This window comes from Rana temporaria, chromosome 5 (genome assembly GCF_905171775.1).
Source record: "Rana temporaria chromosome 5, aRanTem1.1, whole genome shotgun sequence".
Classification (NCBI taxonomy): domain Eukaryota; kingdom Metazoa; phylum Chordata; class Amphibia; order Anura; family Ranidae; genus Rana; species Rana temporaria.
The window spans coordinates 9,662,589-9,791,906 of NC_053493.1; the positions used below are offsets into that span (position 1 = coordinate 9,662,589).

Genomic DNA, 129,318 nt, shown 5'->3' on the forward strand with positions numbered 1-129,318 from the left:
GCAGCAGCTTCACAAACAAAACCACGGCTCCCCATCTGACCACTGTGTGTGGTGCGTGTACACGGCTCTACAAGCACACTCTGCCTTAGGGGCACCGTGCACCTATCGGGGTGTCAATTGGGAGCAGCACCTCTGTCCAAATTAATATAAATGGGACTGCCTGCTGGGATGTACGAACACGCGAGCAAACACGGCACTCACATGGGTGTACACTGTAGTATGGCGTGTGAAAGATGCCTAAAGTGTGGTAGAGTGGCAATAAGGAGAGCCTCCGCCGGCGGAGCTAGTCATGGTACAGGACCCTTTTCTGAGGTGGGGGGGGTTGTGATGTCCGGACCACCACAGCTGCCTGTGTATTTTCCTCCTGTCATCTTCACAGGGTGCGAAGCGTTGGAGGTGCACTAGGTCTGGATGGAGGGTGGGAGCAGCCCTACTTTTCAAGTTAACAAGTGGCCAGCTGGTTACTATGACACGGGGGCGGTCCTAGCAACCAATGACTCACTTGTTCACAGGAGAAGTTGGGAAGCTCCCGCCCTCCAACCAGACCCATCGCTTCACTTGCACGCTGCTGGGGGGGGAGACTGATGCAAAGGGAGCTGTGCCGTTAAGGTGGGTTGCTCGCCTTATGCAATGATTGGACTGCTACGTAAAAGGATTGGGGCACACAGTTTTAAAAGGGTGTTACAGTAAAAAAAAAAAAAAAAAAAAAAAAAAAGGAACTTTCATGTGAATTGGGACGACCAAATGTAAAAAAATTGTAAAAGGGGGCCTGTACTGTAAAAGTGCAAACAAATGGCTACTGCCCCCACCTATAACTATTGTAAAAGTGGACTTATGTGAAGGGGTGCAAGACTTATTGTAAAAGGGGAGCATGGTGAAAATGGAGGACTCTGATGCAAAAGATTACACTGTGATGCAACTGGGGGGGGGCTGAGGTGAGGTAGAAGACTATACTGTGATGCAAATGGAGGGGGGGGGGGGGGACCATGCGGTAGAAGACTACACTGTGATGCAAATGGGGGCCCCCATGATGTAGAAGACTACACTGATGCAAATGGGGGAGGCCATGATGTAGAAGACTACACTGCGATGCAAATGGGGGGGGCCATATGATGTAGACTACACTGATGCAAATGGGGGGGGCATGATGTAGAAGACTACACTGTGATGCAAATGGGGGGGGCCATATGATGTAGACTACACTGATGCAAATGGGGGGGGGCATGATGTAGAAGACTACACTGATGCAAATGGGGGGGGCCATATGATGTAGACTACACTGATGCAAATGGGGGGGCATGATGTAGAAGACTACACTGTGATGAAAATGGGGGGGCCATGATGTAGAAGACTACACTGTAATGCAAATGGGGGGGGGCATGATGTAGAAGACTACACTGATGAAAATGGGGGGGCCATGATGTAGAAGACTACACTGTAATGCAAATGGGGGGGGGGGGCATGATGTAGAAGACTACACTGATGCAAATGGGGGGGGGGGCATGATGATGTAGAAGATTACACAGTGATGCAAACGGGGGGGGGGATGATGTAGATTACACAGTGATGCAAACGGGGGGGGGGGGGTCGTGATGTAGATTACACAGTGACGCAAACGGGGGGGGGGTCGTGATGTAGATTACACAGTGACAAACGGGGGGGGGGCGTGAAATAGATTAGTGATGCAAACGAGGGGGGGCGTGATGTAGATTACACAGTGACGCAAACGGGGGGGGGGGGGGGGGGGACGTGATGTAGAAGATTACACTGATGCAAAAAGGAGGAGCCGCCGTGATGTAGAAGATTACACTGTGATGCAAAGTGTGTTTCGGGGGGAGCGGGATGACTGAGTAATAGCAAAAACATGGGATCCTGCCTTTGAGTGGGAGAACATTTCATGGACTGGACCCAATTTAATTCAATACCCCGATTTACAGGGTCTCGATATCTGCAGTACAGTTAGGGAGAGATACAGCCAACAAGTAGGGAGGTGTTCCTGGATAATCTTCCAGTTCATGAAATACCTCTGAAAGGATCTCCTTATTGCCACCCAGAGAACTCACGAGGGCTCTGCTCAAAAATTGGGTACATCTCTTGTAATTATCGGCACGATTCTGGAAACTCTAAAGATAAAATATAAAAAGTACAGACCACTAACGAGTCGTTGGGACGAGGATGATGAAAATGAAAATGACGAATTGCAAAATTACACAACCAGAAAGAGAAAGTATCACCCCCGCTGTTCCCGCGCAGTCCTCTGCATGCGCATGCTTGTATTCCAGACATCAGAACACACAATACTAGGACTGTCTAATCGTCTCCAGTATTTCGTGTTTACAAGGCCCATAAAGAGACGAGGAGGGATTACTACAAACACCAGCAGTGTCAGGAGCCGCCTAATGAGGGGATTACACCGATAGAGAGATTAGAGCTCAGCGAGGTTATCATTTATATAAAGCTTCAATGACTTCAGCTGAACTTTATCAGTATCTGAGGAACTTACGTGTTAACACAGGGCTCGACAAATCCGGGGCGCCAGGTCGCCAAGGCGACTAGAAATGGTGCCCTGGCGACTTGGCTTGGAAGGTGGGCGCCATCTGGTGGTGAGCCGTTGGTATTACAAGTTATTACCATCAGATGTGTGAGCTGGCGCCATCTGGTGGTGGCCGTTGGTATTACAAGTTAAGCATTACAAGTTAAACAGCAATTCTAATGTAATTTTTCACTCCCATCTTCCTCCCTCTAATTAGAACCCCCAAACATTATATATATTTTTTATCCCAACACCCTAGAGAATAAAATGGCGATCGTTGCAATACTTTGTCACGCCATATTTGCGCAGCGGTCTTACAGGCGCACTTTTTTGGGAAAAAAATTACACTTTTTTTAATTAAATAAGACAACAGTAAAGTTATCCCCATTTTTTATAATATTATGAAAGATAATTTTACGCCGAGTAAAATCATACCCAACATGTCATGCTTCAAAATTGCGTCCGCTCGTGGAATGCCGACAAACTTTTACCCTTTAAAATCTTCGTAGGCGACGTTTAAAAAAAAAAATCTACAGGTTGCATGTTTTGAGTTACAGAGGAGGTCTAGGGCTAGAATTATTGCTCTCGCTCTACCAATTGCGGCGATACCTCACATGTGTGGTTTGAACACCGTTTACATATGTGGGCGCTGCTCACGTATGTGTTCGCTTTTGTGCGCAAGCTCGTCAGGACGGGGTGCGTTTTCTGGCTCCCAACTTTTTTAGCTGGCTCCTAGATTCCAAGCAAATTTGTCAAACCCTGTGTTAACATTTCAGCACTTTAATAATGCTGCATAGGCAACACTACAAACACATAAAGAGAACCCTCCACTACTATTGTACTGCAAGTAGATTCCGATAATCCGCCTCGGGTGGTGACCAGGTCTCTTTGGGGGCATCAAAAACCTTGGCTAAAAGCAATAAACTAAACTGAATACTAAATCCCTTTGAGGTTGTGCAATTGCAGATTGGAAAATGAGGAATACATTGTGTGTGTTGCATGCAATGGGGGAGAACAGGAAGACGAGGAGAACAGGTGGATCTACGGGTTCAACAAGAGGAAGACGAGGAGAACAAGTGGATCTACGGGTTCAACAAGAGGAAGACGTGGAGAACAGGTGGATCTACGGGTTCAACAAGACAGACACCGAGCAGACATTGTGCACTTCTCACACGGAAAGAATTGTAGAAAGATTAAAAAGCACAATTGTTCCGATTGGTCAGATCTGATCATTACTTCACCCCTGATCTCCATTTGCAGACAGGTCAGTCTTTTCCATGACTTGCTTTATGGCCAGAATTTCTATTGGAATGGTGGAAATGACCAGGAGAAAAATCCAAGAGGGGGAGGGGGGTGGGGTAACACGTAATTACATCACTTCCTGTTGTACAGAGTAGGGTTGCATCCATACTATGCCTTTGCAGTGAAATTTGAGACCATACAAAATGAATAAACTCAAATCGCACTGCAAAGAATCGTATGCGTTTTGAAGAATGCGGTACAATACTTGTCCACAACGCATGCGGTTTCCAGTACCGCTCCTGTGGAATCCCAGGTTTGTCATTGTGACTTCACACAGGAAAACGCATGCAATCCAGACAGGAATCGCACCGCATTCCTATTCAAATCACATGCCTTTCTTTGGCTATTTTTTTATGTTGAACATGTTACCAGGACTAGAAGCTCCTCCTTCCTATGTTTTCCTGCAGACATGCTGAGAGAGAGCCGGGTCATGCGACGGCTGAATATCCAATAGGAAAAAAGGTACTTAGATTTTTTTATTTAATTAAAAACAACAATTACAGCGTCATCGTCCATATTCAGAAATAGAAGGGACAATGTAAACTATACACTGTGTTTAGTATCACGTTAATTATCGTCATAGTTTCATCCACAAGACCCTTGTTACATTCCCCCGGGGTTGCCACACATGGGTTTCCAAACTATGGCCCTCAAGTTGTTCAGGAACTACAATTCCCATCATGCCTGTGGATGTCAGAGTTCCAACAGCGCCTCATGGGACGTGTAGTGACTGGCACCAACAACAGCGCCTCATGGGACGTGTAGTGACTGGCGCCAACAACAGCGCCTCATGGGACGTGTAGTGACTGGCGCCAACAACAGCGCCTCATGGGACGTGTAGTGACTGGCGCCAACAACAGCGCCTCATGGGACGTGTAGTGACTGGCGCCAACAACAGCGCCTCATGGGACGTGTAGTGACTGGCGCCAACAACAGCGCCTCATGGAACACGTAGTGGCGCCAACAACAGCGCCTCATGGGACACGTAGTGGCGCCAACAACAGCGCCTCATGGGACACGTAGTGGCGCCAACAACAGCGCCTCATGGGACACGTAGTGGCGCCAACAACAGCGCCTCATGGGACACGTAGTGGCGCCAACAACAGCGCCTCATGGGACACGTAGTGGCGCCAACAACAGCGCCTCATGGGACACGTAGTGGCGCCAACAATAGAGCCTCATGGGACACGTAGTGGCGCCAACAACGCCGCCTCATGGGACATGTAGTGGCGCCAACAACGCCGCCTCATGGGACATGTAGTGTGGAGATCCGGACTCTAGCAGCTCCCAATTAGACACGTTGATTGCGGTAGAGACATGCCGATGTGAGCAATTTACAAAAATCAAGACGCTGTAATCAGCGATGGAACACGAGGAGGTTATATAAATACAAGTCTAAAAATTGCACACGTCTGTCTGCTGGTATATAGAAGGATGGTTGGAGGATGTGAATGGAGAACATGCAGTACGGAGTCATCTAGGCATGCACACATGCAGGAGGAGGAGCAGCAGACGCCGCGTAGAGCATACTCACTATGCACCACAGGAGTATGGAAAACCTGAGTCAGCATTGAAGAGAGAAAAGCAAGCAAGTTAGAATAAAAGCACACCGCACCCATTGCAGATATTTAGCCAATTGTTTCAGTAAAGTAGAGAACGAGGAATTAATCCGGAACCAGGAAGTTCACCAGCCATGCAAATATATCACTCGGGGAGAGGAAGACAAACGGTTCAGGAGACTAGAGAGGTGCAGAAGTAACCATTTTTGTTAGAATTTAAGATATTTATCTCAGTTTTATTCAACAATAGAAGCTTCAATAGAATAGATCAATAATAAGATTGCAGCTTCAATAAAATAGAAGGAATGTTGGAGAAGGGTGTCATTTCAGTGACAGTAAAGCGGCTTCAATATCAAATGGTTTCTACCATTCACTACACATTGGGGGGGGCGACATTGTTTTATCAGGACTGAAACTGGTGGATTTCAAAATCCTGTATTTTACTGTATAAGCCGCGTTTACTGGTAAAAATGTGTAAAATGCAAGACTTCATTGGGTGTAAAAAGATGTCCGCTTTTCACCTTCTGAGTGCCAACTGCAGGAGAGTGTACCAAGATGGCCGCGACGGAACGTCACTTCTGTTGCATTTTCTGATGGGTAGCAGCTTTCTGACAGGACAACAGCAGTAGGAAGGTGGCGGAGGCCATGTTGGTACACCCCACACTGCTCAGCACTAAACCTTTTGCCTTTCAAAATTAAAAAAAATTCAAACACCATCACAGATATCAATATACAAGTGTATTTAGATACACTCGCTTTACTGCTAAATCGTAGCTGGGTGTAGTAAGATGTCAGCCGGTGTTCTGTCAGATTAGGAAACCTGGCAGCGGTGGAACGCATGCGCAGCTGAAGGAACTTCACTTCCGTTACCTAATCTGACGGATCGCCGATTCTGACAGAAACCCAGTGCCTGCGCCCGGAGCCGATGGACGGGTCAGCTTGGGGTGCCGACATCACGGGATAGATTATATTCTGCTGGAGCCGGACACACAGATTTCCTGACCCGATCTAAATCCGGTGTGGTCGGCACAAGTTTTGGGATTAAATCTTTCTACGATCTGCAGGAGGTCATTTGGATGTCACTGTCTGCCGACTATACCGAGACTGTAAGTTACAGCTATCTCCCCATAAAAAACAAAAACGATCCGGTACAGAGACCCCCCCCCCCCCCCAATCTGGTACAGAGATCTCCCCAAAAAAAATAAAAAAAAAACTGATCCAGTACAGAGATCCGCCCCCCCCAAACCCGACCCGGAGATCTCACCTTCAGTGCTTAGATGGCAGAACCCAAATCTCATTTCCCTTCCCAATATACCGACCCGACTCCCCGAGCCCAACCAATCACTAACCAGAGGAGCGCCAAAGTATGATCAGCCCTCAGGGGACACCCCATCTATAAACCCCCCTCCCCCCACCTCCTGTGATCCTACCAACAAACTACAGGTAGCCAGTCACAGATCAAAATTAGACCGGTTCAGCAGAGATGGGATCAATATCAATCAATGCTGTGGACAAACAGAAGTCAACCTACAGATCCATTTCTATACAACTACCATGTCTGTTTTTTGTTTCACTCGATCTGTGCCGCCGGCAATAGACTGCAGAGCTGATCTGGGTGATGGCGGGGAGTCTCCTCACTACCAGAGGACAAAGGTTCAGGGACTGCCCATCTACCCCCTACTTCTCCCCCCCCCTATCTACTCCCAGTCCCCACCACTTCTCCCCCCCCCCCTATCTACTCCAAACCACTTCTCCCCACCCTCACCTGTCCACTTACCCCTACTTCAATCCCCCCCCCCCCCATCTATCCCCCAACCCTCACCTGTCCACTTACCTCTGCTCACCTACTTCTCCCCCCACCCACTCCCCACCACTTCCCCCTCCCCCAATCTACCACCACTTCTCCCCACCCTCACCTGTCCACTTACCCCCATTTCTTCCCCCCCCCCATCCTATCCACTCTCACTCCCCCCCCCCATCTATCCCCACTACAACCCTCACCTGTCCACTTACCTCTGCTACCCTACCCCCATTTACCCCACTGCCCCCCACTCATTTACCCCCAATTCCCCCCCCCCCACTCACCTACCCCTGCTTCTCCCCCACACACACCCAGACCATCACCTGTCTACTTATCTCCAACCCCCATTTGCTTACATACACCCCCCTTCCTCCCAATACATCTCCATATGGTATTACTCATTCCTCACTACGTATCCATCACCACTCTCCCATTCATTCCTGCCTGACACCCCTCCCCCCCATAAATCACCAACCTCTTCCCACATATCACCCCTCCCCCTCATACACCCCAGTAATAGAATGACCCTCACCTGTCCACTTATCTTTGCTTCCCCTCCCCCATCTGCCCTTCTCCCCCCCCCCTTGTCATATGTGGTTTACTCATTCCTCCTCCTCAATACTATCCATCACCCCCTCCCCCATTTATCATGACATTCCATCACCTACCTCTGCTCCCCTATATCACCCCTCCCCCCGGGCCCTCATACACCCCAGTAATAGAATGACCCTCACCTGTCCTTCCCCTCCCCCATCTGCCCACCTACCCCTTCCCCCCCCTTGTCATATGTGGTGTACTCATTCCTCCTCCTCAATACTATCCATCACCCCCTCCCCCATTCATTCATTCCTGACACCCCCTCCCCCATATATCATGACATTCCATCACCTACCTCTGCTCCCCCCCCTCATACACCCCAGTAATAGAAGGGCCCCGTCCCTCATGGCTCTCCCCCACCCCCCGGGCCCGGTACTCACCCCGGAGACGCGGCTGTATCACGAGAGAGAGCGGGAGGGAAGGAGAGAGACACGTGACCCGCTCTGAGACAGCTCACCCCGGACTGTACCACACACCCAGGGGTGAGGGGGGAGAACACAGAGATAACGAGGATCCTAATTACAATCACTACATGAAACACAGCCCAACTAGGACGGCAATCAGTTATAACTCATCCCTCCGCTGTCTGTGCCTTAATAATGGCGCTGGGGTGCGTGTGTTAGTATCTCTCACACGGGGGGGGGAGGCAGATGGTACAGTCCACGATGTGACAGAAACACTGCGCATGCTCTGAACAAAACGTGAGCTGGCAGCCTGAAACAGGGCGCATGCGCAAGAAGCAGAGACGCTAAGGGGGCAGTACGCATGCGTAGTGAGGAGAGACGCATGCGTGAGATGTAGCTGGGCGGAGTTGACTGTGAAGGGGCGGAGCTTCTCTGAGACGATATAAAAGGGAGACAGCTGAATGTAAACAAAGGTGGCTGGCGCCCCCATACAAATATAATGAGGAGTTGCCAAACTGGCACAATAGTTATGGGTTCCCTGCCAGGCTATAAGCCCTTTGCCAAGCTGGTATGTCGTGCCCGAGAGAGCAGATCCTGGGGGTCGGGGTACACAGTTTCCTCCCACTGACACCAATAATGGGGCACTATTTCTCGCACTGACACCAATGATGGGCACTATTCCTCCCACTGACACCAATGATGGGGCACTATTCCTCAAACTGATACCAATGATGGGACACTATTCCTCCCACTGACACCAATGATGGGCCACTATTCCTCCCACTGACACCAATGATGGGGGACTATTCCTCCCAATGACACCAATGATGGGACACTATTCCTCCCACTGACACCAATGATGGGGCACTATTCCTCTCACTGACACCAATGATGGGACACTATTCCTCCCACTGACACCAATGATGGGACACTATTCCTCCCACTGACACCAATGATGGGACACTATTCCTCCCACTGACACCAATGATGGGACACTATTCCTCCCACTGACACCAATGATGGGACACTATTCCTCCCACTGACACCAATGATGGGACACTATTCCTCCCACTGACACCAATGATGGGACACTATTCCTCCCACTGACACCAATGATGGGACACTATTCCTTCCACTGACACCAATGATGGGACACTATTCCTCCCACTGACACCAATGATGGGACACTATTCCTCCCACTGACACCAATGATGGGACACTATTCCTCCCACTGACACCAATGATGGGACACTATTCCTCCCACTGACACCAATGATGGGACACTATTCCTCCCACTGACACCAATGAAGAGACACTATTCCTCCCACTGACACCAATGATGGGACACTATTCCTCCCACTGACACCAATGATGGGACACTATTCCTCCCACTGATACCAATGATGGGACACTGTTCCTCCCACTGACACCAATGATGGGACACTATTCCTCCCACTGACACCAATGATGGGACACTATTCCTCCCACTGACACCAATGATGGGACACTATTCCTCCCACTGACATTCCTCCCAGTGATTCTGAGCATGCGCGCGCATGCGCCGTTCGTTCGGCCATTCATTTACATGGGGTCACGGTTAATTTTAATACAACACGCCCACTACCTTCCTAATTTGAATTAGGCGGGTTTACGCCGGCCCATTTACGCTACGCCGATGTAACTTAGGGAGCATGTGCTTTGTGAATACTGGTCCTGCCTCTCTATGTTAGGTCGGCGTAGCGCATATGAGATGCGCTACGCCCGCTCAAAGATACGCCGCTGTACGTGAATCTGGGCCATTGTGTTTTTTTTTCAAAATTGTCCCTCTATTTTTGTTTATAGCGCAAAAAATAAAAACCGCAGAGGTGATCAAATACCACCAAAAGAAAGCTCTATTTGTGGGGAAAAAAGGACGCCAATTTTGTTTGGGAGCCACGTCACACGACCGCGCAATTGTCAGTTAAAGCGACACAGTGCCGAATCGCAAAAAGTGCTCTGGTCAGGAAGGGGGTAAAATCTTCCGGGGCTGAAGTGGTTAAAGTAAAGTGCTGTAATTAAAAGTGTCCGTTCTTCTAAGGCTTCCTAAACCATCAACATCTTCTACACTGTATGTAGTGGCCTGCTCCTGTTGAACAGGCGCTGCTTTAAATTTAGAGGGGGTCTGAGTTGTTAATTGACTCAGGCAAATGTGATTATGGGAAATTTAGCTTCTGTTCCAGCCATGGCTGTGCTGGGAGTAATCACCATTATTTGCCCGGGGGTGTTATTACCATCCCAGGCCAAGGGTGGCAGCAGCAAAATCAGGGTGTATTGGGTGTCTCCCTCAGCAGCAAATCAGGAAAGTGACTGTTCCGCTGTGCATGCTGGGGAGGGGTACTTAAGGGACAGACGCCATTGGACTGAGGTCGTCAGTCTGTCGTCCCACGCACCTCATGGCCCACCTGGCCGGGGGTGCATGCTCCTGAATCCTGGCTCTGGGACCATGTTGGTCTGGGGTTGGGGCTTCGCTTGGTAGGCCCAGCAGCTAGACTGGGTCTGTGCTTTCAAGGTGATCCTGTGCTGTCCGTCCTATGGGAGGAAGCCACTTGATGGAGGAAGCCAGGGGAGGACCTATCCTGGAGAGAACCATGCAAGAGGCTGGAATCTTGGGAGGAGGCCTGGAAACTTCATCGAAGGATGCACCGTACACCGAGAGGCTCGATGATTATCGCCTGTCAGATCTAAGTTCTAAAGAAGTTTATCTGGAGAGATCCGGGTGCTGAATCCTGTGTCAGGGGATTCTGGACCGAAAACAGCCTGGAGCGCACGCAGCTCTCGGCGTCAGGAAGTGACGTCAGACTGGACTCAGATCTGAAGAAAACATTGAAACGCGTCCAGTCTGACGTCACTTCCTGTCGCCGAGAGCCGCGTGCACTCCAGGCTGTACCGCTTTGCTGCGTCCATCAAGCTCCACCATGCTCCCACCCAGTACAGCATGGACAGTATCGACTACACCAGAATTACATTACTGCACAGAGCATCGGCTGACAGTGTGATTTCCACAGAGTGACCCCACTACCCTCTCTATACCTGTCTTTAGACAGGTGTCTGCACCCCTCTCCCCTCTGAAAGGTGTCAAATGTTACACCGGAGGGGGGGGAGGCTTCCGATTCCCGGGAGTGAAGGTGGAGGGTGGAGCTCCGATTTAAATCTTTATCAAGTAACTATAAACTGGTTTGTTTATTTTCTATAGTCGGGAAGATGTTGGAGAGTTTATAAAAAGATCACATAGATGAGTTCTTGTTGGAAAAAAATATTTGAAGTAACAGACAGCATGGATTCATGAAAGACAGAAGTTGACAAATCGAATTTCTTTAAGGCCTTGTACACATGGTCGGACAAAACCGATGAGAATGGACCGAGGTTCAGTTTCATCGGACCAAACCGACCGTGTGTATAGCCCATCGGTCTGTTTTCCTTCGGTCCAAAATTTTAAAACATGCTTTAAAATCAAACCGATGGACCGCTGACCGATCGGGCCAAACCGATGGTTAGTACACAAAAGCATTGGTTCAAAACCCGCGCATGCTCAGAATCAAGTCGACGCATGCTTGGAAGCATTGAACTTCGTTTTTTTCAGCACGTCGTGTGTTTTACATCACCGCGTTCTGACCCGATCGGATTTTGAACTGATGGTGTGTACACACATCAGACCATCATCAGGCCACTTCAGCGGTGGACCGGTCGTGTGTACAGGGCCTCAATGAGGAGGTAAGTAAAACCCTGGACAGAGGGGTGGCTGTGGACGTGGTATACTTGGACTGCGGGGACATAAGATGAGATGAGATAATATCAGCTATAATATGTAAGAATTTTTTTATTTTGTATTTATTTAAGAAGCAAATAAAATTGAATACTGTCTGTGATACTTTGATACTTACGTCCATAAAAAATTATATGTTAGTGCAAAAAAAAAGTATCACGGACACTACTCAATTTTCTCCGTCACAATTGCACTAATACGGCTACAATCACCTCAAGTAGGAGCAAATAAAAAAATGTTAAAAGATAACAATTGGCAAGTCCATGTCAATAAGATGTTATGGATACAGCACTGTAGAATGGCATTCCCAACATGTTTCGCCCATTTATCAGGCATCTTCAGGGGATGCTGTCCAGTTAGAGGTACAAGCCTTCTAGGTCTCTTGAGATGTTAGTTAAATCACTAAAAGAGGATCACAGGTTTCTATCTGCGTCAGGAGAACTGTGTGCTACGGGTGACCATAGGGAGGCATTCAAGGACCAGAAAAACAAAGTTCTTCAGTAGACTCGATACCAAGGGACGTATGCTGTCTATATACGCCGGTGCTTATCTCTAAGGCCTCGTACACACGGGCAAACATGTCCGATGAAAACGGTCCGCGGACCGTTTTCATCGGACATGTCCGCTCAGAGATTTTGGTCTGATGGCTGAACACACCATCAAATCGAAATCCCCGCGGACAGACAGCGTGGTGACGTGGCGGTGACATTGACGCCGCCACGTCACCAAACCAGGAAGTAAAATACTTCCACGCATGCGTCAAATCCATTCGACGCATGCGGGAGATTTCTGTCCGCTGGTTAGGTGTACTAACCAGCGGACATGTCGGACGGATGGGTTTCCAGCAGATACGTTTTAAAGCCTGCTTTAAAACTTTTGTCTGCTGGAAACCTGTCCGCTAGGCTGTACACACGGTCGGATCTGTCCGCTGAAACTGGTCTGCGGACCAGTTTCAGCAGACATGTTCGGTCGTGTGTACAAGGCCTAAGGCTGGCATTTGGTGATAGCACATATGTCCCTAGTGTTCCAGCAGCCGCTATAACTATATATAAGGACTCTTGAAAAAAAAGGAAAGTCTTTTAGTATTTTGCACAGAATTGCTTGTATTTGCAGATGATGATATGTATGTACAGTATAGAAGAAGCACGGACACTTTTAAATCTAGCACTTTTGTTTAACCACTAGCCCACCGCCCACCGTCATATGACGGCGGGACGATGAGCCTCTCGTTCTGGGCAGACGTCATATGACGTCGCTCCTTCCCGAGCCACTAGGGGACACGCGTATGCTCGCCGCGTCACTGGGAACCCGATGCGCGGGCCGCGATGTCCGCCGGTTACCCGCGACTGCCAAGTAACTGAGCAGGACCGTGGATCTGTGTGTGTAATGATGGGGTATAAACACAGAGATCCACATCCTGTCAGGGAGAGGAGACCGATGGTGTGTCCCTTGTACATAGGGACACCAATCAGTCACCTCCCCAGTCACTCCCCTCCCCCCACAGTTAGAATCACTCCCTAGGAAATACATTTAACCCCTTGATCGCCCTCTAGTGTTAACCCCTTCCCTGCCAGTCATATTTATATAGCAATCAATGCATTTTTATAGCACTGTTCGCTGTATAAATGTGAATGGTCCCAAAAATGTGTCAAAAGTGTCCGATGTGTCCGCTGCAATACCACAAGTCACGATAAAAATCGCAGATCGCAACCATTACTAGTAAAAAATAAAATAATTAATAGAAAATGTCATAAAACTATCCCCTATTTTCTAGCTGCTATAACTTTTGTGCAAACCAATCAATAAACGCTTATTGCGATTTTTTTTACCAAAAATATGTAGAAGAATACGTATCGGCCTAAACCGAGGAAAAAATTAGTTTTAAAAAAAAAAAAAAACATGGATTTTTATTATAGCAAAAAGTAAAAAATATTGGGGTAGATCCACGTACCTCCGCGTATTAATCCACCGGGCGCAGCGTATCTAAGATACACTACGCCGCCATAACTTTTTTTTTTTTTCGAATTCTCAAAGAATTTGCGCCGTAAGTTACGGCGGCGTAGTGTATCTTTGGCGGCGTAATGGCGCGGCATTTAAATCTCTGTGATGGGGGCGTGTTTTATGTAAATACGTCGTGACCCCAGTGCGCATGCTCGAAATGAAACCGGAAAAAGCCAATGTTTAGGACAGTGACGTCATTCTACGCAAATCCCTATTCGTGAACGACTTACACAAACGACGTAAAAAATTTAAAATGCGAGGCGGGAACGACGGCCATACTTAACATTGAGTACGCCTCATAATAGCAGGTTTAACTATACGCCGGAAAAAGCCGAACGCAAACGACGTACGTTCGTGGATCGCCGTAACTATCTAATTTGCATACTCGATGCGGAACTCGACGGAAACGCCGCCTAGTGCCCGCCGAAAAATTGCACCTAAGATCCGACGGCGTACTAAGACGTACGCCTGTCGGATCTATTCAAGATGCAGTCGTATCTTGTTTTGTAGATACAAAACAAAGATACGACACGCAAAATGTGAAATTACGCGGCGTATCAAGAGATACGCCGGCGAAATTCTTCTGTGGATCTGGCCCATTGTGTTATTTTCAAAACTTGTCCCTCTTCTTTTGTTTATTATAGTGCAATAAATAAAAAACGCAGAGGTGATCAAATACCACCAAAATAAAGCTCTATTTGTGGGGAAAAAATTATAAACATTTCATTTGGGTACAGTGTTGCATGACCGTGCAATTGTCATTCAAAATGTAACAGCGCTGAAAGCTGAAAAATGGCCTGGGCAGGAAGGGGGTGAAAATGCCCAGTATTGAAGTGGTTAAAGGGATAGCGCACAATAAAATGTTCAGCGCTGTATTATTTGTATTAATTTAATATCCATCAATACCGCTATTACTGGTCGCAATATTAAAAGTGTGTGATTGTATACTGCTATGGAATATGTCAGAGCTATATAAATGTATTATAATAATAATAATAATAATAATAATAGTCATGTTGGATTTTACAGCACTATGGAATATGTTGGCACTATATAAATATATAGTAATAGGGCCAGATCCACAAACGAATTACGCCGGCGTATCTATGGATACGCCGCGTAATTTTTAAAATGCCCCGTCGTATCTTTGTTTTGTATCCACAAAACAAGATACGACTGAATCTGGGCTCCATCCGACAGGCGTACGTCTTAGTACGCCGTCGGATCTTAGGTGCATATTTACGCTGGCCGCTAATTGGCGTTTCCATCGAATTCCACGTCGAGTATGCAAATTAGCTAGATACACGAATCCACAAACGTACGTCCGGCCGGCGCTTATTTTTAAGTTGTTTCCGTAAGGCTTTTTCCGGCATATAGTTACCCCTGCTATATGAGGCGTACTCAATGCTAAGTATGGCCTTCGTTCCCGCGTCGAATTTTGAAATTTTTACGACGTTTGCGTAAGTCGTTCGCGAATAGGGCTTTGCGTAGAATGACGTTCACGTCGTAAGCATTGGCTTGTTGCGGGTTAATTTCGAGCATGCACACTGGGATACCCCCACGGACGGCGCATGCGCCGTTAAAAAAAAACGTCATTTACGTCGGGTCAAGACGTATTTACATAAAACACGACCCCATCACATCCATTTGAATTGCGCGCCCTTACGCCGCTTAAGTTACACATACCTTGCCGTAACTTACGGCGCAAATTCTTTCAGGATAAGGAAAATACGCTGTAAGTTACGGCGGTGTAGTGTATCAGAGATATGCTACGCCGGACGCAACAATGCGCCAGGCTACGTGGATCTGGCCCATAGTAATAATGTGTAATTGTACTACGCTGCAGCATATGTCAGAGCTGTATAAATGTATTGTAATAATAATAATAATAGTAGTCTTGGATTTTACAGCACCATGGAATATGTTGGCGCTATATAAATGATGTATACAGTAATAATGTGTTGTGTAATAAAAAGATAAAAAAAAAAAAAATGTGTTGTGTAATTGTACTATGCTGCAGCATATGGCATTTTCAGCTCTGAAATTATATATATATATATATATATATATATATATATATATATATATATATTAGTAGTCTTGGATTTTACAGCGCTATGGTATATGTTGGCGCTATATAAATATATAGTAAAACCGTGTAATTGTACTACGCTGCACTATATGTCAGAGCTATATGAGGGGTCTATTCACACCATACTGTTAACATATTACATTTTATATGCATTATGTTGTGATGTAAACAAGACACATTGTTTTCTATGTGCCCTTGCAGCGATCTGCGTTTACCCCAAAAAAATAAAAATAAATTCCCAAATATATATTTAGTTTTTCCAGTAAAGATCCCTCATATATATCAGTGTTTGTTTGTACAACACTTCAAAATCTATCAGAGGAGGGGGAGGGGGTCTGGGATGGCAGTTGGAAGTCACATGACACGTAGTCTTAGTGACAGTTGGTAATACAGGAGATAAGATCACTTATTTAAAAACAAACAACCTTTTCCTTGTGTTAAATCTTTGTGAATTGAGTTTTGAGTCTGGAAATAAAATAAACACAGGAAAGGCACACAAAAGGAGATATATTTGGGGGGGGGGGTATGTTTATTTTAAACAGCTAACAGATGAAATAAACACACACAGCACAACTCATATGAATTACATCGTCAGCTCTGAAATTATATCTTTATATATATATATATATATATATATATATATATATATATATATATATATATATATATAAAGAATATTGTATCTGTTTTCATATTATTCCACTTTCCAGGTAAAAATCAGCCCATTGCCTTGATTTCAGATCTGACAGATTGTCAGTTACAAAAAAAAAATTCAAATCTCAGCAGTCTGTGCAACCCTGACAGCTGATTGGCTAAGAAGTGGTGGGTGAAGCCAAAGTTTTATGATGTCACTGTGCTAGCTGTTCTATAAATAGACCCCCCCAGAGAATCTGGGGGAATCAGAATCAGTCTTCACTGGCAGTTGACGAGTACAGTCAGCTTTTTCTGTGTTGGCAGATTTTATTATCTTACTGCATTCCAAATAAATATATATTGTACAATATATATTATATAGAGGAAAAGCAAGCACCTAGGAGGTTTTTATCTACCTAAGGAATCGCTTGGAGGATAAACAAGATTTTAGCAGAGGTTTCAGCAGAGATGTTCTGCTGTGCAACATCTGAAATGACAACCAAGAAGAGGAGCAGCGCTGAGATCTATGATCGCGCTGAGGAGGAAATAGAGTCAAGCAAGACTCTGAAGAAGGCACGTCTGGAAGATAGCGCTAAGGAGGTAGCACAGTGCTCTGCAGAGAAGTCATACATGGCTTCAATGAAGCGGAGCAGGGAGGAGATATACTATAGCGCTAATGAGGAAATAGAGTCAGGCAAGACTCTGAAGAAGGCACGTCTGGATGATCGTGCCAAGAAGGTAGCACATAGCTCTGCAGAGGAGTCAGGCATGGCTTCAATGAAGCGGAGCAGGGAGGAGATATATTATAGCACTAAGGAGGACTTAGCAGAGTCAAGCAAGACTCTGAAGAAGGCACGCATAAATCCTAGCACTAAGGAGGTAGCACAGGGCTCTACAGGGGAGTCATGCAAGGCTACAAGGAAGCGGAGCTGGGAGGAGATATATTATAGTGCTAAGGAGATAGAAAATAGCTATGCAGAGAATGAACTGAAAAAGCAAAAAACAGATGCAGCAGGTATGGATTATATTGATTCATTTTTTAACAGTACATAGGTAGGGAAAATGGGAGATTTCTCAGTCAACTTTAAAGTAGAATTAAACCAAAAACCCAAAATGTAATATATTGTAGCAATCATTAGATGTGGTGGCTGCATCTTTTTCCTTTTATTTGGCTTCTTTCCTCCCTGTTTTCACCTGGTAATCTGGCCAGTAACACGCCTCCAGTATTAGTGAGACACAACTCTGGATGAAGGAAAACAGGAGGCACAGCAAACAACAGTATTGTCAGTCTGTGGGGAGTGGAGTATTAACTGTATTAGCAAGTTTAAATATAATAACAAACTGAAGCCAAACCACCAGCTCACACTTTATAAGCAGTTACAGCAAACAGTTTTTTTTTGCCTTTTGGAATAAAGGTTTTACATGAATAAATAAAAAATTACCCTGTCTGTGTTATGGGTTGTCTCATCCATGTATACCTTTACATTCTGCTGGAGAGCTTGCAAAAACAAAACAACAGACTTCCTGGTTGGATCACCAGGTAAAAATAGAACAAAGAAAGCCCAAAAAAGAAAACAAATGCAGCCATCACACCTAAGAATTGATACGCTGCTAAATAATAAATGTTTGCTTTTGGATAAAATACTTCCTTAAAGCAATATAAAGGCAAACATTTATTATATTGGAGTTTACCAATCCCTAGATGTGATGGCTGCAGTGGATTGTCTTTCTTTATTTTTTTGTCACCTGGTGATCCAGCCTGTAAGTCTGCTGTTTTTCAACAGAACAAACTGTCCTGCAGATGTAGTCGTTAGAGGGATAAGACAAACAATTTACCACTGATAGGAGTGCTTACAGTGATCAACTTATATCTATTCAAATAAAATCTTTTTCCCACTAGGAGCAAAACCATTCCTATATCTGCTTAAAAGGGGTTAGATGGAGTTTGGCTTTAATTTGTTTGTGTATCTAAAGCTGCTAGTACATCTAATAGCCCCCCCCCCACCCCCAGACTGCTGTTCCAAGTGTCTCTCTGGCTCCTCCCTCCAGAGTGTAGGCACCCTATACAAGAGGTATGTTACAGATCATCAGGTGAAAACAAAGGGAACAAAGTCCAAAAAAGAAAAGAAAACTAATGCAGCCACTACATCTAATGATTGATAAGTTACAACATATTGGGCCAGATCCACGTAGCGTGGCGCTTTCTTACGTCCGGCGTAGCGTATCTCAGATACACTACGCCGCCGTAACTTACAGCGTATTTTCCGTATCCTGAAAGAATTTGCGCCGTAAGTTACGGCGGCGTAGTGTATCTGTGTCGGCGTAAGGGCGCGCAATTCAAATGGATGAGATGTGGGCGTGTTTTATGTTAATACGTCTTGACCTGATGTAAATGACGTTTTTTTTTAACGGCGCATGCGCCGTCCGTGGGGGTATCCCAGTGCTCAAAATTAACCCGCAACAAGCCAATGCTTTCGACGTGAACGTAATTCTACGCAAAGCCCTATTCGCGAACAACGTAAAATGTTCAAAATTCGACGCGGGAACGACGTCCATACTTAACATTGAGTACGCCTCATATAGCAGGGGTAACTTTACGCCGGAAAAAGCCTTACGGGAACTACGTAAAAAAATTTGCAGGACGGACGTACGTTTGTGGATTGGCGTAGCTAATTTGCATACTCGACGCGGAAATCGACGGAAGCGCCACCTAGCGGCCAGCGTAAATATGCACCTTAGATCCGACGGCGTACTAAGACGTATGTCAGTCGGATCTAGCACAGCTTCAGGCGTATCTTTTTTTGTGGCTACAAAACAAAGATACGCCGGAGCAAAATAGAAGTTGCGCGGCGTATCAATAGATACGCCAGCGTTACTGCTTCGTGGATCTGGCCCAGTGTATTTTTGGTTTTGGGGTAAATACCACTTTAAAGCAGAATTTAGCAGCTCCAAATGTCAATGTGTGGAAGTATGAATATCCATTAAGCCCCACGTCGAAGTAAGCCCACTCATGATGGTATGTGGCAGACTCAGCCTGGGCTCCCGCCAGGCCACTCCCCCAATGTGTTTTGCTCCGCCCCCTAGGAGCTCAATTATGTCTTTACTGCCCTCCAGCTGCAAGTGTAAAGGTGAATATTGAGTGTGGCAATGCAAATTATAATGTGCGAGAGGCTTTGATTGTCAGTAGAAGTTAGTAGAGTAATTTGATTTGTATGGGGACAGAGTAATACATTTGATTTTCCTTTTCTCTCTTTAGGAGTTGGTGGAACAACAAACATCCCTACCACAGGACGCATAGAGGCCCCTCTGGGCCCGGAGAGCTTCATCTATCATAGAATTCTTGGACAAGGAGGCTGTGGAAAGGTAAGTGACCAACGATAGTATTGAGGGGTCCATAGACAAAGGGGGACCCAATATGACCATCCTCAGGGAAGGTTTTATGGTGGGTGCAGGGGGGGGGGGGGAGGGAGGGAATTAAATACTGAGCCAGGAGGCTGCACATCCTCTGGTTCCTCTCCACAATACTTGTGTAGAGCAGTTCTCAACTCCAGTCCTCAAGGCGCCCCAACAGGTCATGTTTTCAGGTTTTCCTTTATTTTGCACAGGTGATTTGATCAGTTTCACTGCCTTAGTAATTACCACAGCTGTTCCATCTGAGGGAAATCCTGGAAACATGACCTGCTGGGGCGCCTTGAGGACTGGAGTTGAGAAACACTGGTGTAGAGCACCCCCAAAGGAGCCACTGGTGAATTTGGTCCTTTTTCCCCATTTAGGGCACACACAGCCAGGCACACTGCATTTTCTTCCACTTGTTCATAAAACTGAACTGTCTAGAGCAGGGGTCTCAAAAAAGTGGCCCTCCAGCTGTTGTGAAACTACAAGTCCCATCATGCCTCTGCCTGTGGGAGCCATGCTTGTAACTGTCAGCCTTGCAATTCCTCATGGAACTTGTAGTTTCACTTGCAACAGCTGGAGGGCCACCAGTTTAAGACCCCTGGTCTATGGATTATTTTTTATTGGAACATGAACTTGGATAGCGAGTTTCCCCATTTGAGGCTGGGTTCACACTTGTCCTACAAACGGTCCTACATTGGGAGCCTCATGTAGCATGATGTGTGAAAATCAATGTTTCCCTATGAGAGCTGTCTTAACTGGTCCTACACAAGTCGGTCCGACTTTGAAAATGCTCCCTGTACTACTTTTGGTCCTACATTGATCCTACTTCAACCCATTGAATATCATTGAAGTCGGACCAAAGTAGTATCCTGTTCATGAAAGTAGGATGGATGTAGGACCAATGTAGGATAAATGTAGGACCAATGTAGCAGAGCAAAGTAGGATGAAAGTAGTGTAGTAGTGTGAACTCTGCTCGGCTACGGCGCCCCCCACCTTAGGCCAAACATGGCATTGAACACCGCTTTGGCTTGAATCCTGCTCGTTTTGCACGACAATACTCTCAAACCGAGTCAGGTTTTGTTAAAATACAGTGCTCTTCAGAGCTTTTTTTCTCAGAAAATAGGTGTGGGAACTCAACCACGACCCTGTTCAGATTTCACAAACAGTAGAAGGGTCTTAAAGGGACATTAAATACCAGGATTGCATTACATACAGAGTGCAGAGTTCAGAGTGCAGAGCTGTCACTTGTAAACACAGAAACCAAACTTCTGTGTTTACAAGTGATTGTGGTGAGCAGGCACCAAAGGGTCTGAGCCAGAGGTGGTGGAACTGAGTTCCCCCAAGTTCCCCCTGAAAAAAAGCCCTGGTGCTCGTATTGCGAAACGCTTGTTAACCGCATTTTTAGCAATGCTGTATTTCAGTTTGCGAATAGGCACCTCCAACTAAGCCTAGCTGGGACCTCGATGTCTTCACCAAGGCTTTTCTAGCACTCCTGCCAAATGGGCAGAGCCAGCAAGACTTGACTCAGGAACACTTCACCCTATTGCCCAGGCCTCAGACTATTTATGGGCTCTCCCTGCACCTTCTGGGCACATCTTTTAGGGATTGGTTGGAGTGCCATACATATTCAGGCTGCCTGGTCTGCTCTACCCCCACTATAGTTCTAATAACCTCTAGAAGTAAAAATGTATGTTGTACAAGTTTGTAGTTACAGCTAAAGCACATGGAAATGATGATGTACTAACCCTTCTCTCTCTCCTACAGGTTTTACTGGCGACCCATCGTGACAGCGGCAAACTGGTGGCCATAAAGATGGTCATCAAGGACTCTCTAGTTAACTATGACCCACACTTCATCCACGTAGAGCGTCAGGTCCTGGAGATAGCCGAGGGCAGCCCTTTCTGCGCTCACGCTTATGCCACATTCCAAACAGAGGTAAGTCCGTTTTTGGAAAAGTACCAAATGAATGGCATATATAGCCAGACCTTCTAGATGAATTTCCTTCACTGACTTGTCTGTATTTCCTTCCCCAGGATTATATGTACTACGTTATGGAATATCTGAGCGGAGGAGACCTCTTCTACACAACCATAGATCCATGTGACCTCACCACCATCAGACACCTGGCAGCGGAGCTCCTGTGCGGTTTGGATTTCTTGCACTCCAACGGCGTAGCTCACAGGTAACGATATTCGGTCATTTTACAATTTGGCCCTTTCCCCCGTTCCTCTGGTAGTACTGGACCAGTAATACCAGGATATACGGGGGAATAATTGTCTGAACTGCAGAGCTGACACTCTTTTTTTTCTTTTTCTACAGGGATCTCAAGCCTGAGAACATATTTATCGATGGCACCGGACATGTGAGGATCGGAGACTTCGGCTTAGCAGCAACCAACATGTTCGGATCTAAGACGTTGACAGGAAGAACCGGAACACAGTCTTACTGGGCCCCAGAGGTAAGTAGAACGCGCTGGTCCAGCGCACCCATTTACAGCTTATCAACCATATTAGTCTTGAATTTAAAGCAGAGGTCTGCCAATTTTTTTTTTTTTTTAAAGACTTTTAAAATAAGGACACTTACCTGTCCAGCGCGCCCGTGATGTCAGCATCCGAAGCCGATCTATCGCTCGGCTCTCGGATGCTGCCGCCGCCATCTTCGGTACGGGGATCAGGAAGTGAAGCCTTCACTTCCTGGTTCCCTACTGTGCATGCACGAGTCGCGCTGCGTGATCTGAATGGTCCCTGCTGTCTTCTGGGACCTGTGTGTCTCCCAGAAGACAGCAAGGGGGCGCTGGATGTGGTGTAGATACCCGCAGCAGATAATGCCGCTATCTATGCCTGGAAGTGGGTGGAAATACTGGTCATAGACTGGTATCTGCTACCCCCTCCCCCTGAAAGGTGCCAAATGTGACACCGGAGAGGGAGGAATCCGGACAGCGGAAGTTCCACTTTTCTGTGGACCTCCGCTTTAAGAGAACCTGTATACACAGAGCAATAAACGTCCAGATTATGTTTGTCCAAAATTAAACAGAACCTGTATAAACAGAGCAATTATAGAACATGTACAGGTAGTGCAGAATTATTAGGCAAGTTGTATTTTTGAGGATTCATTTTATTATTGAACAACAACCATGTTCTCAATGAACCCCAAAAACTCATTAATATTTTTGGAAGTAGTTTTTAGTTTGTTTTTAGTGTTAGCTATTTTAGGGGGATATCTGTGTGTGCAGGTGACTATTACTGTGCAGAATTATTAGGCAAGTTAACAAAAAAATAAATATATACCCATTTCAATTATTTATTTTTAACAGTGAAACCAATATAACATCTCAACATTCACAAATATACATTTCTGACATTCAAAAACAAAACAAAAACAAATCAGTGACCAATATAGCCACCTTTCTTTGCAAGGACACTCAAAAGCCTGACATCCATGGATTCTGTCAGTGTTTTGATCTGTTCACCATCAACATTGCGTGCAGCAGCAACCACAGCCTCCCAGACACTGTTCAGAGAGGTGTACTGTTTTCCCTCCTTGTAAATCTCACATTTGATGATGGACCACAGGTTCTCAATGGGGATCAGATCAGGTGAACAAGGAGGCCATGTCATTAGTTTTTTTTCTTTAATACCCTTTCTTGCCAGCCACGCTGTGGAGTACTTTGACACGTGTGATGGAGCATTGTCCTGCATGAAAATCATGTTTTTCTTGAAGGATGCAGACTTCTTCCTGTACCATAATCTGGCAGTAGGACTGGGAGTTGAGCTTGACTCCATCCTCAATCCGAAAAGGCCCCACAAGCTCATCTTTGATGATACCAGCCCAAACCAGTACTCCACCTCCACCTTGCTGGCGTCTGAGTCGGACTGGAGCTCTCTGCCCTTTACCAATCCAGCCACGGGCCCATCCATCTGGCCCATCAAGACTCACTCTCATTTCATCAGTCCATAAAACCTTAGAAAAATCTTTCTTGAGATATTTATTGGCACAGTCTTGACGTTGCAGCGTGTGTGTCTTGTTCAGTGGTGGTCGTCTTTCAGCCTTTCTTACCTTGGCCATGTCTCTGGGTATTGCACACCTTGTGCTTTTGGGCACTCCAGTGATGTTGCAGCTCTGAAATATGGCCAATCTGGTGGCAAGTGGCATCTTGGCAGCTGCACGCTTGACTTTTCTCAGTTCATGGGCAGTTATTTTGCGCCTTGTTTTTTCCACACGCTTCTTTTGACCCTGTTGACTATTTTGAATGAAACGCTTGATTTTTCGATGATCACGCTTCAGAAGATTTGCAATTTTAAGAGTGCTGCATCCCTCTGCTAGATATCTCTCTATTTAGGACTTTTCAGAGTCTCTCAAGTCCTTCTTTTGGCCCATTTTGCCAAAGGAAAGGAAGTTGCCTAATAATTATGCACACCTGATATAGGGTGTTGATGTCATTAGACCACACACCTTCTCATTACAGAGATGCACATCACCTAATATGCTTAATTGGTAGTAGGCTTTCGAGCCTATACAGCTTGGAGTAAGACAACATGCATAAAGAGCATGATGTGGTCCAATTACTCATTTGCCTAATAATTCTGCACTCCCTGTATATAAAGTTCAATTACCAAGCAGATTAGGCCGGGATTACTGGGAACATGCATATAAAAGTGCAATTACTAACCAGATTAGGCCTGGATTACAGAGAACATGCACCCAAAGCACAATTACCAACCAGATTAGGCCAGGATTTGCGAGCACATGCATATAAAGTGCAATTACCAACCTGATTAGGCCTGGATTACAGGGAACGTGTATATACAATTTAATTACTAACCAGGTTAGGCATGTAGTACAGAAAACATGCATCTAAAGTGCAATTGCCAACCAGATTAGGCCTGTAGTACAGAAAACATGCATCTAAAGTGCAATTGCCAACCAGATTAGGCCTGTAGTACAGAAAACATGCATATAAAGTGCAATTACCAACCAGATTAGGTCTGGATTATAGGGGACGTGCATATAAAGTGCATTTACCAACCTGATTGGGCCTGTAGTATAGAAAATATGCATCTAAAGTGCAATTACCAACCAGATTAGGCCAGGGTTAGGCTGGATTCACACCTTTGCAGTTTTAGTGCTTTTTGCATTTAGCAGATTTGAACTACAGAACTTGTTCCATAGGAAAATGGACTGTAGTGCAAATCTGCAAAATGAAAAAGGCACTAAAACGGCAAAGGTGCGAATCCAGCCTTATAGAGGACATGTACATAAAGTGCAATTACCAACCAGATTAGGCTTGTATTATAGAGGGCATGCATATAGGGCCAGATTCACAAAGAGATACGACGGTGTATCTCCTGATACACCATCGTATCTCTGACTTACACTGGTCCTATCTATGCGCCTGATTCATAGAATCAGTTATGCATAGATAGGGCTAAGATCTGACAGTGTTACACTGTGTTACACTGTCGGATCTTTTTTTCAATTTAAAAATGGCGCCGGGGGCGTTCCCGCTGATTTACGATAAATAATATGTAAATCAGCGAGATACGCAAATTCACAAACGTACGCGGACCCGTCGCAGTGTTCTTACGTCGTTTCCGTAGAGGTTTTCCCGTCGTATACTTACCCCTGTTTTTAGCAGGCGCAGCCAATGTTAAGTATAGCCGGCGTTCCCGCGTCGAATTTGAATTTTCCAACGTCGTTTGCGTACGCCGATTCACGAACACGCGCGTCGCAAGTCCCGCTCACGTCGAAACCACTGACGTCCTAGTGACGTCAGTGGGAGCAATGCACGCCGGGAAATTCCCCGGACGGCGCATGCGCATTTAAATCGGCGCGGGAACGCGCCTGATTTAAATAGTACACTCCCCTAGCCGCGGAATTTGAAATCCGCCGGGGGATTTAGGATCCGCCGCCGCAAGTTTGGAGGTAAGTGGTTTGTGAATTAGCCACTTGCCTCCTAAACTTGCGGGAGCGGATCTTAATTCACGTAGATCGAGCGGATCTATAGATCCGCTGAATTACGAGAATCTGGCCCATAAACGCAAACAATTTTTTTTTTTTTAAATTATACGTGGGAACGACGGCCATACTTAACATTGAGTACGCCACCAAATACCAGCTTTAACTATACGCCAAAAAAAGCCGACTAGAGACGACGTAAAAAAATGCGATGGCCGCACGTACGTTCGTGGATCGTCGGAAATAGCTAATTTGCATACTCGACTCGACGCGGAAAACGACGGGAACGCCACCCAGCGGACACCGAAGTATTGCATCTAAGATCCGAAGGCGTACGAAGACGTACGCCTGTCGAATCTAACTCAGATGCCGTCGTATCTTGTTTTGAGGATTCAAAACGAAGATACGACGCGGGAAATTTGAAAGTACGCCGGCGTATCAGTAGATACGCCGGCGTCCTCGCTTTGTGGATCTGCCCCAAGATTTATACGGGGCAATAATTGACCAGATTAAAATATAATTCCTGCCTAGCCCCCGGCATTCTCTACTCTCACTGGCCACAGTCCGGCCCTCCTATAGCCCCGAAAGACAATAAACTGGCCCTTTGTTTAGAAAGTTTGGGGACCCCTGGACTAAATGATTGAAAAGTTACAAATGAATAATGAACATTTTTGGACTGAGTTGTGTGTTTTGTGTCTGAATTGTCCCCCTCATCCTTATCTTCTCTGTTCTTCCTACAGGTGGTGCGTTGTCAGCCATACGACACGAGCGCCGATTATTTCTCGCTGGGGACTTTACTATGTAAGACGGTCTTCGGAGTTAATCCTTTCCACGGAGAATCGATGAAAGAAATTATGAGAAACATATGCTGCAAAATACCAAGACTCCAGCGCGGCATCGACCCTGTTCTCGCAGACTTTCTATGCAAGGTATGTATGGACACCCCCCTAGTGGGACAAGGAAAGGTGGACCTATAGGCTCTTCCAGTCTTTTTACATTTCACTGCTGGTGCTTACTTTTTTTGGGGGGGGTAAACAAACCCCCTAACCCTCCCCCGCCAGCCCCGCTCACAAGCCCGCCAGCCCCGCACTTACCCCAACCAGGTCCCGGGGCAGCTTCTCCTCTCTGTAAATCCCGTCGCTTCTCATCCCGGCCAATAAAGTTTCAGGACCCGCTTCCTGTCCCGAATGGCCAGGAGGAAAAGCAGGAAGACGATAGCAAATGTTGATTCGCTATTGTCACGAGTGGGTGGGCTCGGGGCGCAGTGCTCTGTGCCCCAAGCCCACCCCTTTTGAAGCCAATTAGAGCCTCTGACACATCAGAGTCCCCTCATCACATCAGGGCTCCCCTACACATAACAGCCCCCTAATCACATCAGGGCTCCCCTACACACAAGAGCCCCCTAATCACATCAGGGCTCCCCTACACATCAGAGTCCCCTCATCACACCAGGGCTCCTCTACCCATCAGAGTCCCCTCATCACATCAGGGCTCCCCTACACATAAGAGCCCCCTAATCACATCAGGGCTCCCCTACACATCAGAGTCTCCTCTTCACATCAGGGCTCCCCTACACATCAGAGTCCCCTCATCACATCAGGGCTCCCCTACACATAAGAGCCCCCTAATCACATCAGGGCTCCCCTACACATCAGAGTCTCCTCTTCACATCAGGGCTCCCCTACACATCAGAGTCCCCTCATCACATCAGGGCTCCCCTACACATCAGAGTCTCCTCTTCACACCAGGGCTCCCCTACACATCAGAGTCCCCTCATCACATCGGGGCTCCCCTACACATCAGAGTCTCCTCTTCACATCAGGGCTCCCCTACACATCAGAGTCTCCTCATCACATCAGGGCTCCCCTACACATCAGAGTCGCCTTATCATATCAGGGCTCCCCTACACATCAGAGTCCCCTCATCACACCAGGGCTCCCCTACACATCAGAGTCACCTTATCACATCAGGGCTCCCCTACACATCAGAGTCGCCTTATCACATCAGGGCTCCCCTACACATCAGAGTCCCCTCATCACACCAGGGCTCCCCTACACATAAGAGCCCCCTCATCACATCAGGGCTCCCCTACACATCAGAGTCCCCTCATCACATCAGGGCTCCCCTACACATCAGAGTCCCCTCATCACACCAGGGCTCCCCTACACATCAGAGGCCCCTCATCACACCAGGGCTCCCCTACACATCAGAGTCGCCTTATCATATCAGGGCTCCCCTACACATCAGAGTCCCCTCATCACACCAGGGCTCCCCTACACATCAGAGTCGCCTTATCATATCAGGGCTCCCCTACACATCAGAGTCCCCTCATCACATCAGGGCTCCCCTACACATAAGAGCCCCCTCATCACATCAGGGCTCCCCTACACATCAGAGTCGCCTTATCATATCAGGGCTCCCCTACACATCAGAGCCCCCTCATCACACCAGGGCTCCCCTACACATCAGAGTCTCCTCATCACATCAGGGCTCCCCTACACATCAGAGTCCCCTCATCACATCAGGGCTCCCCTACCCATCAGAGTCCCCTCATCACATCAGGGCTCCCCTACACATCAGAGTCTCCTCATCACATCAGGGCTCCCCTACACATCAGAGTCCCCTCATCACATCAGGGCTCCCCTACACATCAGAGTCCCCTCATCACATCAGGGCTCCCCTACACATCAGAGTCTCCTCATCACATCAGGGCTCCCCTACACATCAGAGTCCCCTCATCACATCAGGGCTCCCCTACACATCAGAGTCCACTCATCACATCAGGGCTTCCCTACACATCAGAGTCCCCTCATCACACCAGGGCTCCCCTACACATCAGAGCCCCCTCATCACATCAGGGCTCCCCTACACATCAGAGTCCCCTCATCACATCAGGGCTCCCCTACACATCAGAGTCCCCTCATCACACCAGGGCTCCCCTACACATAAGAGCCCCCCCACCTTCACACCAGGGTCCCTTCTTTATATCAGAATTACTTTTTTACATCAGAGTTTCTCCCGTCACATGAGAGTCCCCCCTTCATACTAGAGTCCCCCCTTACACATCAGAGCCCATGCCACTATATCAAGTCTCCCCTACACATTAGAATGCTCCCTCCCCCCCAATCAGAGCCCTCAGTCCTTCATTCACAAACAGCATTACTGAGAATAAGCAGTGCCCACCAGCCCCCCACTAATGTCACTGGTCCCGGGGGGGAGGGAATGAAATCTGGGGGGCTCAGCACAGCACCCCCCTAGATCCGACCCTGATCGCCAGCTCTGTGTGGAGTGCGAAAGCCTTAGGTCTTCATTAATAGGCCTCTTAACATTGTTGCGTCATTATAGTGATCTGATGTTTTTCTGTTTTCTTTTTTCCCCTGCAGCTCCTGCGCAAAGACCAGAATATGCGAAAAGAAGCCGTGGCCAACATTCGGCAACACCCATTTTTCAATGGCGTAAATTGGGAGGAAGTGGAGGCACGGAAGACACCCCCACCCTTTGCAAACCAATTGGTAAGTAGAGTTTCCTATCACTGTACAAATGGCTGTGACCCGTCATGGCATCATAGGTGTTTATAGAGGAAAGCTATGACATCATAGGTGTTTATAGAGGAAAGCTATGACATCATAGGTGTTTTTAGAGGAAAGCTATGACATCATAGGTGTTTATAGAGGAAAGCTATGACATCATAGGTGTTTATAGAGGAAAGGCATGACATTTTTGAGACGTATCATTGTACTAAACCACTTCCCGACTGGGCCATAGACAAATGATGTCCTCGGTCGGAAGAGAAATACCAGGGATTTGGCTGCAGCAATATGTGGTTCTCAGGCTTACCTGGATGATTGGTAACCCCGAAAAATGATCCTGTGGTTGCGGCAAATGGTAACAGAGATGAACAGAGGAAAGATGCTTCCAGTCATCTCTATGGCCTAGGAGGACTGGAGCAACGTCATGACGTCATTTCCAGTTCCAGTCCAAGGTCTTTTTATTTTTAATGCATTAGATCAATGATTTTTTTTTTTTATCTAATGCTTTACATTGTAGAGGAAAGATGTGGGGTCTAATTAATCTCAGATCTCTCCATAAAGAGGACCTGTCACTGCTAATCTCTATCACAAGGGATGTTTACATTCCTTGTGATATGAATAAAAGTGATAAAAAAATGTATTTAAGGGACAATGTTACAAAGTAATAAAATAAATAATAATATAAATATTTTTTTAAAGCATATTTATAAAAAAACAAAAATGAGTTATATATATATTTGTTTTTTATTTTATTTTATTATTTATTTTATTGCGTATTATTAAAGCGTGAGTTCACCTGAAAAAAATGTTTTAACATTAGATTTAGGCTAATTAAGGGGAGCAGAAACGGGTATTTTTTTTAAAATCAATGCCGTACTTACCGTTTTAGAGATAGATGTTCTCCCGCCGCTTCCGGGTATGATCTTCAGGACTGGGCGTTCCTATTTGATTGACAGCCTTCCGACGGTCGCGTACAGCGCGTCACCAGTCGCCGAAAGAAGCCGAACGTCGGTGCTGCTCTATACGGCGCCTGCGCACCGACGCTCGGCTACTTTCGGAAACTCGTGACGCGCTGTATGCGACGGTCAGAAGGCTGTCAATCAAATAGGAACGCCCAGTCCCGCAGCCCATACCCGGAAGCGGCGGGAGAACATCTATCTCTAAAGCGGTAAGTACGGCATTGATTTTAAAAAAAATACCCGTTTCTATTCCCCTTAATTAGCCTCAATCTAATGTTAAAAATTTATTTTTCGGGTGAACTCCCGCTTTAAGTGTATTTTTCCCCAAAGTTTCTCAGAAAATCTCATTCCTCTCTCTTTGTTTTTCAGAGCCCCATGGAAATGACAGCATCGGTAATCGAGCTGGAAGACCTTGTAAAGCATCAACAGCCGATTTCAGACACAAAACAGAAATTGTTCAATGGCTTTTCGTTTGTAAGTGACGCATGGAGAGCCATGCAGTAGCCCGGAATGCAGCCAAACGCACACCGGGTAGCTTATGGAAAACTAGCATAAAACACTGCAAGGCATTTCAGACCCAACAAGTATCAACCACCAATAACATCAGCAACCATGATATATACATGATATATTCTACATCCCCAAGTCCCACTACAAATCGAAGGGAGAACGAAGATTTGAAGTCCAAGGACCACCGCTATGGAACGCTCTACCAACGAACATCCGCATGGAAGAAAACCATCGGGCCTTCAGGAAAAAACGTAAGACCCACCTCTTCTGAAGGATAAGGAAGACACCGGATGGAAAAAGCGCCTTGAGGCGATTTATAGCTGGATTCAGGAAGAAGTGCCTAACGTTAGGCAGGCCTAGCGTATCTCATTTACGCAACGCCGCCGTAAGTTAAAGAGGCAAGTGCTGTATTCACAAAGCACTTGCGTCCTAAGTTACGGCGGCGTAGCGTAAATGTGCCGGCGTAAGCGCGCCTAATTCAAATTGTAAAGAGGTGGGCGTGTTTTATGTAAATAAAGCATGACCCCACGTAAATGACGTTTTTAACGAACGGCGCATGCGCCGTCCGTGGACGTATCCCAGTGTGCATTGCTCCAAATTACGCGCAAAGACTTATTGGTTTCGACGTGAAAGAAAATTACGCCCAGCCCCATTCACGGACGACTTACGCAAACGACGTAAAAATTAAAAAATTAGACGCGGTGCCGACGTCCATACTTAACATTGGCTGCGCCATCTTTTTGGTGGAATATCTTTAGGCCTGAAAACGCCTCACTCACTCATATAGAGCATAGGTACCAACAGTCCCGATCTGCGCGGGACATTCCCGGAAATCAGACCCATGTCCCAGTCTGACCGTGTCATAAATATAATCATACATATTCATCCTGTGACTCCATCCCACTTTCTCTCCCTCCATCCCTCATTCTCTCCCTCCATCCATCATTCTCCCCCTCCATCCCTCATTCTCCCCCTCCATCCCTCATTCTCTCCCTCCATCCCTCTTTCTCCCCCTCCATCCCTCTTTCTCCCCCTCCATCCCTCTTTCACCCCCTCCATCCCTCATTCTCTCCCTCCATCCCTCATTCTCTCCCTCCATCCCTCATTCTCCCCCACCATCCCACTTTCTCTCCCTCCATCCCTCATTCTCCCCCTACATCCCTCATTCTCTCCCTCCATCCCTCATTCTCTCCCTCCATCCCTCATTCTCTCCCTCCATCCCTCATTCTCTCCTTCCATCCCTCTTTCTCTCCCTCCATCCCTCATTCTCTCCCTCCATCCCTCTTTCTCTCCCTCCATCCCTCATTCTCCCCCTCCATCCCTCTTTCTCTCCCTCCATCCCTCATTCTCTCCCTCCATCCCTCATTCTCTCCCTCCATCCCTCATTCTCTCCCTCCATCCCTCATTCTCCCCCTCCATCCCTCTTTCTCCCCCACCATCCCTCTTTCTCTGTCTGTCGGGTAGCAGGAAGGAGTCTGTGAGGGAATTGGGGGGGAGTCTGTAAGAGAGTGGGGACAAGTCTGTGAGGGAGTATGGAGAAGTCTTTAGAGAGGAAGGAACATGTAAGGAGGGGGGTCCTTGCACACTTCTTTTCTCCCTGTAGCCTCTTTCTCGCTCCCTCACAGACTTGTCCCCACTTTCTTACAGACTCCTTCCTCGCAGACTCCTTTTTGCTCCTTCAGACCCATGTCCCAGTCTGACCGTGTCATAAATATAATCATACATATTCATCCTGTGACTCCATCCCACTTTCTCTCCCTCCATCCCTCATTCTCTCCCTCCATCCATCATTCTCCCCCTCCATCCCTCATTCTCCCCCTCCATCCCTCATTCTCCTCCTCCATCCCTCATTCTCTCCCTCCATCCCTCTTTCTCCCCCTCCATCCCTCATTCTCCCCCTCCATCCCTCATTCTCTCCCTCCATCCCTCATTCTCTCCCTCCATCCCTCTTTCTCTCCCTCCATCCCACATTCTCCCCCTCCATCCCTCATTCTCTCCCTCCATCCCTCATTCTCTCCCTCCATCCCTCTTTCTCTCCCTCCATCCCTCATTCTCCCCCTCCATCCCTCTTTCTCTCCCTCCATCCCTCTTTCTCTCCCTCCATCCCTCATTCTCTCCCTCCATCCCTCATTCTCCCCCTCCATCCCTCATTCTCCCCCTCCATCCCTCTTTCTCCCCCACCATCCCTCTTTCTCTGTCTGTCGGGTAGCAGGGAGAAGTCTGTGAGGGAATTGGGGGGGAGTCTGTAAGAGAGTGGGGACAAGTCTGTGAGGGAGTATGGAGAAGTCTTTAGAGAGGAAGGAACATGTAAGGAGGGGGGTCCTTGCACACTCATTCCTCCCTGTAGCCTCTTTCTCGCTCCCTCACAGACTTGTCCCCACTTTCTTACAGACTCCTTCCTCGCAGACTCCTTTTTGCTCCTTCAGACTCCCTACCCTATGTCCCCTGTAGTCACCTCTCCGCACCCCTACATATTCCTCCTGCTCCCTCGCAGACTCCTTCTTGCTCCTTCAGACTCCCTACCCTATGTCCCCTGTAGTCACCTCTCCGCACCCCTACATATTCCTCCTGCTCCCTCGCAGACTCCTTCTTGCTCCTTCAGACTCCCTACCCTATGGTCCCCTGTAGTCACCTCTCCGCACCCCTAGATTCCTCCTGCTCCCTCGCAGACTCCTTCTTGCTCCTTCAGACTCCCTACCCTATGGTCCCCTGTAGTCACCTCTCCGCACCCCTACAGATTCCTCCTGCTCCCTCTCAGACTCCCTTCCGACTTCCCCACAATCCCAACCTGGGGTTTCTTGCAGATTCCATCTGATTACCGGTGCAGACTCAGCAGCCCAGTTCAGCTATTTTATACACGTCATATTCTTGCCCGAGTGCCCGATGGGTCAGTCCGCCCCTGCGTGCTTCTCTTACTTCCCATAAGTAGGAAGTTGTGAATCTGATCAACTCAAATAGCGATGGCCAAGTTGAATCAGACAATGGAAAGACGAGGCTTATGGCCCTCAGCAGACGCTACTAATTCTGCTTTAAATAACAGGACACTTAGCTGTCCAGAGATCCAGCGCCGTCCTCACGAGTTCTTCACTAGCCTTCGCGTTTCCGGAGCCGGCACCTTTACTGTACGCAGCCGGTCCTGCATCGAATGCGTCACTGGGTTTAATTCTTGCCACAACGGGTGTACACTGGCCAGAGAGTGATTACTTGATGGGTTTAGTTGATCCAGGGAATATCCGATCGCCTCTCGAGGGGTCAGGAAGGAATTTTTCCCCCCTGCTGGAGGAAATTGGTTCATGCTCTGCTGGGGTTTTTCGCCTTCCTCTGGAGCAATTGTGGGTATAGGATTGTGTAAATAGGATGTAGATTACTTTAAACGTGGTTGGCCACCATAGACATTGCAATGCATGTGAACTAAAAATCCCCTTTATTGTACAATGTTTTCTAGAAAGGGTGCAGAGGATCCATTCAAATGGTCACACCCCATTAGCATACATATATAAACTATTGAGGTAGGAGCTTAGGTATATCTTATTTCCATCGTATAGTCCAGGTCAGTGACCAGACCTGAACCTGTAGTTCCCCAACAACTTGTATCTAGCTGCCCCATATTGTCCGCTGGAGTACAACGTGGGGTATGCCTGTGTTTGCATTGTGTAGAGTAGAGTAGGGACTGGCCAGAGAGGGATTACTTTGACGCAGTTGGCCGGCTTAAGCATGTATTGCAATGTATGTGAACCTGTTTTTATTCAAAGTTTGCTAGAAAGGGTGTATAGCAGTGTGCACTGCAGATGGTTTATCCCAAATTTTTAACAGCTTACATGATCTGACACTTCCGGGTCTGGGGTAGGCATGTGCAAAAGGGAAAAATTTGTTTCATTTCGTTATTTAAAGCGGTGGTTCACCCTCCATAGCAACATTTTAGCATAAATTAAGGCATAGTAGCGCCAGCTACAGTATGCCTGTCTTGATTTTTTTAGCGCGGTACTCACAGTGCAATCCTGTATAGAAGATTCCGACTCCCCGCGGGGAATGGGCGTTCCTATCCAGACGGAGGATGATTGACGGCCGGCTCTGGCACGTCACGCTCCCCGAAGACAGCCGGAGTAGGTCTCGGCTCTTCACAGACTATGCGCAGGCGCCGTGAAGAGCCAAGCCTATTTCGGCTATTTCCGGAGAAGCGTGACGTGCCAGAGCCGGCCGTCAATCATCCTCCGTCTGGATAGGAACGCCCATTCCCCGCGGGGAGTCGGTATCTTCAATGTACGATTGCACTGTGAGTACCGCGCTAAAAAAATCAAGACAGGCATACTGTAGCTCGCGCTACTATGCCTAATTTTATGCTAGAATTTTTTTTAAATTTTTTTTTGTTTATAGGGTGAACCCCCGCTTTAATTAATTTCGTTAGATTCGTTACATGTGCTAAATTCGTTTTCAGAATTCGTTCGTTTTCGAAAAATCCGGTCTAATTCGAAAATATTTCGACCGTTTTCGACCAAATTTAGAGAAATCCGGTCGAATTCGAAAATATTTCGACCAGATTCGAAAACAAATAGTCTCTTTTCGAATAGAATTTGTTTTTGAATTCGATTCGAAAATATTTTTTTTTTCGAATTCCGATCTAATTTCGTCCGCGGGTTTTCGATTCGGAATCGAAAACGTTTGTTCGGTTTCGGTAAATTCATTAATATTGCAATTCGGGAATTCGTATGCATCCAAATGTCCGAATAATGAAAAATTTGTCAGAATTTCGATTCGGAACGAAACGAAATGCACATGTCTAGTCTGGGGGGTGTGCACCGCCAGGGTCCTGCTCCTTTTGTGATTATAAAACAGCGGGACCCCAGCTAAGCAGGAACATGGATCATTGCCTTCCCCTAGTCAAAGCACCTCCCCCACAGTGAGTAAGCACAACCTAGGCATACATTTAACCCTTTTATCACCCCTGATGTTAACCCCTTCTTTGCCAGTGTCATTAGTACAGTGACAGTTAGCACTGATCACTGTGTTAGTGTCACTGGTCCCCAAAAAGTGTCAAAAGTGTCAGTTAGTGTCAGATTTGTCCGTTGGAATATTGCAGTCACACTATAAGTCGCTGATCTCCGCCATTACTATGGTGTAAAACAAAATGAAATATAAAAAATAAATAAAAATATTCCATAGATTGGTTTGCGCAAAAGTTATAGCAATCTACAATCAATATATGCTTATTGGGATTTTTTTTTACCAAAAGCATGTAGCAGAATACATATTGGCCTAAATTAATGAAGAAATTAGATTTTTTTATTTTATTTTATTGGGTATGTTTTATAGCAGAAAGTAAACAACATTGTTTTTGTTCAAAATTGTGGGTCTTTTTTTAGAGCGCAAAAAATAAAAACCGCAGAGGTGATCAAATACCACCAAAAGAAAGCTCTATTTGTAGGGGGAAAAAGGACATACATTTAATTTGGGTACAGAGTCGCACGACTACGCAATTGTCATTTAACCACTTCCGGATCGCCGCATGTACATATACGTCGGCAGAATGGCACGGACAGGCACATGTACTTGCTCTGCTTGACGTGGGTCGGGGGTCCGATCGGGACCCCCCCCCCGGTACATGCAGCGGTTCCCGTGGCTTCAGGAGCGATCCGGGACGACGGCGCGGCTATTCGTTTCTAGCCGCCCCCTCGCGATCGCGGTACATGCAGCGGTTCCCGTGGCTTCAGGAGCGATCCGGGATGACGGCGCGGCTATTCGTTTCCAGCCGCCCCCTCGCGATCGCTCCCCGGAGCTGAAGAATGGGGAGAGCCGTATGTAAACACGGCTTCCCCGTGCTTCACTGTGGCGGCTGCATCGATCGTGTGATCCCTTTTATAGGGAGACTCGATCAATGACGTCACACCTACAGCCACACCCCCCTACAGTTGTAAACACACACTAGGTGAACCCTAACTCCTACAGCGCCCCCTGTGGTAAACTCCCAAACTGCAACTGTCATTTTCACAATAAACAATGCAATTTAAATGCATTTTTTGCTGTGAAAATGACAATGGTCCCAAAAATGTGTCAAAATTGTCCGAAGTGTCCGCCATAATGTCGCAGTCACGAAAAAAATCGCTGATCGCCGACCTTAGTAGTAAAAAAAAATAAAAATAATAAAACTATCCCCTATTTTGTAAACGCTATAAATTTTGCGCAAACCAATCGATAACCGCTTATTGCGATTTTTTTTACCACAAATAGGTAGAAGAATACGTATCGGCCTAAACTGAGGAAAAAAAATGTATATATGTTTTTGGGGGATATTTATTATAGCAAAAAGTAAAAAATATTGAATTTTTTTCAAAATTGACGCTCTATTTTTGTTTATAGCGCAAAAAATACCACCAAAAGAAATCTCTATTTGTGGGAAAAAAAAGGACGACAATTTTGTTTGGGAGCCACGTCGCACGACCGCACAATTGTCTGTTAAAGTGACGCAGTGCCGAATTGTAAAAACCCCTTGGGTCATTTAGCAGCATATTGGTCCGGTCCTTAAGTGGTTAAAGTAACACAGTGCAGTATAGCAAACAATGGTGTGGTCATAAAGGGAGGTAAATCTTCCAGAGCGGAGGGGGTTAATGTGTACACCCCTGTCTGCTGCCTTTGCAGCTCAAGGCTAGGCTCACACTGTTGCAGGGACAACATGTAAATTACACCTGCTCCCCCACCCGCATTCCTTCCTAATGGCACCACCACGCATCTGAAAATGCTGTGCGTTTTCGGGTGCGGGAAGAAGTTTGGAACCACCAGGACTCTTCCTAGAGCGGGCTCGCTGGTCAAACTGAGCGATCGGGGAGAAGGGACTTAGTCAGGGAGGGGACCAAGAACCTGATGGTCACTCTGACAGCTCCCGCTGGAGAACCTTCCAGAAGAACACCCATCTCTGCAGCACTCCACCAATCAGGCCTGTATGGGGGAGTGGCCAGACGGAAGCCACTCCTCAGTAAAAGGCACATGACAGCCGTCCTGGAGTTTGGCAAAAGGCAGCTGAAAGAGTCTCAGACCACGAGAAACTAAATTCTCTCGTTTGATCAAACAAAGATTGAACTCTTTGGCAGTGGCGGCCCATCCATTAGGGGCGCACAGGCACCGCTCCCCCCCATCCATGGGTCCGCCCCCCTAATCTACATACAGGGCGCCGGACTATGGATTCCAATCGGGGGGGGGTGTGTTTTTTGAAGCATGTGATTAGAGCCAGGGGGGTAGATTCAGTAAGATATGCACATTTTTTACGTTGGCGCAGGGCACCGTTTTTGCCCTGCGCCCCCGCAAATTTTCTGCGCTACCCGCGATTCACAGAGCAGTAGCTCCGTAAATTGCGTGGGCGCTCCGGCAAAATGCCCTGGCGTAAGCGCGCGCAATTTAAATGATCCCATAGGGGGCGGGAATCATTTAAATTAGGCGCGTTCCCGCGCCGATCGTAGAGCGCATGCTCCGTCGGGAAACTTCCCCGACGTGCATTGCGGCATTTGCTTCAAAGTGAACGTGGATGGCGTCCAGCGCCATTCACGAATCACTTACGCAAACTACGTAAAGTTCAAATTTCGTGACGCGGGAACGACGGGTATACGTAACATTGGCTGTCTTACGCGAAAACCGCCGTATGCAAACGACGTAAACTGCGTACGCAGGGCTCGCGTAACGTTGTGAATCGGCGTTAATGTAAATTGCATACTATACGCTGAGCACAACGGGAACGCCACCTAGCGGCCATCGCAAGAATGCAGCCTAAGATATGCGGGCATAAGAGCCTTATGCCACGCATATCTTAGGCTGCAGTCGGCGTAACGAGCTCTCTGAATCAGGAGAACTCGTTACGCCGGGGCAAGTAAGCAATTGCGCTGCGTAACTATGGTTACGCAGGCGCAATTGCTCTTTGAATCTGGGCCAGAGGCTCTAATAGGCAACTAAAAAGGGTGGGCTCGGGGCGCAGAGCACCATGCCCCGATACCATCCTGTTGTGTAGGAATAGCGAATGAATATTCACTATTCTCACACTGATTCTCCTCCCAGCCAATCAGGAAGCGGGTCCTGAGACCCATTTCCCGATTGGCCAAAAGGAGAAGCAATGTTATTGGCCAAGGGGGAGGGAGGAGACGCGCGGCTGGGGGAGAAGAAAGAGAATACTGATGGACCCACCAGTCGCAACTCCAGGGATGGCTAACCATCCGGCACTCCCCGGCTCGAGTAGGGGATAGACAGGACAGAGGTAAGGAGGCCGTCCGTCTCCCAGGGGGAGGGGGGTGGATGTTGGTTTGCCCCCCCCCCCCCCCGAATTATCGAGCACCAGCCGCTACTGCTCTTTGGCCTGAATGGCAAGCATCATGTCTGGAGGAAACCAAGCAGCGCTCATCACCTGGCCAATACCATCCCTACAGTGAAGCATGGTGGTGGCAGCATCATGCTGTGGGGATGTTTTTTAGCGGCAGGAACTGGGAGACTAGTCAGGATCGAGGGAAAGATGGCCCCTTCCTGTTCCAACATGACTGCCCACCAGTGCACAAAGCAAGGTCCATGAAGACATGGATGAGCGGGTTTGGGGTTGAGGAACTTGACTGGCCTGCACAGAGTTCTGACTTCACCCCGCTAGAACACCTTTGGGATGAATTAGAGCGGAGACTGCGAGCCAAGCCTTCTCGTCCAACATCAGTACCTGACCTCACAAATATGGAAGAATGGTTAAACATTCCCATAGACACACTCCTAAACCTTGTGGACATCTTTCCCAGAAGAGTTAAAGCTGCTATAGGCAGGCGTCACAATACTTTTGGTAATATACATATGTCTGCGCAGCCTATGGCATTAGGGTGTGCACCCCAAAGCTCAAACACACACTAACGATCACTCACAATCTTCATTCAGAAAGTGAAGGGGCCAGTAAATTACATATTTACCAGCCCCTTCCCCCACTCATTCTAAAACACCCCACAGCCACTCCCGGCGGGAGAGGAGGGAAGCCAGAAGCGCTGTAGGAAGAAGGGGAGGAGCCAGGGAAATAGGGGGAATTTTTGCTGCACAGGGTGATTAGGGTGTGCCTGGGCACACCTGGCACACCCTGTGCACACGCCTATGGTAAAATAGTGTACAAAACTTCTCTTGACTCCCTCGTGGTTATGACTAAGCATTCCTATGTGCGAAACACAGGGGCGGCCCATCCATGGGCGCCTCCCCCCACCTGTCTATCGCCGCCCCCCCCATCCATGCGTCCGGCCCCTTTCAGGGCACTGATGTATGGATTCTAATGCGGGGGGGCTGTTTTATTTTTTTCAAAGCACTAATAGGCTTCAATATAGGGTGGGCTCGGGGTGCAGAGAGTGCGCTCACATCCCACCCAGGTGTGTTACAAAAGCAAATTAATATTCGCTGTTGTAACACTGATCTGCCTCCTGGCCAATCAGGATGCGGGTTTTGACACCGATCACCTGATCGACTGAAAGGACAGGCGATCCTGTTAGACGCCTAGGAGGAGGAGGAGCTGGAAGCCGCCATGGAGGAGAGGGCACAGAGCTGCTGCACCACGCTGCCTGCTGCCTGTTCCCCACCACTGACGCCGCCAATGGGGTAAGTGCCGGACCGACCAGCAAACAGCGGGGGGGGGGGGGGTGAGTACCGCTCAGAGGGAGGTTAATGGGTGGTTGTGATACTTATGTACATGGGAGGAGCCTGTGATACTTCTGTACGTGGGAGGAGCCTGTGATACTTATGTACATGGGAGGAGCCTGTGATACTTATGTACATGGGGAGGAGCCTGTGATACTTATGTACATGGGAGGAGCCTGTAATACTTATGTACGTAGGAGGAGCCTGTAATACTTATGTACGTAGGAGGAGCCTGTGGTACTTATGTACGTAGGAGGAGCCTGTGGTACTTATGTACGTGGGAGGAGCCTGTGATACTTATGTACATGGGAGGAGCCTGTGATACTTCTGTTCCACGGAGGAGCCTGTGATACTTATGTACATGGGAGGAGCCTGTGATACTTATGTACGTGGGAGGAGCCTGTGATACTTATGTACATGGGAAGAGCCTGTGATACTTATGTACATGGGAGGAGCCTGTGATACTTATGTACATGGGAGGAGCCTGTGATACTTATGTACGTGGGAGGAGCCTGTGATACTTATGTACATGGGAGGAGCCTGTGATACTTATGTACGTGGGAGGAGCCTGTGATACTTATGTACATGGGAGAAGCCCGTGATACTTATGTACATGGGAGGAGCCTGTGGTACTTATGTACGTGGGAGGAGCCTGTGATACTTATGTACATGGGAGGAGCCTGTGATACTTCTGTTCCACGGAGGAGCCTGTGATACTTATGTACATGGGAGGAGCCTGTGATACTTATGCACATGGGAGGAGTCTGTGATACTTATGTACATGGGAGGAGTCTGTGATACTTATGTACATGGGAGGAGCCTGTGGTACTTATGTACATGGGAGGAGCCTGTGATACTTATGTACATGGGAGGAGCCTGTGATACTTATGTACATGGGAGGAGTCTGTGCTACTTATGTACATGGGAGGAGCCTGTGATACTTATGTACATGGGAGGAGCCTGTGATACTTATGTACATGTGAGGAGCCTGTGATACTTATGTACATGGGAGGAGCCTGTGATACTTATGCACATGGGAGGAGCCTGTGATACTTATGCACATGGGAGGAGCCTGTGATACTTATGCACATGGGAGGAGCCTGTGATACTTATGCACATGGGAGGAGCCTGTGATACTTATGCACATGGGAGGAGCCTGTGATACTTATGCACATGGGAGGAGCCTGTGATACTTATGTACATGGGAGGAGCCTGTAATACTTATGTACGTAGGAGGAGCCTGTGGTACTTATGTACATGGGAGGAGCCTGTGATACTTATGTATGTGGGAGGAGCCTGTGATACTTATGTACGTGGGAGGAGCCTGTGATACTTATGTACATGGAAGGAGCCTGTGGTACTTATGTACATGGGAGGAGCCTGTGATACTTATGTACATGGGAGGAGCCTGTGATACGTATGTACATGGGAGGAGCCTGTGATACGTATGTACATGGGAGGAGCCTGTGATACTTATGTACATGGGAGGAGCCTGTGATACTTATGTACATGGGAGGAGCCTGTGGTACTTATGTACGTAGGAGGAGCCTGTGGTACTTATGTATGTGGGAGGAGCCTGTGGTACTTATGTACATGGGAGGAGCCTGTGATAATTATATACATGGGAGGAGCCTGTGATACTTATGTACATGGGAGGAGCCTGTGGTACTTATGTACACGGGAGGAGCCTGTGATACTTATGTACACAGGAGGAGCCTGTGATACTTATGTACATGGGAGGAGCCTGTGATATTTATGTACATGGGAGGAGCCTGTGATACTTATGTACATGGGAGGAGTCTCTGATACTTATGTACATGGAAAGAGCTTGTGATACTTATGTACATGGGAGGAGCCTGTGGTACTTATGTACATGGGAGGAGTCTGTGATACTTATGTACATGGGAGGAGCCTGTGATACTTATGTACATGGGAGGAGCCTGTGATACTTATGTACATGGGAGGAGCCTGTGATACTTATGTACATGGGAGGAGCCTGTGGTACTTATGTATATGGGAGGAGCCTGTGATACTTATGTACATGGGAGGAGCCTGTGACACTTATGTACATGGGAGGAGCCTGTGATACTTATGTACATGGGAGGAGCCTGTGATACTTATGTACATGGGAGGAGTCTCTGATACTTATGTACATGGGAGGAGTCTGTGATACTTATGTACATGGGAGGAGCCTGTGATATTTATGTACATGGGAGGAGCCTGTGATACGCATGTACATGGGAGGAGCCTGTGATACGCATGTACATGGGAGGAGCCTGTGATACGCATGTACATGGGAGGAGCCTGTGGTACTTATGTACATGGGAGGAGCCTGTGATACTTATGTACATGGGAGGAGCCTGTGATACTTATGTACGCGGGAGGAGCCTGTGATAATTATGTACACGGGAGGAGCCTGTGATACTTATGTACATGGGAGGAGCCTGTGATACTTATGTACATGGGAGGAGCCTGTGATAATTATGTACACGGGAGGAGCCTGTGATACTTATGTACACGGGAGGAGCCTGTGATACTTATGTACATGGGATGTTTGTATTTTTAAGAAATTTGCAAAGATTTCAAACAAACTTCTTTCCCATTGTCATTATGGGGAATTGTTTGTAGAATTTTGAGGAAAATAATGAATTCAGTCCATTTTGGAATAAGGCTGTAACATAATAAAATGTGGAAAAAGTGAAGCGCTGTAAATACTCTCCGGATGCACTGTATATGTATTCTGCAACGCATGTAGTGAGACTCCCCTGATGCGACTATAATTGGTATATCTTCCACCTCTGTGTCTTAAATGATAAAAAGTCTCATATATGTAACTTCACCAATCCAATCCACTGGCTGTAGGTTTCCATAACCTCAGCCCCCAGCACAGTGTATATGTATATACAGCACAGTGTATACAGCACAGTATATATGTATATACAGCACAGTATATACAGCACAGTGTATATGTATATACAGCACAGTGTATATGTATATACAGCACAGTATATACAGCACAGTGTATATGTATATACAGCACAGTGTATATGTATATACAGAGCATTCAATCGGTAGGCGTGCGCCTCCTTTGAAGAGAACCACCAACAGACATTGTGATATCTGGAAATGAATATTTAGGCCTCGTTCACACGGGGCGTACTCCAGGCTCCCCATTCATGTCAGTTGGGATGCATGGAATGGATACAGCTGGTGCTCCCAATGTGACCTCTGTGTGGGAGAATAACAGACAGTGGGGTGGATTCAAGGTAGGGGCGCGCAAAACTGCGGCGGCGTAACGAATGACATTTACGTTACGCCTCCGCAAGTTTTACGGGCAAGTGCTTGATTCACAAAGCACTTGCCTTTAAAGTTGCGGCGGCGTAGCGTAAAAGGGGCCGGCGTAAGCGCGCGTAATTTAAATGATCCCGTAGGGGGCGTGGATCATTTAAATTAGGCGCGTTCCCGCGCCGAACGTACTGCGCATGCGCCGTCCCTAAAATTTCCCGACGTGCATTGCGGTAATTGACGTCGCAAGGACGTCATTGGTATCGACGTGAAGGTAAATGGCGTCCAGCGCCATTCACGGACGACTTACAAATCGCGACGCAGGAACGACGTCCATACTTAAAGGGGTGGTTCACCCTAAAAACTACTTTTTTTTATTACACTGGCCCCCCACATTACAATACGATTAAGGCTATTATTTTTTTTTTGATGCTGTACATACTTTTGTACAGCATATTCACCCGTTGCTTCGGGGTTGCGAGTCCCGCGGGATTGGGCGTTCCTAACATGTCTGTGATTGACATTTTGACCAAAAACGAGCTCCCCCCCGTCGCGTAAGCCGCGTCACGGTTGGCGAAAGGAGCCGAACGGCGAGTCGGCGCTATACTGCGCATCGCCGTTCGGCTCCTTTCGCCAATCGTGACGCGGCTTACGCGACGGGGGGAGCTCGTTTTTGGTCAAAATGTCAATCACAGACATGTTAGGAACGCCCACTCCCGCGGGACTCGCAACCCCGAAGCAACGGGTGAATATGCTGTACAAAGGTATGTACAGCATCAAAAAAAAAATATGTGCCTTAATCGGATTGTAATGTGGGGGGGGGGCAGTGTAATAAAAAAAAGTAGTTTTCAGGGTGAACCACCGCTTTAACATTGGCTGCGCCTCCTAATAGCAGGAGCAGCCATACGACGAAAACGACGTACGCAAACGGCGTAAAAAACTACCGCCGGGCGCACGTACGTTCGTGAATCGGCGTAAGTATGTAATTTGCATACTCTACGCTGACATCTATGGGAGCGCCACCTAGCGGCCAGCGTCAGAATGCGCCCTAAGATACGACGCCGTAAGAGACTTATGCCAGTCGTATCTTAGGCTAAAGTCGGCGTATCTAGCTTTCTGAATACAGAAAGTAGATACGCCAGCGCTACTTAGCAATTACGCGGCGTATCTATGGATACGCCGGCGTAATTGCTCTCTGAATCTACCCCAGTGTGAGTTCAGGGCCGTGCAGCCGCACAGATGTCACATTGGGAGTAGCCGCTGTTTGTGTCCCAAGGGACTGCCAGCATGAGGATGGATGGCACAGCCTGTGCCTCCCCGTGTGGGTAAACACGGCTATTACACGGGCGTATAATGTAGTACACTTGTATGCACAGGGCCTTGTTCTCGGGTAAAAAGCCCACAAAAATAGTTTGGCCGATGTATGCAGTACAGAACCTCTGAGCACTACTAGGCCCCAATGTAAAGAGAACCACTAACAGCCAAAACTGGACTCCAACCTCACCTCAGCCTGTCCTCCTGTGTACTCCTCTCATGTACACCGTCCTCTCATGTACACTCTGGACTCCAAACTTCCCGGAAAAGAGGTGACAACCACCCTAAAAATGAAAAACCCTAAAAACTGGTCAACTTCCTGTGTGAACAAACACCAATCACTGAAGAGCTCTCACAGTCACAGAACACAGTCCTGACAACGGCCCGCCTCTTCCTGACACTGGTTGCTAGGATACATCATTATGGCTGCCTGGCATCATGTGTGGGCATTGTTTACATGTCACCTCCCCTATAGGAGTGTTATTTTTATAATAAAGTGGAGCAGTGAGTCTTAATTTGGGCAGAATGAATGAAAATACAACCCGTCCCGGACCGCCTTCTTCTCCCCAATGTCACCAATCTGTGATAGGTCAGTCCGGGCCTCACACACTGAGGGGTTCAGGGAGAGGTGCAGGGCCCAGCCCTGCCAGAGACCCCCTGCCAAGTCTATGAACGCTGTACTGAGGGCCCTGTGTGTACAGGGAGGACTCTGATAGACCGCATGCAGTGGGGGGTATTGGGCGCTGCACCAATCATACACAGAGACCTGCGCTTTCTTGCACCTGTCCCTCCCGGGAGCACCAATCATACACAGAGACCTGCGTTTTCCTGCACCTGTCCCTCCCGGGAGCACCAATCATACGCAGAGACCTGCGTTTTCCTGCACCTGTCCCTCCCGGGAGCACCAATCATACGCAGAGACCTGCGTTTTCCTGCACCTGTCCCTCCCGGGAGCACCAATCATACGCAGAGACCTGCGTTTTCCTGCACCTGTCCCTCCCGGGAGCACCAATCATACACAGAGACCAGCGTTTTCCTGCACCTGTCCCTCCCGGGAGCACCAATCATACGCAGAGACCTGCGTTTTCCTGCACCTGTCCCTCCCGGGAGCACCAATCATATGCAGAGACCTGCGTTTTCCTGCACCTGTCCCTCCCGGGAGCACCAATCATACGCAGAGACCTGCGTTTTCCTGCACCTGTCCCTCCCGGGAGCACCAATCATACGCAGAGACCTGCGTTTTCCTGCACCTGTCCCTCCCGGGAGCACCAATCATACACAGAGACCAGCGTTTTCCTGCACCTGTCCCTCCCGGGAGCACCAATAATAAGCAGAGACCTGCGTTTTCCTGCTCCTGTCTTTGCAAGGACACCGAGAAAACAATTGTTTTCTATGAGCCCCATTTAATGTTGGTGTCCTGTGTGTTTTTTTGTCTATGCATATCTCTGCACAGAAAAAAACATACATGACACCATGACACCAGCATCTCTGCATGTGATGTGAACAAGGCAAAAATATTCCATACATGTCAAATATGCGCATTTTTACCAGGGCCGTCTTTACCGCAGGGCAAATGGGGCAGGTGCCCTGGGCCCTGTCACTGTTGGGGGCCCAAAGCAACCGTTGGGGGCCCAAAGCAGGGGTTCGGAGGCCCTCAGGGCCCCAGATGGCAACCCCCCTTTTTTTATTTATTTTTAAATAAAACATTTTTTTTTTAATATGTTTTTATTTTATTTTTTATTAAAGGGCCAATTTTTTTTTTAGAGGTCTGGGGGTCCCCAGGGGCCCATAGTTCCCCAGGGCCCTGGATGACAACTCCCCTTTTTTTATAACAAAAATATTTTTTTATATATTTCTTTATTTCTTTTTTATATATATATATATATATATATATATATATATAATATAAATGTTATTATTATTATTATTATTATTAAAGGGCTCAGAGGTCCCCAGGGCCCCATGTGGCAAACACCCTTTATTTTTTTTATAAATGTTTATTTTTTATATATTTTTTTTATTAAAGGGCCCAGAGGTCCCGGATGGCAACCCCTTTTTTTTTGTAATTTATTTTTATTAAAAAAAAATTATTAAAAGGCCCAGAGGTCCCCAGGGCCCCAGATGGCAACCCCCTTTTTAAAATATATTTTTTATATATATTTCTTATTTCTTTTTTTCTTTTTATTAAAGGGCCCAGAGGTCCCCATGGCCCCGGATGGCTACACCCCTTTTTTTATATATATTTTTCTTTATTTCTTTCTTTATTTCTTTTTTGTAAAGGCCCCCCGCTTCAAAATTCGCGGCAGCCTCCCCCCTGCTTCTCAATTTCAGGCGGCAGCACCCCCCCATCCCGGTTCTCTGCTCCAGGGGGCCCATGCCTAAAGCTGTGTAAGTGGCCCCATAATTCCCGATGGCGGCCCTGCCGCCCGTTAAGCCCCTGTGCTGCCCACAAATCAGGCTGAAAATCATCAGCAGCACGCCAGTGACAGTACTGCTTCCCTTTCCAGTGTTTTAAATGTACAGCACCCCTGGCTTCCCTTTAGACGTGCACTTCTCCCTTCCTGCCACTGGGTGCTGCTTGTATATAAAAGTGAATTAGAATGTGATTTTATAACATCCCCAATTTGCTCTTCCCGAGGCTGACTTCTTCATGTCCTGCTCCTCAAGGTATGTCACTGTTTGCTAATCTATATTGTAAATAGAAGTTTTCTGTAGAGTGTGCCCAAAGTCTTTATAATATTTGATGATTCACTGCAGGTCTGGTCAGTGTTTTAAAAAGTTCCTCTATTTTACACATGGCATGGCATGGGGTCACAGCACCGTCTGTCCATTCTGCTTTAGCACCATGGGACCCCATGCCATGCCATGTGTAAAATAGAGGAACTCTTTAAATCACAGACCAGACCTGCAGTCCAGGCTGAGTAAGGCCTCAGAGCACATGGCATTACTGTCTGTATTTAACTGCTTGATGGGCTTATTTTGGGCCTGGCTGGTTCACATGTATGTGTTTTGGCGGCCAACATTTGCGCAGGCACAGCAGCCCATTCATTTGAATGGGCCGCCATTCCTGCGTTTCCTGCAAAGAAAAGCATGTAATAGGCTGCGCACACGGCACACCTATTGCCCATCAAGCACTGAAATACAGCACTGTCTGTCCATTCTGCTGTCTGCTGTGACTTATCTGCAGTTCCCGCACTGTCAAACTTGCTGCATTTTTAGACGTTTAGGTCACGCTTTTAAAAACACAGTGCGTTTGTGTGTGCAAGAACTGCAGGTAAGTAGCATGGTGCAAAAGCAGAATGGATTTCAAGGCAACTGTATTTTTAAAATGCTGAATGCACCTTTTTTCTGCAGGAAACAAAGGCATGGCAGCCCATTCAAATCAATGGGCTGCTGTACCTGCACAAATGAGGACCGTCAAAACATACATGTGAACCAGCCAGGCCCAAAATAAGCTGGAGGGGGGCCCAAAAAAATGTTTGCCCAGGGCCCAAACCATATTAAAGACGGCCCTGATTTTTACCATCCGATTTTATGCAAGCAAGGTGTGACCGAGACCCAAAGTGCCAGGAGGGACTGAACACCCCAGTGTGCCAGGCGGCCTAATATGTGATCAGTGACAACAATAATATGTGATTGGTGACAACATTAACCGCTTCCTGCCCGCCGTATAGAAAAATGACAGCTGGCAGGATGCACTCATCATGGCGATTGCAGCCGCACTGTGTTCCTAGGACATGGCGCAACCCCAATCTCGGTAAAGAGCTGATGAGGCGGCTCTTTATCCATGTGATCAGCTGTGTCCAATCACAGTCAGTCACATGTAAACAAGGAAGTGCTGTTTATTGTCTCTCCTTCTCCTCACACTGACAGAGTGAGAGGAGAGGAGAACCTATCAGTGCTGCCCATCAATGCCCATCAGTGCTGCCTATCAGTGCCCATCAGTGCCACCTATCAGTGCCCATCAATACTGCCTATCGGTGCCCACCAGTGCCACCTATCAGTGCCTATTATTGCCACCTATCAGTGCCCATCAGTACTGCCTATCAGTGCCACCTATCAGTGCCTCCTCATCAGTGCCCTTCAGTTAAAGCGGTGGTTCACCCTGCTGAACAACATTTCAGCATAAAATTAGGCATAGTAGCGCGAGCTACAGTATGCCGGTCTTACATTTTTTATCCCCGTACTCACTGTTTAATCGTACATAGACGATTCCGTCTGCCGCGGGGAATGGGCGTTCCTAGCAAGAGGGAGGGTGATTGACGGCCGACTCTGGCACGTCACGCTCCCCGAAGACAGCCGGAGTAGGTCTCGGCTCTTCACGGCGCCTGCGCACAGGCTATGCGCAGGCGCCGTGAAGAGCCAAGCCTATTTCGGCTATTTCCGGAGAAGCGTGGCGCGCCAGAGCCGGCCGTCAATCACTTTCCGTCTGGATTGGAACGCCCATTCCCCGTGGGCAGTCGGAATCGTCTAGGTAGGATTAAACAGTGAGTACGGGGATAAAAAATGTAAGACCGGCATACTGTAGCTCGCGCTACGATGCCGAATTTTATGCTAGAATGTTGTTCAGCAGGGTGAACCACCGCTTTAACTAATAGGGTGAACCCCCGCTTTAAGGAGAAAAATTACTTATTTACAAAATCTACTGACAAAAACTAAGATTTTTTTTTTTCAAAATTTTAGGACTTTTTTCTTTTTTTTTTGCAGAAAAAAAAGATAAAGGGCCAGATTCACATACAATCCGCGGCGGCGTAGCGTAAGCCATTTACACTACGCCACCGCAACTTACAGGAGCAAGTGCCGTATTCTCCAAGCACTTGCTCCGTAATTTGCGGCGGCATAGTGTAAATGGCCCGGCGTAAGGCCGCGTAATTCAAATTGTGCGGCTTGTATTTAAATTAAGCGCGCCCCCGCGACGATCGAACTGCGCATGCACCGGGCATAAAAATAGCCCAGTGCGCATGCTCCAGCTCACGACGGAAAACGTCAATGACCCCGACGTGAGCGTCATTGACGTAAAGTCGTATTCGCGAACGACTTACGAAAACGACGTAAACGATGGAAAAAGACGACGCTGACCCGACGCCATACTTAACATGCATACGACGGACCTACGTAAACTTGCTCCTCATTACAGCAGGGGCAAGTTTACGCTTACGGAAACGTCGTCAAATCACTGCGTCGTCCGCGCGTACGTTCGGGGATCTCGCGTAACTAGCTAATTTGCATAGACGACGGGGAAAACGATGATGCGACACCTAGCGGCGGGAAAAAAAATTGCATTCAAGATCTGACAGCGTAAGAGCCTTACGCATGTCAGATCTAAGGGATATCTATGCGTAACTGATTCTAAGAATCAGTCGCATAGATACACCGGGCCAGATTAGGACTTACGACGGCGCAAATGGCATTGCGCCGTCGTAACGCCTTTGCGAATCTGGCCCTAAATATCACCAAAAGAAAACTCTATTTGTGTAAAAAAAATATAATACAAATTTCATATGTGTACAATGTTGCATGACCGTGCAATTGTCATTCTAAAGCCTCATACACACGATCAGACTTTTCCGTGTATTTTTATTCGAAGGGGCGTTGGCCGTGAACTTATTCTGCATACACACAGCAGAACATTTTCAGCCAACATTCACCGAATCACATTGTTTTTTAGCTCTTTAGCGCCACCCTTTGGGCAACTTCTGCTATTGTTGTCTGATGTTTAACCACTTCCCGCCCGGTCAATAGGAGATTGATGTCCGGGAAGTGGTTGTGAAATCCTGACTGAACGTCTATGGACGTCCTACAGGATTTCATGCCGGCGCGCGCCCGTGGGGGCACGCAGCGCGGCGATTGGTGATGCGGGGTGTCAGTCTGTTGCTGTTGTCACCGATCACATATAAATAATAAAGAACAAAGGAAAACAATTTTTTTTTTTAATTATTAATAGTTTATAAAAATAAAAGTAAACAGACAGATCCCCCGTTCTGATCAGTAGTGATCAGGAACAGCAATCTCTCTCCTCCTCCAGTCAATCCCCTCCCCCCCCACAGTTAGAAACACCTCCCAAGGAACACACTTAACCCCTTGATCACCCCCTGCCAGGAAATTTATACAGAAATCAGTGCATTTTTATAGCTATAGTATAAATGTTACTGGTCCCCAAAAAAGTGTCAAAAGTGTTAGATGTCACAGTCCCGCTAAAAATCGCAGATCGCCGCCATTACTATTAAAAAATAAATAGATAATGAAAGTGCCATAAATCTATCCCCGATAACTTTTGCGCAAACCAATCAATATATGCTTATGGTGATTTTTTAACCAAACATATGTAGAAGAATACGTATTGGCTTAAACTGATGAAGAAATTCGTTTTATTTTTAATTTTTTGGGGATATTTGTTATAGCAAAAAGTAAAAACTGTCTGCCTTTTTTTGTTTAACGTGCAAAAAAATAAAAACCTCAGAGGCGATCAAATACCACCAAAAGAAAACTCTATTTCTGGGAATAAAAAGAACGTCAATTTTGTTTGGGTACAACGTCGCACGACCGCAAAATTGTCAGTTAAAGTAATCGCAAAAAATGGCCTGGTCATTAAGGGGGGAAATCTTCCAGTCTGTAAGTGGTAAAACTGACTTCCAGCTGCAGATCAAAGTTCATCTCTTTGATCTGTAGAACAGAAAGATACAAAAATAAACCATGTTTCTTTTTATCTTTCTGTTTCAGGCTGAGCAATGTTGTGGATAAACATTGGCTGGCTGCTCCAAATGCAGGACTTTGTTTACACTTCAGCTGTCAACTAGATATGTGCATTCCCGTTCGTACGAATGTTATTTTCGTACGAAAATGTTCATTTTCGTACCCGCAGAATAATGTGTACATACGAAAAAAATAAAGCACCAAAATACGAAAACGACAGGATTACGAATGAGCCGCATAACGAACAACCGCAAATACGAACGAACGATCTGACAAAAATACGACAAAACGAAAACGACAAAAGAACAAAAATTACATCTATAACAAAAGATTTGCATTCTGTATCCTGTTTGAATCCCCTCTCTGCTCGTATCCTCAGCCGTATGCTCACACGACATCCACAACAAAAGACCCGCACCCTGTATTTTGAATTCCTTTTTTCTGTTCGTATTTTGGATTCAACAGAATGCAAATCTTTTGCCACAGATGTCACACGAACACACGACTTAAAACACCAAAAGAAAAAGGACCCAAAACACAGAATGCAAATCTTTTATTATAGATGTCATTTTCGTTTTTTTGAATGGGCAGTGAGTGTAGTTAGTGAAGCAGCTTCTCTTTTGTGCTGAGTAGTACAGTAAAGCCAAATAAACTTTTCTGTGGATTTTCATCTGAAGGGAGATCAGTTGGCCAGAATTTTGAACCCAAAAATGGTTTTCTGATGGAGTTTAAAACCTAACACATTTTCTGAGAACGAACAGAAAACGATCGTTTTTATGTTTGTTGTTAAAAAAGTCTGACCAAGTGTATGGGGCTTAACAATCGTTAATATGGATGAGCCGCGTGTTGAAAGTGCCACGAATCCCCGCGATATATTTACGAAAGTACAAAATGACAAAAATCCTTTTTCTGTTCGTATCTTCAGTCGCATGCCCACATGACATCCACAACAAATTGTCATAGATGTCACACGAACACACGACCGAAAACACGAACAGAAAAAGGAATCCAAAACACAGAATGCAAATCATTGACGAAAATTCACGAAAATGATTGTCTAACAAGTAACGAACATGAATTAAACAGAATAACGAACCATCCCGCATGTACGAAAATAAAACGGTAACGAAAATACGAAACGATCGGAATACGAAAAAATCTCGTCGTACGAAAAACGAACGGGAACGAACAGGAAAACGGGCGTCTTACGAAAAACGAACGGAAACGAACCTACGGAACGATACGAAACAGAACAAAAAAAAACGAAAACATTTTCTGTGCACATGTCTACTGTCAACACGGGAACCCCACTGACAGCTGAATGAGCCATCGGTTGTTAAGGATGCGGTGTCCCCACTCCTTAAAGTGGAGGTTCACCCAAAAAGTAAATTTTTAACATTAGATTGAGGCTCGTTTTGTCAAGGGGAATCGGGTGTTTTTTTTTAAATCGAAGCAGTACTTACCGTTTTAGAGAGCGATCTTCTACGTCGTTTCCGTAAGGCCTTGGGCGGCCTAAAGTTATTCCACCTATGAGGTGGAATAACAATGTTAAGTATGGCCGCCGTTCCCGCCGTGAGGTTTGAAATTTTTGCGTCGTTTGCGTAAGTCGTCCGCGAATCGGGAGTTACGTCGTTTACGTCCATGTCGAAATCAATAGGCCCGTACGGCGTACTTAGCCGCAATGCGCACTGGGAAATGTAGTCGCCCGGCGCATGCGCAGTGTCAAAAAACGTCAAAAAACGTGAGGTCAAGCCTCATTTCCATACAACACTCCCCCCTCCAAGCAATTTGAATTAGGCGCCCTTACGCCCGCTTGTTTTAGGCTACACCGCCGTAGATTAGCAGGTAAGTAGATTGTGAATCACTACTAGCCTAACTAATTTACGGCGGTGTAGCCTAAACAGGCTAGGCTAGGCCGCCCTAAAGTTAGGCAAATGTGTGTGAATCTACCTATTAGTATCCGCACCAATACCGGTATCGGTGCAACCTATCTATTGTCAAACTCAGCTTGTGACACGGCTCTGATCTCCACTGGTCAGGGTGAAGTTGGGTTGTCCTCATTGCTGCACATCTGCTTACCTTACATCTGCGCTCCCAACTTAGTTCAAGTCTGAGAATCCAGCTTCCTGGTACCTGCGCCCTTCCATTGATCTTGTAGTCCCGTTTCAAACTCCAGGAGTGTTCAGATAGGAATTGTGCAAGAAGCCACCCTTATCATCCTTAGCTCCTCATACACGTACATGACTCACCATTGTAAAAAATTTAGAGGTTTGGGCTACACTCTACCTGCTGCCTCCCCATTGCTCTGCATGCCTTTTAGCATAAATTGCAGGGTGAATATCTTTTTTCCCTTGTTCCTCTATGTAATGTGCAGGGCTGGATTCCATAGAGCGGTTATGTCACTCACCAACGTCAACTGGCATTGTTGCGGGTGGAGAGAGATTCCCCCCCCCCGCCCCCACCATCAGCACATTACACAGAGATCAGTGGCGGCTGGTATCATTTTTTTTGGGGGGGTGGCAAACGGTATGCCAACCCCCCCATCAGTCGGTAGGTCGATCGGTAGGTAGCACTTAACCCATCACCGGCAGCTTCCCCTGCTGGGCGGTGGCGGCGGCCTCCGATTCTCCACGGGTCATCACGGTGGCGGCACCACCCAGTAGTGTATTTAGGTTTTGTGCTGCCCTAGGCCGGACTAAACTTGTGCACCCCCTAATTTAAATATGACCCACCTCTTCCTGTCAAGGCCACACCCCTTGCTGTTTAAGACCCGCCCTGAAATTTTCGAGTGGGGACACTAGTTCTGAGGGCCGGGGTGGGGGGGGGGGGAATGGATTCCCCTAATTTGCATAGATTTCCTCTCACTCCCTGTTTGGCTATGGGGCAGGAAGTGAAGAAAAATCTCTGAAATGGGATAGGGATGGTAAAAAATAAACTGACAGGGGCTATAACCCTCCCTTACTCTATCCAAAATGAAAAAAAAAATGTGTTGCCTATAGTTCTACATTAACCTGCCTGGCGGTATTCCCGAGTCTGACTCGGGGTTAGATTTTTGGGCTAGGATCGGTAACCCCGAGTCAGACTCGGGCTCGGCCTCGCTAGATCCACAGGCACTGTTTACTTACCTTGTCCCTGGATCCAGCGATGCCACCGCGCTGTGTGAGCGAGCGGGACCTCGCTCGATTCACACAGCGTCCTCCTGTGCCGCCGATCTCCGTTCCCTGCGACGTTACGACGCACGGGGGCGGAGAACGGCGCCAAATTCAAAAAAGTAAGCAAACACTATACATACAGTATACTGTAATCTTATAGATTACAGTACTGTATGTAAAAAAAATACACACCCCTTGTCCCTAGTGGTCTGTCCAGTGCCCTGCATGTCATTTTATATAATAAAAACCTTTCTTTCTGCCTGAAAACTGTAGATTGTCCATAGCAACCAAAAGTGTCCCTTTATGTCAAAAATAGTTTTAGAGCAGCTAGAAAAAAGCGATAATAAATTATAATCACTTGCAGAATTGTGCGATAGCGATTTGTGGGGAAATCCGTCATAAAAAAAAAAAATAATGACAGCGACAATTCTGCAACTGAGCAAATTTCAGTGATTTTGAGTTGATTACATTATTGAATAATTTTTATTATAATTATATTATTACTTGCTATAATTATTTATAATATTATAATTTATAATTTTGTTTTTAAAAAAATGTCATACCCGGGATGCCTACTAGACTCTTGTTTGGTCAGATTTAAGTGAGTTATTCCTAAGAATTACAGACCTACAATATAAAACGCCAAATTTCCTTGCAAATAATTGTACCGCTTTCAGCACCTTTTTTCTGAAAGAATCATACCGCCAGGGAGGTTAAGCACAAATTTCTGATAATTTTATGGAGAGAACTAAGAAGATATAACCACGCCAATGGTGCGGCAGAAAACATATAGCACAGTGAGGAAGGTTTGTGGCCCAGGATGATAGGACAGTAAAATTAGAAGCAGAACCTCCCTTCCCCCACAGTTGCGGAATGCCGGTCGCCTGCATACCGGAAGCAGTGCGGCCGCTTTATGGGGCGCTAGACTAAGTTGCCTCTCAGCCCACTCCGCCCCATAAGACTGGCGCTACACTAACAGCGTGCTGCCCCCCTGTAAAGTGCTGCCCTAGGCCTGGGCCTTTGTTGGCTTAGTCCAGGATACAGCGTTGAAACCACCCAAGACTCTGGAGAATGCTGCAAAGAACTGTGCTAACATTACGTGATTGACGCTCTGTGCAGCATTCAGGACTGCCCATAGGACAGAAGAGGAACAATGGCCCAGATTCTCGTAGATGGGCGTAAATTTGGGCAGGCGTAACGTATCTGATTTACGTTACGCCGCCGCAAGTTTTTCAGGCAAGTGCTTTATTCACAGAGCACTTGCGTGTAAAGTTGCGGCGGCGTAACGTAAATCACCCGGTGGAATTCAAATTTGGCGGGTAGGGGGCGTGTATCATTTAAATGAAGCGCATCCCCGCGCCGAACGAACTGCGCATGCGCAGTCCCTAAAAAAATCCCAGCGTGCATTGCTCTAAATGACGTCGCAAGGACGTCATTGGTTTTGACGTGGACGTAAATTACGTCCAGCACCATTCACGGACGACTTACGCAAATTACGTAAATTTTTACATTTTTGACGCGGGAACGATGGCCATACTTAACATTGGCTGCGCCTCATAGACCCAGGGGCAACTTTACGCCGGGAAAAGCCTAACGTAAACGTCGTAACTTTACTGCGTCGGCCGCGTGTACGTTTGGGAATTCGCGTATCTAGCTAATTTGCATACTCGACGGGGAAATCGACGGAAGCGCCACCTAGCGGGGCAAAACAAAATTGCAGTTAAGATCTGACGGCGTAAGAGACCTACGCCTGTCTGATCTAAGGGATATCTATGCATAACTGATTCTAATGCCGCATACACACCATCACTTTATGTGATGAAAAAAAACGACATTTTCTGTGAAGTAAAAAATGACCTTTTTGAAACTTCAATTTTCAAAGACGAAGTTGCCTACACACCATCGTTTTTCTCACAATGTTCTAGCAAAGCGAGGTTACGTTCCACCACGTTTTTCCATTGAAGCTCGCTTCATAACTAGCTTCTGGGCATGCGCGGATGTAAAAACGTCTTTTTAAACAACGTTTTTTGCTACACACGGTCAATTTCTGTGAAGTAAAAAACGACGTTTTGAAAAACGACACATAAAATTGAAGCATGCTTCAATTTTTTTGGTCGTTTTTTACAAGACATAAAACAACGTTTTCCCCCACACACGGTCAATTAAAGTGACGTTTTTAAAAACGTCGTTTTTTTTCATCACATAAAGTGATGGTGTGTACGGGGCATAAGAAGATATAACCACGCCAATGGTGCGGCAGAAAACATATAGCACAGTGAGGAAGGTTTGTGGCCCAGGATGATAGGACAGTAAAATTAGAAGCAGAACCCCCCTTCCCCCACAGTTGCGGAATGCCGTCCGCCTGCATACCGGAAGCAGTGCGGCCGCTTTATGGGGCGCTAGACTAAGTTGCCTCTCAGCCCACTCCGCCCCATAAGACTGGCACTACACTAACAGCGTGCTGCCCCCCTGTAAAGTGCTGCCCTAGGCCTGGGCCTTTGTTGGCTTAGTCCAGGATACAGCGTTGAAACCACCCAAGACTCTGGAGAATGCTGCAAAGAACTGTGCTAACATTACGTGATTGACGCTCTGTGCAGCATTCAGGACTGCCCATAGGACAGAAGAGGAACAATGACGTCACTTGACGGATCAAAAGACTTCAAGAATCAACAAGAACCAAAATAAAAAAAACAAGTGGGGGGGCTCAAAAAAATTGTGGGCAGGGGGTGCTCCAGGAAAAAGGGGGGGGGGCTGTCTTGAGTTTGGCTTTGAATAAAATTCTAAAAATGTGTGTGGTTTAATGCACAACTACAATATCTGGCTACACACCCAATACCGCACATTTTTAAATGCCTTGATTCGCCGCAAGGCAATTAAAAAGCACAAAGGGTCTTCTGAGTGGCATTCTCTTTATTATGTCTGTATTATCCTAATAAGAAATTACAGTATAACACTCATCCTTATAGAAAATATTTATTAAATCTACACAGTTGTCTCTGTGCATTAGGTTGGATTGTAGCGGTGCTCTAGGGCGGAGCAAGCTCCGGCTCTTCTGCCCAGGGTGGCGGCTAGCTGCTTGGATTCCTATTGGAGAAGCCCCAGAATTAGGCAGCTTTCAGTTTCTCGCTCTTCTCTGCCTCTATGGCCAGAACTCGCTCTCGTTCCTTTATCAGCTGAACTCCGCAATACGTCACAAACCAGATGGACAGCATGCTGACCGGGAAACCTGGAGAGGAGGACAAAACTCATCAAAGAACGGGAGAAAAACAAGGACCGATTATGCACAGCAGGGACGTCTTTACCATAGGACAAACAGGGGCAGCTGCCCAGGGCCCTGTCACTGTTGGGGGCCCAATGCAACCCCTTTTGAAAAAATAAATAAATATATATATATTTTTTTTTAGGGGTCCGGAGGTCCCCAGGGCCCCAGATGGCAACCCCCCTTTTTTTTAAAATATTTTTTTTTTTTTTTTTTTTTTTTTTTTATTAAAGGGACAATTTTTTTTCTTTAGGGGTCCCCAGGGGCCCGGAGGCCCCCAGGGCCCCAGATGGCAACCCCCCTTTTTTTATTTATTTTTAAATAAAAAAAATATATTTTTCTAATATATTTTTATTTTATTTTTTATTAAAGGGCCAATTTTTTTTTTTACAGGTCTGGAGGTCACCAGGGCCCCCGGATGACAACCCCCCTTTTTTTTTTATATAAAAAAAAACTTTTTTTGTATATTTCTTTATTTTTTTTATTTTTTATATATATGAAGGCATGGCAGCCCATTCAAATCAATGGGCTGCTGTGCCTGCACAAATGAGGACCGCCAAAACACATGCATGTGAACCAGCCAGGCCCATAATAAGCTGGAGGGGGGCCCAAAAATAATGTTTGCCCAGGGCCCAAACCATATTAAAGACGGCCCTGCTGCACAGTGATTGCGTGTCTATGAACGTTTTGTAATAATTACTGGTAAATTACTGTATCTACTGTCTGTGAAGGTCCTCGTGTGTCCGGGTCATGGTGTATATAGCAGTAGCCAGTCACATCCAACTGGACTTGTTCTGTAATGTTAAAGAGGTTTCCTAGCTTGGCCAAGCCACTTCTTCAGTGTTAATGAGTGTCAAGAATGTGTAGATGTTGGTTGTCTAAGAATCAGATGGAAGGTGCAAAAGTTAACCATTTCCATACAGGCCCGGACTGGCCATAGGGCAGACCGGGCTTATGCCTCGGTGGGCCGGGTCGCTCGCGGGCCGCTGCTCTGTGGCCTGTTGATGATCAGGCCACACAGTGGGAGGTAAGTGGCGCCCGCGGCCTGGAGAGGGTTAAAACAGGCCACGGCCGCTGTAAGAGCTCAGTGCGGTCTCTGATGTAAGGGGGGTCAGTGCGGACTCTGATGTAAGAGCTTAGTGCGGTCTCTGATGTAAGGGGGGTCAGTGCGGACTCTCATTTGAGGAAGCAGGGGGTGGGAGGAGCTGGAGATCTGCATAGTGAGTAGAGAGTAAAGGGTGGGGGCATGATTGCAGGGATACTGTAATATAAAGGGGACTGCACTGTAATCATTTATATTTATATCACAGTGTCCCTGTACATTGCAGCGTGGAGGACCGACGCTGCCGCCACATCTTTTGGTGGTATTTGATCACCTCTGCAGGGTTTTTTGATTGGAGGCAGGGGGTGATGGTGGCTGCGGTGGCACCGCAGAGGGGGGTGGAGGCAGGGGGCAATGGAGGCAGGGGGAGATTGGAGGCAGGGGGTGTTAGTGGCAGGGGGTGATTGGAGGCAGGGGTTGTTGGTGGCACCGCAGAGGGGGATGGTGGCATCGCAGAGGGTGGAGATGGAGACAGGGGTTGTTGGTGGGACCGCAGAGGGGGATGGAGGCAGGGGGTGATTGGGGCAGGGGGCCTGGGGGAGAGTGGAGGCAGAGGGAGATTGGAGGCAGGGGGTGATTGGAGGCAGGGGGAGATTGTGGCACCGCAGAGGGGAGATTGTGGCACCGCAGAGGGGGATGGAGGCAGGGGGTGATGTGACTAAATAATTTGCCCTTTTTATATCGAAAATAACAAAAATATGTTTTTTTACCATAATATCTACCTTAAATCACATTGCTATTTGCCTGGCGTTCTTGTTTGTAGCCTAAATACTGAAATTTGCACCTAAAAATTTAATTTAGTAACTTTTGTGAAGTGCCAGTAAAAACGTGGCTGCGCCAGTAAATTTAGGGTGTCGTGCCAGTAAATTTCAATCTGGTAGGTTGGCAACACTGGCCTTGTTTGTGCTACTTCCAACTGTTTGTCCTCTCTGTTCAAAATGTGCACATTAATATTCCACAACTTTCACAGCTCCCACCCGGGACAGCTACACATTCCATGGTGATTGGATTGAGAGGGGCTATGAAAGGGGTAAATGAGCTTAACCACTTGCTGACCGTATCACTTACATGTACAGCGGCAGGCAGGGGCGGACTGACCATTCGGGCACTGCCCAAGGGCCCCATCAGGGTTGCCAGCCTCAGTAAAACCAGGGACAGTATGTACAAATCTGTGTTTTAAAAAAAAAATCCCAAGTACCTTTTCAGTGTGTGTATGTATACTGTGTTTGTATACTTTGTGTGTGTGTGTGTATTGTGTGTCTGTGTGTGTATACTGTATGTGTGTGTATTGTGTGTCTGTGTGTGTATACTGTATGTGTGTGTGTATACTGTGTGTGTGTATTGTGTGTCTGTGTGTGTATACTGTATGTGTGTGTGTGTGTATACTGTATGTGTATACTGTGTGGCCCCATAATCTTTATGCCTGGGGGCCCCATAATCTCCTATTTCCTGGGGGCCCCATAATCTCGTATTGCCCAGGGGCCCCATAATCTCCTATTGCCCGGGGGCCCCATGAGTTGTCAGTCCGCCCCTGGCGGCATCTCTGTGTAGGGGGCGCGTGCCACTGGCGTCCTGGCTGTGCTGTGATTAGACACAGCAGATGCTGATCAGCGGGTGCCGGCCAACGGATGACCACCGGCAACCGCCGGTGGTAAAATAAATAAAAATATCCCATAGTCTGTAGACACTATAACTTTTGCGCAAACCAATCAATATACAGTGGAACCTCTGATTGAGAGTAACGCGGTTGACAAGCGTTTCGCAATACGAGCGTTGTATTTTAAAAAAATCTTAACTCGGTTTGCGAGTGTTGTCTCGCAAAATGAGCAGGATTCAGGCCAAAGAGGTGTGCAGTACTGCCTTTGGCCTGAGGTGGGGGGGGGGCGCCGGAGCCCATCGGCGCCATTCGGAAATGCTCAAAAAGACTCGGAAATACTACGCTCTCTGGCGCCCCCGCCTCTGGTCGCATGCCATTGAAGTCAATGCAGAACAAATTATTTTCGTTTCCATTGACTTCAATGGGGGAAACTCGCTTTGATATGCGAGCGCTTTGGATTATGAACATTCTCCTGGAAAGGATTATACTCGAAATCCGAGGTTCCACAGTACGCTTATTGGGATTATTTTTTACCAAAAACATGTAGCAGAATACATATTGGCCTGATGAAGAAATTTGAGTTTTTAATTTTTTTTTTATGGGATAGGATTTATAGCAGAAAGTAAAAAATATTGTTTATTATTTATTATTGCCTTATATTAATATTATTACAATCAGTGGCGGCTGGTGCTCCAAATTTTTGGGGGGGGCGCAAACAAACGAAAAAAACAAACAATTGCAGCCTCACTGTGCCCATCAAACGCAGCCACTGTGCCATCAATTGTCACTACTGTGCCATGCCATCAAACGCAGCCACTGTGTCCATCAATTGTCGCCACTGTGCCAATTGTCGCCACTGTGCCCTTTAATTCTCGCTACTGTGCCCATTATTTGTCGCCACTGTGCCCTTTAATTGTCGCCACTGTGCCCTGTAATTGTCGCCACTGTGCCAATTGTCGCCACTGTGCCCTTTAATTGTCGCCACTGTGCCCTGTAATTGTCGCCACTGTGCCCTGTAATTGTCGCCACTGTGCCCTGTAATTGTCGCCACTGTGCCCTTTAATTGTCGCCACTGTGCCCTGTAATTGTCGCCACTGTGCCCTTTAATTGTCGCCACTGTGCCCTTTAATTGTCGCCACTGTGCCCTGTAATTGTCGGCACTGTGCCAATGGTCGCCACTGTGCCCTGTAATTGTCGCCACTGTGCCAATTGTTACCACTGTGCCCTGTAATTGTCGCAACTGTGCCAATCGTCGCCACTGTGCCCTGTAATTGACGCCACTGTGCCCTTTAATTGTCGCCATTGTGCCCTTTAATTGTCGCCACTGTGCCCTGTAATTGTCGCCATTGTGCCCTGTAATTGTCGCCACTGTGCCCTTTAATTGTCGCCACTGTGCCCTGTAATTGTCTCTCAGCCAACCAGCTGCCGTTATTCAGATGGCCAATGCTCACCAGGGGGCCAGCCATCTGAATAGTCGGCGGCAGCGGGAATACAAAGATTCATGCAATGCATGAATCTATGTATTGTTTTTCAGTGGCGGTGCGGGAGCGAGAGGGGGCGCGCTCCGGCGCCCACTATGGACGCACCGCCACTGATTACAATTATCTTCAAAATTGTTTTTTGGTTTATAGCGCAAAAAATTAAAAACTCTGTGGTGATAAAATACCACCAAAAGAAAGCTCTATTTGTGGGAAAAAAAGGACATACATTGTCAGTTAAAATAGCGCAGTGCCGTATCGCAAAAAAATAGCAAGTGGGTAAACATGAAAAATGGGGAATATCGCTCTTTTATATATAATTCTGCACCTTTATGACAATGGTGCTCTTTAACCCCCAACCTGTGTACCTACCTGTGATGAGGATCCTATTGGCTACCAGTATAGCGAATTCCAGGCTGTTCAGGGCTAAAATATTGTACAGAATGATGGCCCAGAAATTGGCGGCGCCAAACACCCCCCGGATTCTCCGGGACATGGACTCAGGTAAGGAGGCCTGGAGAGAGAATCAATGGAGACAGTAAGTGAATGATTACTTATTGTATTTGTCCGTATTGATCCTACAAAGCAATCCAAAGTGATGAAGACAAGCCTGGCAGATGATCGAATAAAGTAGACGTGTGCACTGCCGAAAAAGTTTTAGGGGCAGATTCACGTACAGCCGCGTAACTTTGCCCGGGCGTAACGTATCTGATTTACGTTACGCCGCCGCAACTTACACGGGCAAGTGCTGTATTCTCAAAGCACTTGCTCCGTAAGTTGCGGCGGCGTAGCGTAAATCGGCCGGCGTAAGCCCACCTAATTCAAATGTGGAAGGGGGGGGGGGCGTGTTTTATGTTAAACTACTGTGACCCGACGTGATTGACGTTTTTGCGGAACGGCGCATGCGCCGTCCGTGGAATTTCCCAGTGTGCATTGCTCCAAAGTACGCCGCAAGGACGTCATTGGTTTCGACGTGAACGTAAATGACGTCCAGCCCCATTCACGGACGACTTACGCAAACGACGTAACTTTTTTAAATTTCGACGCGGGAACGACGGCCATACTTAACATTGGCTGCGCCTCATATAGCAGGGGCAACTACCCTGTTTCCCTGAAAATAAGCCCTAGTCAAAGTCCTATTAAAAACATGTAATCCGTTTTATAAAAAGATTATATAATGGGCAGTGTCTCCTTTTTGTAAATTTATTGTGGAAAATACAATTTTTACATCACTGCTGGATGCTCACGTGACCAGCCAGAGATCTTCTCCTCTCCTCCCGGCTGACATCAGTGGCCCCTACCTCTGCAGTGCTCAGAGAGGGGCTGCCGTCAGCGGGGATCACGGTCCCTCCCTCAGCAATATTTATTCATTTGGGTACAGTGTTGTATGACTGAGTAATTGTCATTCAAATTGTGAGAGCACCGAAAGCTGAAAATTGGTCTGGTTATTAAGTGGGTTTACGTGCCCAGTGATCAAGTGGTTAATAAGGCGGCCCCCAGATCCTGCTTTTTAATAACTATGGCGACCTGGTTATGACACCTGGTGAACCCGCCCCCTTTTGACGTCATTGACTGAGGGCATGCTGGGTCATTGACATCACAAGGGGTGGTGTGACCGATATTCACTGGTTGTTAGGGACGCTGACAGTCCCTCTCCTGAGTCAGGGCTCCTCAACGCTGCCTGAGCATAGCAGTATTGGGTAAGTTAGGTGGCCGTGAGGCCCCTGTAAGTGCGAGGCCTTAGGCGACCGCCTAATTTGCCTAATTAAAGATCCGCCTCTGACACACAGTATACATATACACATAATACACATACAGACACACACAGCACACACACACAGTATACATACACAGTATACACACACACACACTGGGAAGGTACTGGAGAGGCGGGGCTGCTCTAATCTTGTGATTTTTTAGACCAATAGGGTGTCGGTAAGGGACATTTCAGGGACAGATGTAAAAAAACACATATTTTTACATGCTTTCCCTGGTTTTAATGAAGCTGGCAACCCTGATGGGGCCCCCTAGTGGCACTGGGCCCTCGGGCAGTGCCCGAGAGCCCGAATGGTCAGTCCGCCCCTGCTGGGTGTATGGAGGGTTTAATTCCACTTTAAAGTAATTTGTAGCAAAAAAAAAAAAAAAGCAGATTTTTAATTTTAAAAAAATTGCCCAGGTAGACAAGTAATTAAGCCCCTCTCACCTCCAGTTTGGCGAATGGCGGCAGTTCGAAAAACTTCTGCACCCAGAGTTCAAAGTTCAGGCCGAAGCAGTTGCATATGGACCAGATGTAGACAATGTCACAGGGGCCGAGCCACAGCGTGGTCACCAGGAACGTGGACACGGTGGCCACCAGCTCCTTCTTGATGTTGTCATGGCCCTCACCGAGGAAATCGTAGACGTACCTGAGCCAGAGAAAAAGGAGGGGGAGGGGCTTATTACAGAGTGACAGTATAACAGTCATAACAACTATACAATGACTGCTGGAATATTTTATAAGTATAACTCCAGGGGAAATGATCAATATATTGATGATAACTTATCTTCCAGAAGTTATTTTATTCTAGATTTGTGATCCAGACACCAGGTGACCATCGTTTTCTCTGCTGAGGAGCCGCCCCCCTGCCTGTGATTGGGCAAGCAGCAGTATGATGTCACCGCTCTGCTCTCTCACCGGTCTCTGGTGTCTGGCAAGGCAGACTGGCTGGACACAATTACACATTTTTGGGCAAGAAAAATGGTTCACATTTATATATAAGAACTGTGGGGTAGATCCACAAAGAAATTACGCCGGCGTATATCTTGATACGCCGTGTAATTTCAAATTTTGCGCGTTGTATCTTTGTTTTGGTATCCACAAAACAAGATACGACGGCATCTGTGTTAGATCCGACAGGCGTACGCCTTAGTACGCCGTTGGATCTAAGATGCAATTTTCCGGCAGCCGCTAGGTGGCGTTTCCGTCGTATTCTGCGTCGAGTATGCAAATTAGCTATTTCCGACGATCCACAAATGTACGAGCGGCCGTCGCATTCTTTTATGTCGTCAAAGTTTAGCTTTTTCCGGCGTATAGTTAAAGCTGTTATATGGTGGCGTACTCAATGTTAAGTATGGCCGTCGTTCCCGCGTCTAATTTTGAAAATTTTACGTCGTTTGCGTAAGTCGTCCGTGAATGGAGCAGGACGCCGTTTACGTCCACGTCAAAACCAATGACGTTCTTGCGACATCATTTAGCGCAATGCACGGCGGGAAATTTTAGGGACGGCGCATGTGCAGTTCGTTCGGCGCAGGGACACGCTGCACTTAAATGAAACACGCCCCCTACCCGCCCAATTTGAATTCCGCGCCCTTACGCCGTGAGAGATACACTACGCCGCGAATTCGTTGAGGATTCAAACTAAGCCAAAGTAAGTTACAGCGGCGTAGCGTATCTGACATACGCTGCGCCCGGCGCAGATCTATGTGGATCTGCCCCTGTGTATTTAGGTGTCCACCTGAAGTTCAGTTTTAACCACTTGCCGACCGGTTAACGCCCATATGCGTCGGCAGAATGGCACGGCTGCGCAAAGCAACGTACCTGTACGCCGCTTTAAATTTGCCGCCATGCGCACCCACCGCGATCTCCGTGCCCATGGGACCCCGCGGACTCGATGTTCGGCGGCGTCCCGCGATCGTGTCACGGAGCTGCAGAACCGGGGGGGTGCCTATGTAAACAAGGCATTTCCCTGTTCTGCCTAGTGACAGGACACTGATCGTCTGCTCCCTGTCATCGGGAGCAGTGATCAATATCACGTCACATGTAGCCCAGCCCCCACACAGTTAGAATCACTCCCTAGGACACACTTAACCACTTTCTCGTTCTTTAGAGGTTAACCCCCTTCCCTGCCAGTGTCATTTGCACAGTAATCAGTGCATTTTTATAGCACTGATCGCTTTATAAATGACAATGGTCCCAAAATGGCGTGAAATGTGTCCGATGTGTCCGCCATAATGTCGCAGTCATGATAAAAATTGCTGATCTTCACCATTACTAATAAAAAAAAAATGTTTTAACCAAAAATATGTAGAAGAATACGTATCGGCCTAAACTGAGGAAAAAAAACGTTTTTTTTATATATTTTTTGGGGATATTTATTATAGCAAAAAGTAAAAAAAGTACACACGATCGGTCCATCCGATGAGAACGGTCTGATGGACCGGTTAACCGATGAAGCTGACTGATGGTCAGTCACGCCTACACACCATCGGTTAAAAAAACGATCGTGTCAGAACGTGGTGACGTAAAACACAACGACGTGCTGAAAAAAACGAAGTTCAATGCTTCCAAGCATGCGTCAACTTGATTCTGAGCATGCGTGGATTTTTAACCGATGGACGTGCCTACTAACGATCGTTTTTTTTTCTATCGGTTAGGTATCCATCGGTTAAATTTAAAACAAGATTGACTTTTTTTAACCGATGGATAAATAACCGATGGGGCCCACACACGATCGGTTTGGGCTGATGAAAACGGTCTGTCAGACCGTTCTCATCGGTTTGACCGATCGTGTGTACGCGGCATTTGTCAGGCATGTCCTGCGTGATTCCGAAACGTTGCGCTCTTCTTATGTTGTGATCATGCAATAAATTACCTATGGACGCTACTTTTTGTCGATCCATGGTGTGCTGGCAAATATCAATTTTTTTTACTTGAACCAGTATCCAGCTGCTTGTTGCTGCAGCTCCCAAACTTTGAGAGCTTATCCAGGAAAGTGTGCGAATGGAATATGAAGTATTAGTGAAGCCTCGTACACACGATCAATCCATCCAATGAGAATGGTCTGAAGGACTGTTGTCATAGGTTATCCGATGAAGCTGACTGATGGTCCGTCGCGCCTACACACCATCGGTTACATAACCGATCGTGTCAGAACGCGCTGACGTAAAACACAACGACGTGCTGAAAAAAACGAAGTTCAATGCTTCCAAGCATGCGTCGACTTGATTCTGAGCATGCGTGGATTTTTAACCGATGGTCGTGCCTACTAACGATCGGTTTTGACCTATCGGTTAGGGATCCATTGTCTAAATTTAAAGCAAGTTGGCTTTTTTTTAACCGATGGTTAAATAACCTATGGGGCCCACACACGATCGGTTTTGACCGATGAAAACGGTCCTTCAGACCATTGTCCTCTGGTTACCCGATCGTGTGTGCGAGGCCTAAGAGACTGGGACACACAAAGTTGTGGAGAAACAATTAGGACTCCCAGGTGGACAGGGACAGACTGAGGCTGGGTTCACACTACTACACTACTTTCATCCTACTTTGCTCTGCTACATTGGTCCTACACTGATCCTACATTGGTCCTACATCCATCCTACTTTCATGAACAGGATACTACTTTGGTCCGACTTCAATGATATTCAATGGGCCTGAAGTAGGATCAATGTAGGACCAAAAGTAGTACAGGGAGCATTTTCAAAGTCGGACTGACTTGTGTAGGACGCTACAAGACACTCTCATAGGGAAACATTGAACACAGAGCAAAGTAGGATGAAAGTAGTGTAGTAGTGTGAACCCAGCCTGAGCCATGAATTATGTCCCCTGGGATTCTCACTCCTGGAGTTTCTAAGACCGAGGATGAGAGGAGCTGAAAATTTTACCAAAATGTCTCTGTTTTGACCATATACATTGAAGTCATATGGGAAGAAAACATGTTGGCCCGGATTCACAAAGTACTTACGCCGACGTATCTTCAGATACGCCGCGTAAGTATATGCGCCGTCGTATCTATGCGCCGTGCCCATAAACTGAGATACGCCTGAAAATAGGCTTCATCCGACCGACCTAACTTTCCTACGCCCGGCTTATTGTAGGCACATATTTACGCTGGGCGCATTTGCCGCTCCCATTGATTTTCTATGCACATATGCAAATAAGGGAGATACGCCGATTCACGAACGTAGTTGCGCCCGGCGCATAATATACACGGTTTGCGTAAGTCGTACGTCCGGCGTGAAGTTATTCCCCATATAGGAGGCGCAACTCATGCAAAGGTATGGACCAGGGAACACAGCCGTCGTATTTTACGTCGTTTACGTAGTACGTGAATATGACTAGGCGTAGGTTACATTCACGTCGTAGGCAGTGATCCGCCATACCTTAGGGAGTATTTCCGACGTGATTCTGAGCATGCGCACTGGGATACGTCCACGGGACGGCGCATGCGCCGTTCGTTTTAAGTACTTCTATGACGCTTGGCCCATCATTTGCATGGGGTCACGCCTCATTAGCATGGCTCACGCCCACTTCCACCCACGCTGGCTTACGCCGAGTAAACCCAGGGTATCTTTAACAGCGAGTGGGAGCGAGTGCTTTGTGAATCCAGTGCTTGCCTCTGTGCGCTGCGCCGGCGTAGCGTAAAAGAGATACATAAATATGCGCCGATGTATGTGAATCCGGGCCTTTGTGGTTTTTTTTGTGCACTTTAATTGGTCCCTGAGCAGATTCACAATATCTGTGACTCCACTAATAAACACACATAGCCATCGTCCTGAGATCGCAGTCCCCCCGATCGTACTCACTTGCACAGCCAGTCATTAATTCCTCTATCGAAGTGCCTGAAACAGAAAAAAAAGTAATTAAAGCTCTAGGAATAGACATATAGGGGTATTTCTAAAAACAACTGCATAGCAATTTGCCAGTTGAAAGTGCATGCATGTTCATTATGTGTGAACGGGGCAAAAAAACAAACACTATACCCGCTATACCCGTTCACACATAATCAGGGCCGTTTGAAGGAATTTGAGGGCCCCAAGCAAAATGGACATGGAGGCCCCCCAACCCTCCCCCCCCGCACCCACACACGCAAAGCCCTCCTCCCCATGTTTTTTTTACTCCCCCCCCATCCCTATGTTCTTTTTACTCCCCCCGAGCCCCCCTTCCATACCGGGTCCGTACCGCGCGGCAGGAGATTCCGTTTCCTGTTCACGGCCGGACTGGCAGGAAGTGAGCACTCAGTGTGCACTTCCTCTCAGTCCGACCGGGAACAGGAAACTGGAGTCCGGACTGACAGGAGGAAGGAAGAAGAGCTCAGCAATGCTACAGAGAAGGGACGACTCGAGGCAGCAGTGCTGCAGGCTCTCTAAAGAGCGCTCAGGCGGCTGTAGCATATAGGAAGCTTAGCACGGCAAGGGGTCTGCTTTGGGCCCCAGGCCAGCTCGGGGCCCCAAGCAATTGCTTGGTTTGCCTGCCTTGTAGCGACGGGCCTGCACATAATGAGCATGCATGCACTTTCAATTAATATTTTGAATTGACTTAGTAATAATATTGATAATTATTATTCCTGTTATTATTATTATTATTTTCTTCATTTTTTTTTACTTTTAGCACCCATTTTGGTGGGATTTGATCATCTCTGCGGTTTTTATTGTTTGCGCTATAAACAAAAAAAGGCAGACAATTATGAAAAAAAGGATTTTTGTACTCACCGTAAAATCCATTTCTCTGAGTTCATAGACGGACACAGCCTTCATTGACCTTAGGGTTATGCTTCTTCCTACCAGGAGATTTAGGCAGAATTCTACAGCACTTAAGGTGTTAAAAACTTTCCTTCATGCCGCTCCTCCCAGGGGGCGTGGCTCCCCAGGCATAACCCACACCCTGCTCCAGCAGCTTCAGTTCGTAACAAGCAGTACAAACCAAGGAGGGGTGGGTGCTGTGTCCGTCTATGAACTCAGAGAAATGGATTTTACGGTGAGTACAAAAATCCTTTTTTCTCTTTCGTTCATAGACGGACACAGCCTTCATTGACCTTAGGGACATCCCCAAGCAGTGTCAAAAAAACGAGGGGTGGGAAAAAACCACACAGCAAACAACAGGTTACACCCCAAACAAAACCGGAGTTACTCAACGGAGGAACTCCAACCTTAAACCGCCGCCTGTAACACCTTGCGGCCGAAGGAGGCATCAGAAGATACACTCACATCCACCTTATGAAACTTTGAAAAAGTGTGGACCGACGACCAGGTCGCAGCCTTACACACCTGTAACACAGAGGCTTGGTGTCGGAAAGCCCAGGAGGCTCCGATCGCCCTGGTCGAATGCGCCGTGACCCGAAAGGGAGGCGCCCGCCCCTTCAGGGCGTAGGCCTGAAGCACAACCTGTCGGATCCACCTGGAAATGGTGGCCGACGAGACTGCCAGGCCCTTACTGGGACCGGACACAGACACGAACAGCGAGTCCGACTTCCGGAACGGAGCTGTCGCCGACAAGTAAACTCGAAGGGCCCGAACCACATCCAGAGAATGTAAAACAGCTTCCTTCGGGTTCTTCGGCTGAGGACATAATGATGGAACAACAATGTCCTCGTTAATGTGAAAGGCCGAAACGACCTTCGGAAGAAAAGAAGGTCGCGGGCGCAGCACCGCCTTATCCTGATGGATGACCAAGTAGGGGGCCTTGCAAGACAGGGCCGCCAGTTCAGACACTCGTCTGATAGAGGTAATAGCTACCAGAAAGACCACCTTCTGCGACAAAGTCAGCAAAGGGATCTCCCGAATGTCCTCAAAGGGGGCACGCTGAAGCGCCGAGAGGACCAAATTCAAATCCCAAGAAGGTAGCGGAGGGCGCACCGGGGGGGCCACATGCCGGACCCCCTGCACAAACGTGCGAACCAAAGAGTGCGCTGCCAAGGGACGCTGAAAATAAACAGCCAGAGCAGAAATCTGACTCTTGATCGTGCTCAAGGCAAGAGCCTGGTCCACTCCCCGCTGTAGGAACAGCAGGATCCGGGACACCACGTAAGTACGGGGGTGCCACTTCATCTCCTCACACATAGAGATGTATGCTTTTCATGTGCGATGGTAAATTTTTCGAGAAGTGGACTTCCGTGCACGCAGCATGGTAGAGATTACCGGGCCCGACAGGCCCCGGTCCTTCAGTATCTGGTTCTCAACAGCCACGCCGTTAAAGCCAGTGACCGTAAAGCAGGATGGAAGATCGGGCCCTGAGACAGGAGATCTTCCCTCAGAGGCAGACGCCAGGGGGCATCTGCCACCAGACGTACCAGGTCCGCGTACCAAGAGCGACGCGGCCAATCTGGGGCGATCAAGATCGTTGGAATCCCTTCGGCTTCCACCCTGCGCAGCAGGCGGGGTAGGAGCCTTAGAGGAGGGAAGGCGTAAATCAGGTGATATTGACCCCAGGGAGCCACCAACGCGTCTGACGCGTCTGCCCACGGGTCTCTTGACCTGGCCACAAACCGTGGTACCTTCCGATTGAGACGGGACGCCAGAAGGTCCACGTCTGGAGTGCCCCATTTTTGGCACAGGATCTGAAACACCTCCGGGATGGAGAGACCTCTCCCCTTGATCCAGAGTCGTGCGACTTAGGAAGTCGGCTTGCCAATTCAGAACTCCCGGAATGTATACCGCCGACAGGGCCGGAACGGACCTTTCGGCCCACCGAAGTATGAGAGCGACCTCCGTCGCTGCGGCCGAGCTCCTTGTGCCGCCCTGATGATTGACGTACGCCACGGCCGTGGCGTTGTCGGAATGGATCCTGACAGGACGGCCCTGCAGCTCCAGGGACCACCTGACCAGGCACAGCTTGATTGCTCGGAGCTCCAGGATATTGATCGGCAGGCGGGACTCCTCCCGAGTCCAGCGCCCCTGGGCTGACTGGGTGCCCCAGACGCCCCCCCAGCTGAAGAGGCTGGCGTCCGTCGTGACCACTGTCCAGCGGCACGGAAGAAAAGACTTCCCGGACCGAAGCACCGGAGACATCAGCCACCATGCCAGGGAAGACTTGGCCAGATGGCTCAACCGAATCTGGCGATCCAGAGAAGATGGGACCCTGTCCCATCGTGACAGAATCTCCTTCTGTAGTACCCTGGTGTGGAATTGGGCATACGGAACCGCCTTGAAGGAGGCCACCATCAGACCCAGAACCCGCATGCAGAAGCGAAGAGATGACCACTTCTGGGTCGACAACTGTCTCACTGCAGCTTGCAGGGTCCGCAGTTTTTCCGATGGGAGGAACACTTTTGCCTCCCCCGAATCCAAAACCAGCCCCAGGTGTTACAGCCTCTGGGACGGAACCAACACTGATTTTTTGAGATTCAGAAGCCAGCCGAACTCCTGCAGAGTCCGACACGTGATGGACACGTCCTCCTCTAACTCTGAGCCTGAAGAAGCTCTCAGGAGAAGGTCGTCCAGGTATCCCACGATAGCGATCCCTCGCTGCCTTAGCAAGGCCAGGATCGGGGCGAGCACCTTGGTGAACACCCGTGGTGCCGACGCCAGCCCGAACGGGAGGGCCACGAATTGATAGTGGTCCTCCCCGATCGCAAAGCGCAGATACCTTTGGTGGCTTGTGCAAACGGGAACATGCAGGTATGCGTCCATGATGTCCAAGGACGCCATGAAGTCCCCCTGGTGGAGGGCCGCTATGATAGAACGGACCGACTCCATCCTGAATCGCTGCACCTTGACAAAGGAGTTGAGGGCCTTTAGGTCCAGGACAGGGCGAACCCCTCCCTTCTTGGGGACCACGAACAGATTGGAGTAGAACCCCCGAAACCGTTCCAGCGAGGGGACCGGCACAACCACCCCCCTGTCCAGAAGATCCTGGACAGCCCCGGACAGGGCTAGCCGACGATCCTGAGGAAGCTGGAGGTTGGATGGAAAAAATCTGTTTGGGGGACAAGAAAGGAACTCTATCTTGTACCCCGAGGCGACCACCTCGCAAACCCAACGGTCGGACAGAAGAGAATTCCACCGATCCGCGAAGTCGTGAAGCCGTCCCCCCACCCGAGACCCGGGCGGGGGCAGACCTTCATGCGGAAGCAGGCTTGTCCGCAGGCTTGTTTGGTTTGTTGAACCAGGGGCGCTTACGCCCGGCAGCAGGGGCTTTTGCACCATGCGGACCTTTTCCAGCCGCGCTGGGTGCACGAAAAAAACGTTTAGGGGTAGTAAAAGTAGGACCTTGCTTGCGGCGAGGTTCCTTACCCTTCCCCGACTGAGGGAGCAAGGTGCTCTTACCTCCAGTGGCATCCTTAATGATGTCATCCAGGGATGCCCCAAAAAGCCGTCCGCCCTTAAAGGGCAAATCTACGAAGGCCTTTTTTGAGGACTGGTCAGCCGACCAGCACTTCAGCCATATAAGGCGGCGCAGAACCACTGCGTAGACAGAAGCACTGGAAAGCAAAGGAATCGAATCCATAGCCGCCTCGCAGAGAAACTTCTGACCCTGAATCAACTGTTCAGCCAGGTCCCTAGAGGACTCGGAAGCCCCCTGGACCTCCAGCTCCTGCAGCAGGAGCTTCGCCCTTTCAGTCAGCGTCTGAGCTACCAGGGCTCCGGCCAGAGCCGGCCTCACCACCGAACCCACTACCGAGAACAGGGAGCGGGCCACGGCCTCCACTCTCCTATCAGCTGGGTCCTTGAAAGCAGGAGCCCCCTCCACAGGCAACGTAGTAGCCTTACTCAGTCTGGACACAGGAGGGTCCACCGACGGAGGAGTGACCCACTTTTTTAAAAAGTCCTCCTCCAGGGGGTAACGGGTAGCAAAGCTTTTTGGAACCGTAAAAACCTTCTGCGGTGTATCCCATTCCTTATACAACATATTGTCTAAATAAGGAACACAGGGGAATACCTTAGCGGTACGCGGTGGTTTGCGGAATCCAAAAGGGACTGACACCACTGGTGTCTCCGCCACATCCTCTAAATGAAGAGTCTCACGCACCGCAGTAATAAGAGCTCCAACAAATTCCTTGTCAGCAGACTCTGCAGCAGAGTCATCCTCGCTGTCCATGTGGGTTAAGCCCGCATCCTCTGACATGACAGAACCAGAAGCAGCAACAGCGTTATCAGATTCTGCGTCAGAGATATCCCCAGAAACAGCCTCCGGGGGGGGGGGCGCTTTTTACCCCCCAACCGAGCACTGGCAGCTTCAAACCTGGTGAGAAAAGACTCCAGGACAGCCGACACCGACTCAACAGATGTGGCAGGGGAAGGGGCGCTAAGGGTTAATTCCGGCATTGAAAGGAATGAGGGGCCTGATTCAGGCTCCATATTGCAGCTGCCGTGTCACCCCTACTGCCAAGGGCAGGAAAAAAGTCCCCCACAGGTCACCTCCCGGCCGCTAGAGCACAGCATGGGGCCCCCTGAGACTCACCACCCTCTGGTACAGCGCGGTCTGTGAAGGCAAGTGTGTGCTGAGGAGAAGCTGCAGCGCTGCGTCTGTCCCCTCACAGGATTCGCGGTCTTTTTTCCCCGCCGAAACGGCCACTAGAGGCCGAACTAGTGCTGAAAACGTCGCCGGCCACAAGAAAATGGCCGTCGAATAATACAAGCGGCTCCGGCAAAATGGCCGCCATGGCGCAGTTTTAAAAAGACAGTGTACCCAAAAAAGACAGTACACCAAAACAGCACACAGCACACACAAAAATGCCCAGAATGTCCACCACAGTCCCCTGCAGTGACACAGAACAGCCCCAGCCATACCACGAGTGAAAAAAATGAGCCCCAGAGAAAAAAAACCCCTGCACAGCCGTCACCCAAAGGGAGAAGGAGGGAGAGGAATAAGGGAGAGAGGAAAGCAGGGAAAAACCCTCCGTCGACCTCCCAAGGGAAAACATTCCAGCCAGACCACTTACCTGAGTAAGAGGCCACTACTTACCTGTCCTGCGACTACCCGGCTGGAGGTATCCCAGACAGAACCAACGTCCGCGAACGGCATGGCTGTCGGCCAGACACACTGTGACAAGGCCATAGAGACCGGTCATATGTGTGCCCTAGAACCGAAGTTCCCCGGCCGCCCCTGGAGCAACGGGGCCTGTCGTGGACGTCCCAAAGCGGAGCTGAGGGCCGGCACACGCTCGAAGGCCGAACCTGGGGGGACTACAAGGGTCGAGGACCCAGCCTGTCACCCAGTTGGCTGTTGATAGAAGAATCGCAGGATTCAAAAAAATAAATAAATAAAAAAGCGAGGAAAAAACTCGCAAGATGCAAGAAAAAAAATTTGCACGAAAAAACTCCAGAGTCCAGGACTCCAGAGAGAGCCTGACTCTCCTGACGGTTAGGCAGAAACAAACTGAAGCTGCTAGAGCAGAGTGGGGGTTATGCCTGGGGGAGCCACGCCCACTGGGAGGAGCGGCATGAAGGAAAGTTTTTAACACCTTAAGTGCTGTAGAATTCTGCCTAAATCTCCTGGTAGGAAGAAGCATAAACCTAAGGTCAATGAAGGCTGTGTCCGTCTATGAACGAAAGAGAAAAACAATATTTTTTGCTATAATAAATATCCAAATAGGCGTATAGTGATCATTTTGCGCAAAAGTTATGACCCCCATGGCGGGGACGTTGAATTGATGTCAGATTGACATGATAATCTTCTTATGTTTTTTCTAGCCCTGATGAAGTGGGCACGTAGACCTCCGAAACACGCCCCCCCCCTAAAGTAAGAATCACTCCTTAGCCCCCATTCACATCTAGGCGTTTTAACGCCTGTAGTGCTACGCCGCTGCCGCCAGAGGGATGAAAACACATGTCCCTCTATGGAGATGGTTCACATCTCCACGCCGGACGCCTGCCGCCTGAAAAAAGGTCCCGGACCTTTTTTTCAGGCGGCTTTCGGCGTTCGGCTAGGAGATGGGAACCATCTCCATAGAGGGGGTCAATCAGGGGCACATCTAGGCGGACAATACCGGCGTTTTGTCGCCGCAAATCGCGGTACAAAACGCTGCTATTTGTACCGCGATTTGCGGCGACAAAACGCAGCGAATTTGTCTGCCTAGGTGTGAATGGAGCCTTAGGGCTACAGCGCCACCTAGTGGTTAACCCTTTCACTGCCAGTGTCATTTACACAGTAATCAGTGCATTTTTATAGCACTGATCGCTGTAAAAATGACAATGGTCCCAAAAATGTGTCAAAAGTGTCCGATGTGTCCTCCATAATGTCGCAGTCAAGATAAAAATCGCTGATCGCCGCCATTGATAGTAAAAAAAAAAAAATTATAATAAAAATGCCATAAAACTATCCCCTACTTTGTAGACGCTATGGGGCAGATTCACAGAGATCTGCACCCACGCAGCGTATCAGAGATACGCTACACCGCCGTAACTTACTTGTCCTTGGTTCGAATCCATAAAGATTTTGCGCCGTAAGTTACGGCGGCGTAGTGTATCTCAAGCGGAGTAACGGCGCGTAATTCAAATCGGCGATTAGGGGGCGTGTTTTATTTAAATGAAGCGCGTCCCCGCGCCGAATGAACTGAGCATGCGCCGTCCCTAAATTTCCCGCCGTGCATTGCGCAAAATGACGTCGCAAGGACGTAATTTTTTTTAACATAGACGTGAATTACGTCCATCCCGATTCACGGGCGACTTACGCAAAAAAAACAAAAATTCAAAATAAACACAGGAACGACGGCCATACTTATCATGGAAGGTCTAACTATACGCCATGAAACAGCAGCTTTAACTATACGCTGGAAAAAGCCGACTAGCGACGACGTAAAGGAACGCACCGGCCGCTCGTACGTTCGTGGATCGTCGGAAATAGCTAATTTGCATACTTGACGCGGAAAACGAAGGGAACGCCACCCAGTGGATGCCGAAGAATTGCATCTTAGATCCGAAGGCGTACGAAGACGTACACCTGTCAGATCTAACCCAGATGCCGTCGTATCTTGTTTTGAGGATTCAAACTAAAGATACGACGCGGGAAATTTGAAAGTACGCCGGCGTATCAGTAGATACACCGGCGTACTCTCTCTGTGGATCTGCCCCTATAACTTTTGCACAAACCAATCAATAAACGCTTATTGTGATTTTTTTACAAAAAATATGTAGAAGAATACGTATCGACCTAAACTGAGGGAAAAAAATGTTTTAATATATTTTTGGGGATATTTATTATAGCAAAAAGTAAAAAATATATATATTTTTTTAAATTGTCGCTCTATTTTTGTTTATAGTGCCAAAAATAAAAACCACAGAGGTGATCAAATACCACCAAAAGAAAGCTCTATTTGTGGGGGAAAAAAGGACGTCAATTTTGTTTGGGAGCCACGTCGCACGACTGCGCAATTGTCAGTTAAAGCCAAATCGCAAAAAGGGGCCTGGTCCTTTAGCTGCATAATGGTCCGGGGCCTAAGTGGTTAAATAATGGACACCCTTTTTTTTAGATGGGATGAGAGGCTAATTATAAGCTGCAGGGCCCTGTTGCGAAATCGAAATATGGCCTTAGTGCCCCAGGGAGGGAATGGTCATATTTTGGGTCCTCTCCTCACCTTATGGGCCCCCCTGAGACAGCCGCACCCCCTGTAGTTACACCCGAGGCGCATTATATAAAAGGTGCTGATGTCAGCATTGTGTTGACTTACGTTTCGGAAAAGACGTAAAGCATGGTGATACATTTGGGGGGCTGCGGTGGTTCCAGGTGGTCCAGTCTGGCGATGGTATTTATCACCCCGAACATCACAGCTGCCTTGACCCAGTCATATACCAGATTGGAGTACGCCAGACCCGCTGCCGGGAGGAAGATAGGGCACATTATTATAAACTGTAAAGGCCAGTCAGTGTATATAATGTAAATATAAAGGAGTTGATACCATAAAATAATATAACAAAAACAAATTAACAAAAACAAATATAGTAGTATAAATACAATAAATAAAATAATATAATAAAAAATAACTTGAAAAAAGCTAAAACAAATATAATATGATAATAATAATAATAATAATAATAATAATAATAATAATAATAATAATAATAATGTATTTATTTCTATTATATAATTTGTTTTATTACAGTGTATTGTTTATTATATTTATTTATTGTTTTTATATTTATTTTTGTTATTATTTTGTATCTATTTTTGTTATTATTTTGTGTTATATTGTTTATTTATGTATTTATTATACATAAATAAACAAGATAACACAAAATAATAACAAAAATAAATACAGAATAATAACAAAAATGAATATAAAAAAAACAAAAAATACAATAAATAAATATAATAATAAAAACACTGTAATAAAAAATTATATAATAGCAATAAATACAATAAATACAAAAATAACAAAAACAAATATAATACCAATAAATAAATAAAATAAGTAAACAATATAACACAAAATATTATTATAACAATATTGGGGGAAAATTAAACTCTTGCCGCCTATGTAGCAAAATGGGTGGGCTTTAATGATCACATGCCACACATATGTGTCCATGGGTTGCAGAGCTTTCCGTGCTGAGAGTGCGCTCCCAGCACAGTGACCGAGCTGCCAAAGGCAACTCTCAGTCTCTGGTCATGACCCGTAACTGTACTGTCATCACCCGTAAGGTATTTGCCTTGGGCGGCATTTTTTAGGGGGGCGGCTCAATCCACAGGCAGAAGGGCAGAAGCAGCTCTTCAGCCACTTCCCGTCCTTTCGGGGGTTGTACCGAGATTGGGTGCAGCAGCAGGCATCTCCATGGTATCAGTTTTTTAGAGCCCAGTGGTCAGCTCTCTTGTAAGTAGACATTTCCAATTAGTTTCGTCCCAAATTAGTTTCTTTACAAATTTCGACAAATCTGTTAATTTGGATACATCCGAATTATCAAAAAATAAATTTTTCAGAATATCCATAAATAGAATACTCAAATTTTTTTAAATATGTCAATTTGAAAATTCGGAAATTTAATTATAGGTATTGAAATTTCCTTTCAAATTTGGCTGTTAGTAAACGTAACAAATACAATATTACCTGAAGTTACAAATTATCGGAAATAATGAATGCCGCATCTAAACGAATGGAATGTAACAAATTAATAATAATAAATAACAATAATAATAAATCCTTTTTATTATTATTTGTTCTGTTTAATTTGTTTAGACACGGAATTCATTATTTCGGATAATTCGTAACTTCAGATAAATTGGTATTCGTTACGTTCACTAACAACCAAATTTGAAACGAAATTCCAATACCTATCATTTAATTGTTTTTTTAGTTAGTTAGTTAGTTTAGAATTTAGAATTTTCTGATTTTCATTCCTTCAATTTACAAAATTTTACGAATTTTAGAATTTACGGGTTTACAAATTGCGATCATAACGAATGACCCGAAAAACGAAAAACAAAAAACAAACGAATGAAACTAAAACATTTTTTTCCGGCAGTGCATATGTCTACTTGTAATAGCAATCGGAGCGGCTTACCAAGCAGAAAACCCCCAAATCCACAATCTCAGAAAATTTGAATATTACATGCAATCAATAAAACAAGGATTGTACATAGAACAATATCAGACCTCTGATAAGTAGAAGCATGCATGTGTACTCAGTACTTGGTTTGGGCCCCTCAATGCGGCGTGGCATGGAAGCGATCAGCCTGTGGCACTGCTGAGGTGGTATGGAAGACCAGGATGCTTCAATTATTTTGTTTGTTTATTTTCTTTTTGTGGTTGGACTGGATGGACTTGTGTCTTTTTTCAACCTGACTAAGAGCCGGTTCACACTCCCGCAGCACGACTTCGGGGGCGACTCTTGAGGACGACTTGAGGCGACCAGCAAAACGACTTCTGTATAAAAGTCAATGCAGGTCGCCCGAGTCCCCCTCGAAGTCGTGCAGGAACCTTTTTCTAAGTCGGAGCGACTTGCGTCGCTCCTATTAGAACGATTCCATTGCATTAAATGGGGACGCGACTCGTCAGGCGGCTGAGCCGCCTGACGAGTCGCCCCAGTGTGAATCGGCTCTAACTATGTGACTATGTAATAGCGGCCTTCAGCTCTTCTGCATTGTTGGGTCTCATGTCTCTCATCTTTCTCTTGGCAATGCCCCGTAGATTCTCTATGGGGTTCAGGTCAGGCTAGTTTGCTGGCCAATCAAGCACAGTAATCCCACAGTCATGTGACCAGGTTTTGGTGCTTTTGGCAGTGTGGGGGAAATGCCAAGTCCTGCTTCAAAATGAAGTCAGCATCACCCATAGAGCTCGTATGCGGAAGGAAGCATGAAGTGCTCCAAAATCTCCTGGTAGACGGCTGCGGTGACCCCGGACTTAATGAAGCACAGAGGACCAACACCAGCAGATGACACGGCTCCCCAAATCATCACAGACTGTGGAAACTTCACACTGGACTTCAAGCATCTTGCAGTGTGTGCCTCTCCATTCTTCCTCCATACTCCGGCTCCTTGGTTTCCAAATGAGAGGCAAAATTTGCTCTCATCAGAAAAGGGGACTTTGGCCCCCTGAGGACCAGATCAGGTGTGTTTTTCTTTGGCCCAGGTAAGACAGTTCTGACGTTGTTTGTTGGTCAGGAGTGGGGTGACAAGAGGAATACGACATTTGAATCCCATGTCCAGGATCCGTCTGTGTGTGGTGCTCTTGATGCTCTGACTCCAGCCTCAGTCCAGTCCTTATGAAAGTCCCCAGCACTTCGGAATGGCCTTTTCCTGACAATCCTCTCCAGGCTGCGCTCATCCCTACTGCTTGTGCACCTTTTTCTTCCACACTTTTCCCTTCCACATAACTTTCTATTAATGTGCTTTGATTCAGCACATTGGGAACATCCAACTTCTTTTGCAATTACCTTTCGAGGTGTTCCCTTCTTATGGAGGGTGTCAGTGATGGTTTTCTGCACAACTGTCAGGTCAGCAGTCTTTCCCATGATTGTGATTCCTACTGAACCAGACTGAGAGACCATTTAAAGGCTCAGGAACCCTTTGCAGGTGTTATGGCTTAATTATCTGATTAGAGTGGGACACTTTGAGCCTAGAATATTCCACCTTTTCACAATATTCAAATTTTCTGAGATTGTGAATTTGGGTTTTTCATGAGCTGTAAGCCATAATCACCACAATTATGACAAATCACGGCTTGAACTATCTTGCTTTGCATGTAATGAGTCTCTCTGATATATTAGTTTCACCTTTTAAGTTGCAATAGTGAAATAAATGAACATTTGCACGATATTCAAATTTTTGAAGTATCACCTGTATGTCTACTTGTAATAGCAGATGGAGCGGCTTACCAGCCGCTCGATTGCTATTCCAAGCAGCGGGAGGGGACGTCCCACCTCCTGACGCCTTCTGTGGCTCTCCCGTTTCACCGAGAGACTAAACGACCAGCCGGCGTGTCCAGGATCGGCTTTGATCGGCTATTTGTAACAGTAAACTGGAAAGCATTGAAATGACATCTGTTCCAGTTTACTCTAATTTGGCAGTTTGTAAATTCGCCTTGAGGCGATTCAGTTCGCATTTGTAGCGCTATATAAGTAATTCACTCACTCACTCAACTATTATTTTATTTTTAGGCCTTTTATTGCTGTCATAAGGAATATAAACATCCTTTGCTACAGCGATAGGCATGTGACAGGTACTCTTTATAGAAAATTCGTAAATTCGAAATTCCGAATATAAGAAAGGAAATTTGGAAAAATTCGAAATAGTAAGCTAACAAACTAACTAATAATAACTAACTATCAAATTATAGGTATTGGTATCTCCTTTCAAATTTGGCTGTTATTGAACGTAATGAATTTATCCAAAGTTACGAATTATCCGAAATACCGAAAGCCGTATCAAAACAAATGGAACGGAACAAATTAATAATAAATAATAATAATAACAAGTTTTTATCAATATTATTATTAATATTATTATGTATTATTATACATTTTTACTCTAATTTCAGAAACCATCTGCTCAGGTTTCAATCAAAAGCATTTAAAAACACTGATCTTGGTGCGATCGGAAGCTTTTAAGCGCAGAGGAGCAATTTGAGGTCTTATAGACCCCAGATCTCTCCATAAAGAGTACCTGTCACATGCCTATCGCTGTAGCAAAGGATGTTTATATTCCTTATGACAGCAATAAAAGGCCAAAAAATAAAATAATAGTTGAGTGAGTGAGTGAATTACTTATATAGCGCTACAAATGTGAACTGAATCGCCTCAAGGCGCTTGGCATCCATTTTCCTTCAGTTTGACCCTCAGAATAGATGGGTCTTTAGTTCTTTTCTGAAGGCCAGGTGATCAATTTCCATTCGGATATTAGTTGGTAAAATGTTTCATAGTCGAGGTCTTTAAAAATGTTTTAAGTGCCCCTGTCCTCCCGTGAATGGCTGCACCTTTACCATCAGACCCTGATATAAGAACGGTACGGCGTACGGTGGGACAAATTTAGATGGGGGTGGGGCACCCGATTTTAGCCTTGCCTAAGGTAGCACCAGGGCTTTTTTTCAGCAGGAACGCGGGGGAACGCAGTTCCGGCACCTTCCGAACTGAATGTATGTAATAGAAAGAGGTTCTGGAGTGTGCTGGAGAGTCTATTGATGCTGGCTTCTGGGGGGGTCTATTGTTGCTGGAGGGAATCTATTTAGCAAAGGAAGGGGGTCTATTGTTGCTGGGGAGTTCTTCTCTTGCCCGTGGGGAATCTATTGTTGCTGGGGGGGGGGGGGGTCAGTGATTGCTAAGAGGGATGTACTGTTGAGGGAGGGGTCTTTGTTGCTGGCTGCTGGAGGGTCTATTGATGCTGGCTACTGGGGAATCTATTGTTGCTGGAGGAGGGGATATATTTTTGCAGGGGAGTCTATTGTTGCTGGAGGTGGGTCTTATGTTGCAGGGGGTCAATCACTGCTGGGAGGGATCTGCTGGCTGCTGGAAGGTCGATTGATGCTGGCTGTTGGGAGTCCATTGTTGCTGGGGTGGATCTATTGTCGCTGGGGTGTCCATTGTTGCTAGATCTATTTTACTGCCTTTCTTGTTATCATTAACAAATTCTATACAAAAAACGTAGCATCACAAAATGATACTTGTTTCTGCATTCTCTAAAAGGGATGGTACTGGGAGGTGGGTAAGGGGTGGAACCGAGGAACGGTGCTCGGAGGTGGGTAGGGGGTGGAGACAAGGGTGACTTGGAAAGGAGGAGTTCCTGCACCTATTCTCTGAGAAAAAAAGCCCTGGGTAGCACAAAACCAAAACACACAGCTGAATGTAGGAATTCTGGGTGACAGTTACAGGAAGGGGATACGTTACCCAGAGACCAGTCTGAAAGTTTCTTCGTAAACTTCAGGTCGGAGGGGATGCTGAGAATGTACAGGAAGTGGAAGAAAACATTCACCAGAAGTATGAGCAGCACGTTGACCACGGCCTGGACACGAATGTTCCACATCTCGTTCTCTTTGCGGGTCAGCGACCTAACATATACCTGTGACACGAGCAACTCAACATCAGATTATAGACCTTAAACTCCAGCAATTTAGCAATCTCTAAATAATTTTCTCTAATAACCTTGGATTACGAGTATAATCCGTTTCAGGAAAATGCTAACCCAACATCAGATTATAGATCTTAAGCACATATCAAAGCGAGTTTCCCCATAGAAGTCAATGGAAACTAAAATAATTTAGTTCCACATTGACTTCTATGGCATGCAATGCTGCATGTGACCAGAGGTGGGGGCGCTGGAGACACTCGGAAATACTCAGAGACCCTTCGGCTGCATTTGGAAACCCTCGGAAAGGCTCTGAAACATTCAGGAATGGAGTACTGCCCCTGCTGCCCAGGCCTTAGACTATTTATGGGACCTCTCCCACCTTCTGGGCACATATTTCAAGGGATTGGCTGGAGTGCCATAAATATTCAGGATGCCTGTTCTGCTCTCCCTCCCACTATACTTCTGGAATTCTCTAAAATAAAGTAACAGAACAGCAGCCTGTGAAACACTAAACAGCCCTTAGCAATCAACCCCCGCTCCACTGATAACAGGAGGAGCTAAACTAAATGTACCTATCAACAAGCTCTATACGAGGAGGGTGCTACATCTTCTAATAAAAAGTCTGTCTGCACATAGACTCATAAGACCTCAAAGGCAATTGCATTTAAAGCCAAGGTCCCGGATTCACAAAGCACTTACGCCGACGTATCTCCAGATACGCCGCGTAAGTGTAAGTATGCGCCCTGCCCATAAACTGAGATACGACTGAAAATAGGCTTCATCCGACCGATGTAACTTTCCTACGCCGTCGTATCGTGGGCGCATATTTACGCTGGGCGCATTTGCCGCTCCCATTGATTTTCTATGCACATATGCAAATGAGGGAGATACGCCAATTTACGAACGTAGTTGCGCCCAGCGCATAATATACGCGGTTTGCGTAAGTCGTATGTCCTAGCGTAAAGTTATTTCCCCATATAGGAGGCGCAACTCATGCAAAGGTATGGACCAGGGTACACAAGCCGTCGTATCTTTTGTCGTTTAGGTTGTACATGAATATGAATAGGCGTAGATTACGTTCACGTCGTAGGCAGTGATCCGTCGTATCTTAGGGAGTAGTTCCGAGGTGATTCTGAGCATGCGCACTGGGATGCGGCCACGGGAGGGCGCATGCGCCGTTCATTTTAAGGACTTCTATGCCGCTTGGCCCATCATTTGCATGGGGTCACGTCTCATTAGCATGGCTCACGCCCACTTTCACCTATGCTGGCTTACGCCAAGGAAACCCAGCGTATCTTTAGGAGCGAGTGGGAGGAAGTGCTTTGTGAATCCAGTGCTTGCCTCTGTGCACTGCGCCGGCCTAGCGTAAAAGAGATACGCTACGGTGGCATAAATATGCGCCGATGTATGTGAATCCGGGCCAAGGTCTTTAAGTTATGTATTTAAAAGGAAAGTCCACCATTCTTACCATGTTTTAATGTTACACTCATATATAGGGTGGCCATGGTCTGCATGGCCGGTGTGTGGCATATCGATCATTTGTGATGTCCACAATCAATCGAATATTCCTATCGAGAGCGAATGATCAGAAAAGACAGTGGCCTGGATTCAAGAAGCAATTGCGCCTGTGTAACCATAGGTTACACAGCGCAATTGCTTACTTGCCCCGGCGTAACGAATGCTCCTGATTCAGGAACCTCGTTACGCCGACTGCAGCCTAAGAAATGCGCGACATAAGGCTCTTATGCCGCATATCTTAGGCTGCATTCTTGCGATGGCCGCTAGGTGGCGTTCCCGTTGTGCTCAGAGTATAGTATGCAAATTGCATACTAACGCCGATTCACAACGTTGCCCGAGCCCTGCGTACGCAATTTACGTCGTTTCCGTACGACGGTTTTTGCGTAAGGCTGCCCCTGCTATTAGCAGGGGCAGCCAATGTTACGTATACCCGTCGTTCCCGTGTCGCGAAATTTGAATTTTACGTAAGTGAATCGTGAATGGCGCTGGACGCCATTCACGTTCACTTTGAAGCAAATGACGTCCTTGCGACGTCATTTGCCGCAATGCACGTCGGGAAAGTTTCCTGACGGAGCATGCGCTCTACGATCGGCGCGGGAACGCGCCTAATTTAAATGATTCCCGCCCCCTACGGGATCATTTAAATTGCGCGCGCTTGCGCCGGGCATTTTGCCGGAGCGCCCACGCAATTTACGGAGCTACTGCTCCGTGAATCAAGGGCAGCGCAGCAAATTTGTGGGGGCGCAGGGCAAAAACGTTGCCCTGCGCCTCAGTAAAAAATGCACAATTCTACCTGAATCCAGCCCAGTGATCATTTATCGAAGTATGGCCATAATTAGCCTTTAACCCTGAAAGAATTGGCTGCTCAATGACCAGAGCATTTTTTGTGATTCGGCACTGCGTCGCTTTAACTGTCAATTGCGCGGTCGTACGTCGCTGCACGAATAGAGCTTTCCTTTGGTGATATTTGCTCACCTCTGCAGTTTTTCTTTTTTGGGGTATAAACAAAAAAAATAAAAAATTTGAAAAAAAAACACTATTTTTTACTTTTTGCTATAATAAATAGCCCCATTTAAAAAAAAAAAAAAAAAATTATCCTAAGTTTAGGCAGATACGTATTTTTCTACATATTTTTGGTAATAAAAATTGCAAAAAGCGTATATTGATTGGTTTGCGCAAAAGTTATAGCGTCTACAAAACAGGTAAAAGATTTATGGCATTTCTTTTTTTTTTACTAGTAATGGCGGCGATCTGCGATTTTTCAGTTTCGGTCCATACGTATTTTTCTACATATTTTTGGCTAAAAAAATCGCAATAAGCGTATATTGATTGGTTTGCGCAAAAGTTATAGCCTCTACAAAATAGGGGATCGATTTATGGCCTTTTTTATTAATATTTTTTATCGGAACAGCGACATTATGGCGGACACATCGGACACTTTTGACACATTTTTGGGACCTATAGCAATTAGTGTTATAAAAATGCACTGATTATTGTGTAATGCCGCGTACACACAATCGGTCAAACCGTTGAGACCGGTCTGATGGACCGTTTTTATCGGACCAAACCGATCGTGTGTGGGCCCCATCGGTTATTTATCCATAGGTTAAAAAAAAGCCAACTTGTTTTAAATATAACTGATGGATTCCTAACCGATAGAAAAAAAACGATCGTTTGTGGGCACGTCCATCGGTTAAAAATCCACGCATGCTCAGTATCAAGTCGACGCATGCTTGGAAGCATTGAACTTTGTTTTTTTCAGCACGTCGTTGTGTTTTACGTCACCGCGTTCTGACACGATCGTTTTTTTAACCGATGGTGTGTAGGCGCGACTGACCATCAGTCAGCTTCATCAGTTAACCGATGAAAACAGTCCATCAGACCGTTCTCATCGGATGGACCGATCGTGTGTACACAGCATAAATGTCACTGGCAGGGAAAGAGCTAACACTAGGGGGCGACCAAGGGGTTCACTGTGTTCCCTAATGTGTGTTCTAACTGAAAAGGAATGGGACTGACTATAGGAGATGACAGATTGTGGTTCCCAGCTTGTGTCCACGATCGCTTGTGGCGTCACTTAACCGCTTAACGACCGCCGCATGTACATATACGTCGGCAAAATGGCACGGACAGGCAGAACGACGTGCCCGCACGCTGCTACCTAGACGTGGGTCGAGGGTCCGATCGGGACCCTCCCCCCGGTACATACAGCGGTCGGTAAGCCTCTGGGAGCGACCCGGGATGAGGGGGCGGCTATTCGTTTCTAGCCGCCCCCTCGCGATCGCTCCCCGGAGCTGAAGAACGGGGAGAGCCGTATGTAAACACAGCTTCCCCGTGCTTCACTGTGGCGGCTGCATCGATTGAGTGATCCCTTTTATAGGAGAGACACGATCGATGACGTCTGACCTACAGCCACACCCCCCTACAGTTGTAAACACACACTAGGTGAAACATAACTCCTACAGCGCCGCCTGTGGTTAACTCCCAAACTGCAACTGTCATTTTCACAATAAACAATGCAATTTAAATGCATTTTTTGCTGTGAAAATTACAATGGTCCCAAAAATGTGTCAAAATTGTTCGAAGTGTCCGCCATAATGTCGCAGTCATGAAAAAAATCGCTGATCGCCACCATTAGTAGTAAAAAAAAAATGCAATAAAACTATCCCCTATTTTGTAAACGCTATAAATTTTGCGCAAACCAACCGATAAACGCTTATTGTGATTTTTTTTACCAAAAATATGTAGAAGAATACGTATCAGCCTAAACTGAGGAAAAAAAATGTTTTTTTTATATATTTATTATAGAAAAAAGTAAAAAATATTGCATTTTTTCCAAAATTGTCGCTCTATTTTTGTTTATAGCACAAAAAATAAAAAACGCAGAGGTGATCAAATACCACCAAAAGAAATCTCTATTTGTGGGAAAAAAAGGACGCAAATTTCGTTTCGGTACAACATTGCATGACCGCGCAATTACCAGTTAAAGCAGCGCAGTGCCAAATTGTAAAAACACCTCTGGGCATTTAGCTGCATATTGGTCCGGGGGTTAAGTGGACCGACGTACAGCTACGACGATCCGTGGGAATGTGTCGCAGTATAATGACAGTGGCTGGTCGGCAAGTGGTTAAAGCACCAATGTCCTCACATATAACTGTACTGCAGAGGGAGTCGTGAGAAGAGGTGTTTCCGACCATTTGTGTTACTTAGTGCTGATTACTGAGTGCATTTGGTCCAACTCCAGTGAAGTGAACTATAGATCCCTAAAAAGTGCCTGTCATCGATAGCCCTTTGCAGTCTCCATTCTAGAATTGTAATCATACTACAGCCTTGTTCCTCATGTATTACTTGATGTTTCATTTCTTTACTGGTATCCAATTCCCATTAAATGAAAAGTTTTAGGCTGTTTGGACCCCATAGATGCCATCATATCTCATACCTGAGCTCAGTGCTAATAACAGACACCCAACAATCTATCACCATGAAAACACGCTGTATGGAATACATTAGAAAACTAAAGACCTTGAAAAATTAAGGTCTTCGGTTTCACCATCCAGCAGTCTAGACCAGGGCCGATCCTAGGCATTGTGCTTTGCACCCAGGCGCCTGCAGAGGTGGGGGCGCCGAAGTGCCAGAGTTCTCCCCCTCCTTCTGGCAGTGCTCAATCTCTATAGTTTTGGAGGTACTTTTAACCCCCTCTAGCGGCCAACTAAAGGGTTCAAAGCGCCACTGCCAAGGCTCTTTGCAGGCACTGACCATTGATTTCAATGAGCTGGGGCGCATTAGGAGCGATGTATACACACACTAAAGCGCCTCAAAGAAGCTACTTGCAGGACATTTTTTGACGTCCTGCCAGCGCACCTCTCTCACACTGGTTTCGCAAACGAGGATTTTTTCAGGCGCTATTTTTAACGATAAAGCGCCTGAAAAATACCTCCAGTGTGGAAGGGGTCTAAGGGACAATCTCCTGTACTATTGTCTGCAGTCTCTGACCATCTCCTATATAATGTCTGCAGTCTCTGATCATCTCCTGTACTATGTCTGCAGTCTCTAATCATCTCCTATATCATGTCTGCAGTCTCTGACCATCTCCTATATCATGTCTGCAGTCTCTGATCATCTCCTGTACTATGTCTGCAGTCTCTAATCATCTCCTATATCATGTCTGCAGTCTCTGACCATCTCCTGTATCATGTCTGCAGTCTCTGACCATCTCCTGTATCATGTCTGCAGTCCCTGACCACCTCCTATATCATGTCTGCAGTCTCTGATCATCTTCTGTACTAGGTCTGCAGTCTCTGACCATCTCCTGTACTATGTCTGCAGTCTCTGATCATCTCCTGTACTATGTCTGCAGTCTCTGATCATCTCCTGTACTATGTCTGCAGTCTCTGATCATCTCCTGTACTATGTCTGCAGTCTCTGACCGTCTCCTGTACTATGTCTGCAGTCTCTGACCATCTCCTGTATCGTGTCTGCAGTCTCTGACCATCTCCTGTACTATGTCTGCAGTCTCTGACCATATCCTGTATCGTGTCTGCAGTCTCTGACCATCTCCTGTATCATGTCTGTAGTATGTCTGGGGTTTTTTCTAACAGAAGCCCTCTCTGTGTCCATCAGAGAGCCCCCCCCCCCCCCCCAGGTCCCAATAAAGTACTCTGCTTCTCTTCCTGTATTTTGTTTATTATTAAGAGATCATGCAAGGATCCCAGGGTAATGAAGACTTCGTGGGGGAGCATTTCTGTGGTTGAGTCATTGCCATAGAAACATTGGTAAAGGGGAGGAGTTAGTAAAATGACCACGCCCATGTGGGGGGCGCCAGAAGTATCTCTGCACCCAGGCACCTGTGACCCTAGGATCGGCCCTGGTCTAGACCCAGTGTCAGTAGACAGGCCTTAAAGCTTCCCCAATTCGACTGGAATTCTGCGCTGACAGGGAGAGAATACAAGGGAACAACAGGACACCCAGCCTACTCTGAGGTGTAAAGCTGTACACATAAGAAGGCAAAAATGGAGATTCAGATTCTTAGAAATGCCCAGTCCTGTTCTCTATAAAAAAAAGTCGACGGACCCTGAGGAGCTAGGCGAGGCTGGCGCAATGGTCCTGGAACTCACCTGCTGGTAGAACTGGTCAAAGGTCATGATTGGGCCAAAGAAGAAGAATGGGAGGTAGAAGTTGTACTTGAGAAGGTCAATGGGGGAGTAGAATCCTTCTTTTCTTTCACACGTCTCCAGCGCAAAGCTCATGCAACGCAAGATGCTAAATCCGGCACCACCATAGAAAAGGATGTCTTGTAGACTGAAGGATCCTGGAACAAAACCACTCTGGAGCCAAAGAACACAGAACAATGTTAGCCAGTGTCTCCAATTCACCATAGACTGGAATCACAGTGATGTCATACTGAATAATCAAATATATCAAAAGCATAGTGTAACGGAAAGACCCGGGACACCCAGAGACTTTGTAAGGATGAGGGGTACTCCTGTACCGGCGTCACCAAGGAGTCTTATGTCTAGGGTTACCTTATGTCCGATAGGGCCATAGGGTGACTGAGAAATGATGTCCTAAATTACAGGACAGGGGACATCACTGATAGTTCATATTGCAGGATTTTGAGATACTGCAAGATGTTGGTTAATTGTGACCCAACCAGTCAATAGTGACTAATTTCCATGATTAGCCCTGATTAGTGACATGCTAATTGAGTCAGGCTCCTGGAAAACCTTTCATTGTGTGATAACACTGCTTTAAGCCTTTTGATGCTCAGAGGTGTGAATACCTTTTGGTCAAGCTGTATGCGAAGACAGAACGTCTGTCTAGGGATATGGATTAAGAAGAGATCATTGTGTGATGGTGTTTTGTTTGTTATGCTGTTAATGAAGGAATGTGCAGTGATTAGATCATGATAATTATAGGCCGGCACCGACATGTCTAGAATGATTAGTAATTATCTCAAAGAATGTGATTGAAACCCCCCAAGGTGTGATGTGTGGGTGGGGAGTTGATTGTTCCTTTCATGCCCTGTACTGTATATTAGACTGAAAGTTACAAATAAAAGTTGTCATTACATTTGGAACAAGTACAGAGCTGTGTCTCGTCTTGATTCTGGGGAATTGATATGGATCAGGTCCTGTTGGTTGGAGTGTCGTTAAGCTGTCTTGGATGTGATGGAAGGTCGTAAACGGTGGTGACCGTTACACATAGTATTCTTCAACATCACAGACCTTCCTTCCTTTTTTCCTATAACCCTTCCTTTCCTCCACCACTGTATTCCCTCCTCCCTTCACAACATTCTTCCTTTCCTTTTTACTTTCTCCCTGTCTTTCCTTCTCTTTCTCCTTTTCCTTTCCTTTTTTCTTTCTCCTTTTTCTTTTCTCCTTTCTTTTCCTTTTTGCCTTTTCCTTGCTTTCCTTTTTCCTTCCTCTTCTTTCCTTTTTCCTTCCTCCTCTTTCCCTTTTCCTTTCTTTTCCTTTCCCCTTTCTTTTCCTTTTGCCTTTCCTTACCTTCTTCCCCCCTCACCCACATTGAGGCCATTCTGTTCTGGGCTATCGAATAGGTGGTAATAGGAGGGTTCCTTGTCATTTTGGGTATGTGCCTTAGTGGACTAGAACTGTAATCTTTCTTGGGGATCTCTAGCGCCCTTTGGACTCCTTTGGCTATGCACTGCGTCAAAGTAATCCATCTTATAGCCATTTCTACTCCCGCATTTTGTGTCTGTTTGGTCCATGTTGGCATTGAGCTAGATTCACGTAGGACTTACGCCAACGTATCTTCTTATACGCTGCGTAAGTCCACGGATGCGCCGTCGTATCTATGCGCTGTATTCTTGAAATCAGATACGCCTGAATTCTGGCTCCATCCGACCTACACAAGTCTCCTACGCCGTTGTATTTTGGGTGCATATTTACGCTGGCCGCTAGGGGCGCTTCCATTGATTTACGCGTCGAATATGTGAATGACCTAGATACGCCGATTCACGAACGTACTTGCGCCCGTCGCAGTAAGCTACGCCGTTTACGTAAGGCGTACGTCCGAAGTAAAGTTATCCCACCTAAAGCATGGGTAAGTCATGTTAGGGTATGGACGTCGGAACAGCCGTCGTATTTTACGTCGTTTACGTAAGTCGTACGTGAATGGGGCTGGGCGTAGGTTACGTTCACGTCGTACGCATTGAGCCGTAGTTTCTTAGGGAGTATATGCGACGTGATTCTGAGCATGCGCGCACATGCGCTGTTCGTTCGGCCCTTCATTTACATGGGGTCATGGTTAATTTTAATACAACACGCCCACTGCCTTCCAAATTTGAATTAGGCGGGCTTACGCCGGCCCATTTACGATACACCGCCGTAACTTAGGGAGCAAGTGCTTTGTGAATACTGCTCTTGCCTCTCAGAGTTATGTCGGCGTAGCGCATATGAGATGCGCTACGCCCGCTCAACGATACGCCGAGCTACCTGAATCTGGCTCATTGTGTCCACAGTAGAATTTGCATTGTGCAGAGTAGAGTAGGGACTGGCGAGAAGGGGGATTACTTTGATGCATTTCTCCAGCCTAAACATGTATTGCTGTATGTGTGAACTAAACATCCCTGTTTCTTCTTTGCAAAGTTTGCTGGAAAGGGTATATAGCAGTGTGCGGAGGGTCCATCCAGCGTTTCTAGTGTTAACATGTGGCCACACCCCTTTAGCACCTTCCTAGATTATATGTGTAATGGAATGACCCGTGACACTCAAAGACTTTGTGAGGATGGGGGATACTCCTGTGTCAGCGTCACTGATAACTCTTGGGTCTGAGTCCACTCTGTGCCCTTTGGGCATGGAGTGGCAAGTGAATCATAATTCATGTATTACATGAGATTTGATATCACGGACAGTTCATATTGCAGGATCTTGAGAGACTACAAGATGTTGGTTAATTGTGACCCCAACCAGTCAATATTCTATGACTCAGTCTAGTGACATGCTAATTGCGTCAGGGCCTGGGAGACAGTCCATTGTCCTTGTATAAAGGTGTTGTAATGGACAGGTGTTAATCCCAGGTCTGCTCTCAGAACTATAATTATGCATGCTAAAAACTGTTTATGTGTGATAACACTGTCTCTGTATGCGGAGACGAAACGTCTGCCTAGGAGACGGAGTGGGTGAAGGTTTTGTTGTTATTAATTAAAGAATGTTTAGTAATTAGCCTTAGTGTGGGAGGAGGGGGGGGGGGGACAGTTTGATTGTTCCTGTAAATTCTATGACCTGTTGTACTATATAAAAAGCTGAGAAGAAATCATTAAAGAAGTCATTACATTTGGAACAAGCACAGAGCTGCGTGTCTCGTCTTGATTCGGGGCAAATGAAATGGGATCGGGTCCTGTCGGTTGGAGTGTCGATAAGCTGTCTTGGATGTGATGGAAGTTCGTCAACGGTGGTGACCGTTACAGTGGTGGCACAGCAGTGGGATAATTCCATCGCTTAAAGGACGGCGACAAGGACACAGGACGATGGAGACGCTGTATGAGCGGCTGAAGCTCTCTTCCCTCAAGGACTTACTGGAGAGCCGGGGCAGATCGGCCAGCAACCGTAAGAAAAGGGACATTATCGCACAACTTGTCGAAATGGATAGAGCTGAGAGGCCCAGCATAACAGACAGGACACCCGATGAAGAGTTTTGGGACCGGGCTGTTAGACGTGGACTGGCACAGTATGGACCTAATCCTCCACCGGAGATCATAGACCGGGTTATAGCGGCTGTGGATGCCACTTGGCTAGAGCAAAGAGGTGCTGCAGCAGCAGAAGTCACAGCAGCACCAACTGAAGAGAGGGGAGAGGTACAGATACCAGTCACCATGGAAGTGGAGTTCCAGGGAGCCGGGGCAATTGGCCCCTCTCCCCAGCAACAAGCTGTGGTGGTAAAGCATTTACCCCCAGCTGAATCCCTGGCAGCAGGGCAGGATGATACTGGCTGCGGCACACGGCTGCAGCTTGAGCTGACATCGGGGGATGGGACTGTGGTCTCCCCCCAAAGCGACCCAGCAGAAGAGCTGGCAACAGAGCAGAGCGCCACCAGCCTCTGCTCTCACCTAGCAGGAGAGGGAGTTCCTGTGGGAGTGGATGGGACTGTGGTCTCCACTCAAAGCGACCCAGCAGAAGGGCTGGCAACGGAGCAGAGTGCCACAAGTCTCTGCTCTCACCTAGCAGAAGAGGGAGTTCCTGGGGCAGTGGATGGGACTGTGGTCTCCACTGACACAACCCCAGAAAATGGTGCGTCACAGAGACAGGGGGATGTCGGCTTTGCTTTGCAAGCATCAGGGGATTTTCTACTACCAGTGGATGGGACTTCAGTCTCCACTGGAATACCCCAGGAATGGTGGCCAGTTGGCCCAGATCCCCAACCACATGATGGACTGAGCCCAGTCACGCTGTCTTCTCTCCAGCGGCTGAAAGGACTCCAGGGAGAAGGGCCAGTCCAGGCCTCTCCCCAGCGGCAGGCAGATTCTCTTAGAGAGACAGAGGTTGGCTGGGTGAGTAATGCTCTGTTTGGAGCAATTTATTTGGGGTACGGTATGGATACCAGCATTGGAGGACTGGATCTACTGACTGACTTCGGAGTCAACCCGTTCGGGGTCTCCTCCTGTGTCAGTCTCCCACCGAAAGGGGAGAGATGTAATGGAATGACCCGTGACACCCAAAGACTTTGTGAGGATGGGGGATACTCCTGTGTCAGCGTCACTGATAACTCTTGGGTCTGAGTCCACTCTGTGCCCTTTGGGCATGGAGTGGCAAGTGAATCATAATTCATGTATTACATGAGATTTGATATCACGGACAGTTCATATTGCAGGATCTTGAGAGACTACAAGATGTTGGTTAATTGTGACCCCAACCAGTCAATATTCTATGACTCAGTCTAGTGACATGCTAATTGTGTCAGGGCCTGGGAGACAGTCCATTGTCCTTGTGTAAAGGTGTTGTAATGGACAGGTGTTAATCCCAGGTCTGCTCTCAGAACTATAATTATGCATGCTAAAAACTGTTTATGTGTGATAACACTGTCTCTGTATGCGGAGACGAAACGTCTGCCTAGGAGACGGAGTGGGTGAAGGTTTTGTTGTTATTAATTAAAGAATGTTTAGTAATTAGCCTTAGTGTGTGATGAGGGGGGGGGGGGCAGTTTGATTGTTCCTGTAAATTCTATGACCTGTTGTACTATATAAAAAGCTGAGAAGAAATCATTAAAGAAGTCATTACATTTGGAACAAGCACAGAGCTGCGTGTCTCGTCTTGATTCGGGGCAAATGAAATGGGATCGGGTCCTGTCGGTTGGAGTGTCGATAAGCTGTCGTGACTGGGATGGAAGGTCGTAAACGGTGGTGACCGTTACAATATGCATGTACAGCTATCGGGATTTGAGCATAGGTATATCTTGTTTCTGATGTGAGGAGGACATATCTCATCTTAGCGGATGATATTATAAGCTGAATTTTGACCCCCACCGATTGTCCCCCTGATCAAGGTTTGTTAAGACTCTAAACACGTTGGGGCTTCTGTACAATATGAAGGTGTATAACTGCCTATACATATATGATTTATTAAGGGTGGTCTTTTGTCGGTCGGCATATCATCTATCAGCCAATTGCTTTTATTGTTAGTGACATTGTTTTTCATGGTATGGCAAATTAAATATGTTTGTGCTTTTAAATTTGTGGGTTTGATAAGTGCCTTAAAAATCCCAACCAACAAACAGCTTTTTCTTCCTCACCTACCTTTTTCCCTTTTTTCCTCTTTACTTTTCCTCCTACCTATTTTCCATTCTTCCTTCCCTTCTACCCCCTCCCCCTTCCTTCCTCCTACTTATCTCTTTACCTTCCTTCCCTTGCACCCCCCTTCCCCTTCCTTCCTCCTACTTATCTCTTTACCTTCCTTCCCTTCTACCCCCTCCCCCTTCCTTCCTCCTACTTATCTCTTTACCTTCCTTCCCTTCCACCCCCTCCCCCTTCCTTCCTCCTACTTATCTCTTTACCTTCCTTCCCTTCTACCCCCCTCCCCCTTCCTTCCTCCTACTTATCTCTTTACCTTCCTTCCCTTGCACCCCCCTCCCCCTTCCTTCCTCCTACTTATCTCTTTACCTTCCTTCCCTTCCTCCACTCTTCTTCTTTTCTCCCTCTCGCTCTGCCTGCCTTCCTTCTTATCAACCCTTGCTATCTATTACTTACTTGCCCCATCTTTTCTTTTCTTTTTCTTTCTTTCTTTTTTTTTATTTTCCTTTCCTTCTTTTCGCTCCCCTTTTTCTCTTTTCCTTTCCTCTTTTCGCTTCCCTTTTTCTCCTTCCTTTCCTTCTTTTCGTTCCCCTTTTTCTCTTTTCCTTTCATTCTTTTCGCTCTCCTTTTTCTTCTTTCCTTCTTTTCGCTCTCCTTTTTCTCCTTTCCTTTCCTTTCGCTCCCCTTTTTCTCCTTTCCTTCTTTTTATTCCCCTGATTCTCCTTTCCTTTCCTTTCGCTCCCCTTTTTCTCATTTGCTTCTTTTTGCTCCCCTTTTTCTCCTTTCCTTTCCTTCTTTTCGCTTCCCTTTTTATACTTTTCTTTGCTTCTTTTCGCTCCTCTGTTTCTCTTTTCCTTTCCTTTCATTCCCCTTTTTCTCCTTTCCTTTCCTTTTTTTTCGGTCCCCTTTTTCTCCTTCCTTTCCTTCTTTTCGCTCCGCTTTTTCTCCTTCCTTTCCTTCTTTTCGCTACGCTTTTTCTCCTTCCTTTCCTTCTTTTCGCTCCCCTTTTTCTCCTTCCTTTTCGCTCCCCTTTTACTCCTTCCTTTCCTTCTTTTCCCTCCCCTTTTTCTCCTTCCTTTTCTTCTTTTCGCTCCCCTTTTTCTCCTTCCTTTCCTTCTTTCGCTGCCCTTTTTCTCCTTTCCTTTCCTCCTTTTCGCTCCCCTTTTTCTCCTTCCTTTCCTTCTTTCGCTGCCCTTTTTCTCCTTTCCTTTCCTCCTTTTCGCTCCCCTTTTTCTCCTTCCTTTCCTTCTTTTCGCTCCCCCTTTTCTCCTTCCTTTCCTTCTTTTCACTCCCCTTTTTCTCTTTTCCTTTCATTCTTTTCGCTCTACTTTTTCTCCTTTCCTTCTTTTCGCTCTCCTTTTTCTCCTTTCATTTCCTTTCGCTCCCCTTTTTCTCCTTTCCTTCTTTTCGCTCCCCCTTTTCTCCTTTCCCTTCCTTCTTTTCGCTTCTCTTTTTATACTTTCCTTTGCTTCTTTTCGCTCCTCTGTTTCTCTTTTCCTTTCCTTTCACTCCCCTTTTTCTCCTTTCCTTTCCTTTTTTTTCGCTCCGCTTTTTCTCCTTCCTTTCCTTCTTTTCGTTCCCTTTTTTCTCCTTCCTTTTCTTCTTTTCGCTCCCCATTTACTCCTTCATTTCCTTCTTTTTGCTCCCCTTTTACTCCTTCCTTTCCTTCTTTCCGCTCCCCTTTTTCTCCTTCCTTTCCTTCTTTCGCTGCCCTTTTTCTCCTTTCCTTTCCTCCTTTTCGCTCCCCTTTTTCTCCTTCCTTTCCTTCTTTCGCTGCCCTTTTTCTCCTTTCCTTTCCTCCTTTTCGCTCCCCTTTTTCTCCTTCCTTTCCTTCTTTTCGCTCCCCCTTTTCTCCTTCCTTTCCTTCTTTTCACTCCCCTTTTTCTCTTTTCCTTTCATTCTTTTCGCTCTCCTTTTTCTCCTTTCCTTCTTTTCGCTCTCCTTTTTCTCCTTTCATTTCCTTTCGCTCCCCTTTTTCTCCTTTCCTTCTTTTCGCTCCCCCTTTTCTCCTTTCCTTTCCTTCTTTTCGCTTCTCTTTTTATACTTTCCTTTGCTTCTTTTCGCTCCTCTGTTTCTCTTTTCCTTTCCTTTCACTCCCCTTTTTCTCCTTTCCTTTCCTTTTTTTTCGCTCCGCTTTTTCTCCTTCCTTTCCTTCTTTTCGTTCCCTTTTTTCTCCTTCCTTTTTTTTCGCTCCCCATTTACTCCTTCCTTTCCTTCTTTCCGTTCCCTTTTTTCTCCTTCCTTTCCTTCTTTTCGTTCCCTTTTTTCTCCTTCATTTCCTTCTTTTTGCTCCCCTTTTACTCCTTCCTTTCCTTCTTTCCGTTCCCTTTTTTCTCCTTCCTTTCCTTCTTTCCGCTCCCCATTTACTCCTTCCTTTCCTTCTTTCCGTTCCCTTTTTTCTCCTTCCTTTCCTTCTTTTTGCTCCCCTTTTACTCCTTCCTTTCCTTCTTTCCGTTCCCTTTTTTCTCCTTCCTTTCCTTCTTTCCGCTCCCCTTTTACTCCTTCCTTTCCTTCTTTTCACTCCCCATTTACTCCTTCCTTTCCTTCCTAAGGCTGGCCATAAATTATACACTTTTCTTGTACAATTTTTCTTTAAATTTACAAAAAACATATAATATGACAGGGGGGTCTACAAACTTTCTAAACAAAAAAATGGTTTACTGCTCTTCAGACTTGGGGGGGCGGACTAGGGTCATTGGGAGTAGAAAATGTCCTGGTGTCCAGTGGGAGTAAACAATGCCATATCATTGGTGTCAGTGGGAGGACTAGTGCCCCATTGTCAGTGTCAGTGGAAAGAGTTGTGCCCCGATATGTTTTGATTATGCGTTTTGAGTGGTACTTAGGTACCCTGGTTGTATTTTGTATTCTGATTTTCCTTCTTCAATAAAAAAAAGAAATGGTTAAAGGAAAAAAAAAAAAAAGAAAAGAAAGAGTTGTGCCCCATCGTTGTTGTCAATGGAAGGAATTGTTTCCCATCATTGGTGTCAATGGAAGGGATTGTGCCCCATCATTGGTGTCAATGGAAGGAATTGTGCCCCATCGGTTTTAATGGAAAGGATTATGCCCAATCGGTGTCAATGAAAGGAATTGTGCCCCATCATTGGTGTCAATGGAAGGGATTGTGCCCCATCGTTGGTGTCAATGGAAAGAATTTTGTCCCAACGTTGGTGTCAATGGAAGTAATTGTGCCACATCGTTGGTGTCAATGGAAGGAATTGTTTCCCATCATTGGTGTCAATGGAAGGAATTGTGCCCCATCGGTTTTAATGGAAAGGATTATGCCCAATCGGTGTCAATGAAAGGAATTGTGCCCCATCGTTGGTGTCAATGGAAGGGATTGTGCCCCTTCATTGGTGTCAATGGAAGGGATTGTGCCACATCGTTGGTGTCAATGGAAGGAATTGTGCCCCATCATTGGTGTCAATGGAAGGGATTGTGCCCCATCGTTGGTGTCAATGGAAATAATTGTGTCCCATCGTTGGTGTCAATGGAAGTAATTGTGCCACATCGTTGGTGTCAATGGAAGGGATTGTGCCCCATCATTGGTGCCAATGGATGAATTGTGTACCATCGTTGGTGTCAATGGAAGTAACTGTGCCCCATCGCTGTTGCCAATGGAGGGAATTGTGCCCCATCATTGGTGCCAATGGAAAGAATTGTGTACCATCGTTGGTGTCAATGGGAGTAAATGTGCCCCATCGCTGTTGCCAATGGAGGGAATTGTGCCCCATCATTGGTGTCAATGGAAGGAATTGTGCCCCCTTGCTGGTGTCAATGGAAGAAATTGTGCCCCATCGCTGGTGTTAATGAAAGGAATTGTGCCCTTTTGGTGGTATCAGTTGGAGGAATAGTGCCTCATTGTTGGTATCAGTGGAAGGAATAGTGCCCCAAGGGTCGGATAAAGGCAAGCAAAGGGCCGCATCTGGCCCCAGGGCTGCAATATGGAGACCACCCTAATATGAGGTCAACTCTAAACACTTTCAATTTGTATGCAATCAGTCAGGCCCTTGAATTACATAGCTGAAGGTAAATCTAAAGGAAATTGAATAGGAAAATTGTATAATGTATGGGCAGCTTAAAAATGTCACTCGGCTGGATGTAAAAAGCTGTCGGGTAATGTTATCCTAGCCAATCACTGTCCCTAATTACATCATCTTCTCTGCGATAATCCAGAAAACATACTTGCCAGAAGTTGAAGGCGTCCATCTTGAAGGTGGCGAGGCTGCAGAGGCCGGCGGCGAAGACCAGCCATTTGTTTTTCACCAGGGAGACGGTATAGAGGAGGAGGCAGTGAGACAGGAGGAGCATCAGATAATTAGTACCCATGATGGCGAGCACGGCCAGGATCCCGTACAGCATGTAGACCCAGGACCTGCGCTGTGAGGAGACAAGACCCCGTCATTCAACACAAGAGACCTTTCCAAGAATTAAACAACAACTTGATCGTAAATGAAGGGTTGAGTTACAAAAAATACAGGGGCAGATTCACGTAGATGGGCGTAAATTTGGGCGGGCGTAACGTATCTGTTTTACGTTACGCCGCCGCAAGTTTTTCAGGCAAGTGCTTTATTCACAAAGCACTTGCCTGTAAAGTTGCGGCGGCGTAGCGTAAAACACCCGGCGGAATTCAAATTTGGCGGGTAGGGGGCGTGTTTCATTTAAATGAAGCGCGTCCCCGCGCCAAACAAACTGCGCATGCGCCGTCCCTAAAATATCCCGGCGTGCATTGCTCTAAATGACGTCGCAAGGACGTCATTGGTTTTGACGTAGACGTAAATTACGTCCAGCAGCATTCACGGACGACTTACGCAAACAACGTAAATTTTTCAATTTTCGACGCGGGAACGACGGCCATACTTAACATTGACTGCGCCTCATAGACCCAGGGGCAACTTTACGTCGGGAAAAGCCTAACGTAAACGTCGTAACTTTTTTTTCACAAGAAAGTAAACATCGTAACTTTACTGCGTCGGCCGCGCGTACGTTCGGGAATTTGCGTATCTAGCTAATTTGCATACTCAACGGGGAAATCAACGGAAGCGCCACCTAGCAGGCAAGAAAAACATTGCAGTTAAGATCTGACGGCGTAAGAGACTTACGCCTGTCGGATCTAAGGGATATCTATGCGTAACTGATTCTAAGAATCAGTCGCATAGATACGCCGGCGCTAGGCAGAGATACGACGGCGTATCTGGAGATGCGCCGTCGTATCTCTTTTGAGAATCTGGGCCACAGATTTTAACCACTTGACCACCGGGCCTATTCTGGCACTTCTCTCCTTCATGTAAAAATCAAACTGTTTTTGCTAGAAAATTAATCAGAACCCCCAAACATTATATATATTTTTAGCAGACACCCTAGGGAATAAAATGGCGGTCACTGCAACTTTTTTTCTGGCACGGTATTTGCGCAATAATTTTTCAAACGCCTTTTTTTTTTTAAAAAAAACGGTTTCATGAATTAAAAAATAACAAAACAGTAAAGTTAGCCCAATTGTTTTGTATAATGTTAAAGATGAGGTTACACCAAGTAAATTGATACCTAACATGTCACGCTTTAAAATTGCGCACGCTCATGGAATGGCGCCAAACTTTGGTACTTAAAAATCTCCATAGGTGACGTTTTAACATTTTTTACAGGTTACTATTTTCGAGTTACAGAGGAGGTCTAGCACTAAAATTGTTGCACATGCTCTAACGCACGCGACGATACCTCACATGTGGGGTTTGAACTAAGTTTACATATGTGGGCGGGACTTGCATGCGTGTTTGCTTCTGCGCGCGAGATAACGGGGACAGGGGCGTTTTTAATTTTTTTGTTTTTTATTATTATTTTTTTTAATTTTTTTTACACTTTTTTTCTTTATCACTTTTATTCCTATTACAAGGAATGTAAACATCCCTTGTATTAGGAATCAGTGTGACAGGTCCTCTTTATGGAGAGATGTGGGGTCAATAAGACCTCCCCCTCCCCCACATCTCTCCTCCAGGCTTACAAGCATGAAATCGGTGAAAAAAACATTACCGATCACATGCCGACAGCCGCAATTGCGGCTTTGTTTACGTCCGGGTACCGGGCGTGACGTCATAACGTTGCACCCGGGCCTCCGAGGTCATAGAGATGACTGGTGACCATCTGGTCACCGGTCATCTCTATGGTTTCCAGTACCACCGACCGATTCGCTCTCCGGGCCCCCGATGGCATGGGAGAGCCCGGAGAAGCACCGGATGGCGGCGGGAGGGGGGCATGTCCGCTGCCATTCTGCCGACGTATATCGGCGTGCAGCCATCGGCGAGTGGTTAAAGCTTAGTGAATTGAGCCTAGGCCTGGGGTCTCTTTAACATGTTCTCCATGTATGACGGTGGGGGATGGTGTTCTCCATGTATGACGGTGGGGGATGGTGTTCTCCATGGATGACGGTGGGGGATGGTGTTCTCCATGTATGATGGTGGAGGATGGTGTTCTCCATGTATGACGGTGGGGGATGGTGTTCTCTATGTATGACGGTGGGGGATGGTGTTCTCCATGTATGACGGTGGGGGATGGTGTTCTCCATGTATGACGGTGGGGGATGGTGTTCTCTATGTATGACGGTGGGGGATGGTGTTCTCCATGTATGACGGTGGGGGATGGTGTTCTCCATGGATGACGGTGGGGGATGGTGTTCTCCATGTATGACGGTGGGGGATGGTGTTCTCCATGTATGATGGTGGGGATGGTGTTCTCCATGTATGACGGTGGGGGATGGTGTTCTCTATGTATGACAGTGGGGGATGGTGTTCTCCATTTATGACGGTGGGGGATGGTGTTCTCCATGTATGACGGTGGGGGATGGTGTTCTCCATGTATGACGGTGGGGGATGGTGTTCTCCATGTATGACGGTGGGGGGTGGTGTTCTCCATGGATGACGGTGGGGGATGGTGTTCTCCATGTATGACGGTGGGGGATGGTGTTCTCCATGTATGACGGTGGGGGATGGTGTTCTCCATGGATGACGATGGAGGATGGTGTTCCCCATGGATGACAGTGGGGGATGGTGTTCTCCATGGATGACGATGGAGGATGGTGTTCCCCATGTATGACGGTGGGGGATGGTGTTCTCCATGGATGACAGTGGGGGATGGTGTTCTCCATGGATGACAGTGGGGGATGGTGTTCTCCATGTGTGACGGTGGGGGATGGTGTCCTCCATGTATGACGGTGGAGGGTGGTGTTCTCCATGTATGACGGTGGGGGATGGTATTTTCCATGTTTGACGGTGGGGGATGGTGTTCTCCATGTATGACGGTGGGGGATGGTGCTCTCCATGTATGACGGTGGGGGATGGTGCTCTCCATGTATGACGGTGGGGGATGGTGTTCTCCATGTATGACGGTGGGGGATGGTGTCCTCCATGTATGACGGTGGGGGATGGTGTTCTCCATGTATGACGGTGGGGGATGGTGCTCTCCATGTATGACGGTGGGGGATGGTGTTCTCCATGTATGACGGTGGGGGATGGTGTTCTCCATGTATGACGGTGGGGGATGGTGTTCTCCATGGATGACAGTGGGGGATGGTGTTCTCCATGGATGACAGTGGGGGATGGTGTTCTCCATGTGTGACGGTGGGGGATGGTGTCCTCCATGTATGACGGTGGAGGGTGGTGTTCTCCATGTATGATGGTGGGGGATGGTATTTTCCATGTTTGACGGTGGGGGATGGTGTTCTCCATGTATGACGGTGGGGGATGGTGCTCTCCATGTATGACGGTGGGGGATGGTGTTCTCCATGTATGACGGTGGGGGATGGTGTCCTCCATGTATGACGGTGGGGGATGGTGTTCTCCATGTATGACGGTGGGGGATGGTGTTCTCCATGTATGACGGTGGGGGATGGTGTTCTCCATGTATGGCGGTGGGGGATGGTGTTCTCCATGTATGACGGTGGGGGATGGTGTTCTCCATGTATGACGGTGGGGGATGGTGTTCTCCATGTAGGACGGTGGGGGGATGGTGTTCTCCATGTATGACGGTGGGGGATGGTGCTCTCCATGTATGACGGTGGGGGATGGTGTTCTCCATGTATGACGGTGGGGGATGGTGTTCTCCATGTATGACGGTGGGGGATGGTGTTCTCCATGGATGACCGTGGGGGATGGTGTTCTTTGGGTCATGGGCAGCATTCCTCCTCCTCCTCCAAACACAGTGAGTTGAGTTGATGCCAAAGATCTCGATTTTGGTCTCATCTGATCACAGAACTTTCCCACAGTTCTCCTCGGAATCATTCAGATGTTCATTAGAAGACTTCAGACGGGCTGTACATGAGATTTCCTGATCAGGGGACCTTGCGGGGGCTGCAGGATTTCAGTCCCTCCCGGTGTTGTGTGTTACCGATTGTTTTCTTGGTGACGATGGTCCCATCTGAGATCATTGACAAGATTCTCCCGTGTAGTTTTGGGCGGGTTCCTCACCGTTCTCATGATCATTGAACCTCCACGAGATGAGATCTTGTATGGACCCCCAGACCGAGGAGAGTGACACTTATTTTGTGTTTCTTCCATTTGCGAATAATCCCACCAACTGTTGTCACCTCTCACCAAGCTGCTTGGCGATGGTCTTGTAGCCCATTCCAGCCTTGTGTAGATCTACAATCTTCCCCCCGACATTCTTGGACAGATCTCTGGTCTTGGCCATGATGGAGAGATTCTCGGCCTTTTGGCTAAGATCAAGTGTAGTATCTGTTCTTATCGTACCCTGTGGCAGGGGGAAAGGGATGGCAGTCGGCGGACGCTAAGCCTGTTGGTGTGGAGGTGGAAGCCTTCTGATGTGGACAGAGAGGCATGAGGTCGAAGCCAAGAGGCCGGGTCCCTGGCCGTTGGCCTGGATTTGGTGGTATCTGCCCCAGTCAGTTGTTCTGGAGGGAACCCTTGCTTCTCCTTTAACCGGGAAGGAGCGGGTAGTACTTCCAGAATGTGATTAGGTGGGAGAGTTAGGGGTTGTGGGTAGAGTCTGCGTCAGTAGGCTCTCCCCGATCTCTTCTCCCACCTTCCTGGCTGGGAAGGGTGCTGCCGGTCCGGACCGGGGGCTAGGGACCGTTGAAAAGCCCGTGGAGATTGTGCCCCTGGAGTGGCAGTCCAGGGGTGCCATACATTGCACGAGTGTTTGAGGGGCACTCATCGTGTGGCACCTTCAGGTCACTGATCTCCACAACACACTTTTCACACCTGCCGCTTGGGCCGGGCCTTTTGGCTAGGACCAGTGGAATTTTTATCCTGGCCGGAGGGCCGGCCAATGTATTTCACATTGGTCACTTTCCTCACTTTCCCATCTTCCTTTTCCACACTTTCTTTTATTATTTTTCCCCTGTTTGTCTTGTTTTGTCACTTTTTCTGTTTGGTGCTTGCACTTTTAGTGTGGCGAGTAGGGTGCTGGTCCTCGGGCCGGTCTCTGAAAGTCTTGGGAGTTGGTGGACTCGGCCTTCTGGTTAGGTTCACCGGCTCTCATGGGGTCTCCCTTCGAGGGAGCCTCACCGAGGAGGGTTCTGTTTCGGCAGTCCCTCCGAGGATGTTGGGTCCTTGTGGCTTCGGCTGCTTGGACCAAGATGGGTCCATATGGCTTCGGCTGTATGGACCACAGTAACTCTTTTCCCTGTCAGGAGCCTAACGCCCGGGGGATCAGAGACGGGTCCTTTTCGGAGGACCACTGACGTTTGCACCCGTCGCAGTTTTTTGTGATGTCACTCTTTATGTGTGTGCACATTTTTCCCTGCACCGGGTGGAGTTTTTGGGTTGTGTTTTGCACGCCACAGGCTTTTCAACAAAAAATCTGTTCTTATCCGTTGCCAATAGGTGGTGCTAAGCTGACTGTCCCCAGTACCTGGGCAGAGGGAAAGGGATGGCAGTCGGCGGACGCTAAGCCTGTTGGCGTAGAGGTGAAAGCCTTCTGATCGGGACAGAGAGGCATGAGGTCGAAGCCAGGAGGCCGGGTCCCTGGCCTTTGGCCTGGATTTGGTGGTATCTGCCCCAGTCAGTTGTTCTGGAGAGAACCCTTGCCCCTCTTTTTACTGGGAGGAGCGGGTAGTATTTCCAGAATGTGATTAGGTGGGAGAGATAGGGGTTGTGGGTAGTAGCCTGCTTAGGTGGGCTCTCCCCGACCTCTTCTCCTACCTTCCTGGCTGGGAAGGGTGCTGCCGGTCCGGACTGGGGTCTAGGGACCGTTGAAAAGCCTGTGGAGATAGTGCCCCTGGAGTGGCAGTCCAGGGGTGCCATACATTGCACTGAGTGTGTGAGGGACACTCAACGTGTGGCACCTTTTTGGTCACTAATCTCCACATACACCTTTTTGACACCTGTCGCTTGGGCCCGGCCTTTTGGCTGCTTAGTGTGGTCAGTTTTTAATAGGAAAGCAGAGGGACTGGCAGGATCACCAGGGATTTTACATAAAGAAAGCAATACAAAGGGAACAGGAGACTTTCTCATACAAGTACATGGTACAGCAGGCACATATCAGGAATAGGAAATGTTGGGTTTACATATTCTTTAAAGTCTGCACAATGGTTTCTCGGCATGCTGGAGAGGACGCACCTGCGGGATGAGAAGAGAGAAGATTTTGGCGAAGATCACGTGACCCGAGAGGGCGAATATGATGTAATTCCGAAACGTGGTGAACCACATCACCCACTCGAAGTCCGCTGCATCCTGCAAGACAACATTGTATTACTCCATAAACAATTGTCTAATGGCCACTAGGTGACGCTGTGACATTATAGGATTTTATTTCATCGACCTTGCTTACCATTTTCCTGCCAAAGTAATACCAGCCGGTCTTCACATTTTCCTTAAATGACTTGCGGTTCACGTTATCTACAAAATGTAAATCAAGTACTTGTTAAGGTATCAATAAAAATGTTTGAATAAGAATGAGCGCAGTAAAAGTGTCAGACTATCTCCAGATCTGAAAGGACACAGATTTGGCTCCTTGCCCTGGGGTGGCTTCATTTCATTTTTGGCTCCGCTGTACTTAGTTGAGCAGCAATAAATGTTTCAGGTCTGATCAGATTCATCCCTAAGCCTGGTGGTTGATTGCTCTTGCCTGCTTCTGAAAGAAGCTTCCAGAAATAAAGTAGGAGGGCTAACCACTGAATATTTATCTGACCTCAGCCAATCGCTGTGAGGAAAGCCCATAATGTGTGGCTGGGGAGAAGATACATGTTTGGGAGGGTCTGATCAAAGCCCTCTCTATCTCCTGGGGTCTCCCTATGTGTTATAAATGGGCTGTGAGGCCCCTGCATGTCCCTGGCTGTGGGCTTTGGAGGAAGCTTGACTTAAAGAGATTTTCTGGAAGACACTACCTGTAGAAGCTGGGATAGAGAAGGAACATAGTGAGGAGTAGTGATAGGCTTGATAGGATCTCCAGATCTGAAAGCACACAGATTTGGCTCCTTGCCCTGGCATGGCTTCATTTCGTTTTTGGCTCCGCTGTACTTAGTTGAGTAACAATTTATTTTTCAGGTCTGATCAGGTTCATCCCTAAGCCTGGTGGTTGATTGTTCTTGCCTGCTTCTGGAAGAAGCTTACAGAAATATTTATCTGACCTCAGCCAATCCCTGTGAGGAAAGCCCATAAGGTGTGGCTGGGGAGAAGATACATGTTTGGGAGGGTCTGATCAAAACCCTCTCTATCTCCTGGGGTCTCCTCCCTGGGAGGTGGCCTATGTGTTACAGAAGGGCTGTTATGCCCCTGCATGTCCCTGGCTGTGGGAGTTGGAGGAAGCTGGACTTGCTGGAAGACACTACCTGTGGAAGCTGAGATGGAGAAGGAACATAGGGCCAGATTCACAAAAGAGATACGACAGCGTATCTCCTGATACGCCGTCGTATCTCTGTTTCTAACTATGCGACTGATTCATAAAATCAGTTACGCATAGATATCCCTAAGATTCGACAGGTGTAATTGAATTACACCGTCGGATCCTAGGATGCAATACCTCGGCCGCCGCTGGGGGGAGTTTGCGTCGTAAACCAGCGTCGGGTATGCAAATTAGCAGTTACGGCGGATCCACAAAGGTTTTTCCCGTTGTTACGTTGTCGCAAGTTTTAGATTCCCGTCGCAAAGATAGGGCACCTTTAATATGGTGTAAAAGTACTCCACCATGTTAAAGCATGCCCGTCTTTCCCGCGTCGCTTTTGAATTATTTTTTTTCCCGGCGTAAGTACGTTACGCACGTCCCGATTCTCAAAACGTCGGCGCGTCGTAATTTCGCGCAAAGCACGTCGGGAAAATTGCGACCGGAGCATGCGCAGTACGTCCGGTGCGGGAGCGCGCCTAATTTAAATGGTACGCGCCCTATTTGAATTGGCCCGCCCTGGCGCCGGACGTGTTTACGATACACCGCCGCAAATTTCCAGGTAAGTGCTTTGTGGATCGGGCACTAAAACTGAAAACTTGCGGCGGTGTAACGTTAACGGGTTACGTTACGCTGCGCCGAAGCTATGTGAATCTGGCCCATAGTGAGGAGTAGTGATAGGCTTGATAGGATCTCCAGATCTGAAGGGGCACAGATTTGGCACCTTGCCCTGGGCTGGCAACATTTAGTTTTCAGCTCTGACTAGTTGAGCAGCAATTTATTTTTCAGGTCTGATCAGGTTTATCCCTAAGATTGGTGGTTGATTGCTCTCGTCTGCTTCTGGAAGATCTGATCAAAGCCCTCTCTATCTCCTGGGGTCTCCTCTTTGGGAGGAAGCCTATGTGTTACAGAAGGGCTGTGAGGCCCCTGCATGCAGGGCTGCTGATAGAAATCGTGGGGCCCTGTACAGACTTCCTGACAGTCCCCCCCCCCAAGAAAACATTAAAGCTAAAAATACAATAAGATTATTAGCAGACAAAAACTCACAGAATTCCTGCTAAATCTAAAAGATAAAACTGAGTTAATAAATAAAAATAAGGATGTGATGAGTGCTGCACTAGGCGCAGGCCTCGCTCCCGGTCTCACTGTCTGAGAGTAAATGGTCACTGGTTGCAAGACGCCAGGCAGCGCCGGCCCTAGCAACCACTTCCGAAAATGTAGTTACTAGTTAGGAGGGGGTGACTGTGTCCTCTATTTCATTCCGGGACACTGTATAGTATACTTACCTCCACTGTGGCCCCAATCCTTGTCTTCTGGGGTCCCTCGGTGGCTGTCTCTGCTCCTCTCCGCAAGAGCTAACCCCCTTCTGGGAAGCGCTCTCCCAAGGGGGTTATCTTGCAGGCGTGCTCCCGTGTGATACAGTCGGCGGCCATAGCCGTCTATTGTATCACTCGCCCCCGGCGTGCCGCCTCATTGATTTGATTGACAGTAGCGGGAGCCAATGGCTCGGTGAAAGCAACGCGGGTCGCAACCAAGGAGATTTGGGTCTCAGGTAAGTAAAACAGGGGCTGGGGGGGGGGGGGGGGCGGTGACTGCAAGGTGTTTTTTCACTTTAATGCATAGGGTGCATAGGGTGCATTAAGGTGAAAAAACACAAAGCTTTACAGCCCCTTGAATAATAAATATTCTTTAAAAAGACAGCCCTGGACTGAGCCTGCATTTGTTGGTTTGCTTCTGAGACTGGGACCGGGACTGGCAGCCTCTGAGCACGTAAGGAAGATCTGGGTTATTTACAGGGGCCCTCCGGGGGGGGGGGGGGAGCAATACAACATAACACGTTATGTTATGTTACATGTTAATATACAGTGTGCAGGGGTCAGGAATGTGTAATGTACACACAATAGATTAACAACGATGCTACAGAAAGCAGTTAGACACTGAAGACAGGAATTAGAATATTGTCAGAGACTGCAGATATACTACAGAAGATGGTCAGAGACTGCAGATATACTACAGAAGATGGTCAGAGACTGCAGACGTATTGTAGGAGGTGGTCAGTGACTGGAGACATGGTACAATAGATGGTGAGAGACTGCAGACATGGTACAGGAGATGGTCAGAGACTTCAGACATGGTACAGGAGATGGTCAGAGACTGCAGACATGATACAAGAGATGGTCAGAGACTGCAGACATTATACAGGAGATGGTCAGAGACTGCAGACTTACTACAAAAGATGGTCAGAGACTGCAGACATACTACAGGAGATAGTCAGTGACTGCAGAAATGATACAGGAGATGGTCAGAGACTGCAGACGTATTATAAGAAATGGTCAGAGACTGCAGACATGATATAAGAGATGGTCAGAGACTGCGGACATACTACAGGAGATGGTCAAAGACTGCAGACATGACACAAAAGATGGCCCAGAGACTGCAGACATACTACAGGAGATGGTCAGAGACTGCAGACATACTACAGGAGATGGTCAGAGACTGCAGAAATGATACAGGAGATGGTCAGAGACTGCAGACATACTACAGGAGATGGTCAGAGACTGCAGACGTATTATAAGAGATGGTCAGAAACTGCAGACATGATATAAGAGATGGTCAGAGACTGCAGACATGATACAGGAGATCGTCAGAGACTGCAGACATGAAACAAAAGATGGCCCAGAGACTGCAGACATACTACAGGAGATGGTCAGAGACTGCAGACATACTACAGGAGATGGTCAGAGACTGCAGAAATGATACAGGAGATGGTCAGAGACTGCAGACATACTACAGGAGATGGTCAGAGACTGCAGACGTATTATAAGAGATGGTCAGAAACGGCAGACATGATATAAGAGATGGTCAGAGACTGCAGACATGATACAGGAGATCGTCAGAGACTGCAGACATGACACAAAAGATGGCCCAGAGACTGCAGACATACTACAGGAGATGGACAGAGACTGCAGACATACTACAGGAGTCAGTCAGAGACTACAGACATGATACAGGAGATGGTCAGAGACTGCAGACATGATACAAGAGATGGTCAGAGAGTGCAGACGTATTACAGGAGATGGTCAAAGACTGCAGACATAGTACAGGAGATGGTCAGAGACTGCAGACATACTACAGGAGTCAGTCAGAGACTGCAGACATGATACAAGAGATGGTCAAAGAGTGCAGACGTATTACAGGAGATGGTCAGAGACTACAGACATAATACAGGAGATGGTCAGAGACTGCAGACATACTACAGGAGTCAGTCAGAGACTGCAGACATGATACAAGAGAGGGTCAGAGACGGCAGACATGATACAAGAGATGGTCAGAGAGTGCAGACGTATTACAGGAGATGGTCAGAGGTAAAAAAAACTTGATATAGGAATTGTAGGAAACTGGAGGCATGCTTCTGACTGTCACACAAGCTGGAGACAATACACAAGACTCCTAGAGATCCTGCTATTACAGTCCCCTTAAAAATCAACACAAAATCAAACAAACAAAAAAAGATTTGGCTAGAGATGCACTTTAAAACGTTTTTTATTTTTTAATTGATAAAATTATTAATAAAAGTAAGATGCGTACCTTGAGATGCTTCGAAGATCCCATTCATGGAATAGACCAGGGCGCAGGTGAGGACGAGGGCGTAGAAGCCGAGCTCGTAGTGCGGTAATGCCGTCTTTATCCCCATGTCTGCGGAAGTTCCGACCAATCAATGTGTCTGTATGGAAGGAAAGAGAAAGACGCTACAACAATGTATCAGGAGCTGGAGAGAGAAAACATTTTTTTTATATATATTTTTTTGGGGATATTTATTCTAGCAAAAAGTAAAAGATATTGGGCCGGATTCACAAAGCACTTACACCGACGTATCTCGAGATACGGCGCGTAAGTGTAAATATGCACCGTCGTATCTATGCGCCGTGCCCACAAACTGAGATACGCCTAAAAATAGGCTTCATCCAACCGACGTAACTTTCCTATGCCGGCGTATCGTAGGCGCATATTTACACCAGACGCATTTGCCGCTCCCATAGATTTTCTATGCACATATGCAAATGAGGGAGATACGCCGATTCACGAACGTAGTAGCGCCCGGCGCATAATATATGCGGTTTGCGTAAGTCGTACGTCCGGCGTAAAGTTATTCCCCATATATGAGGCGCAACCCATGCAAAGGTATGGACCAGGGAACTCAAGCCATCGTATTTTACGTTGTTTACGTTGTACGTGAATATGACTAGGCGTAGGTTACGTTCACGCCGTAGGCAGTGATCCGTCGTATCTTAGGCATTCGTTCCGACGTGATTCTGAGCATGCGCACTGGGATGCGTCCACGGGACGGCGCATGATTTGGCAGCACTGGCTTTGTGAATCCATTGCTTGCCTCTCTGCGCTGCGTCGGCATAGCGGAAAAAAGATACGCTACGGCGGCATAAATGTGCGCCGATGTATGTAAATCCGGGCCATTGTTTTTTTTGTTTTTTTTTTAATTTACGCTCTTTTTGGTTTATAGTGCAAAAAATAAAAACCGCAGAGGTGATCAAATACCACCAAAAGAAAGCTCTATTTGTGGGGGAAAAAAGACGCCAATTTTGTTTGGGGGCCACATTGCACAACCGCGCAATTGTCAGTTAAAACTACGCAGTGCCGAATCGCAAAAAAATGGCCCGGTCATTGGGCAGCCAATTCTTCCGGGGCTGAAGTAGTTAAATGTTCTGCCTTCTGCTCCAAAAATGTGCAAAAGTGGCTCCCGTACCTTTTTTTTTTGGAGGCTTCTTTGGCACGTTTTTTTTTAATTGTGTGTTTTGGTGCATTTTTCTGGCGTTGTGTCACTCGACGTGCCGTTAAAATGAATGACACCCAAACATCCGCCGCACGTTTTGCTGCAATTTTAGAGTGATTGGAAACATTTCTGTCAGCAATTCCAAATTGCTAAAATATGTGACCGGGGGGCTCCATTCACACGGCCGCGCTGTGGTTTGGCCGCAGCGTGTGGGCAGCGTAGTGTGATCGCGGTTTTCATGCAGGTTACCCGCGGTTTAACCATATACTGCGTTTTCAGAGAACGCGCCAAAGAGGCAGCATGCAGGACTAATGATGCGCTTTCAGAAAATGTGATAAAAAGCGCAGAACATAATAGAAGTCTATGGGGAACCGCGGGTGACCTGCATGAAAACCAGCGAGCACACTGCACTGCACCTGTGTGACAGCGGCCTGTGTATACTGTATATATCTCTGACATATACCACAGCGCTGTACAGAGAACACTGAGGCAGTCACATCAGTCTCTGTACCAGAAGAGCTTACACTCTAATGTACTATAATGTACTCTAATGTACTATTATTATTATACATTTATATAGCTCTGACATATACCGGGGTGCTGTACAGAGATCACTGAGCCAATCACATCAGTCTCTGTACCAGAGGAGCTTACACTCTAATGCCCCCCCCCCTCCTGTCACTATTATTATTATACATTTATATAGCTCTGACATATACCACAGTGCTGTACAGAGATCACTGAGGCAGTCACATCCACACCTCCCAACATTTTGAGATGGGGACGAGGGACACCTACTAGCAAATGTATGCAGGTATAGGACACACACCCTGCCACACCCCCTTAAAGGAGAATTAACCAAAAAAAGGTTAATCAAATCCACAAGGGACTTTTTTTTTTATACCACTCCTATTCCTTTACATTTGGCTTTTAAAATGTACAAATGCAGCAATTTAGAATTTGGATGAAAGGTTTAACTCTGGGGAACACTTTTTGAAAGATAAAAAGTGAATTTTATATACAACTCTATAGAGATCAGACCAAAATGAGGAGGAAAGAGGGACATTGTTCCAAATCAGGGACAGTCCCTCAAAATCTGGGACAGTTGGGAGCTATGGTCACATCAGTCTCTGTGCCAGAGGAGCTTACACTCTAATGTCCCCCCACAGTCACACACTATTATCATTATTATACATATATATAGCTCCGACATATACCGCAGTGCTGTACAGAGAACACTGAGTCAGTCACATCCAGGGCCATCTTAATAGCATCATGGGCCCCTGGGCAAAGTAATGCTTGGGGGCCCCTACAAAGATGACAGTACAGGTAAACAGACATCAAGTAGGTAGGAGGCAGACTGCGTCCCCTGTGTATCTATCACTCTCAGTGCCATCAGGGGACGAGTAAAACTGACAATATTTATTACCCCCAAAATCTTGAGATTTCAGAGACATTACCATTTGCTACAGCCACAAAATATAATAATTACCATTAAAAAAAAAAAAAAAAAAAAATCACCCTCCCCCCCCTATTTATTGCTGTTGATCTCCTGCAGTCTTTTTGCAGGGACTTCTCTATCTACGTTCCCCTCCAGAACTGGCTGCATGTTATTTCTCAGGAAGGGTTCCCTGAGGGTGACAACAGAGGACCATGTCTACGTAATGTGTGTTGAAACAGCCATTTCCCAACTATCCCGGATTTTGCGGGACTGTCCCGGATTTTCGAGGGACAGTCCCGGATTTGGAGCAATGTCCCTCTGTCCCTCTTTCCTCCTCATGTTGGTCTGATCCATATAGTTGTATATAAATTGCACTTTTTATCTTTCAAAAAGTGTTTCCCAGAGCTAAACTTTTATCCAAATTCTAAATTGCTACATTTGTCAATTTCAAAGGCTGATATAAAGGAATAGTAGTGGTAAAAAAAAAAGCACTTGGGGGTTTAACTAATCTTTTTTTTTTTTTTTATAATTCTCCTTTAAGGGGGTGTGGCAGGGGGGTGTGTCCTATGCCAACATATATTTTCTAAGAGGTGTCCCTCATTCCCATGTCAAAAAGTAGGGAGGTGTGTTTGTAGTCTCCATTGGAATCCATTGTGAGAGGGTGACCACTGAGGAAAGCTATTCAGGAGACGGGGCGGGCTGGGGTCACCCTAGAACAGGAAGTGCCTGAACCAGGACCTTAACCACTTCAGCCCTGGAAGATTTACCCCCCTTCATGACCAGGCGATTTTTTCCAATACGGCACTGCTTTACTTTAACTAACAATTGCGCGGTCGTGCGACGTTGCACCCAAATAAAATTGACGTCCTTTTTCCCCCACAAATAGAGCTTTCTTTTGGTGATATTCACCTCTGCGATTTTTATTTCTTTGCACTATAAACAAATAAAGAGCGACGATTTTGAAAAAAATATATATATATATTTTGTACTTTCTGCTATAAAACATACAATAAAAAATGTAAAAAAAATGTCTTCATCAGTTTAGGCCAATATATATTCTTCTACATATTTTTGGTAGAAAAAATCGCAATAAGCGTATATTGATTGGTTTGCGCAAAAGTTATCGCATCTACAATCAATGGGGATAGGTTTATGGAATTTTTATAATTTTTTTTACTAGTAATGGCGGCGATCAGCAAATTATAGCGGGACTGAGACATTGCGGTCGACAATCGGACACTAACTGGCATTTTTTTACAATTTGTGGGAACCAGTGACCCTAAAATACAGTGATCTGTGCTAAAAATATGCACTGCCACTGTACTAATGGCACTGGCTGGGAAGTGGTTAACATCAGGGGCGATCAAAGGGTTAAATGTGTGCCAAGATGAGCGTCTTCTTCTCTTCACACCGAGAAGTCGCCGTGTTTCAGGTTACTTATAGACGCCTGCGATGGCAGCAATGTGGGCGGGGAGAGACGCTGCCAATAATAGCTCAGCTGGGGAGTCTCTGCAGTGCTGCGTTCCGTACTCTGCAGGCTCTGCACTCATCAGCACTTTGCCGCCATGTGATCCGATTCATACCCCCACCAACCCCCCCCACCTCTCACCACTTACTACCCCCCCCCCCCCACTGGTCACTATCCCCCCCCCAACCTCTCACCACTTACTATCCCCCCCCCCCCACTGGTCACTATCCCCCCCCCAACCTCTCACCACTTACTATCCCCCCCCCACCTCTCACCACTTACTACCCCCCCACCTCTCACCACTTACTATCCCCCCCCCACCTCTCACCACTTACTATCCCCCCCCACCTCTCACCACTTACTCCCCCCCCCCCACCTCTCACCACTTACTCCCCCCCCACCTCTCACCACTTACTATCCCCCCCCCCCACACTGGTCACTATCCCCCCCAACCTCTCACCACTTACTATCCCCCCCCCACCTCTCACCACTTACTACCCCCCCCCCACCTCTCACCACTTACTCCCCCCCCACCTCTCACCACTTACTATCCCCCCCCACCTCTCACCACTTACTACCCCCCCCCCACCTCTCACCACTTACTACCCCCCCACCTCTCACCACTTACTATCCCCCCCCCCCCACACTGGTCACTATCCCCCCCAACCTCTCACCACTTACTACCCCCCCCCCCCCTCACAGATCACAACTTCCCACTTCTCATTACCCCCCACCTCTCAGTATCCCCCCCATCTCTCAGTATCCCCCCCCCCCACCACCGATCACTACCCCTCACCTCTCACTACACCCAACACACAGTACACTCCCCCACTGTCATTACCACTACATGACCTCAATTTGTACCGCGCTGCAGAATATGTCAGAGATATATAAATGTATAATAATAATAGTGTGTGACTGTGGGGGGGGGGGGGAGGGGGCATTAGAGTGTAAGCTCCTCTGGTACAGAGACTGATGTGACTGTCTCAGTGTTCTCTGTACAGCACCCCAGTATATGTCAGAGCTATATAAATGTATAATAATAATAGTGTGTGACTGTGGGGGGGGGGGGGGAGGGGGCATAAGAGTGTAAGCTCCTCTGGTACAGAGACTAATGTGACTGGCTTGGTGATCTCTGTACAGCACTGCGGTATATGTCAGAGCTATAGAAATGTATAATAATAATAATAGTATGTGACTGTGGGGGGGAGGGGGCATTAGAGTGTAAGCTCCTCTGACTGATGTGACTGGCTCAGTGTTCTCTGTACAGCACCCCAGTATATGACAGAGATATATAAATGTATAATAATAGAATGAGACTGGTGGGATATTAGAGTGTAAGCTCCTCTGGTACAGAGACTGATGTGATTGGCTCAGTGTTCTCTGTACAGTGCTGCGGTATATGTCAGAGCTATAGAAATGTATAATAATAATAATAGTATGTGACTGTGGGGGGGGGGGGGGCATTAGAGTGTAAGCTCCTTTGGTACAGAGTCTGATGAGATTGGCTCAGTGTTCTCTGTACAGCACTGCGGTATATGTCAGAGATATATAAATGTATAATAATACAAGTGTCACTGTAGGGGGTTGTTAGAGTGTAAGCTCCTCTAGAACAGCAAATTATGTGAATGGTTCAATGTTCTCTGTACAGCACTATGGAATATGTCGGAGCTATAAAATGTAAATTAATAATAAAAGTAATCATAAAAATAATCATAAAAGTCATAATAATAGTAATAATAGTGTGTGACTGTGATGGGACAGTAGAGTGTAAGCTCCTTTTGTATAGCACTTTGGTATATGTTAGAACCATATAAATGCAATATAATAAAAATAATAATAATAATAATAATAATAACAATAACAATAATAATAATAATAATAAATAATAAAAAAAAAATGGCTTTGAGGTTTTGTGTACAGCACTGTGGTATGGGTCAGAACTATATAATGTAAATAAATATTAATAAATAAATAAATAATAGTAAATAATAATAAAAAAAATCATAATATTAATAATAGTGTGTGACTGTGCGGGGGACATTAGAGTGTAAGCTCCTCTGGTACAGACACTGGTGTGACTGGCTCATTGGTCCCTGTACAGCACGGTGGTATATGGTAAAGCCATATAAATGCAATATAATAATAATAAATAAATAATATTAATAATAAAAAATAAATAAAAAAAATGGCTTTGAGATCTTTTGTACAGCACTGTGGTATGGGTCAGAACTATATAATGTAAATAAATAATAATAAAAAATAATAATAAAAAAATCATAATAATAGTGTGTGACTGTGATGGTACAGTAGAGTGTAAGCTCCTCTGGTGCGAATGGTTTAGTATCTTTTTGTACAGCACTGCGGTATATGTCAGAGGTATAAAATGTGAACAAATAATAATCATAAAATTCCTAATAATAATAGTGTGGGACAGTAGAGTGTAAGCTCCTCTGGTGCAGAGACTGATGCGATTGGCTTTTTTTTTTTATTGTACAGCACTGTGGTATATGTCAGAGCTATAAAATGTAAATATATAATAATAATAATAGCATGCAGTATCTCAGGGAATGATGGAAGAATCGGATACATTGTAGTCGCGGTTCGTAGTCGCGGTTGGTAGTTGCGGTTGGTAGTTGTGGTTGGTAGTTGTGGTTGGTAGTCGCGGTTGCTAGTCATGGTTGGTAGTTGTGGTTGGTAGTTGCACTTGGCAGTCGTGGTTGGTAGTCGCGGTTGGTAGTCGCGGTTGGTAGTTGTGGTTGGTAGTCGCGGTTGGTAGTTGCACTTGGCAGTCGCGGTTGGTAGTCGCGGTTGGTAGTTGCGGTTGGTAGTCGCGCTTGGTATTTGCGGTTGCTAGTCGCGGTTGGTAGTTGCACTTTGCAGTTGCGGTTGCTAGTCACGGTTGGTAGTTGTGGTTGGTAGTCGCGGTTGGTAGTCGCGGTTGGTAGTTGCGGTTGGTAGTTGCACTTGGCAGTCGCGGTTGGTAGTCGCGGTTGGTAGTCGCGCTTGGTATTTGCGGTTGCTAGTCGCGGTTGGTAGTTGCACTTTGCAGTTGCGGTTGCTAGTCACGGTTGGTAGTTGTGGTTGGTAGTCGCGGTTGGTAGTCGCGGTTGGTAGTCGTGGTTGGTAGTTGCGGTTGGTAGTTGCACTTGGCAGTCGCGGTTGGTAGTCGCGGTTGGTAGTTGCGGTTGGTAGTCGCGGTTGGTAGTTGCGGTTGCTAGTCACGGTTGGTAGTTGTGGTTGGTAGTCGCGGTTGGTAGTCGCGGTTGGTAGTCGTGGTTGGTAGTTGCGGTTGCTAGTCACGGTTGGTAGTTGTGGTTGGTAGTCGCGGTTGGTAGTCGCGGTTGGTAGTCGTGGTTGGTAGTTGCGGTTGGTAGTTGCACTTGGCAGTCGCGGTTGGTAGACGCGGTTGGTAGTTGCGGTTGGTAGTCGCGGTTGGTAGTTGCGGTTGCTAGTCACGGTTGGTAGTTGTGGTTGGTAGTCGCGGTTGGCAGTCTCGGTTGGTAGTCACGGTTGACAGTCGCGGTTGGTAGTCGCGGTTGGTATTTGCGGTTGTCGTTGTCATCCCGGTGGGAATTTTCTCTCCGCTGTTCTTCTTCTGCATCATTTCAGCCTTCGGAAGATTCCTCTGCACAGAGAATAAAATCCTCCTCTCCTCTCATCACATATCGGGGGATCCCCAGGGAGTATTGATCCACATTGGAGAATTATTGATCCTAGGTGTATAGGAATGCCCAGTGACATGTCTCTGCAGTGGATCTATTAGTATTCCAGCCCAGTATAGGATGAAGGGGATGTATAGGGATCGGTGGAGCCGATCCTTACACCCAGCGTGTGCCTCCTATTGTACCAGGCTTTGCAATGCAAATGAAAGATCAGACAATGATGCCTTTTATTTGGGACCCCCCCCCCTTTTATATCACTGACCTTGAGATGCAGCCTATAGGAGACGAGGGGTTCCAGTCCAGGAGATGAGGGGTCACCGTCCAGCAGCAATGCAGCAGGGTGCAGATGGGTGATCCATGTGTGTCCCGGGTCACACCATCCCTGTACACTGAGGAGGGATGAAGTAAGTTTAGAAGGAGCTGCTGGTAGGCTGAGAGTGAGAGATCTGTATATGTCAGAGCAGCCTGAGAGGGAGAGGAGCGATCAGGAGGGACACATCTCCCCACTACATGCACACTCATAGGATTTATTATAGGGTCAGTCCACCCAATACTGATAGTTTACATTACAGGAGGTGCCCATAATGAGTTCCCGGGTCTGTACACCCGCTGTGCCCACTATGAGGGGTTCCCACCATCCCTGTGCTGAGTTCCTGGGTCTGTACACCCGCTGTGCCCATTATGAGGAGTTCCCACCATCCCTGTGCTGAGTTCCCAGGTCTGTACACCTGATGTGCCCATTATGAGGGGTTCCCACCATCCCTGTGCTGAGTTCCCGGGTCTGTACACCCGCTGTGCCCATTATGAGGAGTTCCCACCATCCCTGTGCTGAGTTCCCAGGTCTGTACACCCACTGTGCCCATTATGAGGGGTTCGAACCATCCCTGTGCTGAGTTCCCGGGTCTGTACACCCGCTGTGCCCATTATGAGGGGTTCCCACCATCCCTGTGCTGAGTTCCCGGGTCTGTACACCCGCTGTGCCCATTATGAGGAGTTCCCACCATCCCTGTGCTGAGTTCCCAGGTCTGTACACCCACTGTGCCCATTATGAGGGGTTCGAACCATCCCTGTGCTGAGTTCCCGGGTCTGTACACCCGCTGTGCCCATTATGAGGGGTTCCCACCATCCCTGTGCTGAGTTCCTGGGTCTGTACACCCGCTGTGCCCATTATGAGGGGTTCCCACCATCCCTGTGCTGAGTTCCCGGGTCTGTACACCCGCTGTGCCCATTATGAGGAGTTCCCACCATCCCTGTGCTGAGTTCCCAGGTCTGTACACCTGATGTGCCCATTATGAGGGGTTCCCACCATCCCTGTGCTGAGTTCCCGGGTCTGTACACCCGCTGTGCCCATTATGAGGAGTTCCCACCATCCCTGTGCTGAGTTCCCAGGTCTGTACACCCACTGTGCCCATTATGAGGGGTTCGAACCATCCCTGTGCTGAGTTCCCGGGTCTGTACACCCGCTGTGCCCATTATGAGGGGTTCCCACCATCCCTGTGCTGAGTTCCCGGGTCTGTACACCCGCTGTGCCCATTATGAGGAGTTCCCACCATCCCTGTGCTGAGTTCCCAGGTCTGTACACCCACTGTGCCCATTATGAGGAGTTCCCACCATCCCTGTGCTGAGTTCCCGGGTCTGTACACCTGCTGTGCCTATTATGAGGGGTTCCCACCATCCCTGTGCTGAGTTCCCGGGTCTGTACACCTGCTGTGCCCATTATGAGGGGTTCCCACCATCCCTGTGCTGAGTTCCCAGGTCTGTACACCTGCTGTGCCCATTATGAGGGGTTCTGACCCATACCCCCATTATGAGGGGTTCCCACCATCCCTGTGCTGAGTTCCCGGGTCTGTACACCCGCTGTGCCCATTATGAGGGGTTCCCACCATCCCTGTGCTGAGTTCCCGGGTCTGTACACCTGCTGTGCCCATTATGAGGGGTTCCCACCATCCCTGTGCTGAGTTCCCAGGTCTGTACACCTGCTGTGCCCATTATGAGGGGTTCTGACCCATACCCCCATTATGAGGGGTTCCCACCATCCCTGTGCTGAGTTCCCGGGTCTGTACACCCGCTGTGCCCATTATGAGGGGTTCCCACCATCCCTGTGCTGAGTTCCTGGGTCTGTACACCCGCTGTGCCCATTATGAGGAGTTCCCACCATCCCTGTGCTGAGTTCCCAGGTCTGTACACCTGATGTGCCCATTATGAGGGGTTCCCACCATCCCTGTGCTGAGTTCCCGGGTCTGTACACCCGCTGTGCCCATTATGAGGAGTTCCCACCATCCCTGTGCTGAGTTCCCAGGTCTGTACACCCACTGTGCCCATTATGAGGGGTTCGAACCATCCCTGTGCTGAGTTCCCGGGTCTGTACACCCGCTGTGCCCATTATGAGGGGTTCCCACCATCCCTGTGCTGAGTTCCCGGGTCTGTACACCCGCTGTGCCCATTATGAGGAGTTCCCACCATCCCTGTGCTGAGTTCCCAGGTCTGTACACCCACTGTGCCCATTATGAGGGGTTCGAACCATCCCTGTGCTGAGTTCCCGGGTCTGTACACCCGCTGTGCCCATTATGAGGGGTTCCCACCATCCCTGTGCTGAGTTCCTGGGTCTGTACACCCGCTGTGCCCATTATGAGGGGTTCCCACCATCCCTGTGCTGAGTTCCCGGGTCTGTACACCCGCTGTGCCCATTATGAGGAGTTCCCACCATCCCTGTGCTGAGTTCCCAGGTCTGTACACCTGATGTGCCCATTATGAGGGGTTCCCACCATCCCTGTGCTGAGTTCCCGGGTCTGTACACCCGCTGTGCCCATTATGAGGAGTTCCCACCATCCCTGTGCTGAGTTCCCAGGTCTGTACACCCACTGTGCCCATTATGAGGGGTTCGAACCATCCCTGTGCTGAGTTCCCGGGTCTGTACACCCGCTGTGCCCATTATGAGGGGTTCCCACCATCCCTGTGCTGAGTTCCCGGGTCTGTACACCCGCTGTGCCCATTATGAGGAGTTCCCACCATCCCTGTGCTGAGTTCCCAGGTCTGTACACCCACTGTGCCCATTATGAGGGGTTCGAACCATCCCTGTGCTGAGTTCCCGGGTCTGTACACCCGCTGTGCCCATTATGAGGGGTTCCCACCATCCCTGTGCTGAGTTCCCGGGTCTGTACACCTGCTGTGCCCATTATGAGGGGTTCCCACCATCCCTGTGCTGAGTTCCCAGGTCTGTACACCTGCTGTGCCCATTATGAGGGGTTCTGACCCATACCCCCATTATGAGGGGTTCCCACCATCCCTGTGCTGAGTTCCCGGGTCTGTACACCCGCTGTGCCCATTATGAGGGGTTCCCACCATCCCTGTGCTGAGTTCCCGGGTCTGTACACCCGCTGTGCCCATTATGAGGGGTTCCCACCATCCCTATGCTGAGTTCCCAGGTCTGTACACCTGCTGTGCCCATTATGAGGGGTTCCCACCATCCCTGTGCTGAGTTCCCGGGTCTGTACACCCGCTGTGCCCATTATGAGGGGTTCCCACCATACCTGTGCGTAGTTCCCGGGTCTGTACACCCGCTGTGCCCATTATGAGGGGTTCCCACCATCCCTGTGCTGAGTTCCCAGGTCTGTACACCTGCTATGCCCATTATGAGGGGTTCCCTCCATCCCTCTGCTGAGTTCCTGGGTCTGTACACCCGCTGTGCCCATTATGAGGGGTTCCCTCCATCCCTGTGCTGAGTTCCCAGGTCTGTACACCTGCTGTGCCCATTATGAGGGGTTCCCACCATCCCTGTGCTGAGTTCCCAGGTCTGTACACCTGCTGTGCCCATTATGAGGGGTTCCCACCATCCCTGTGCTGAGTTCCCGGGTCTGTACACCCGCTGTGCCCATTATGAGGGGGTTCTCTCCATCCCTGTGCTGAGTTCCCGGGTCTGTACACCCGCTGTGCCCCATTATGAGGGGGTTCCCACCCTCCCTGTGCTGAGTTCCCAGGTCTGTACACCCGCTGTGCCCATTATGAGGGGTTCCCACCATCCCTGTGCTAAGTTCCCGGGTCTGTACACCCGCTGTGCCCATTATGAGGGGTTCCCACCATCCCTGTGCTGAGTTCCCGGGTCTGTACACCCGCTGTGCCCATTATGAGGGGTTCCCAGAAAAAATTAGCATTGCAAAGTATAATAGACAAAATTCTCTATCAGTTGGAGGGACCGTGCATCCTACTGGGGGGGTTGATTCTCAAGAAAATAAAGCATGGAGATATGGATGGATGGATTGACGGATGGATTGGGGGGGATTTGCTTTGAATATTAACCACTTGAGGACCGCCGCACGGCGATATACGTCGACAAAATAGCACGGCTGGGCACAAGGGCGTACATGTACGTCCCCTTTAAGATCCCAGCCGTGGGTCACGAGCGTGCCACCGGCAGCGCGCTTGCGACCGGGTCGTTTTCTCCGCGTCCATCCCCGCGGGAACAGCGGACCCGATCGCCGCCGGTGTCCCGCGATCGGGTCACAGAGAGGAAGAACGGTGAGAGGTAAGTGTAAACAAACCTCTCCTTGTGCTTCCTAGTGAGACTGACACTGATCATCTGTTCCCTGCCATAGGGAATGACGATCAGTGACATCACACGCCAAGCCACGCCCCCCACAGTAAGAAACACACATTAGGGCACACTTAACCCTTACAGCGCCCCCTACAGGTTAACCCCTTCACTGCCATTGGCATTTTCACAGTAACCAGTATATTTTTTTTAGCACTGATCGCTGTAAAAATTACAATGGTCCCAAAATAGTGTCAAAAGTGTCCGCCATAATGTCGCAGTCACGATAAAAATCGCAGATTGCCGCCATTACTAGAAAAAAATAAAAAATAAAAATGCAATAAAAATATCCCCTATTTGGTAGACGCTATAAATTTTGCGCAAACCAATCAATAAACGCTTATTGCGATTTTTTTTTAACCAAAAATATGTAGAAGAATACGTATCGGACTAAACTGAGGAAAAAAAAAGTTTTTTTTTATATATATTTTGGGGATATTTATTATAGCAAACAGTAAAAAATAATAGATTTTTTTTCAAAATTGTCGCTCTATTTTTGTTTATAGCGCAAAAAATAAAAACCGCAGAGGTGATCAAATACCACCAAAAGAAAGCTCTATTTGTGGGGAATAAAGGACGTCAATTTTGTTTGGGAGCCACGTCGCACGACCGCGCAATTGTCAGTTAAAGCGACGCTGTGCTGAATCGCAAAAAGGGGCCTGGTCTTTAAGCTGCATAATGGTCCGAGTCTGAAGTGGTTAGAAAAGAATTAAATTGTTTTTAGTTTGTGGTGCTCGGATGCAGTGAAGATCCGCTTTCGGGACGGACGTGTTTGGTATCTACATACTCGATGCAAAGCCCATCTTCGAATGCATAGCTCCCAACTGTCCCTGATTTGGAGGGACTGTCCCTCTGTCCCTCTTCCCTCCTCATTTGTCCCTCACTTTTTATCTTTCAAAAAGTGTTTTCCAGCCCTAAACCTTTCATCTGATTTCTAAATTGCTACATTTGTAAATTCCAAATCCAATATGAAGGAATAGTAGTGGTAAAAAAAGCACTTGTGGGTTTAACCAATCTTATTTTTTTTTTGTACAATTCTCCATTAAGGGGGTGTGGCAAGGGGTGTGTCCTATGCCTGCATACTTTTGCTGATAGGTGTCCCTCATTCCCATCTCAGAAAGTTGGGAGGCGTGGCTTTAAGGCCTGACGTGTTTGATATCTACTTACTCGATGCAAAGCACATCTTGAATATTTTACTAAAAAACAATTATTTAAAGGGGTTGTAAAGGTCCAATTTATTTTCCTAAATAGCTTCCTTTACCTTAGCGCAGTCCTCCTTCACTCACCTCATCCTTCCATTTTGATTTTAAATGTCCTTATTTCTTCTGAGCAATCCTCACTTCCTGTTCTTCTGTCTGTAACTCCACACAGTAATGCGACACTTTCTCCCTGGTGTGGAGTGTCGTGCTCGCCCCCTCCCTTGGACTACAGGAGAGTCAGGACGCTCTCTACGTTGCAGATTGGGAAAGGAGCTGTGTGTTAGTGGGCGTCCTGACTCTCCTGTAGTCCAAGGGAGGGGGGCGAGCACGACACTCCACACCAGGGAGAAAGCCTTGCATTACTTCATGGAAATGTGCAATTGATAAACAGCTGCACAAATATTATGCAATGTAAAGAAATGGCAGCTGCCACCATTTTATTCTCCAGGGCCTCTGCTTTCAGAAAACATATTGGCCCAGATTTACAAAGCACTTACGCCGACGTATCTCGATATACGCCGTCGTATCTGTGCGCCGTGCCCACAGAACTAGATACGCCTGAAAATAGGCTTCATCCGACCGACGTAACTTTCCTATGCCGGCGTATCGTGGGCGCATATTTACACTGGCCGCCTCATTCCAAATATGCAAATGAGGGAGATACGTCGATTCACGTACGTAGTTGCGCCCCGGCGCATAATATACGCGGTTTGTGTAAGGCTTATGTCCGGCGTATAGTTATTCCCCATATAGGAGGCGCAACTCATGCTAAGGTATGGACCAGGGAACACAAGCCGTCGTATTTTACGTCGTTTACGTTGTACGTGAATAGGGCTGGGCGTAGGTTACGTTCACGTCGTAGGCAGTGATCCATCGTATCTTAGGGAGTAGTGTGGATGTCATTCTGAGCATGCACACTGGGTTGCGTCCACGGGACGGCGCATGCGCCGTTCATTTTAAGTACTTGTCTGTCACTCAGCCCATCATTTGCAAGGGGTCACGCCTCATTAGCATGGCTCACGCCCACTTCCACCTACGCCGGCTTACGCCGAGGAAAACCAGCGTAGATTTGGGGGCGAGTGCTTTGTGAATACTGTGCTTGCCGCTCTGCGCTGCGCCGGCGTAGCCTAAAAAAGATACGCTACGCCGGCATAAATATGCGCCAATGTTTGTGAATCTGGGCCGTAGTTTGGATTTCAAGGAGCTTTCTAGCAAAAAAAAAAAAAATGTTCCTCCGATGGAGAACTGCAAGTCTTTGATGAAAAAAAAAAGCAAACAAATCTTTATAAATATTCCCAGTTCTGTCTGCAAAATAAATTTGTCCGCAATGTCCCCTCCCCCCACAAGGTGAGGAAACATTGCTTGAAAGAGATTTATAAAGAGGTGAAAATGATGGAATTTATAGATGTATTCCCCTATCCCCTATGACATCTATGTATCAATTCTGAGGTGTCAGAGAGAGACATGGAATTCTATTCTGATGGCACGTCCAGTACAGCCCCCCAACATGACATGGGGGGGGGGGGGCATCTGCAGCTATAACAAGCAAAAAGTTATTTTAGACGTGGAGTGGCGTTGGGGGAGGGGCACCTGTCCTGGCAATCAGTTACTCTCTTGTCTTCTGGTTTGGGAATCCCCGAGTATATAATAAGCTACGATTCCCTTCCTCAACCCCTTCCTGACTCCTTACCCAACTGGGGGAGGGGGCAGGATAGACTTCATGACTCCCCGATCATTGTGATTTGCTGTCAGATGATTGGGAGTCCTGATGGCTCATGATCATACCCAGACACCAGGAGCTCTCTGTGACAGCTCATTCACCGTTTGTATTTCTGTCAGTGGCGGCTGGTCAAAGGCACCCCCCCCCTTCCTCCACCACCCACACCGGCCAGCCTGCCAGCCAATCAACCACATAACCCAAACCCCCCCTCCACCACCCACGCTTGCCAACCAACCACATAACCTAAACCCCCCCCTCCACCACCCACACCGGCCAGCCAGCCGACCAACCACATAAACCAACCCCCCCCCCCTCCACCACCCACACTGGCCAGCCAGCCGACCAACCACATAACCCAAACCCCCCCCTCCACCACCCACGCCAGCCAGCCAACCAACCACATAACTCAACCCCCCCTCCACCACCCACACTGGCCAGCCAGCCGACCAACCACATAACCCAACCCACCACCCACACTGGCCAGCCAGCCGACCAACCACATAACCCAACCCACCACCCACGCCAGCCAACCACATAACCCAAACCCCCCCCTCCACCACCCACGCCAGCCAGCCAACCAACCACATAACTCAACCCCCCCCTCCACCACCCACACCGGCCAGCCAGCAGACCAACCACATAACCCACCCCCCCCCCTCCACCACCCACGCCAGCCAGCCAACCAACCACATAACCCAACCCCCCCCCTCCACCACCCACACCAGCCAGCCAGCAGACCAACCACATAACCCAACCCCCCCCTCCACCACCCATGCCAGCCAGCCAGCCAACCACATAACCCAACCCAACCCCCCCTCCACCACCCATGCCAGCCAACCACATAACCCAACCCCCCCCTCCACCACCCACACCGGCCAGCCAGCAGACCAACCACATAATCTAACCCCCCTCCACCACCCACACCGGCCAGCCAACCAACCACATAACCCAACCCTTCCTCCACCACCCACACCAGCCAGCCAACCAACCAACCACATAACCCAAACCCCCCGCCTCCACCACCCACACCGGCCAGCCAACCAACCACATAAACCAAACCCCCCGCCTCCACCACCCACACCGACCAGCCAGCCAACCAACCACATAAACCAACCCCCCCCCCCTCCACCACCCACGCCAGCCAGCCAACCAACCAACCACATAACGCCCCCCCCGCCACTCGCTAAATTGCTACTTCTCCCTCCGCTGCTCAATCGGCGAATCGCTCGCCCGCCAGCCCCACGCTTACCACATTGAGGTGGCGACTTCCCCCTTTGCATCTCCTCCCGAGCCCCGGCAGTCGCTTCTCCTCCCAGCCAATCAGGAATTAGGACTCCCGACCAATCAGGAAGCGGGTCCTGAGACCCATTTGGCCGGGAGTACTAAGACCCGATTGGAGAAACAGAGAAGACAGAAAACAGAAAAACAGAAAGACATTAGCGAATATTATTCTGCTATTGTTACACAATTGGTTGGGCTCCAGGTGCTCCAGTGCACTACGCCCCGGGTCACACCCTTTTTTCAGCCAATTGGAGCCTCAGGCTCTAATCACGTGCTAAGAAAAAAAGTAAACCCCATTGGAATCCATGGCCCACATTCAAGAAGCAATTGCACCCGTGTAACCATAAGTTACACGGGCGCAATTGCTTACTTGCTCCGGTGTAACGAGTGCTCCTGATTCAGGAACCTCGTTACACCGACTGCAGCCTAAAATCTGCGCGGCATAAGGCTCTTATGCCTCGCAGATTTTAGGCTGCATTCTTGCGGGGGCCGCTAGGGGGCGCTCCCATTGTGTATCAGCGTGTAGTATGCAAATTGCATACTACCAACTGATTCACAAACTTGCGCGGGCCCCGCGCAAGCCAGGTACGGAGTTTCCGTACAGCAACTTTAGCGCAAGGCTGCCCTTTCTAATAGTAGGGGCAGCCAATGCTAAAGTATAGCCGCCGCTTCACGTCGTTTGCGTAAGTGATTTGTGAATGGCGCTGGACGCCATTCACGTTCACTTTGAAGCAAATGACGTCCTTGCGACGTCATTTGCCGCAATGCACGTCGGGAAAGTTTCCCGACGGAGCATGCGCTGTACGCTCGGCGCGGGAGCGCGCCTAATTTAAATGATTCCCGCCCCCGGCGGGATCATTTACATTGCGCGCGCTTACGCCGGGCAAGTTTGTCGGCGCGCCCTCGCAATTTACGGAGATACTGCTCCGTGAATCGAGGGCAGCGCAAAATATTTGCGGGGGCGCAGGGCAAAATCGTTGCCCTGCTCCCCCGCAAATATAGCGCAGATGTACCTGAATCTGGGCCCATGCGTCCGGTGCCCCGCATATAGATTAGGGAGGGGCGCATGGATTGGGGGGGGGGGGACCTCTGCGCCATGCATGAGTGGCCGCCACTGATTTCTGTCAATCCAGTCCTAAGATTTACACAACTCTGCCACACAGTGCAGCCTTATCTGGCAGGTCAGGAGACCTCTACTGCTGTTCAATAACACGCACAGGTCTTGTCCCGCCCCCAGCCTGTGACTGGACAGTGAAAAGAGAAGTGGTAGACTGATGAGCCCATCTTTCCTTGCACTGCAGCACAACTGAC

At 47.5% G+C, this 129,318-nt stretch overlaps 3 protein-coding genes and 1 pseudogene across 16 annotated transcripts in view; 2 read left to right on the top strand and 2 right to left on the bottom strand.

Moving 5' to 3' along the window:
- Window positions 1-8,367, bottom strand: part of LOC120939798 — a 45,370-nt gene extending 37,003 nt beyond the window's left edge. For 4 of the 14 annotated variants that reach the window (XM_040352155.1, XM_040352159.1, XM_040352160.1 and 1 more), the window contains exons 1-2: window positions 8,173-8,365; window positions 5,370-5,394 (exon numbers count right to left, since the gene is read on the bottom strand). The gene's annotated coding sequence lies outside the window, so the exon portion shown is untranslated. Of the gene's footprint in view, window positions 1-5,369; window positions 5,395-8,172 lie in introns of those variants that run through there. The other 10 variants (XM_040352164.1, XM_040352157.1, XM_040352168.1 and 7 more) reach the window with 8 other exon arrangements.
- Window positions 8,368-17,192: 8,825 nt separating this feature from the next.
- On the top strand, window positions 17,193-31,068 carry LOC120939723 (protein kinase C delta type-like). Its single transcript, XM_040352052.1, has 8 exons — window positions 17,193-17,739; window positions 19,981-20,087; window positions 21,885-22,055; window positions 22,154-22,302; window positions 22,440-22,578; window positions 26,816-27,004; window positions 29,459-29,587; window positions 30,934-31,068. The coding sequence occupies exons 1-8, from the start codon at window positions 17,193-17,195 to the stop codon at window positions 31,066-31,068; spliced, it is 1,566 nt and encodes a 521-aa protein (XP_040207986.1).
- Window positions 31,069-58,136: 27,068 nt separating this feature from the next.
- HHATL (hedgehog acyltransferase like) lies at window positions 58,137-119,698 on the bottom strand. The gene is made up of 12 exons (XM_040352169.1): window positions 119,482-119,698; window positions 111,445-111,580; window positions 106,807-106,874; window positions 106,596-106,709; window positions 100,213-100,407; window positions 90,401-90,610; window positions 83,588-83,759; window positions 77,944-78,088; window positions 69,143-69,178; window positions 64,782-64,983; window positions 62,951-63,092; window positions 58,137-58,368 (listed from the first exon to the last, which is right to left on the bottom strand). Exons 2-12 carry the CDS (start codon window positions 111,548-111,550, stop codon window positions 58,247-58,249), a joined length of 1,512 nt encoding a protein of 503 aa, XP_040208103.1. The 5' UTR covers window positions 111,551-111,580; window positions 119,482-119,698; the 3' UTR covers window positions 58,137-58,246.
- LOC120942232 lies at window positions 104,712-104,806 on the top strand (annotated as a pseudogene).
- Window positions 119,699-129,318: the final 9,620 nt, after the last annotated feature.

Bases quoted from the DNA above. Each gene is read 5' to 3' on its own strand.
- HHATL (XM_040352169.1), bottom strand. From the start codon at position 111,550: ATGGGGATAAAGACGGCATTACCGCACTACGAGCTCGGCTTCTACGCC. The intron at 106,710-106,806 runs GTAAGCAAGGTC...GTTGTCTTGCAG, and splicing joins ATTACTTTGGCAGGAAAATG to GATGCAGCGGACTTCGAGTG. The intron at 83,760-90,400 runs GTGAGTTCCAGG...CTCGTGTCACAG, and splicing joins TTGACCAGTTCTACCAGCAG to GTATATGTTAGGTCGCTGAC.
- LOC120939723 (XM_040352052.1), top strand. From the start codon at position 17,193: ATGTTCTGCTGTGCAACATCTGAAATGACAACCAAGAAGAGGAGCAGC. The intron at 20,088-21,884 runs GTAAGTGACCAA...TCTCTCCTACAG, and splicing joins GACAAGGAGGCTGTGGAAAG to GTTTTACTGGCGACCCATCG. The intron at 29,588-30,933 runs GTAAGTAGAGTT...TTTGTTTTTCAG, and splicing joins CACCCTTTGCAAACCAATTG to AGCCCCATGGAAATGACAGC.